This window comes from Solanum lycopersicum, chromosome 6 (genome assembly GCF_036512215.1).
Source record: "Solanum lycopersicum chromosome 6, SLM_r2.1".
Classification (NCBI taxonomy): domain Eukaryota; kingdom Viridiplantae; phylum Streptophyta; class Magnoliopsida; order Solanales; family Solanaceae; genus Solanum; species Solanum lycopersicum.
In genome coordinates this window covers 40,421,820-40,525,023 of record NC_090805.1, presented here as the reverse complement: position 1 = coordinate 40,525,023, position 103,204 = coordinate 40,421,820, and the positions used below count along the sequence as shown (strand labels likewise).

Below are 103,204 nucleotides of genomic sequence, written 5' to 3'. Positions count from 1 at the left end.
AATTAATCAGTTGTGGATTCGAGGATCTTGATATTAAGCCTCTCATATATATCCAAAGCAAAGAGCTAGCTTTAATCTTTTAATCAAGATAATTTCTTTTATGGAGCTAGGAACAACTATCTAATTCCACAAATATTCGTATCATATTTATGAATTCTCTCTTATTTTATAGTTTGAAATAATTATATTTTATATCACTATTTAATAATTACATATTTGATTTCAGGATAAATATATCTAGATGTACGTTTTTTGCTATAAGATATATCGAAATAAGGAAAGAGGCGAATGAGAACAGGAGGGAGGCAAACGAAAGTTATCTATGTATCCCGAATACATGTGAATCAAATTAGATATATATTATCTAAGATACCAGATATGCGAGCGAGACGGGAGGGAGGTGAACGAGATTTATCTATGGATAAATTATACATGTAAATCCAGTTAAAAACAATATATCTGAAACAAATTATATAATTTTAAAATCATGTACCTAAACGTATTTATACGCATCAAAATTTTGTAATTAATATTTTTAATATTACAAACTAACGTGTATATAAATAATAGCTTCTAAACTTGTGAGATTTCAGTAAGATATCTTCTTTTAATGGAACCAGCTAGACAATGATCTTTTGTAATTTCATCTCTAGAATATTAATATTAATAATTAATCAACAATATTTAAACTGATTAAAAAAGTTAAATTAGGTCCATGTTGTTGTTCCTTTAATATAAGCTATATTTATTCTTTTGAGTAGTAATAATTATACAACTTGTAGCTATGGTTGTACCTTTCAACAGTGCTTTTATATATAGTTTCTATTCTCATCCAACTGTTTATATTCTCCTCCTCTTCTTATTCTGTGTTTTTAATTATTTCTACTTTTAGTCAAAGAATTAAAATTCTTTTTTATCTTCTTATGTTTTATTTAAATCCCTTTTCCTATAGTAGCTATCATGTAGTATATAGCTTTCCATTTTGTTTTTATTATTCTCTGTCAGCATTATTATGCCTTTCTTTGTTCTTTTAATTGTTTTTTTTATCTAATTTAATTTTTATTAAAAGAAATAAAACTAGTATATAATTAAAAAGAAGACAAAGGAACTACTTGTATTTTGTAGCAGAGTAGCATCTTAGAAAAGGTATATAATTCTTTCAAAACTGTAATGCATCTAGGAATCCCCTTTTTTGTTTTTATCTTGTTAATTAAATATTATGCCCTTCATATTGTTGAAGAATGATGGACAACTTTTTTTTTTTAAAAAAAAATAATCAATATTATTATGTTAAACATATAAGGGTTTTGTATGTATACAAGTTGTCCTAACAAATTCGAGGATAGAGAAAATCCTGTTGAGAGTGTTATTTCTGAATGGACTCTTGTATGTATACAAGTTGTCCTAACAAATTCGAGGATAGAGAAAATCTTGTTGAGAGTGTTATTTCTGAATGGACTCTGTAGTGTGTGATTCAGATTTAGTCGGACCTCAATATAGACTTTAGATACCGAGTGAAAAAAAAAGAGAAAAAATTCCTAACAATTTTATTTTATTACAGAAGTTGGATAAAATATTAAGTGACAGCAAATTTACTAATTTTATTCTAGCTAGTTTTTTTATAAATAAATAAATATATTTTTTATCATCTAAGTCTCTTTTGATCATTAATATGCAAAAAGTTATCGATGATAGTTTAACATTCCAAATTATTTACATGATCATTTAAATGAGACTAATGAGATTTTGATAAACCTAATTATCCAAATTATTGTATCCAAGGAATCTATTTATCCCCATTTACACCAAAGTCAAATGTAACTCAGTATATTTTGTATATGAGATATGTGCTTTTTAATTTTAATTATAGATATAGAAAATGTATATAGAAAGGCAATAACGTCATTGTAATTTATGTAAGCCTTGAAATGTATCATTCAACTATATATAGTGAATAGCCACGTGCATTCCATGCGTTTTTCTATTATATAAAATGCTATGAATGACCTTCACATATGCTACGATGAGTTACAAAATTTCAAAAGACAAAACATACAAATTCAAACTAATGAATGGTGAACTTATTCAACTAATATTTATCGTCAAAATAAAATAAATACTTACTAAAAATTGCTTTTGTATGAATGTAAGAGAAAATAATATCCCTTATTTTCACGTTCGTAAAAATTTTAATTTTTGAAAAGAAAAACGTGGTTCTTTAGTAATGTTTTCTACTTTGGTCAATTGGTCGTATAGTATCATAAAATAATGGGAGAAGGATTAAAAATATCCTTAAACTATGCAAAATGAACAAAAATATCTTCCGTTTGTAATTTGGTCCAAAAATGCCTAGAAATAATTTAAGCGCATTTTAACCCTTTTCCCTAAAAATTAAATATAACATGGCCTAGGGAAAAAAAAAAGAATCATAGTCTAAGGTCACGTTAACGGTTTCACACACCTACACCTATATATTGTTCAACATTTCATTTTTATGATAATTTTTCGTAAGCACAAATTTAAATTTTTGGCGTTAAGAGGGATTTGAGATTCCATAATTAACTCATTGAGTGCTTTCTAAGAAGGAAAATGGAAGACGAACAACCATGTTGATCGTAATAGATCAATTTTTATACTAATTCTTGCTTCTAACATGAAAGTTTTCATTTTAAGGAAGGACAATCAAAAATTCTTTCACAAAATAATCTATCTTTTTTCGATTTCTTTGTTTTGTATGTAATGAAAAGTATAAAAGTTTTTTTCCCCATAAAGTCCAAATATAATTATCAGTACTCATTTTATTCTTTTTCCCAAATTCGTCTATAGCTTATGTAAAACATACTAATAAATGACACTTTATTCATATCATATTGTCTGTCTTCATTTGTAAATTTTTAAAGGATTTTCACTCCAAATATAATTATCATAGTGTTACATTGCTATATGATCTCGTGAAAACAAATGATGTTTGATATACAAATTTTCTAAACAAGTAGACTAATAATCTACACATAATGCCTTAGATAGATCATGAGGTAATTAAAGGTTAAATTCTCTATTTTAATTTTACAACATTTTCCTAGAACTTTGGTAAAATTAAAGTTAGAAATAGGATACTAATTGTCCCTCCATGAATGGAAATTTATCATTTTTGTTTTTCACTAAGAAGGGAAAAATGGTATAGGATTAATTAATACTTTTACATTATTCTTAAGACTATATTCTAACATGTTTGACTGGTGCAATTGATTGGTGCGTTCATTAGCAACGTACAAATAATTATACTCTATAATTGGTCTCAATTATTTATAATGGGAATCAAATAAGATATAATTCAATAGAACTTATTCTCTCCTTCAATTACAATGGATGAGACTTATCGATATATGAACTTATTCTCGAGTTCGAGTCTTGGTGGAAATTGAGAATGAGAAAAATAATTCGCTTTGAAGCGCCATTTTAAAAATCAATCTTGCAATATGTGAATTCAGATTTAATCGTATTTTAATATGAGTATCAGATATAAGATGAAAATTAAAAAAAAAATTGGATGAGAATTGGAGAAATGCAAATGAAGAATTTTATATTCAGCTTTTGATCTAAAGGTTCTCATTTAAAGAGAGAATTTTTAAATATATTATTATAATTTTCAATTGCTTTTCTACTACTATAAAAATGTTAGTTCATTGCTCCAATTGAGCCACACAACTCATCAAACACTTAATTATATTGTCCTTCTTCTATTTCATTTTATACATATTTGTATAAGGAATTATTTGAATTCATTTGCTTCCTCAATTTGGGAAGCTATAAACAATGACGGTACGTAAGAAAATATTTTTTCTTTTAAAATAAAAAATTGTTTGGCCCTCTTTTGTTTCTCAAAGGCTTAGTTTATTTGGCTTCTCATGTTACGCAATATATTTCATTTGAAACAATTATTTCTAAAATTCTTTCTATTCCATTAAAGTAAAAATACGATAGACAAATAGTATGTTCTATTCAAACTTTATTGGTGAGAGTACATGAATGTGTTATAATTAATTTATTTCTACTAGAAGGTTACTAGTTTTATTCGACCCCTTATTTTTGGTTCAAGTTAGTTACACTAGTCAAACATATATGTATTGCGATTATTTGTTAACCAAAAAAAATTTAAAAAAAATAATAGTGATTATTCTTTTCCACTTAACGAAATAATTATTGGGTTTCACATGCATGATTCTTCAACCTTATTGTAGTTAAATTGTTAATTATTTAGGTTAGAAACCAAACCAACAAAGCGTATCCACAATTAACACGTGGCAGTCGTTTGGTTGGAAGTAAATATTCTATGTATATTAAAATTTGCATTATTAATATCATGTTTGGTAATTTTTTTAATTGTTTGAAATAAAATTCAATATATAACTAGATACAATATTTGATTATTATTTTACTGTTCTACATAAGTAAAAACAAGTATAAGTAGATGTCTTATTTTATCTAAAATATAAAATATTGCATAACTATATTTTGTATAACTAAGTTATACATATATAATCTCTATATAACTATATATTATTACATAACTAATATATTTTTTATATTTTTGAGTGTCACAAATATAACAAGTGAAACGAAAATTTTCACTTTTATGACCATGATATTATAATTGTGGGATATAATATTACTTTTGAACTACCAAGAGATATTTATTGATAGTGAAAGAGGTGAAAGTTAGGGGAAAACAGGCCAGAGTAGGGAAAAACTTTATGCCATGATTCTGTGCTAGAGAATAATACTTACGTGCACATGAAATATATATTAAATTATTAATAGTTCCATCATATATGTCTTTTAAATATATTTATTAGTAATATTTAAATTAAATAGCTATCAGTTTAGTATAGTTTATGACTTTATGTGGGCAACAAATTTAAAAGATTTCTCTTTTTTTTTTCAGAGAAAATAAGGTAGAAATTTACAATAAAAACTTACTGATATTTATGTTAAGTCAATCATATATATTTTATTCAATTTTCTTAATTATGATAAATTATATTGACGTGATATAATTATATTCGATAATTGATTTAAAAACAAAATAAAGGACAATAAAAAAGAAAAAGGGAAATGATATTTAGTGGGTCCCAAATTGAGTCAACCTAACTGAAGTGGGTGCAAACATTTTCTGACTTTAAATGGTTGACTAACGCGTCTCCTGTGTTTTCTTTTTTTCTTTTTAATTTTAATTATCACGTGGCTTACCTCTATAATAATAATAATAGTTTTTTTTTAATTGTATTCTTTTTATTTTTTATACTCCAATTTGTATGATCGAAAAAATCATGTACAAAGATTTTATTCAATTTTCTTTAAATATTTTTAACTTTCCAAATCAGTTCTTTGTCGCTCACAAAACTTTAATTTTTTTCGAAATAAGTTCATATATAACTTAATAAATTTAAATATTCATATTCTTACGACGAAAGCACAATAATAAGCCATTTATTTTAGTTTATAAGAATTAAATAGATATTTTTTCTTGAAATAAACATGGGAAATATGATATATTTTTGTTCTATTTTATTTTATTAAAAATAAAAAAATTAATATTAAATTATTACTCCTTTCGTTTCAAAAAGAATAATCTAATTTAACTTGGAATGGAGTTTAAAGTTATGTCAAATATACCAAAATATCCTTAAATTTTGTGGTTTTAAACATGTCACATGAGAAGTTAAAGTTAAAATATTTTTTCATTCTTTTTGAAACACAATAAAAAGAAAATAGTATCGTTCTTTTTAAAACAGAATAAAAAGAGAATAGTATCATTCTTTTTGAAACTAATAAAGTAATAATTATAATAGCATGACATTATTCAAACTGAAATGAAAATGTGTCGCCTAAAATAAATAATTAATTATTGAAATTTACCCCAATAATAGAGGCTACGGCTTGCTTCCCCCACTTCGTCGTGGAAGTTGTGGAAAACGCGCGTGTGAACAGAGCACTGGCTGCCTATATATAAGCCCATTGCTGCATGTCTTTCTTCAAACACACAACTCTCTCCCCTCTCTACTCATTTACTCTGTTATCTACATATTAATTCTACTCAATAAACTCCATAACCCATTCTTTTTCGTGTTTCACGTTGTTTGTTTCAATATACAAGGAGAAGAAAATAACTCAATTGGGTATTTACAACTGAGAAAGTGTGATCAGTGAGTTGAAATCAGTTGGAGTTTGAGTTAGAGCTTATAAGTGTGTTGTATGTTGCAATCCGTTGGACTTTGAGTCTACATAGCAGAGCAGTTTTGTTTGGTCAAAACTAATTGAACTCTCTGTTTTCTTCTATAAAGATGGCAGATAAACCACATCAAGTATTTGAGGTTTATGGTGAATCGAAATGTTTTGATGACGATGGTCGTATCAAAAGGACTGGTAAAATTTCAAACTTGTTGAATCTCCACACAATTTTTATTCAAAATTCATTCATTTTTTTTTAACTGAATTTTATTTCATTGGATTTTCAGGGTCTGTTTGGACGGCAAGTGCTCACATCATAACTGCTGTGATAGGATCAGGAGTTTTATCATTGGCTTGGGCTACTGCTCAGCTTGGATGGGTAGCTGGGCCAACTGTATTGCTACTTTTCTCCTTTGTTACTTACTATACCTCTGCTTTGCTTTCCGATTGTTACCGGACCGGTGATCCAGTTACCGGAAAAAGAAATTATACTTATATGGATGCTGTTCGAGCCAATCTAGGTATTTCAAAATTCCCGCCTAAAATTCATTTCAATTTTTTTTGTGATTGTTTGATGTTTTTGTTTATATTGATTTGGGTATTTTTTGTTTTCAATTCAGGTGGATTTCAGGTTAAGATTTGTGGTGTGATTCAGTATGCAAATCTTTTTGGAGTTGCAATTGGTTATACCATCGCGTCTTCCATTAGTATGGTGTAAGTGCTAATGAAGCAACTTATTCATGTCTTAGTTTCTGTATGAGTTATACAATGTTTTTGGTAGCTGGTTAAGAAATAAGTTATTCATATATGTAGTTTGATTTGCAATTTGGGAATTCGCCGTAACTAATACTTGTATATTTCCACAGGGCTGTGAATAGGTCTAATTGTTTCCATAAACAAGGTCATCATGCTGCTTGCAATGTTTCAAGTACTCCCTATATGATCATGTTTGGTGTGATGGAAATTATCTTCTCACAAATCCCGGATTTCGATCAGATTTCTTGGCTTTCGATTGTTGCTGCTGTTATGTCGTTTACTTACTCTACAATTGGTCTTGGCTTAGGAGTTGCTCAAGTTGCAGGTTAGTTCAAATTTAGTAGTATTACCTTTTCTTTTTTTTTCTATGTCATTCGGACTCTTCAAAATTACTGTCAGGTGATGTGTATTGGAGGATCTGACAACATTTTTAAAGTATCCGTTTTTTTTATCACACTCTTTAATGCTTGCCCTGTATTTTGAATTACAGAAACAGGAAAAATTGAAGGAAGTTTAACTGGGATTAGCATTGGAACTGAAGTAACTGAAATGCAGAAGATTTGGAGAAGCTTTCAAGCTCTTGGAGCTATAGCTTTTGCTTATTCCTACTCCCTAATCCTTATCGAAATTCAGGTAATTTTTTTTTTTGGAATAAAACACGATGTAATCTTTTCGTTATGTACTTTAACTTATAGATTTTGATGTTTGAATACTTCAGGATACACTCAAATCACCACCAGCAGAAGCAAAGACAATGAAAAGGGCAACACTAATTAGTGTGGCAGTTACAACAGTATTCTACATGCTTTGTGGTTGCTTTGGGTATGCAGCATTCGGAGATCAATCCCCTGGAAACCTACTAACAGGATTCGGATTCTACAACCCCTATTGGCTTCTTGACATCGCGAACATAGCCATCGTTGTTCACCTAGTAGGTGCATACCAAGTTTACTGTCAACCCCTTTTCGCCTTTGTTGAAAAAACAGCAGCTGAATGGTACCCTGACAGCAAAATCATAACAAAAGAAATCGATGTCCCAATCCCGGGATTCAAACCTTTCAAGCTCAACCTTTTCCGTCTAGTCTGGAGGACAATATTCGTGATCATCACCACAGTCATATCAATGTTGATGCCCTTCTTTAACGACGTCGTTGGCATTCTTGGAGCATTTGGATTTTGGCCACTTACAGTATACTTCCCAGTGGAAATGTACATTGTGCAAAAGAGAATTACCAAATGGAGTGCAAGATGGATATGTCTACAAATACTTAGTGGTGCTTGCCTTGTTATCTCAATTGCTGCAGCTGCTGGTTCTTTTGCTGGAGTTGTTTCTGATTTAAAAGTTTACAGGCCTTTTCAGAGTTAAAAAACTAAAATTATTGTTGATGTTCATTAAAAGGAAAAAAAACAAAAACAAACAAGGGCCTGAAGAGGTGTTGACAAGCCTGTTGTTGCTATTGCGTAGGTTTTAATTTGGCTTTTTTTTTTAGTTCCACAACAAAGAAAAAGAAGGCAGGTCCTTGTATGTATGTATCTATGTGGGAAGAAAAAAAGAATCAAGTCTTTTTTCAATTTATGTAACAACTTTTATTTCACTGCAAAGAGGAAATAAGAAATTGAATCAAAAGTTTCTATGCATTTCAACTTATGAAGTTTTGTCATGTGGTATATTTATTACATATAATGCACAATTACTTACATAGCTTTATTCATTTTACTTGTCATATTTAGATGATTTTGAACAAAATAATAAAAAAGTGATATCGTAAAATTATTATTCTCTTGGCTATTTTTTAAATAATCTATTAAATTGATACGGAAAATAAAGACAAACGGAAAACAACTTCTTTTCCACCTTTAGAGTGAGTATATAGTCATTGAAGTTTAAGAGATGCTTTTGCAATTTGTTCACGTATTGTATGATATTATTGTGTATTGTTTTGTATGGTACTTTGTTGTTTCGATTGTTATTTAAATTTGATTATATCATAGCGTTTAAATTTATTATTGGGTAATGATGAAAAGTTTTATTATGTGTAATGACCAATTTGATATAATCGCGTTAATATTTCTTCTCCTTTTATTTTTATTTCTTGTTTTCATTATCCTATTTTATATTTTATTTTACATTTTCAGCTCCAATTCGTATTCTATCATTTTGTAGGTTTATCAATCAAGTTGTTGATGACTTTATGTGTGACATTATGTAACGTCAGAAAATGATATAATCTATCTAAACATTGTATCTATTAAAACAATACAATACAATACGATACAACACAATACAATACAATAAAAATATAAAATACTATATGTTATGAAACAATACATAATAACTCATATCCAAACAGAGTGTAAGGGGTTAGTTTAGTTTGAGTCAAGTTATCCGTGATAATAATCTCGCATTCTATATGAGTTAAGATACACTACAACAAAAACCTTTAGTGACACTAAATACACATCAACAAAGAGTGATAAATTTTTTATCAATATTAGTTAATTGTTATTCTCTCCATTTCAAAAAGAATGATCCTATTTCTTTTTTATTTTGTTTAAAAAAGAATGACCTCTTTCCTTTTTTGGCAACACTTTAACTTTAACTTTCCACGTCGCATGTTTAAGACCACAAGATTAAAGAGCATTTTGATACACTTGACATAATTTTAGTTTAAAACTACAAGAATAAAAAGTTTTCTTTCTTTTCTTAAACTCCGTTTCAAGCCAAACTAGATCATCTTTTTTGAAATGGATGGAGTATTATTAGATCTAGTACCGTTTTAGACTTTAGGGACATTTACAAAGAGTGTTAAATACCATTAAAAATATACTTTAATAATATTAAATTATTTCAGTTAATTAATTATCAATATGCGATAAATATTCATAGAAGAAACATAAATTACACTATGTAAGCTCATACTAGCTGTGTCAAAAATGAACCCATACATAGGTAACTCAATCAACCCCGTCTAGAATTTAAGGGTTGGGCTCAAGATAATTTAAATTGGGTTCAATCTCAACCTACTCAAACTTAACCTATTTGAAGAGAATTCTCAATTAAGCTCAATTATTTCAGTCCGTTTTAATTTTTTTTTAATTAAGATATGTTCCTATATTGAAGGTATGAATTATTATCTATTCAACATCTTTTAGGATTTATCTATCCATTTGTTACTTTTTTTAACAAAAAATAGTTAAATAACATGTGAAATTATTGAGATTAATCAGGTCAAATTGGACGGGTCAAGACCCAACCCATTTTTTAGCCCATTTGAGCTCAACCCATTTGAGCCCAAAGTAAACTTGGACGGATTAAGACCCAATCTCATTTCTATTCCGTCCATTATAACATTTTCAATTTTAATCCAACTCGCTTATTCGACACCCCTAACTCATACGATAAAACTGAACTAAGAAGACATAGAATCAATTTTTGTCCGTATATTACATTAACTCAGTCATTCTTACTTACAAATTATAAATTGTATTATTGATGGTCAATATATTTATATAACCTATGATTGTCTTTTAGTAACCCGTGATGGTGTTTTTAATATTATATTATTAGCAATAAAACCAAGATATCACATGGGGCTACTGGACAAATGGTTTACTTGGGAAGCACAGAATACGGTTGGACAAGTCCTTATATATAGTTTATAGCTTTGTTTTATTTGGGCAACGAATGTACGTGTCATTTTTTTTAGTCATATGTTTAAATTTAACATATACATTTAAAAAAAATATATATTCATGTGATCCTTAATCGTAATTAATAAATACAATAATTTAATTATCATTAAATATGTTTTTAATGTTAACTTGCCTGTTTGTGAATATTTTAAAAATTATAATGATATTAGAGTCATACTTATGTCAGTAAAACTCTTTAACATTTTTTGTTAATGTGTATATTTATTAATGTGTATATTTATTAATGTTGAAAGTTCTTATTGTTACGGTGTATTTGTGTTAGAAAATAAGAGGAAAATATAATTAAAGAAGAAGATGACTTTAAAATGTGTAAAATTGCTTTTTTCAAAGAGATATTTCCCGTATACACATAGCAGAAAATACATAAATCTCTTTAGGATACAACAAAGTCCTTTGTTTATACCTATAAATTTTTTAGGCTATTTCTAGAGAGTTTTTATATATATAAAACTTAAGAGATTATTTTTCATAAGAGTTGTGTTTTTTTGTGAATAAATGACTTTTTATAACAGTTATATTCTTTTATAAACGTATATATTTGATCAATTTAAGACCTTTATATATTACTAAATACCCACCAGAAGCCTGACCAATTATACCTACACTTAAGCTGTGCACTTTAAGGTATTATATGCATGGATTATTTTTTGGGCAAATAACAAAAATTATATACTTTTAATATAAAATTAAATCCCTTAAAAGTTTATCGTTATAGAAATTTCCCAAACAGATACATTAATGGAGGATCCGAATACATTAACAACCAAAAAATTAAAGCATTGATACATTAAAAAGAGGATCAAATATATGCACTGATACATTAAAAAAAAGGTCGAATACATGCGCTGATACATTAAAAAGAGGGTCGGATGTATTAATGAAGGGTCAGATATATTATTGACATTTTTGACTTAAAGAGAAAAATTGAAGATTTATGAAACTTATAAGAATAATAGTAATAAGTAAACTAAAAGTGAAATTTCTCGAAATATTCATTATTATTATTTTCCTCTTTTGGTCTTTAACTGTGTTTGATCATTGTATGAATTATGTAGCCTAATGCCTAGAGTGGATTGAATCATGTTGAAAGTTTCTTTTTGGCTGAATGAGCAAAATTAGAATAGGAAAATTAAACGGTGCGTGTAGCTAAACTATATCAAGCTCATGCTGCCTAATATTATAGTCAAAGGGGAGAAAATTAATAGTGACATTTGACAGTTAAAACCAAACACTTGAGGTCGATTTACAGTATTGGTTATGACATATATATAGTGGAACATTTATGTGAATATATGTTACGACAAGTGCCGAAGCTAGGATTTTTAATAAGGGGTTTAAAATCAGGGGCAAAGCGTAATTTTAATTAGAGGCCTTAATTTTTTTTAAAAATTATCTTTATTTATTTATTTTTTAAAATTTTTAGATGTAAATTATTACTTAATATCTTTTTTATAAATGATTTTTCAAATAATTTTTTAAAATATTATTTTTTAAATAAAATTTTATCAATTTACATTGAAACATCATTTTATTGAGAAAATTATTATATGAATCGAAAATATAGTTCTATAAGTAATAAGTTGATAATTTTTAAGTAAAGATAAAAGTAAGAATTATAGAATCTGATTCAAAAAGTTGATAACTTGATTATCCTTCTTTAATTTAAAAATTATAAAAAAATAAAAGAATATTTATAATTTACTTTGTTCAAAACTTTTTAGCTGTTGATTCATATTTTTGATAGAACATTACTCTAACTATCAAAGATTTGAAGAATATTAAACATGATTTTTTATTTTATAGAAATTTGAGGCCCCCAATAAGCAGTGGCCTTAAAGATATATGATAAAAACACTCTTAAAAATCAAAAGAATTAAACACACGAACGAATCAAAGGGGAATCAATATTTACTATATATACATAAAAATAATTGTAATCATATATAAATAGTAATTTTTTTTTGTGAAAAGAGATTCGAATGAACCCTCTAATAAAAGGCTGGCTCCGCCCTGGTTAGAACATTTACATGAATGCTATTCCGATCACTCTTAGAAAACTATACACAAATTGTTTTCTCATTAAGCATTGTTAGGAAGCTAGTACCACGAAAATTTTTGTCCAAGCAATTGGGAGGAGCAATAATTATTAAATTGAATAGAATGTAAGTGAAAATGCACAAGTATCCCCATAACCTATGCATGAAAATTCAGAGATACACTTATACTATATTAAGGTCTTATTACCCCAAGAACTTATTTTATAAGTAATTTTCTATCCCTTATCAGTCTACGTGGCATTAGCTTGAAAAAAAAAACTAACGTTGAGTCTACAAGATAATGTCACGTAGGCTGAAAAGGGGTAGAATATTATTAATAAAATAAGTTCAGGAAGGTAATAAGACCTTAATATAGTATAAGTGTGTCTCTGAAATTTCAGACATAGATTGAGGAGGTACTTGTGCATTATCCCTAGAATATAGAGTCATGAGTACTACTATTGTAAACTTTATGTTAGAATGAATATATCAATTAAGATAATAAAACAAAACAAAATAAAAAATTGAACTATAGGTTGCTGCAATGGTAATTATTCATTTCTAATTTTAAGATTATGAGTTTAAATTATTTAAAGAGTACAAAAAGGTGGCATGCAACTTTGATGAAGGGTATCTTATTTAGATATAACAAGACAGATTCATTCAAGTGGCTAGACATCTTTACTATCAATCAATAAATGAAAGTTTGAATCATAAAATAAGTGATAATATTATTGATCGTTTTTGATAAGAGAAGAGAAGGGGGGGGGGGGATGCTAGATGTAGTTTGAGGTTGTAATTATACACAACATTTGACATTACATATGGTAATTATATATATGAAATATGATTTTTACGAAATAATCAAAAATGTCAATTAGTTGAACTCCTAACGTGATTTCAATTTTGACATCCTATAGTTACTATCAAATGGGGTGAAAGTTCAAGGAAAAGGGTTGTGATATTTTAGATTTTTGTTTGTTTTTGGTTCCTACGATATATATTTTAGAGTTCGACTGATTTGAATTTACGTGTGCTTAGGCTCCTTACTAGGGTATTTTATAATTGTAAGTATGTAATGCAGACATTTGGTACATTTCCAAGAACCATCCAAAGTGCTCTTTTGACTAACACAAGAAAACAAAAAGAAACTATACCTAGTTGTATCCAGCCCATAACATTATATTCTATCATCCATATATCCTGTGGGCTGTGGGGGATATTATGATCTTTTTCTTTTTATGATAAAAATCCAATTTGATAATTTTACCTATGGTGAGGAAAATTTGTCACATTGGAATATTGTAAAATTCTGCTTTTTGGAAGGATATGCTAAGAAGAAAGTTTAAATTAAGGGACCACTTTTTTATTCTTTTTCTAATTAAACTTTAAAAGGGGACAAAAATACTCTTAAATTAACTAATTAAAAAGAGCAATCATGTTTTCTACTTATTTTTAGCATGAAAAATACTCTCACCATTTTTGCAAAATCGTAAGAACGTTTTTGTGCCAAAAAGCAAACATATGACATAAATTCTCTATTTCTTATAGTTTAGAAGTATTATTTAAAAGGGGTAGTGTTAAAATTATTTCTAAGCTAGATGCAAATTATTAATTTCATTCTCAAACTATTGACAGGCTTAAAAACACTTATTTAGTTGATTGGCTGAAGTTAAATATACTCCTGATCTTGCAACATGAGTGAAATATACCCCTGAATTCTTGTCAAGTTTAGGAATATCTTCAACACTTTTCTCGGCTTTTTATTAAGAGTCTTATGCCCATACAAGAGTTTGAGACCACTTGTTATATCATGTGGTAAATTGAGGGTGATCGAGAGTGTATCTAAAGTTAGTTAGTCAAGTAGAGAAATGTCTTAAGACTGTCAATAGTTCAAGAGACGAAAGAATAATTTGAGTCAAGTTCAAGGGTGTGTTTTTAACACTCTCTTTAAACCACTTTTTCCTAGTTAATTAAATAAAAAGAATATATGTTACACTTGCCATGGGTGGCCATCCATCTACATCAAAGTTGTGCTCAAAAAGGGGTATTGGAGATGGATGGAGGATGAGGAAGTACATAACTATAAAGTACTATATGGAATAGAGAATGTGGAGAGTAACCAATAGAAGTGACAAGGACCAAACATTGTTAAATCACACTATGGAGAAATGGAGGGGAATGAGGTGCTTGAAAAGCCTAGTTAGATCTTCAAAAAGGATTTGATACTCTCACATGCATCATACTAATTCAATTGATTTGCTACTCTTCTTCATTTTTTATTATATATGTGATGAGTTTTGTCCTTTCATATGTGTCATGAGTTATTGAAGTTAAAGCCACAAATTTAGCATTTTTGACTACTTTAGATGAATACCATATATTAAAAATATAATAACCTTGGGTATAGTAAATTATTGTCATTGAAGCAATTGTTTGAAAAATTAGGAGTACAAACCACTTCATTTCTGAAATTATATTGTAATCAATAGGAAACAATCAATCTATTGCAAATCAATTCAGTTTTTCACGAGGCCACTAAATACACTTTAAAATTGATCATTACTTTCTAAAAAAAATTGCAAGCCTAAGATATTGATCAATACTAACAAAAATAGTCAAAACCAAAAGAATAGAGTCAGTTTTCTAAGAAAAATCGACATCAAACCTATGACTGGATTAACTAGAATTTGTAAGGATAAAACATTTTCAGTTAAAGACAACTTTTTATATATATATATATATATATATATATATATATATATATATATGAAATTCAAATTTAAGACTTCTAATTAAAGACGGAGAGTGTTTACCTATGCACGAAATCTTTTATGGTCCATTACTTTGTTAATTGTATATATGCATGTGTATCAAACAAGAATGAATGTTGTTGTAGGGCAGGCAGAGGAAGGCACGTGACCATCCAATGTGTTGTGTGCACTAAACAATAATAATAATAATATTTATTATTATTACTACTATGTATTACTTTCCTTTCATGACCTAAAAAATATTCACTAATATTAGGAGGCCATGAGTGGGTTGGTAATGCTAATGAGCTTTCTATGAACTTGCTCCACTTTGGTTGCTATCTTTACCTTTGATTTGGCCCATATTACTAGTGGGAAAATTACACCTCAATGCTTTTGGGACAATTAATTTATAATATATATATATATATATACACACAATATACACAATCAAAACATATAGGTAATATGTATATCGATCATATTGATAAATTAGATAACTCAATGATATATTTACCTAAATTTAAATTAGATAATCGAATGATATATTCACTTAAATTTCGCATTATTTACTTAGTAATGAATAATTTGTTTTCTATGCATAAAAGGACATTAAGAAGAATCTCCAAGATTTAGGGGAAATAAGGTAGTTTATAAAGGTGTTGCGGTTGCTTATAAGTGCTTATTGAATAAATAAAAAGTGTCACTTGAGTAAATAGATTTCTTCTTTAATAAATATAAGTGGGGCAAATTTGAGTCAACTTGTAAATTATAGTAATGCTTTTAAGAATTTATTTATTTTTTGAATAAATAAGTGGAACTTGAATGAAAAGATTTTCTTTAATATAAGTGCGTGTATTTGAGTCAACCCATGGATTATGATAATGGGAAAATATAACTTATTCTTTGTGCAATTTAATGTTATAATGTCATATAGTTGTAAATTTTGCTCAATTCATTATTCACTTTTAGATTTTTGTTTAATGAAAATATTTTTCTTGCTAATTGTCACAATTAAATTTTAGATTATAAATATTGGCTCTAAGTAGAGTAATCGATATAATTAAGAATTTCGATCAAAATCAAGTCAATCTAAATACAAATGAGTCTAACCATGTTTACTACTGAGGCCTACTTGCGCATTAATCTTTAAACGACTATGATGTAGTCTCTCTGTTTCATATTAGTTGAACTTGTGAGACAATACACACCTTTTAAAAGAAATATTTAAGAACATAATTTAAATCATAATTCCACTATTGCCTTTTGTGAGATCATAAATATAACCTTTTAAGTAGTGTAATTTATCTCGAAGAAAATATAAAACTTCAGTAATTGAAAGAGGAAATATAGAAAAAATTCAAACATTCATCTTGAACTTTGAACAATTCAATTATTTTAAACAATAAAAAAACCTCCAAAATCAATTTAATATGAAATAAAGGTAGTAATTGATTTGTTATTAAAAAAAATAAAATAACTATCCATCAAGCCAAAAGGACAAATTAGCTTACAGCCACATAACTTTCGTTGATAAACTAATTAAAGTCATCAAAGAAAAGAATCCAACTGATGTTAATTTATAGCATAGCATTTAACATAAATATATTCTTTAATTAAGTTAAAGCTAAACTATAATTAATGATCATCAATTCCTCAAAATAATATATCAACAAATTAAACATGTATGAAAGTGCAACTCAAAATCAAACAAATTAATGTTAGCACATGCAATAAGACCAAAAGGTTATAGGCTAAAATAGCTATAAATTATAATCATGGCCACATATAAGACTTATATATATATAGTGACCTAACTTTTTTTTCTACTTAAATATATAAATTTGCATGCAACACAACCATCCATATGTTTTAATTAGTACTAATTAAATAAAAGTGGAAAATGCCTAGTCTATAGAGGTAGCCGCTAACATATTAAGTGAAATATTTTTTAATATAAAGTTTGAGTTAGGATTATTAATTTTGCAGAATTTGATATTTATAGTATGGTTTCACCTCTTTTTTTTAAAAAAAAATAATATTTTTTTACCATCCCAACTTGACTTGAACATTCCCACTATAATGTTTAAACATTTATTAATTTGGTAAATAAACTAAAATTATGGCCATGCGTGGATTTATTCATCAATTTGCTTTACCCCACAAAGTGCAACAAATGTAATAGGAAAGTTCGTACTTGGACTTTTATTTTAATTATTTGATTGTTGTGGAAATAATTGTGTATCTATGTGCACATTGGAGAAGAATATTCCACATAAATGGGAAGAGCAAATAATTGTTTTATTATTCCCTCCATTGACTTTTACTCGTTACTTATATTATGTTTATTTTCTGATCACTTTTATTTATTCACTTTAAATTTTATGTCCATTAAAAAATAAAATAATAAAGATTAGTATAAAAATTTTACCACAACATACCATATTAATTAATGTTTATTGTTCAGTATTGAGAAATTATTTGAATTTTTTTTAATATTGACGGTAGAATAGGAAAAGTATATATGTGTGTAGGAAAAGAGTAAATATTAATTAGTGAGCAAATTGTAAAAAATAACAAACTATTAATTCAATTAATTATATTTTCATTTAACTCTAATTCGTAGCAAGCACTTTGCTATTGGCCTCTCTCCCTAGAAATTTCGCTCGCTATCCTTTCTGATCTCGCTCGTCACTCTCCCTCACCTTTCTCACTTTCTGCAAATACAAATGTATGATTGTTTTGTATTTGTATAAAGCGAGAGAAAATTGTATATATAAATATGCATATTTTTCATTCTATACAATATAAATCTTCCTCTGCTCAATTCTCTTTTGTCGTTCTCTCTTTCTTATTTTATACAAAATACAATGTATAATTTGTGTTTATATAAAGTGAGAAATTTGATATACAAATACAATTGTTTAACTTGATTGAATTGTATACGAATTCGAATTTTGTGCAGATGTACAAACACCAAGAGCATATACATATACAAACATATTTTTATGTTTGTTAAATCTAAAATCACATACCTGCGATTTTATACAAATCAAAGTTGACTATAGTTTTAATGCAAATCTGATGTTTCATAGTAAATTATGTTTGTTGTAGAGCGCAAATAATAAAACTCTAGCTTTAGAGTGCTAATATAAATTTGCTAAACTTAAAATTTACTCATTAATTAATCTATGTAATTAAATTGTTATTTTTTAAGAGATGTGCAAAATAAAAACTAAAAAAAATCAAAATGAAAATAAAAATACACGGAGGAAATATTAAGCTAAGAAAATGTAAAATTACGAGAAAACAGAAGATTCTCAGATATAATCAAAGTGGTTCAATTCTCAGAGAGGAGTGTACAAGAAATTACAAGGGGGTGCAATAGAGTTGATTTGCATATGAGACAATTACAAATAGAAAATTAATACGGGATTAAGAGATCATGATCATATTATCAAATTATAAATTAATGACTTAATAATAATTTGCATTATAACAGAAGCGAATGCATAATATAGTTACGAATTATTCATAGTTGTAGATCGAAGCAATGACGATGGAAAGACAAATGAAACGACAAGTTGGGGTGCGCCATTCTTCTTTTCAGAAAAGAAAGAGCAAGTGAAATTTGGTTTTGGTCTTGGTAGGTTTAAAATAGGAAAATGGATGATTTTTAACCTAAGTCAAAGGGAGATTTAGGGTAATAAAATTGGCTAAAAGGACTAGAATTAAAATGTGAAATTGAAATTTAAAAAAAAAAGGGGGGGCTATGAGTTGAATAAATTGGATAAAAGAGGCTAAGATTTAAATATTTTAATTAAATGAATTGTTGTTTAATCAATAATATAATACAAATAATACTAATTTTCAAATATGATAAACACACTTAAATATTATACATTTAAATAAATAAGTAACCCTAATTATTTCAAATGTGGCAACCGATAAACATAATATTAAAATAATAATAATAATTTGATAATTTTTTGTAAGTTATTAATATAATTATTTGGATAAAATTAAGGGAAAATTACCCGACTAAGCAAATTTATACTATTTAATTACTCATCATAGCTATAGTTTCACATAATTACCGCTCGCGACTAACATTATATACTAATTACGTGGGCTGACTTCGAGTTTGTATAATTAGTCACGTTTGTATATGTATAATTCGCTAAAATATACAAACACATATGTATAATATACAATTGTTTAACCTATACACATATACAATTCATATCACTCCCACTCTCTGCCCTCTCTCGCTCGCCTCTCTCCTCCCTCTCCCAATCTCGCTCGCATCTCTCCTCCCTCTCCCAATATCGCTTGCCATATATACAAATGCATATGTGTAATATACAATTATATACATATACAATTTACCTCTCTCCCACTCTATGCCCTCTCTGCTCGCCTCTCTCCTACCTCTCTCGATCTCGCTCACCTTTCCTCCCTCTTCCAGTCTCGCTCGCCTCTCTCATCCCTCTTCCAATCTCTCTTGCAATATATACAACATATGTACAATATACAATTATCTAACCAATATACATATACAATTCACCTTTCTCCCACTCTTTTTCCCCTCTCTCTCTCTCGCCTCTCCCCTCTCTCCCTAGTCTCGCCGCCTCTCTCCTCCATATAACTTGTAACTACGAATTGTAATTATCAAACTATAGCTATGGAGAGAAATTAGTCTATTTTTAAATGAATATATGTGAAATTTCTCAAAAATTAATTACAATTGTAAACCCATAATAACATAAGAAAGTTTTGCAATACATATTCAATCAAATAACAATTCGAAAATGATTATAGATCGATCAAAAGTGAGCGTAAACAATACATAACACATTATTTCTCAAACCAATGACCAAAGTAAAATTTAATATTTTGTGACCAACTTGATGCAAAATAAAACAATCAAATTCATCCCAACAACACATTATTTCTCAAACCTTTGAAAGGTAAAATTTAATGCTGTGTACTTCTTGAAAAATGAAATAATCAAATTCATCACTATATTGAAAATAAAAAAAATAATGAAAAAATATATAGTATCCTACCTCGTCTCAAGAATCATTAAAGATGAAAAAGAATTTCAAAATTGAAAAAGAGGTAGATACATGTTGTGTCTATGAAATGTGTTGCTTTAATTTGAATGTGCATATATGATACAATTTGAATATATCAAGAACAATAAAGATGGAAAATAATTTCATATATAATCTGTATTTACGATAAATACAAGTCTAATACTATTTATATTTATGGTATATGTTGCTTTATAACTATATCTATGATACAATATTTGAATTTCTAAAAAACAATAAAGAAAAAGTGGAATTTCAAAAACAGTGAAAAGTCTAATACATCTGATACATTATAAGATATTCTTTTTAATACAATTTGTATCTATGATACATGCTGATCTGATACATTATAAGATATTCTTTTTAATACAATTTGTATCTATGATACATGCTGCTCTACATTTTTATAAATGGTACAAAGATTGAATGCCCAAAACAATCAAAGAAAAAGAGAAGATTTAGAAGCCAACTCAAGCTTTAGCAAAAGGATATTCATAATAAATCTCAAGCTTATCGAGTTTAATGGTATAATTTTAGAATCTAAATTTTGGATATTCACTAATTTTTTTTAATGATATTGGTCATTTTTTTTCTTTCGCTTGTTGGGTTCTGTTTCAGTTGGTAAAATTTTTATTAAAAAAAGAAAATATTACGCGGTTAAACAAACATATATTAGTTAATTAGCTAACATAGCGACAATTTGCATTAATTACAATTCGAAACTTACTTCTAGTGATAATTGCATCCTCTCTCGCCTCTCTTACTCTCTTTCTCTCTCGCCTCTCTGTGAAATCTGCTCGCTATTCTCTTTTTCAGTCATCTCTCCCGCACATCTCTCTCCTCTCTCTTTACCCAGTCTCTCTTTAGATTCTCTTCAGTCAATCTCTCTCTCACTTATACAAACACAAATGTATAATTTATCTTTGTATAAAGATAGAGACTGAATATACAAATATATATATATATATATGCGCAATATATTTATAGTTATACAAATACAGATCTTCCCTTGCTCAGTTCTCTTTATGTTTGTATAATTTGTGTTTGTATAAGCGAGAGAGAATGAATATACAAATACAAATGTTTTAACTTGATTCATTTGTATATGAATTCAAATTGTATACAGGTATACAAATACAATGATTGATACATATACATAGTAGTTACATATATACAATTATCTAACCGATATACATATACAATTCAATTCTCTCCACTCTCTGCTCTATCTCACTCACATCTTTCGTCCCTGTAACATGTAGCTACAAACTGTAATTCCCGAACTATAGCTATGAAGCATAATCAAACTATTTTTGAATGATATTATATGTGAAAATTTCAACAATAAAATTAGCTACCTTAAAGTGAATAGAATGGAAAATGAAAGTAGAAAAAACAATACAACTGGGTGAGAAATGAGGGATGGGGAGAACTCACTCTACAGTAATTTATATGATATAACGGAAGTGAATACACAATATGCTTACTAGTGAATTCATAGCCAAGATCGATTACATAAGAAAATTGTACTTTGTTTGGTTAATTGTTCATTAGTGTTCTTTTTCTTCATATTTAGTATAGTTCACTAACAAATGAACCATGAGATTTCATAGCTTGAATAAATAATTAGAGCTAGCTAGTTTAATTCAATTAACGGTTAATCATAAGTTTCACTAACTCAACATTCAATTATTGGCTTATTGCAATTCTATATAACATGTACGATCACATTCATTTGTGTGCGCATTAAGAAGCAACGAGTAAACATACGAAACTGTGCAGTAAATCAGAATACCAGCATGAAGAAGGAGCAGAAGAAGAATAGAGAGGAAGAAGAAGAGATGAAGATGCAGACTAAGAAGAAGACTTTTAGAACAGAGTTGTATTATCATGAATGTAATATACATGCCTTTCATCAGTGTATTTATACAATAACTAATACATATAACACTATAACTAATTCTTAACTAACTCTTAACTAACTAGTTATCTTAATTACGTATATGCCACATTATTCAAGTGACACCTTCTTCAATACTCCCCCTCAAGTTTGGAGGTATGAACAAGTTCATTACACCAAACTTGGATAACAAATATTCATGTTGAGATTTTCCTAAACCTTAGTTAACATATCAGCTTCCTGTTCCTTTGTATGTAGATACTTTGTTTCAACTAATCATTGTTGAATTTTCTCACGTATGAAATGACAATCCAACTCAATATGTTTTGTTCTTTCATGTAAAACTGGATTGGCAACAATTTGTATTGCTGACTTACTGTCACTGTAAACACTGACTGGAGTTTGAATCTTAGCTCCAAGTTCTTTAAATAGCTTAACTATCCATGTAATCTCAGCTATTGAACTGGCCATACTTCTATACTCAGCTTCAGTTGAGCTTCTAGATACCGTGGCCTGTTTCTTTGATTTCCAAGAGATCATTGATTCTCCCATCTTTACCATAAAGCCTGAAACTGACCTTCTTGTGTGTAAACAAGCTCCCCAGTCTGCATCACAATAAACCTTGAGCTGTTTGGAGCTTTTGCTAGATAACAATACTCCTTGTCCTGCTTGACTCTTTATGTATCTCACAATTCTGAGTGCAGCATTAAGATGAGATTGCTTTGGTTGATGAAGGAATTGGCTCAGTGTTTGAGTAGCAAATGCAATATCTGGTCTTGTAACATTAAGATACAATAACTTGCCTACTAGTCTTTTGTATATAGTTGCATCTTCCAGTAGCTTATCTTCTTCTCCTTTTCCATTCATATCATCATATTCCTTAGTTGTTAATCTAACATATGGATCCAGTGGTGTAGAAACTGGTTTGGCAGCCCCAAGTCCTACTTCAGAAATTATTTCTAAGGCATATTTTCTTTGATGCATCACAATGCCTTCTTGTGATCTGGCAAATTCAATCGCAAGAAAGTATCTTAGATCTCCTAAATCTTTCATCTTGAAAGTATTCAGCAATGTTCCTTTTGTAGCCTTTATCAAACTCAGATCATTTCCAGTAATCATCATGTCATCTACATATACTAAGATTACCACCAAGGATTTTCCAATCCTTTTTATAAAAAGTGAGTAATCTAGATGACTTTGTATGAAGCCAAGATTGAGTAGTGCCTCAGTAAACTTTACATTCCACTGTCTAGGGGCCTGTTTCAAACCATACAAGGATTTAATGAGCTTACATACTGGTTTCTCCCTCTGCACATTAAAATCCTTGGGAGGTTGAAAGCCTTGAGGAAGAGCCATGTAAACTTCTTCTAACAGATCACCTTGCAGAAATGCATTTGAAACATCCATTTGATGAACATGCCATTTCTCAGTAGCAGCAAGTGCTAATACACTTCTGATAGTAACCATCTTAACTACTGGAGAGAAGGTTTCTTGATAATCAATTCCTTCTCTTTGATTGAATCCTTTTGCAACTAATCGAGCTTTAAATCTATCCACTTCTCCTGAGGCTAAGTACTTGATTTTAAACACCCATTTGCACCCAATAGCCTTCTTGCCTGGTGGTAATGGAACAACAGTCCAAGTGTTGTTAGCATCTAAGGCTGAAATCTCAGATTTCTTAGCATCCACCCATCTCTGATCAGAACATGCTTCCTCAAATATGGATGGTTCAATATCATTACCAAAATTAGATAAGAATGCCTGATATGAAGTATGTAGATGATCATAGACAACATATTTGTCAATAAAGTATGTTGGCTTATTACCAGACTTGAGACTTGCAACAGCTACATAATCTTTCATCCATAAAGGAGCTCTAATACTTCTTGTGGACCTCCTTTGTGCAGGAATGGAACCATCTACTGTGGATGTACCAGTGTCAACTTCAGTTAGAGGTGACTGTGTAGGATCAGAAGCAACATCTGATGAGAAGGTAGTAGGAAATAATTGTCAAGCTGTAGAGGTTGGTATTGCAAAAGGAAATGTTGATTCTCTGAACAAGACATCTCTGCTAAGAAAGAAATACTTGTTATTTAGATCATAAAGTATATATCCTTTGTATTTTCACTATAACCCATATGAATAGCAGCTACACTTCTTGGTTGAAACTTATCCTGAATATACATATTCTTGGCAAAACACAAGCAACCTAATACTCTTAAATGTTGAAGTGAAGATTGTCTCTTGTGGAACATTTCATAAGGTGATTTACCTTGTAACACTGGTGCAGGAAGCCTATTTATAATATATGCAACACTTAGTACACAATGCCCCCAAAATTTGATTGGAATGTGACCTTGAAACTTTATTGCTCTAGCTATCTCCAGGATATGTTTATGTTTTCTTTCAGCTATGCCATTCTGCTGAAGAGTATGTATACAAGGTCTTTGGTGAACAATCCCTCTACTGACAAAAAGTTTGTTACACTCAACATTTACAAATTCTGAACCATTATCAGTTCTAATGATCTGAACTTTGGACTGAAACTATGTTTGAACTAGCACAAAGAAGTTTTGTAGCACAACACAAACATCACTTTTCAACTTGATTAGAAAGAGCCATAACATTCTTGTACAATCATCAACAATTGTTACAAAGAATCTATTCCCATCATATGTAGCAGTATTAAATGGCCCCCATACATCAATATGTAATAGCTGGAAAGCCTGAGTAGATATTGAATTACTATGAACAAATGGTAGTCTATGTTGTTTAGCTAGTGGACAAATTGTACAAGTGTGTACTTCCTTGGAACACTGAGTGACAGGAAAGTGAAGTATTTGTGTTAAGACACTAGAGGAGGTGTGTCCTAGCCTTTGATGCCACAGTAGAGTTCTTGAATCAGATATAGATGGAGGTATAGATGGAAGACTTTGTGTTTGTGTTTCTTTATTCTCTTCAGCTGTGAAGCACTGCTCATGCTTGCCTCTACTGACTTTGTGAATAGGTAAATGATAGAGACCTGCACTTTCTCTACCAATCCCCCTCACCTGCCCATTGTAAAGGTCCTGAAATATAACAAAGTCAGGAAAGAAGGAGACAACACAGTTTAGATCTCTTGTAAGCTTTGAGACTGACAACAGATTAAACTTGAAATCAGGAATTAACAGAACATTTTCTATTTTGTCTTGTGAAGTCAGATGACAAGATCCTATATGAGTGACCTTGACATTATCTCCATTTGGCAAATACACTCTTCTAGGCTTATCTGATAAAACTTGCTGCTGGTAATCAAGTACAGTAGGCAAAGATGTCATATGATTAGTAGCACCTGAATCTATGATCCACCCTTGTTGTTTATCCCCAACTATAAGTGCAATATCATTACCTGTTGAAGATGCATAATCTTGGACTATATTTGCATTTGCAGCACTGTTAGACTGTGAGCCTGACCGTTCTGTTCCTTCCTTAGCATTTGTATGCCCAAGCATTTGTAGAATCTGACTGTATTGATCCTGAATGACACTCAATCCTCTACTATATTCATTATGATTTACTTTTCCATTGCAGCTTTGACTATAAGAATTATTGCTTGAACTTTCTTCTCTATTAGAGTTCAACTCTTCTTGATCATTACTGATAGCATTATGTGCTGTATGAAGTTGTCTTTTATCATTCTGATTTCTCCCTCTTCCATATGATAATCCTTTCTTCCTTCTTTCAAGACCAGGAGGATATCCATGAAGCTGAAAACATACAGCTCTAGTATGTCCTGTTCTATTACAATAGTCACAATACACACTTGAATCATAGCTAGGAACATTAGGATTTTTATGTTTAGGTACAGATTGACTTCGAGCAGTAAACATTGCATGCGATTCTACTTGTTCACTACTAACAGATTGTGTAATCCTACGTTGACTCTCTCTCTCAATCAACATGGAATAAGCCTTGTTAAGAGAAGGAAGAGGCATCATCATAAGAATCTGGCCTCTTGCTTGATCATATGACTCATTAAGACCCATTAGAAACTGCAGCAATTTTTGATTATGCATAAACACACTGAGATCTCTTGAACTAGGACAACCACAACTAGCTATAGGAACCAAACTATCATACTCTACCCATAGTTCTCTCAATCTAGAAAAATACACTGAAATTGTACTCATACCTTGAGTGATAGTTGCAATTTCTTTGTGTAATTGATAAATTCGGCTTCCATCTACTTTATCATACCTTTCACTCAACTCCTTCCACACTTCTGCTGTATTTGTTGAGTAAACAATCCCACTAAGTAATTCTTTTGATACACAGTTCATTATCCAAGACAGAACAATGGCATTGCATCGTTCCCACAAATTCTTCAAGTTTTCTCCATATGCTTCCTTCTTGCAAGATTCATCAATGAAACCTAGCTTATTTCTTCCCAAAATGGCTATTCTCATAGCTCTGCTCCACACCGAAAAGTTCTCAGATCCAGATAGCTGAATCGAGACTAACATAACACCTAAATTATCGATGTTGTTCAAGAACAATGGGTGATTATGAATCAGATTTTCTGGTATCAACAGCTGCCATTGTTGCTTCAACTTTTCAGACTGTGTTTAGACAATTTTGATCCTAACTACTGCGATTGCTCTGATACCATGTGCAGTAAATCAGAATACCAGCATGAAGAAGGAGCAGAAGAAGAATAGAGAGGAAGAAGAAGAGATGAAGATGCAGACTAAGAAGGAGACTTTTAGAACAGAATTGTATTATCATGAATGTAATATACATGCCTTTCATCAGTGTATTTATACAATAACTAATACATATAACAACTATAACTAATTCTTAACTAACTCTTAACTAACTAGTTATCTTAATTACATATATGCCACATTGTTCAAGTGAAATTCTTCAATAGAAACTTTGACTACGAGTAACCTTGAATTCCAAATAAATAAAATGGATCCTTACTTTAATAAAAATAAAAATAGTACCAAATATTTGTCATTTTTTATTTGGCCATCTGTTTTCTTCTTTTTCCTTCTTTTTCCGGTTTTCAGTTTTCACCTCTGCAATCTCCATTTGTTCCGCGTTAGAATTGTTAACAGAAAAAAAAAATTGAATCTCATCTTCTCAAAAGATTTTAGATCAACAACGCCATGCGTGATTCGGAACTAGAGCTATGAAACGCTGGAAAGTGCCTCAAATCTACACCATTCCATGGAGGAGGTAAATGGTGGGTTGATCAAGTTGATCTGTTGTGTTAAAAAATCTGATTGGGGCCGCATTGGTCAGGAATCTACTGTTGCACGTCTCTATTATCGAAATACTGGAATCAATATTGATCAGAATCAGCCCTATGCTGAATTTTGGATGGGCACACACGAATCTGGCCCGTCGTATGTTGGGGATACAGAAAATCTGACATTGAAGGAATGGATTGAAAGAAACCCTAGTGTACTTGGAGAAACTGTTCTGAACAAGTGGGGTACCGATTTCCCCTTTCTCTTCAAGGTTTGTCTGATCTGTTTTTAAAATTAAAAATTTTGATATTAAAATGTTCAGTCAAAGTTTAAATAGTTTGGATCTGTTTAGAAATTGGGATTGAGAGTGTACATATAGTATTATTTCCATTTCTTGATTTGTGCAACTGATAGTACTAACTTTTTTTTAGTTGGTGCTGCCATAGATCCCAAATCTTAGATGAAATGGTTCACATAGTTCAAAACAAATCAGGGAATACTAACCGGCTCTATTAGCGAATCTCTTAAAGTTTTGATTTTGATTATGCTATTAGTAGCAGTATAGTAAAGTGTTATGTATCAATTGTCCCTTATCCGATAAAAAGAGAAATGTTAGTGAGTTTATAAACTAAATGGTTCTCCCACTCATCACATCAGTCTTTTGTGTTCGGCTCTCCTTTCTGTCTATAACATAAATGCATAATAACTACTAGAGTGACTCCAATTATGGCCTTTGATATTGACATTGTCTGCATCTGACAAAATACAGATAAGAAGACAATTCAGATTAATTTCATACAATTTAAATGAGTGTAAGTCGTATATACATGTTTTTCAGTATGGATAAATTGGTTTCAATGTTTCTTTTGTTTTTAGGTATTATCTGTTGCCAAACCTTTGTCCATACAGGCCCATCCAGACAAGGATTTGGCCACTTCTTTGCATAAAGAGCAGCCTTCTGCTTACAAGGATGACAATCACAAACCTGAGATGGCTTTGGCGCTGACACAATTTGAAGCTTTATGTGGGTTTGTCAGTCTTGAGGTACTCGAGGACTTAGGATTTATGTTAGCCTAGTTAATATTTGGAGTGCTGATAGACTTGCTTACTCTCAAATGATGCACATTTCAGGTGCATATAAATTTACTATTCCTTAAAAGTGATTCTGGTTGTGATAGAAGCATTTTTATGTAATAATCTGGGGACCCAGGATTAGTTCAAGTGAAAGGTTAAGGGACTTGTAACTTTGTCACAAGTTTGATCTATGCGCCATGCCAACTAAACCTTGTATTTAAGTGAAGAGGGGTAGAGGGAAGGGCCCATTATCCCTGTGTTTTGAAGGCTAGGTTTGTCCTAAGAGTTGGCCCCTGACGGATTCCTTGGTTATTAAAAAAGTATATGTGGTGCAGTCGAGAGGCTACGGTGCCCTTTTTTGATAGATAATAAGATTTAAGATCACTTGACTCCTCAATGTACATGTACTGCTCATTTGAAATCTGATTGTTTCTTAGGCTTTTCTTTTCTCAGTATCATGAGTGTGAACCTGTCCTATTAAACAACTATTATGAATTGTTTAAAAGTAGATGTTTTTTTTTTGTTTGTACTATTTAAACATTTCCTTTTTTGAAAAAATGATTGTATGAAATTGAGCTCGTGGTTCCTCCCCTGACCAGATGTCAAATTTGTAACTTAAGGGAGTAAAGTTATCTGAAATGTGAAAAGAGTTCCAAATAGCATTTTTTCATCCCCTCCTTCCTTGTCTAGGTGAAACGAAAGGCTCCTAACTGTGTATGCTGGTCAACACACATGTTCAGAAACTAGCATAGTTTGCTTCTTTTTTTTTTTATGTGTGTGTTGCAAAGTTGTGCAATTTATGTTTATTCTGGTTGACAAGCTTCTTGTTACGAGAGATCTAGAAATGGGGTAGGGTGGCTGATAGTGTTGGATCCAAAGATTTATGTAGGGGGTATAGAGCTGCAATGACAATGAGTAGGACTTTAGTGTAAACATATTTTTATAAAAAAAATTCAACTATAAATGTATAGATAAAACCAATGGGGAAAAGTTGATGTAGATCCACCATTGGCAGGAGAGGCAGTAGTATACCTTATTCATGTGATTTTCTTGATAAACAAAGTTACTGTGCTCCTTGACTTGCGTTGATGGAATAGACTTAAGTTCCATGACTATAATAACTACGTTTCAATTCCAAACAAGTTATGGTCGACTATATGAATCCTCATTGGCCACGTCGCTTCTTTTAAACTCATCTAGAGCCATTATAATACAAACTAAAACTAAATTAAAAGAGTACTTGAAGTTGTCTATATTTTCTAATGGTATGTAATCTCTGACAAGATTAGGAACAAAGATATATTGCATAAGGTGGAAATGGCTTCATGGTGGACAAGGTAAAGGAAGCGAGACTGAGATGGTTTGGGTACGTGAAGTGGAGGAGCACAAATACCCCAATCAATAGGTGCGAGAGGTTGGCAGTGATAGATCTTAGGAGAGGTAGAGGTAGAGCAATGAAGAATTGGGAGAGGTAATTAGACAGGACATGTCATATTTTTAGCTCACCGGGAACATGACCCTAATATGAGAGCATTGAGGTCAAAGATTTAAAGTTAGTAGGTAATCGAGCAACTTCTCTCTTTTCTATTGCAGTGGATAGTTCTAGTTTAGATCACCTATTCCCTCTTCTCCTTGCCATTATTGTTCTTATGATATTTATAATTATTATTATCATCTTATTCTTCAATTATTACAATTGTTGTTTATTTACTTTGGTTATCTTTACTATTTTTTCTGTCAGTATATTTTTTTACTTCAATATTTCATCGTAGCATTTTTACTTTTGTATTTTTCAAATCTGTTTAGGACCTTACTATACTAACACAAGTACATGAATAATTAGAATTATTAATATTTTGATTGTGATAACAAGTATATTGATTTTTTTTTCCAGGAGCTCAAAGTGATTGTTCGTACTACACCTGAGATTGTGGAAGTGGTTGGTAATTCAAAAGCCGAGCAAGTCCTAATCTTGAATGACGATGAGGGGAAGGAGGAAATTAGATTACTACTACAATCAGTATTTACTGACATAATGACTGTTTGCAAGGATGTGACTGCTGAAGTGTTAGCCAAGCTGATCAGTCGCCTAAACTTTGAAGGCCAGGTAATCCAAATTAATCTGTGACCAAGTGGAAGCATAATTTTTTTGTAATACTTGGGCATTATGGTCGTAACTTGTTCATTTGGACAGTAATTCTCTTAGGGTATTGACAAACTTGGTCTTTATTGTCATACTTTTATGTGTTTGTGTCTTAGACCAATTTCTTAACGTAAGGATGTGCTTGCATGCCTCTACTAACTTACATTTAGACGTTTAGATGGGCGGAATTTGAAATTCACTGGCAGAGAATGTAAAATAAATTCTATATCAGTTCTAGCAATTTTCAAATAGATCAGGATCTCTGGATGGCTGAAATGTAGTTGGTGAATCTATATGTATATCGATGTGTATAGTGGGATCGTATTAAATAAAGAGTATATTATTATTTTAGATTTAACCAATTTGATGAATTATTAAAGGTTGACATCAAACTAGTGAAAGTTCACCTCAAACTAGTGCTAGTTGATGAGAGTTACTTCGGAAACAAAAAAGTGAAGCCTTTCTGAAGAATTTGAGTGACTAGAGTATCAAAAGGTTTTACTAATTTGGGTATGGGATTTCTGGATTTTAATTCTACAGCTGATCTATCTTATTATTGTCCATTCACTAAAAAGAAACGAAAAATAACAGCTGAAACAGAATTGTTATAAGCTCCATCAAGTTGCTTTTGTTGTGCAATTTTCTGCAAAGGAGCTAATATGTTCGGAGTTGATTTGTATCTAAGTTGCTATACTTATCCTTGTATTTGAATGGTTCAGTTTTCCTCCTTTATTTTCCAATATGTTTGAACCTTGGATGCGTCAAAAGTTTTTTTACATTCGCAATAGTCACTTGACTGTATCTGCTGCATCAAGTTCTGTCTTTTCGGAAAAGATGGGAGACATGTTGATTTGAGTTTCTATAATTTCTGTTGATGCATAATTCTTATGTGAATTATGTGGTTGAGCTGAACTGCTTATGGTCTCCTCCGGCATATTAGCTGTAACTATTGCTGCTTAAATTCAGCTTTTCGATTTTTATGAATATGTGTATTCATCTTTCACATTTGTAGGCGAGGCATCTAACTGAAAAAGAACAACTGATTCTACAACTTGAGAAGCAGTATCCAGCTGATGTTGGTGTCTTAGCTGCATACTTGTTAAATTATGTGAAACTCAACCCTGGTGAAGCTTTATATTTAGGCTCAAATGAGCCTCATGCATATTTATATGGTGAATCTGTTGAATGCATGGCAAATTCAGATAACGTGATACGTGCTGGTCTAACTCCAAAGCAACGAGATGTTAAGATACTTTGTTCAATGCTCACATACAAACAGGTATTGTCAGACACCATTACATTTTTACTTCATTAGAGTCGCATTTTACGAGGAATTGTGTACATGGGTGTTTAAGTCAGGTGCCTTTTCACTATGAGAAGATTTTATAGTGTTATCGCCAATTTCTTTTCTAAAATGAAATGCAAATGCATTGGTCATTTCTTTACCTAAATGAATCTGAATCAGCTCTTCTGTTGCAGGGTTTTCCTGATATTCTGAAAGGTACTGTGGTTAATCCTTACACAAAGAGATACCTTCCTCCTTTTGATGAATTCGAGGTGGACCGTTGCATTCTTCCACAAAACTCAACTACTGTATTTGCTTCCATTCCTGGTCCTTCCATTTTTTTGGTCGTGGAAGGAGAGGGAACGATGACCACATCATCGAACAAGGTAGTTGCTGAAGGTGATGTCTTATTTGCATCTGCAAATACCAGTATTACTGTTGCAACCATGTCTGGTTTGCATCTATGTAGAGCAGGAGTTAGCAGCAGGTTGTTTGAGTTGCATAAATAGTGTATTACTTCCAACTCTAGCTAGGATTCATTCAAATACCAGGAATCTACACTGATGGATTTGTTGAGTCAAAAGTGATGCAAGTGGTAAATGAATTCTTCTTGGGTAAAACATATTTTCTCCCAACTTTTTTGACATCGATTTTTAATGGTAAAAATCACACTTAAACTATCACATTTTTCGTAGATTTCATACTTCAACTATCCATTGTACTATTTACTTATCACTTTCTTTTACGGATTTCATCCCTCAACTATCATTGTATCATACCATTTGCATTAAAATAGACCTTGATAACGAGTTAACCTACATGTGTCTTGTCGATTGGAAATAAACATTGGTCAACTCAGCACTGAGATATAATTTAATACAAAAGGAGTGATGGTGTAAGTAGGTGGAACAATAGATAATTCAGGTATAGAATTTGCTTAAAAAGTGATAGTTTTGATGTATTTTGATTCTTCAAATTTAATTTTTTATGTCGATAACTTTCAAAAAAAATATAGTATATTATAAATACATTTGGAGTATCTTATACTAGGACTACTTTATACAACGTTAATATGTCATCAATATCTTATATATACATATATTTAGTAATTTTAAAGAAAATACACAAATTCCATGCATAATATTATACTTACTAAACAAAATAATTATACATAAATTATTTAAATATGTGCAATATATTTAATATGTATGCTACTATACGACTTATCACATACACCACTGAAATTGAAAAAAATACAAACATAATATTCCAATTTGTAATATGATATACCACATATATTTCAAGGTATATTGTTTTATTCCTAATCCTAAGGTTATACCAGACTATTGAATATGATTTATAGATACATGCCCCAAAACACCTTACATTTTAAAAGAAATATATGTATTTTTTATTTCTTGCGATATATAGATTTATATTTACAACCATATCCTTGAGATTTTCTATTATACTATATGAATGATTTATAATGTGTTCATATCTTACGATTTCCCCCTAAATATATCGATTTTTACTACTTTTTTAGAATATACATGATGTATATGTTATATATATACACACACACCAGCTTTATTCTTAATATCATGTGATATAATCATTGATCAAATATGCGTTATACAGTATTTCTGAAAACTTTGAGCAAGATAATATGAAGGAATTAATTGAGTAGCGTAATAAGAAGGAATTAATTTGAACAACAGTGACACGATCTACAGAAGGAGAAAAAAAAAGTTCTACCAGTACTTTTTACTGGCCAACACCACAAATCCAGATCTCTACTTTTGGCAAACAACTTCATGGAGATTACTGGTGACTTCCACACACACCAATCATGGTGTTAAAACTAAATCAACAAATTATGCACAAAAACCCACAGTTGCTGATGAAGATACCCAGATGTATGTGACAACTGCAAAGCAAAAAATTAAATAAAAATCACACGGACAAAAAACTTCTCGGTTTTAAATACATAGCCGGAGATTGTGAACATGCACATTCGTGAGTAGCACTAATTCCCGGTGAAGCAACTAAGTATCGTGTCAGTCCACCAAAACAGTAAAGTCGAGCCGATTCGCACAACTACTAGAACAACATACATCGTTGCTTCACTTCCAAGCAAGGACAGTTCATTATCTGCTTAGAACTCATCTTAGTTCCTCTGTGTTGAATTTATTCCATGCTTCCTGTAGTCAAATTTCAGAATATAATTTAGAAAACATCACTGATGATTCCTGAACATACTACACCACAGTACTTACTCCACGCTAGAAAACACAATACCAAATTGAGACGCTATAACAATTGGCACCTTCGAAATGCAGAACTAGATGTTGTGAAACATGAGTGTATATGCTACAAACATAGACTTTCTCATTCACTTCTAGATTCAATTAGTACAAAACGATAAGTTGTTGTAGCTTTAACCAAAGGAAAAGATGTAGTAGTTACTTCACAAGATAGATGGAAACACTGTAGAAGTGATCTTGTGATAATTTCTTTTTATTTGTCCCCACAAACATATAAAGGAGATATTTTTTGGTGACAAAAGAATTTGAATCCTTCCCTCAAAGATTAAGGCTGAATTAATTATATGGATTCCATACTCCCTTCATAAGGATGATGTCGAGAATGACATGTACAGGCACTGGATTTATTTACTGTATATTCATAAGAACAAACAAGCTAAAATTATTCAGATTTTGATAACAGTACATGGCAAGGGCAAGGGCAACAGTACATGTTAAGTTTGACCTGCCAAGCAAACTAAGCATTTGTCTCGGCTTACTTAGATGGATTTTTTACAAGGTGTCATTTATATTATAAAGAGAAATAACTTTTATTAGTGGAACTGCTCTTCAACCTTTCTGAAAAGTCTACTTACTTATCTTTCTTGGATGAACTCATTGATATCTATTCCTATCCAAATTGAGCAGCTAACACTAATCTCTACTCTCCTCCTCCCTGACCAGAGTCCCTGCCTCCACTTTCTCAGGAGAAACTAAAGCCTTACCCTTAAAAACCTTCTTCCATTGTTTTATGTTTTCTGTTGAAGTCAATTGCTAAACCTCTTTCATATGGCAGTTTCTGTAAATATGGGTTGATTTTTTGTTCAAATCAAGCTTCGACTTCTCTTCTTCAGTATAACGATCATTCAAATTCATTTTGTTTGTCAAACCTCAATTTTCAATTTACATTTGAGTTCGTCAGAAACAAAATGTTCTCTCAAATGCAAGCGAAAAAAATTTCTTGAGCTGCCATATCTAAATCTTGCCACTAGCTATAAAATTAAAATCTCCTATCGGTATCCTAATTTCTCAACTATTTCAGCCCCCCTAAATAAACAATACTAAAAGCGCATGTATTTTATGCAGTTAACCAAAATATCAAATATAAACCTTGGGAAAGAAAAATATTGCATTAGCATCATAATTTTATTGGGTCAATTAGAAGCATCAGTTATGATATGGATCACTAGTTGAACCAAATTATCAAATTTATTCGACTTGAACTTATGACTAATTGTTCGTGCACCTAGTATATTAAGTGACTTTCTTTCCCAAATATCAAATTTTTTAATCGTATCAAACCTTAACCTAACAATTGAATATGAACTTTTAACAGGACCAAGGCTAAAGCAACAAAATCTTTTTTTCCATAAAGTGAAGTCTCTGAACATTGAGTTGGTTGTGATCAAGTATTTTCTTTCGGATAAAAGAAAAATGGTTCACTGCAAGGCCAACATATTTTTAGAGCCCTTATTGTGCTCCCATATAATTTACTCCATTAAGGGGCTTTTTGTTGGATCAATACTAAAGATGATCCCTCCATAAGTTTTCACATAAATAATATCATGTTTGGTTGGATGCATAAAAAATAATTAATGCAGTGTTTAGTTGGACTAATAACGAAAACCAATCATGCATAATTAATGTAGTGCTTGATTTGTAGTATTAAACGTGATACCAACATAACTTATGGGGGAATTCATGAATTATTTTATGCATGATAGAAATGGCATAACAATATGCATCAACAACACATTGTTGTATAAAGATCATCTTAAGAAAAAATGTTTTAAGGGGTCGTTGGGTAGAGTATATTAGCAAAAATAATGCATTAGCTCTGTGTATTAATAGTCCCTTGTTTGGTACACATTGTCGTATAACTAATGCTTGCATTAGTTATACACTCTCTTTTGTATTGAGGAGAGTATTACTAATACCATGGATTTCTAGGTATTAGAAATGCTAAGGGATTTTATACATGCATTGCATGGTTAAAGGACCCACTTAGCCCTCAAAAGCACTTTTACATCTTCTCCACCATAATTGTGGATGATACTTTGTATATAAATATTTTTATACAATTCATATTATTTTTAATACACTAAAACAAACAATGGATAAGAAATAATCTATACATAACTAATGCAGGCATAACTAATGCAAGTATTACGAATACACTCTATTGAGCATTATTTTTATACATTCTACCAAACGACCCCTTAAAGCAGTTAATCTTTGCATAGCATTTTATGTATTACTATTCTCGCTTATCCACCACTACTTTATTATTTACACCACATACAAATAACTAATACACGAACCAGATGACAAACATATACATGTCAGAAATGAGAATGAAAAATCTAAACTTCATCACTTGATTAGCATATATACGTACCTTGAGAAGATCAAAAACCTTCTCAGCAATATACTTCTGCCGAACTGTGGCCCCTTTTTGTTGAACTTTGTCTGGGTGGACACATAAAGTTGCCTTGTGATAAACTTTTTTGACAGATGTAGAAGTGATCAAATCAGTCAATGAAACTGGCTGCCAACCGCATTCAGGCCACAATACCTTCATAGCATTCAATAGTTGCAAAGGATTACTTCAAGAACTCGATACAATATCTTTAACATTGCAAAAAATATGGTCAGAACTATGTAAACCTTGCAAAAGCCCATAACTACTGGCGATATTATAAGCTATCAACAGAAGAGGCGTATATGGAATATAATAGTCTTCTCATGTTTTCTTTGTGCATGAAGTTCCATGCAATACTGGATTTGAACTGAAGAGCATTGAATTCTTAAGGCAACAGTTCAGAAATAACAGATTCAACCAGATTGATGGCATCACAGATGAAAGATAGGTAATCTAATGGATGCTCAAATGACACAAAAGCTAGAGCAAACATCAAACTGGCAATAAGGTCAAAAGGCGATGCACTAAATTTTATAGCAGTGCTAGTGCCTGGGAACTACTGCCATCCACACTTGTAAGAAGCAAATCTAGAGCAATTTTACCCAACTTATTTCCCTTTTTACCCAACATGAATCCAAGTGTGGATTATGGATTGAAATTGAAGTAAATTGACAAGGTATCTAAACTGGCTTGATGAAAAACAGTAAACTCAGATCTCATTATGTCTTGAAAAATTTTCTAACAGGTCTAAAAAAGTTTTCAGATTAGCTAGTTACATACATGTTGTAGTGACGACAGCAACGCTCGGAGGTTGCCTTCCTTTCCAGTAGCCCAACGTTTTATATCATAGTTCAGCGTATCAGCAAGCCTCTGCAGTAAGCAGTTCGTTCAATAACAAAGGGAATAATATATACAGAATTTCAAGCAGGCTTAATGCGTGATTCATTGTAGATAAAAAAAATAAAGAATACTAGAGACAGGGAGATGAGAGAAGCCAAAAGGAAACTGAGGGAGGATAATTTCCACACCCAATAATCTTCCTTAAGTATGCTTTCTTCCCAAAAATAATTCATGCGACCTGTGAAAATCAGTTATTGGCAGCTTTAAGCAATCAGCAGCAGAAACTTACATGCTTCTCTTCCTGCTCATTCTGAGACTGAAGATCACGCTGAGTCTTCTCAGCCAAAGCCTTGGCCTGATCACATAAAGAAAAAGAATCAGATGCAGTAAAATATAACCAATGCAACTTCACTTCAAAATAATAGCATTTCCATTCTTTTATAAATGCACCACCCCCACCCCCCGGAAGCAGTCTGAGATGCAAATTAACAAATGGTGCTTAGGTGCTGCTAAGATTTATGTTCAACTCCTAAAACATAGAGTTGTTAAAAATGTAGCAACAAAAATTGAGAAGACTGAAGCAATTAGTAACACTCCAGTTGATTTTCTATAATTGAGCTCGTCTCATTACTTGTCTATTTCAATTTTTAAATGTTTATTTCTATTTTCCTCAACTCAAAATGTAGATACTGGACTTCTTTCCATAAAGCAAAATGGACTTCCTTGAACCTTTGGCGGCTTCTAAATCCTAAACCCAATAAGATATATAAGCGTACATGATTGTTAAGGTATCTGGATCAAGTTGGCTGAAGAAACCTTTTTAAAACAAAACAACAGCCGACACCAAGTCCAGAAGAAGGGCACATCTACTCCAATTCAATAACTTTCCAATCTGTAGCCCCCACATCTAAAAACTCTCTTCGCGCATTTCCATTCATCTCCCTAGATCTTCTTCCCCAGGAGGGTTTCACGATTCTTTGGCTTCAAAATGAAAAATACTTCTTATACAGAATTCTTTGTATTCTTTGTTCTCTCTTGTCATCTTCTTCTCCGTTGGTCATCCTTCCATTTTCAACTCACGGCCAGTCGAGGATCCTCCAGATATGACGCAATATTATATGAATCTTGTTCAAGCACTGCTGTTATGTGGATGGACACCACTTCAAGAGAGGAAACAAAGGATCCGTGTAGCATAGCAAACAACTCAAACATATCAAAGGAAACCTTACTCCATCCTTCAACACTACACCTTTTTTCACTTTTTGTTTCTTCACTTCTCAACCTCAAAAATGGAATTCCAACTGTTAGTTAAAGCCCATTTATATACTCATGATTACACTACAATGATAAAGGTCAAGGTCAGATGTACAGTTTACGGTACAGGTCCGGCAAAACCTAGTAATCTTTGGCAAAACCCCTGATTTTATTTTTAAAAATCTATTTAGTAAGTGCAAATTATAATTTAGAACCCAACAACTCCAAAGGTTAGATCCTAGTACCAATAAAATTCAAATCCTGATTCCGCCTCCGGAAAAGGTAAGATAAAAGTTGCACAAATAACAAAGCAAACCAATCTCGAGAATGCAACCCACTAAACAAGAGACCTGCTTGCATTGTTTTAGAATGTTACCTGTAAACTACAATGGAACTTAGAATATCACTCTATTTATTTATTTTTGATGACTGTGGTGAGTACTTGACAAAAGCTTCTTCCTCCCTCCCTCCCTCTCTCCATCTTAAGTCTGATCCAATGCATTAAAGAGAAAACTTGGCATCTAAGGGGAATGATAGTTCAGGAGATACCATCACAGGCCAAAAACTCACAGACCAGTAGTTCTTCACACAGCCTATTCTAGTACATCTTTAAAGCTTCTCAGTTTAATAAGAATCGCAAGCAAAGACCAAGTCATATACAGATTTTTCTCTTCTCAATGTAGCTCAATTCCTCAAATAGACACACATAAAAAACAACTTCAAACCCATTCTTTTTTTAATAACTTCAAACCCATTCATTTTCAGCAGAATCAAGGATGACTTAATGCATCTAAAAATAGGAAGGTTATTGCAAGTTATGCAAATATGCTAGCACAATACTCATCCAATAATAAGAAGGTTATTGCAAGAAACGAGGAAACTGTAGCACACTACTCGGTTAAAGGGATAGTTATAAGAAAGATCACCATGCGCTCTTGGGTCTTCAAATGATGTTTCAACCTAGCATTTCTTCTTTCTTCACTTTCATCCTCAACTTCCTGAAATGCCTCGGAGGAAGGAGCAGAGTCTGCATGTACACAACAGCGAACAAATATCAACAGGAAATAATATAACATATTTGCATTAAGACGAATGTAAAATGCTGGCATTATTAAATTCTAATGGATTAATTCCTATAAAAGAAATGGATCTTCTTTTACAGATATGAAGTCACCTCCAAAAAACATTAAGTCATCGACAAAGTTTTTCACAGGCGACGCGTTTTTTTTACTCAACGATGACTTCTTTTCTTCTGGCATTCCCTTCTTATGGAAGCCTGCAGACATATGTCCCTGAAAGAAGAAGGGTATAGGGAGAAACATGACATGGGAACCAAAAAGGTTAGTTCATCATCAGTACACACAAAATCTTGGAACGCAACAGTCTTGATCAATACCTCAGCTGCAGATTTTGGCTTTGTCGTATTGCTTGGTTTGTTGATTGTCACCCTCACATTTTTGGACTTCTCTTGTGCTCTGTCCACAGGACTCTTTACAGAGGAGTCCTTTTTAGGAACATGTGGTCGTTCGGTTGTATCACTCCTAACCTTAAAATTGGCAAAATTTTCAAGCTCGTCAATTGAAGATGTCACGGGATTACTTCCACGATGCTGTTCCGACGATTCTGAAAATGGCCAAGAAGAAGCATTTGCCTCACTGGTAGATGATTCAAAAACCAAAAATGGATCATCTGGTGAAGAGGAGCTTGATTTAGAAGAATTTGATTGCTGAGGACTTCTCGGGTCTGATTTTTTGCTATACAAACAGAAATATATAGAGTTTTAACAATGCTTCTGAGGATGAATAGAGTGATACATAAATAAAAAACAAGAAAGTGGCAAAGATAGTTGACTCCATTGGTTCTGCAAGGCTTCCCATCACTGTAGATTTGAGTTACACATTGATACATTTGAAATGTTTGTTTGGCAATGTCAATTACTCCATCCATCCCTAATTACTTGTCCATTTTGACAAATCAAGAAAGTACAATTTTTTTTATCTATTATACCCTAAATTAATTAAATGACTAATTACTTTGAAAAATATAGAACATTTTATCCACTTCATAATTAATAGGGGTAAATGCTAAACTCACTACATCATTAATTATTTTCTTAATATGTGTCATTTCTAAAGTGGACAACTAAATAGGGACAGAGGGAGTATATCATAAGATGGTCAGATCCTAACTTGAGCCATTTGGGTATTAAGAAGGTTAACTTTATTCTTTGCCTCAACATGGATGGTGTCTCCTGAAGCAGCTTCAAGATCAAAATGCTAGTGAACTAGTAAAGAAATTATAATTTAATGGAAATGTAGTAATCAATCAAACACTTGAAAAGCACTTGGAGAGAAAAAGATACTCCCTCCATCTCAAGGTGTTTGTCTTACTTTCCTCTTTAGTCCATTTTAAAAAGAATGTCGCTTTCCTTTTCTTTGGAAACTCTTTAATTTCAACGAATCACGCGACTTGTTTAAAACCACAAAATTAAATGACATTTTCGTGCATTCTACATATTTTCAGTTTAAAACCCTAAGATTCAAAAGTCTTGTTTATTTTCTTGAACTCCGTCTCAAATCAAAATATACAAACAAAGTGAAATGGAGGGAGTAGTAAAAAGGAGATTCATGTAATATACTTCATAGAAACTATGATCCTCTCTCTATACCACCTCTATATTTTCTCACATCTCAACATTCAATTTGCAGGACCAAATATGTCTTCAATGTTATAGTGAGCCTAAGCTCATAGCAGAAATACTTATAATGTTTCTAGCCTAGGATTCAGTTAATTATTGCTTTAAATAATGAAGCAAAGGAGGTTTATGCTTTCAGTTTCCGGTCATAGTTCACAAAACTAACAATATAGCGACACAACAAATAGAGGATCTACTGGAAGGTTCTGACTTATTAGGCTAAAACATAAACAGAGGGCAAAGAAAATTGAAAATTCAAACACGCATGGTAAGAATTTGAACTAAATAAATACACATACCTGTAACTTGGGGAGCTAAAATCACCAAATCCAGGAATCAAATCATCACCTTCTGACCTATTTACAGCAGGATCTTTCTTCAAACTATCCGACTTCAATCCCAAATTCCCAAATATATCATCAATCGAGTCACTCCTCTTTGGTTCCGTACCAAACAAATCAAAATCATCATTCACATTCTTACTAGCATAGTTATTATTATTACCCGAACTCGAACCTCCCAATACTGATTCAATATCCACATTATTCTGCTGCTGCTTTGAATTTGCAAACACACCTCCAAAAATATCATTATCATCGTAGTTCGGCGAAGTCTTAGACCTGAAAATTCCATCGAGATCATCCGCAAATGGATCCCCAGAGCTATACCCGGTGTTTTGACCCGAATTAAACCCGAGATTCGACGGAAAACCATTGCTGGAATTGTTTTTCGCCTTCAAATTAGCCATGGGCGTTGACTTGCCTCCTTGAACTTTGACGCCATATCTCTCAACCAAAACGCCAAATTCATCCATATTTTTTTCAAAAAAAAATTACAATAGCAGAGCAATTCGATCTCTGAATATCAATATCTAATCAACAAAAATAAAACGCAATATGTGTATATTACAATACAAAAAAAAAAGGAAGGTGCAGAGGAATGAGCTGAAAATTGATGATGAAGAAGAAAGGCTTCTTCTCAAAATAATGGAGCGTCGGTTGGTTGGTGGGTTACGTTTGTACGTGTATGAGATGTCAAATTGAGATATACTCCTTCCCAAAAATATTTACGCGCTATTTTTACTGTAACTAATCTATAAAAGGGAGAAAAAAAATTCCCCGTATATATAGGAGTTTTCCATTTATTAGATATAGCACTTTATCCGAAAAAATTTATAAAAAAAATCACCTTCAAATCTTGCTTAAATTTTGTATAATATAGAAATTTTGGGCCAAATGAGAAAAACGAGTGAGATAATAGGATAGGTTGAGAGGGATGTGTTAGGTAAAGAGTGTGACTTGTCATTTTGTTTAATATTTTGTCATTTAATTCAAAGAACCAATTGCTAAATAAATGAGCTGAGAATTACAATAAAAGTGGATTTTTACGTAGTTGCTTCTAGATATATGAACATTGGCTCAATATATATGTATCCTAAAATCCAGTTCATGTACCGTTTTAATAGACGAATAGTCCAACCCTTGGAACAGCCCCAGGTGGCGAAGAGCTGACATCGAGGTATCAGACACACACCCATTGTCCAGTTCCAGCTAGCGCTACTTTGTTGCCTTTTTTCCCAAATTTAAAGAAGCACTACTATTTGGCATTACTAGAATACGAGTATGATCGAACTAATTACATGCATCATTGCTCTTTCAATCGTCTTGCATGGTAACACCAGAGAATGATGCCCTCAAGATCAGCTAGCTACATATTCGTATCTACAAACTTCTCTGAAGGTAAAATCATGAACAACATTAGGCCCCAACTTGATATATCCAATTTTTGCCCTCTTGGATTTCAAGAAAATAGTGTTCTTATTGTCTTGCAAAGAAATTAGGGTGCAAATCAATTTAAATATTAGGATTAGATGCAAATCACAAACAAAACTTAGTAACAGAAAACAAAATGCAGCTTTCAGTTAAATGACAATTTCCAGTAACACGAGTTTCTCCAACAACGATTCAGGAGACATTTTATGCAATACAAAAATGTTGTATTTGATAGTCATAAAAAAAAAAAAAGGTGCACAAAAGAAAAAAGAGCTGTCAAGTAAGGTAGCCTCCACACAGCAGCAACCTTAAGGATGGCCAGATTCATCTGCAGGCACAGAAACAAATTAGATGTTTAGTGACTTTACATACTGGGATAATCCAGTTGTACAAGAAATGGTTTCGTATAACAAATATCAACCAAGTGAAATGCAATTTTCCTTTACATTAGGAAGCCAAGGATCCCGAGGACCACATGGCTTGAGGAATCTTACTTTACATACCAAATTTAAAACCATGGGATATTAAACTTTGATAGAGCCTTTAGATCAGATGGTTTGGTTTAACTTACTAATGAAAAAAAAAATGAAGATAAAATTCCTGTTCAAAATAATCCAGAGTTTTTAAGAGATTATAGAAAATCATCCAAGGATTCTTTTATCCCGCTTCAATGGGATAATATCATGACTGCCTTACATGGGCTATTTCATCACATTGCTCCTCAGCATAACTCCTAGTTTTAAGCAACATATGATGGTATCATTCCACTATATTACTGACAGATGGTACAGCTGAACTAAAGTTTGATATTGATTTGCAATTAACAGTCCATGAGTGATACTAATAATAGTACACTGTACCCCCAACAAGTCAGGTTTAATTCTATGAAGAAGAATATCTGCAACCAATCAGAAAGCAATCATCTATAAGAGGAAACATTTTCAAGATTGGCCGTCAATGTGATGGAATAGCCCATTAAAAGAGACCTAGGGGGCCTCACACACCCAGTTGGTTCACAGTTAGGTCCAGCAGCTATGTTGCTCGGACTCTCAGAAAATGCTCTTGCAAACATGTCGGATCCTCCAAAAATGTACTACTTTCGGAGGATCTGACACACACTCAACAACACTTTTTAAGAGTCTAGGCAACATAGTCTAACAACAGCACCTGACTCATGTTTTTTCTTTCTATGCTCTAGCCAACTCAAACATGATTACTTATATATAGGTCAAGGTCAATTTAAGCTTTTTAGAATAGAAGCACCCCAAGGATAAACCATGTCAATGCTTTAATTATGCAAGAGAAAACCAAACAAAGTAAAATTAGCTTCCCAATTTCTGAACAATAACTCAACACTTTAATCCTATTTCTTTACAGTTAGTTACTTTTTTGATGTCCCTTTCGCTTCACTTTTTTTCTTTTTATAACAAGATAAAGCACCAATGAGGCACATTAAAAAGATTTAGATAAGGTCAACAGAGACACCTACATCATCTACATGGTCCTGGACCCCTGGTTGCCCCAAAATAATTGTTGTCATCCAGTTAAGTATTTTTCTTCACAGCTTCCTAATCAAAACATCTCCTGCTTCTTTATAAGCTGTGTACAATGGGTATCATTTCCCATATTTTGCTTCTCTCCATCCAACTTTGGTATGCATATACAATGGTATTGTCTCCCATGTCTTCTTTGCTTCTTATACCATTAGCACATCAATTTTCTTTTTCATGACTGTTCCGGACAAGCTAGAAACATATTCCACATATGTTCTCTTGTTCAAACAAGTAGCATCTATTTCTAAAAATTCATCCCTTGTTCTTTAGGTTGTCAGGAGTTAGGATGGCCTCATGTACCATATGAAAGCAATTTTTGGTGAAATTTTTTTCCTCCAAAATTCTTTCAGAAATGTTTCCACGGGGACATTCCCCTTGGACAAACTAAAAAAGTAGAATTTACCGGATAAACTGCTGGCCTTATTTCCCTTCTTCTTTGATTCATCTCTGTTTTGTAGCTGAGGTAATTGTATCTGTTATACAACTTGGAAATTTCTCATCACTTCAAACTCCTAGTCATTTACTCATTTAAGTCTACTCTGAATCTTACGTTTCCACAGATTCTTTCAGACTCAACCAGATCTTCTAGATTTTGTACAGCTCACAATCAAGCGGTTGCAGCTCACCTTTTAGCCTGTCTCTTGTTCTTTCTATTAACCTGAAAATATCCTTGTTAATAGGCTCTGTATCCTATTCCAACCGGTTGCAGTTCTTAGCATGAGTTTGTAAGTTCTTTCCTCAACATTACACCTAAAAGATACCTACTTCAAAACTTTGCCTGGCCACGTATATATATATTCGTGGCAGAAATCCTTTCTTTAACTATTTGCCTCGCTACATATATATATATTCGATGGCAGAAATCCTTTCTTTGACCATAAGTCACTCCTGAATTACAAAATTAAATTCTCTGGCTCGCTTCACAAAAGTATCTCACTTTTGATCATCTATTAACAATAAGGAATGCAAACATAAACAAGCTTACTACCCTCAAGCCTCAACAACAAAACTTTGCAAATTAACAGCCTGTTATACGTAGACATCAAACACTAATAGCTAAATTTCAATTCATTAGCTGCCCTTAGTTTCTTTAACATTTCATCCCTCTCCCATGCCATAAGGTTATAGTTCCTACAGGTCATAAGGTTTTGCTATCCCTGCGTCTAGAGCATTATAACAAGAGAAAAATCTCAACCTCAAACTATTTGTTCTTAGCACATCAAGGTAACAGAGCGACAATAGACAAGTCCATAATTAAAGTGCTAGAGCCTGAAGCCATGTTTGATTCTTTTTTCATTGCATTACACTTGTGGGGTCCATGCAACAAATTCTTCATTTGCTGCAGGATTGCAGCAAATGTCAAAAAGGCATTCCTACAACTTCATATAAATATAGGCATCTATCACTTTAAATTATTGTTCCTAATTGATGTCACTAGTGACATCAAAATGGACAAAATAAGAATTTATAAATAAAGCACTTCAGCTCATATGTAAATACAGCAAAGAGAAGAAAGCACAGAGAAGAAAAAATATAGAGAGAGCACTCAAAAGAAATAACCTTCTTTTGATTTTCTACACTACTAAAATATTGCTCAAACTATATTTTTCTTTCACAAACTATTTTCTTAGTCCGCCTTTGAAATACCTTATTACGCTATCTATATTTTTCTTCTCTATTTACGAATGAGCTTGTGCTCTATTTATAAGAAAATTGTCCCTTTTCATGTCACTAATGACATCAATAAGGAACAACAATTCAAAGTGACAAAAAGTCGCAAGAATGCCTTTTGACATTACCCTCCTGGCATGCACCGCACCTGAAAGTAGGTGTCTCTATCTTTTCAGAGAGAGCTCATGCCGACAAGCTAAGTTGCTTGGACTCTCCAAAAATGTTGTCGCACCCTGTCGATCATTCAAAAATACACTATCTTTGGAGAATACGACATACATCCGTCGACATTTTTGAAGAGTTCGAGCAACATAGCCGACAAGTTCTCTACATAGGTCGAACTTGTAGTTTGGTATAACATCTGCATACATAGGATTTTCACTTGTGTTAATCGTTTTTACGTGAAATGATTCACTCTACAGTAGCTCACGAAATCCAATGAGATCTCATGTCGATGTGTTTTGTCCTTGCATGGTACATGTAGTCCTTATGTGAATCATTTTTACGTGATATGATTCACTCTGCACTTGCTCACAAATCCAATGATATCTCATGGCAATGTGTTTTGTCCTTGCATGGTACATAGAGTTCTCGCTCAAGTCTTAGTCATCTTCTTTCTTTTCGACTTTGTCTTTGTCTTTGTTCTCTTACTTCAACTTTCAGCAGAACTTTTGTGTGCCCCTACATGCCACAATAATAAGATTCACTATCCTTCCATTTGCCTCTGGAATTGCTTTTATTATGTCTCTATTCTGAAAACCACAATTCTTGTTTCTTCCCCTCGGGATTAGACAGGACATCTGACGAAGAACTTGGAGATTTTCTTCTCATCTCTTCGTTCAGGACATTGTTCTTGGCGAAATTCATAGAGATTACACCATCCGAAGCAAAATTTGATAATGCAGTTCTAAATGTTTTTCAAGAGCCTGGTAGGGAACCAAGTAGAAGCAAGCCTTGAATTTTTTCATCAAATTAAATGCATTTTATGCCCATAACATATAACTGATTCATAATTCCCTGAAATTAATTTTTGATAATCTATCATTGGAGAACCAACATGATATTTTAAGCTTAACATTTGCTTTACCAAGATCATTTGGTTGTTTCTAGTCTTTCAAGCATACGAACTTTCAAGATGTTCTCATAGGATCCGACCATGTATCTACTTTCTCTACAGAAATATGGTTCAATATATTGTCGTCAATCCATTGTCTAATAAATCCACAAACCTTTTTGTGCAACAAAATTCAATCTTTATCTGTTTTATTATCAGGCTTTGTAGTGGTAATGATCGGTTGATAAATTATTTAATAATCCACGCTCATACCAATAAGCCATTAATTATAAAATTATAACCCGTTACCAACCATTTATTCGATAACCCAATACCAATAAGCCAATTTTGCGGTTGGCTTATCGTTATGGTTTGGTTTTGAACACACCTAGCAACTAATATCACTGTTGTAAGAAATTTTTAACTGTGTATATTTTGTTTTATTACTCGTTTCCCAATAACACATGTGCTTTAGCTTTTCATCATCAATCACAAACAATACAAACACACAAATGGATAATTCAAGACTCAGAAAAGTCAAACACAAGAAGAGTAAATTATATGAATCAGCATACATCTACATCAATTCAATTTAGGATTTAATTTGGAAGTGGACAATGACTTACTTCTTATGCTTTTGCACAAATGGAGAGTTCTTTGCATCCTCCTCTGCAAAAATCATCAATCACCCAAAGAAAATCAGATTCAATCACGAAAGTAAAGACATTCAGGCAATATAAATAGGTAGAACGAGATAACTGAGAAACAAACCAGTAAAACCGAGGGACATCTTGGTGATGATAGTGCCGGTGACGGCGAAACCAACCAGAAACGGCCAGTTGCGGCTCCACTCCCGGCGGAAAAAGATCGGCCACGGATCGAATTTTCTCATTTCCAAAATTAGGGCTTGTGTGTTATCTCTCTGATTTGGTTGAATTTTCCTCGATATTGTGTGAATAACGGCGACACGAAAGAAAGTTACACTAAGTACGAAATTTATAAGGACATGTTTGGGTAAAGATGGGTAAAGATGCAAAGGAAAATAATTAATAGTAGATATTTGTTTTTGGCGAATTGTAATTTTATAATGCTACGTTGTAATATAGCATTATAATCTACTCTCCTATTGATTCAAATATATTAAATTTTGAAATTGATTGATGATATGAGATTACAAAAGTATATTAACGGTCTATAACAATTAATGTTATCATTAATTACCTGTTCAATTATTATTTATATTCTATTTTAACATCAAAAAATATTCTAACTAAACACTTTATTTTATGCTAAAAAAAAATTATTTAGAAAATTTCTAATATTATATTTTAATATAATCATCTTTGCCATCACTTCATATTATATAAACCTCAAATCCGTTAAATCTCATGTCCCTACCAAAAATAAGTTTGAGTTAGATTGTTTCTTTTCCGATATAATTGAATTCTTTGATAATTTATTTGAAAGAATTTAGTTTTCCCAAGTCAACCTGCACATTAGATAAAACTTGGCCCACTAATTTAATTTTGGAAAAATAACTTAAATACACCATTATAATTTTTATATTCTCTAATTTTTTCTACTTTTTTTAAATATTACATAATTCCCTTTTTTTATTTTAGTGTAATTTTTTAGATACATTACACTCTATCTCCTGTAATACACATTTATCAATTTTAATACCTATTTTTTCTCCATTAAAACACTCAACCTCTTAAATAGAATTTTAAATTTTATCCATTTAAACACTCAACCTTTTAATCAGCTTTTTGATTTTGAATTATTAAATTTAATTAATTTTAAATAAAAGACCAAATTTTAAAATTTTGAATTTCAAAATTCAAAAAATCAGGAAGCAGGATAACTTCCATATCTTTCTACCGTTTTGTTCTTACTTCCATATCTTTTGCTTACACACCAAAAACATAAGAACCAGTGCCTCTTGCCTTAGAAGAAGTTAAGGTGATAAAAACAAGTAGACAATCTTCATCTCATCCCAATACATTCTCCCAGTTACCACTTCCCCTTCCTCTTCCTCTAGCATCAACTTTGCATAAGGCCAAACAGGACTCAAAGAGTTAAAGTTTGTTAGGCCTACATTGTCTCGGGTTAGTATTTTGGTACTTAAAACTGTTGTTGAAACTAGTAAAAATTTTAAGGAATCTAGTGTGCTTGCCGATACATTTGAATAAGTGTGTATAGTGTTTTAGACGGTGAATTGATACATGAATTTGTTGTGTATCATAATATTTTATATGTATCATGAAATTTTGAAAAATTTTATAATGTATCATTCAATAAGTTTAGTAAATGCATCATCAACTGTGCTTGATGATACATATAGAATCAGTGTGTACAGTGTTTAGTCAATTCACTGATACATGTAGTAGATATGTATCACATGTTTTGCATATAGTATGAATTTTCTGAAAACTGATATCATGTATCAGTAAGGTATTAGTTGTTTAGTTGATGTACCGATACATGTTTTGAAAATTGTTATAATGTATCATTCACTAAGTTTAATAAATGCGTCATCAACTGTACTTGATGATACATATAGAATCAGTGTGTATATTGTTTAGTCGATGTTTCTGATACATGTATTAGATACGAAATTGAATCTCCAACAACGATTCCGTCGATTTTGTAACTTTCATTCTGCAATTCGTTCACCCAAATTTCGGAATGTCTCATCAAAATCAAAGTATTCATCTTGAAAAATCCACTGTAACAACAATAAAATTACTGTAGTTCGAAATTTAACAGATTGTTCAAAAAAATTGTTTTCAAAATAGATGATATAATTTTTGTTTTTCAAAATTTGAAATTAATATCCAATTAAGTGCTGATTTTATGTTGATTAATGATATGTTACCGTAAATTTAGCTGTTTTATTAACAACATTAACTGTACCGTTTTTCCCCTTTTTTTCTCAACAGTTTAAAATTACCATGTATCATTTACCATGTATCACTAGAGTCTAAAGTATCACGGCTCAACGAATTTAAGGGATTTTTTGTAAATACTAAATTTGTCGGGATAGAATGAAATTATTGAATTACACTATGGGATTCCTTAAATTTTTACTTTAATTTTTATATGTGTCAGCCCAATTTGATTGAGCATAGAGTTTAAAAATGAAAGAATATCTTTAAATATGTAGTCTAAATTATAGGTATTGTATAGTTATAAATTATATCATTAAAGATAAAATAAAAAGTTTTAAATCAAATTATTATTAATTATATAAATTAATCATTTTTTATTACTTTATATAATTGGAATCTCAAAAATAATAAATTGAGTATCACAATTAATGTATTCGAGCAACCAATTATGTATTTGAATGACTGATATTTAAGAATTTTTCGTAAAATAGAATGTGATGTATGATAGAGTTTAATGTTTACATTATGTGATTTTTGTAAGTTATACAAAAGAAAATAATCAACTTGGGGCCTTGCCCTAATTTCAAACTGTTGGGCTGACAGGCCCAAATTTGTTCATCTTCTCCTAATTCTAAGTAGAGCAACTTTTATATATAAAAATCATATTTGTAAATTATAGTTATAGTTTACATAATTGCGTTTTATAACAAATATAAATATTTATATTTCGTTATACATATACAAAGAAAGTAGTTGTATAATTCGTTGTACATATACAAAGAAAACAATGGTATAATTCGCTATACATATATAAAAGAAAGAGTTGTATAATTTATTTCGTATACATATACAAAAGATCAATTGTATAATTTGTGTTTGTACAAAGTGAGAAAGAGAGAAAGACAAAATAAAATTGGGTTGGGGAAGATTGTATTTTTATAATAATATGTGTATAGGATGAAAATATATGCATTTGTATTTGTATATACAATTTTCTCTCGCTTTATACAACCACAAACGCAATATATACATTGGTGTTTGTATAAAGTGAGAGAGGCATGCAAGGTCTGAAAGAAGGAGAGAGGGAAACGAAGATATATGTATATGTATATATACAATTTTCTCTCGCATTATACAAACACAAACCCATTTTATACATTTGTGTTTGTATAAAAACGAGAAAGGCGAGCGAGACAACCACCAAAATGAGAGTGGCGAGCGAAATTCCACCAGAAAGAGAGGCAAAAATAGCAATAGTTTGCTATAGGGTACCATTAAATCAAACTATGTTTATATAGCATTTAATTTGAATTAACAAATTTACTATTATATACATTTTTTCCCTAAAAACAATTACTCGTAGTTTTAAGTCGTATACACTTTATATCACTTACATAGAAGCTATATCTCACAATATTTTTTTCTTACTCTCTCGCTCAACTCTTTTCTCTCTCTTATATCACTCATCTCTTGCCTCTCTTATCCCACTCCCTCTTTGTATCTGTGTTTCAGAATTTCAATTTTAAATACATATATGTATCTTATCGATCAGAAGTACATAATAATATTTATGTACTCTACACTTTGAATACCAATGTGCACCAGTTTCATAACATAATTGTATCAATTGTTAGTACCATACGATGTATTTGTGTTTCACCATTTCAATTCGATGAAAATATGAGCTATAACAATGCAGTATTAAATAGGGAAAATTATATATAATAACAAACTAATAACCTAAAATTAATTGAGTAGCTAGGGTTTGATTTAATTGTGTTCCATAGCAAACGTTTGCAAAAAATTGTCAGGCGCCTCTCTTCCAAATATCTCGCTCGCTACTCTCCTTCAATCTCTCGCTCGCTTCCTCACTTTTTATACAAACACAAGTGTATAAAAATTATTTCTAATTGTATAAAGAAGAGAAAATTATATAAATACATATATTTTTGTTCCCGTCTCTCCCCCCTTCCAGATCTCACTCGCCACTCTCCCAAATCTCGCTCGCCACCCTCACCTTTCTCACTTATACACCAGAAGCGAAATGTATAAATTACATTTCTGTTTGTATAAAGCGTGAGAAAATTGTATATACACATGCAAGTACATATATTTTCATCCTATACACTTATAATTATACAATAAAAATACTCTCCTGCCCAATTTCTTTTGCCTTTCTCTCTTTGTCGTTTTATACAATTTTCAAATTGTATCTAATTTCTCTCTTTCTCATTTTATACAATTTGATTCAATTGTATATTCCTTATCAAATCTCCTTTGTCTTTCTCTCTTTCTCATTTTATACAAATTCAAATTGAATATAATCGTTCTATACACTTCTAATAATACAATTCGTTTTATACACTTCGTTTTTATATAGTTTTCTGCCCAAGTGTCTTTCTCTTTCTTGTTTTATACACTTCGTTTTATACAATTTGCTTCAAATGTATATGTATAGCAAATTATACAGTTTTTATGTTTGCTATGGAGCGCAATTATGCAAACTTTGTTATAGCATACAAATATGAATTTTTTATTTGCTATACGTGAAAGTTGCCCTATTAAATATACACTGATATATATCAATTAAAAATTATTTTTAGAATCTAGAAAATGACCATGAACTAGAAGTATAATAAGTACATGTACCCTAGACATTTTCATTATTAATTTACTAGTTAGAAACATGTGAGGAAGAGCACAAACTTCTTCAAATAAAAGGGATTAAATCAAACAACTAGCTACTTCAAATTCCAATTTACTCATGATGCAATGAATGTTGCTTGCTTAATTATTTAATTTAAGTACTATTTTAGAAGACAATGATCTATCCATCCTGGATTCTTGGCAATTAATTCCACTATTATTTTCACTATATTTTTTTTTGTTCCAATGTATGTAGTCACTAGACAGTGAAATTGCAAGTTGCTAGATTTTGACCAAATGTTTCAATAGTTATAAGAGATACTTCCTATTCATAGTTGTCCATGTTTATTGACCCTTCCTTCATAGATATATAAAGACAAAAAAAATTATAAACTGACAACAATGTCTTATGGTTTATTTGGTATTGAATAATTAAAGACCAAAATAATCCAACCATAATATATAAGGAATCAAATCATTTGGAATAAGCAAATTGAAGCTTAAATGGTAATCTAGATATCATTTGTTTCACTCTGAAGAAGAGCTTACAAGAAGGGAACCATAGTTATACTTGTTAAGTTTTGGTCACGTGTCAATAACTTTTGATCACAGTTGAATTTGAAAGTGATTAGGACGTCATGCGAAAACTTATAATTATAACTAATATGATTGATAAATTAGACGACATATAAAACTATACTATAAGACGTAATATTATTATATGATATGTACAATTGACCTACATATTATAAAACCAATAATAAAAACCTTAAAATCGTAGAGAGAAAATCTCTACAAAAAGAAATTCCTAAGCGACTAGTCGACTATATTGTGGATTCTATTGTTGTTCTGTTATGAGAATATGGATCTTCAATTCATAGATTTCCAATTTTTTTCTCTAAGAATAAACCAAATATGAATAGAAAAGTAAAAACACTTATGATAATGTTTTGTCTTTTTATTTTAGGAAAAAAATAAAGTTCAAATAAGGTAGAGAATCCGAGCAAAACCTTAACAGTTATAACTTATAAATTGCATTAACTTGGTGTAAACACTCGGTGCGGATACATTTTTTTTCTTTTCCACTATATTTTCTCTTATTGATACAATTTCTCATTATCTTTCTTGTTTCACTATATTAAAACATCTAGAGAAGTGAGAAGTCATATAATATTTTACGTACATTTCTTTATAAGGTAAATTCAAAACTGAATCGATAACAATCAAAAACTGATAAATTGATTAGCATATTTAAAAACCAAAAACTGATTAATCAAAGTGATAATATATAAAATCGAACCGAACCAACCGATGCGGATGGAGATCATATTGGCTCACACTAATTAACAAGGTAATCATTTGTTGTTATTATATACTTATATAATAAAAAATATGTGGTACTCTAACTCTATTAGCCTAATAACGACATATGCATATTGATTAGCCATTTGTTAGAAATATTTAATATGTGCAATATCTTTTTCAGGCCCTTCAAAAAGATCTACATAATTATTATCGATGTTGTTTATATTTCCTTTTCTGTAAAGTGGCTTGTACGTACATGGAGAATGTTTGTCGTGAATGAAATAAAATTAAAAAGTCTAATGATTATTTAGATTCATCTATTTTAAGAATTTAATGCTGTTTTTTCTTAACAAGGTAAAACATAAAACATATCTAGTACCTTTAATTTGTTAATTTTAAAAACATAAAGCATAATCTAGTTATTTTTATTTTTTATTTTTGTTAAAAGTGAGTGCACAATAGCTATTTTTTAAATGCGCATGTCAGATAAATCCTTCTCTAGTTTAATAGTCCACAAATTACATATACAAATTAAAAATATAAATTGCACATGTCTCGTGTGACGAGCTCAAGTGAGGAAGCATGAAGAAGGTTTTAAACGTGAAATTTCCATTTGAATGATCATTGTTTAATTAACTCAGTCATTTATACGAGTTATTTAATTTCTTTTGCTGTTAGATGATTTTGTATATTTTTTTCCTGACAGTTATGCTATTTAGTTGTCCATAATTCAAAAAAATTATAGTATCTTTTGTACATAATTAATTATACTGTATAATTTGTATATAATTAAATATATACCTGCTCAAACAAGTAAACAATTAATTCCTTTTTTTTTTGTTAGGAGTGAATTACTCCATATAATTTTTTGATAAATTGTTAGGCACTAAAAGTACCATCAACGGTTAACACAAAATACAAAAATATATACTTTTATCAGTGTATATAAATCAAGAATATATTTTTGAATTTTGTGTTAATGATTACCGCCATTTTATTTAACACTTAATCATATAAATGCATATATAGTGCGTACCCATCAATAATTACTATTTGTCCTTTGTAATTATCCATCATTAAATGACTAACTTTAATATTCGTACAATCAGAATAAAATCAACAGTGTACCAAATATGGTTGAGTGTTAATTGCACAAATCTGAATTATTATCACTATAATTCTCTCTCTCTTTTTTTTTTCAAAAAAAAAAAAAAGAAGAAAAAGAAAATCTATAGGCAAGTTTTTCTATGTATATTGCTATCAACTAGTATTTTTTTGCTTTGTCTCATGCCCTTTTCCTGTCATATTTTTCATGCAAATCTACTAAAAAAAAAAATTTCCGACGATTTATTTGAAATATTTCTCTTTACCCTCGTACTAGCAGGAATAAGGGCTACATATATTTTACCCTTTCCAATCCACTTGTATGATTATAATAGGCATATTATTATTATAAAATACTTTTTTCGTTTCATTGCTTGGCTTTTATAGCGAAAATAGCTATTTCATTTTAATTGTCATTTTAGCAAATTAAAAGAGGTTTTTTTTTTAAAAAAAAATCCTCATATTACTTTTAATATTAAAATAACTACATAAAATAGATTTAAAATTTCAAAACATCATTAATAAGATTAGTTTAGTCTGATAAACCTCTAGTTAAGATTTTTCTTTAAAAAATTTATTAGGTCAGCAAGGATCAAATAATCTGAAACGGAGAGAGTAGCCGAGTTTTACTTTAGCAATTCCTTGGCATTGACAATTTATTTATATTGTAGTAAATTAGGGGTTTGCTATTCTTCTTTTCCACAATAAAAGTCATCAATGTTCCTTTGCCCTCAAACAACGCCTGCAAATTAGTGCAAATTACTTTATTAATAACATTGCTTACATGTAAAATTATGACGTGTTTTTACTAATAATAATAATAATAATAGGAGTAACAATGATAATAATAGTTATTTCAAAAAGTCAAAGGCTCAGGACGGCAAGATAAGCTGTATAGTCAACGCATGATTAACTGTGAAAATTAGTCAACATAATTAACCGTTTTAGTCGGTGAAAAAACTAAATAGTAATAGGGATTGTTTGGTACTAGTTAGTTAAAGTTATACGAATATTAATAATGTAGAAATTTTACGTAAATATATTTATAATGCAAGAATCAATTCTTTCATATATAAAATTATAATATAAAATCTCTCGTAAGTTATGCAATTCATACACTATATCAATTTTGTACATAAACAATTTATCTTTAATTAATCAGTTAGCAATCTTGGTATTACTTATTTAGAATTTACATAATACCTACATAACTCATTTGTGAATCAGCCATCAAGCGATTCCTAGCGTAAGATGTTGTGTTAAAGAGAGTACTAAATATAGAAATTAATAAACCTTTTTTTCTTAAAAAAAAAAATTATTATGAAAGATTTGTCAAATAAATTAAAACGAAGATAGTAAAGTTAAAATATATATTTATAATATATCATCACTAGCTACGTACAATGCTTCTGTTGTGGGAGAAGCAATGCCTCACAAAGAACATTGACCTTGTTTTAAAGTAAAAAAACAATTAATTAATATCTAGTCACCGGCCATTTAATTAACGTACTCTTAACTGCTAAAATATAATATTGTTTTTTTTAATTATTATTATTATTATTAGGGAGTATATTATTGGCTATAAAAAGGGTGTTTGTGAATATTTTCTAGACCACCAAACTGCTACAATTGCTGTTATTTCACTATATATTCTCTAATTAATCTCTTTTTTTTTGTTTAATTTTTTGCTTAACAATGACTACTATTCCGGTTATTGATTTTTCAAAACTTTATGGAGAGGAAAGAGCCCAAACTTTGGCTCAAATTTCCAAAGGTTGTGAAGAATGGGGATTCTTTCAGGTATTTATATATATATATATATATATATATATATTTGCAATTTTTTTAATTTTTTCTTTTGTGAAAGTTTAATTTATGCATGGATGTTTAAAATGTATTTCTATATATGGGTAGTCACCCAAAGAGTTCAAAATTAAATAAAGGAGAAATCGCAACTTCTTTCTTAAATTCTGTTGCTGACAAATGAATTCTTGAGCCTAATGTAACCGCAAAAGGTAGCTTATGAAGAAATGATTATCGTATAAGAAAACCACTCATCATATTAATCGCCGGAGACTTCATGACCTCACCCTTGGATATCGGGCTTAATTGATATATAGTAAGAAAAATGTACTATTACATCATTTTCAAAATTCGTCTAATACTTCAAAGTCAATGTAAAACTAGTCAATTCAGAATATGATCTTTTCGTGTGATCGATGACATATATATAGTCGATCACTATATCGCGATTTAATATTATTAATATATATTAAAGTGGTATAATTTTGTGTATGCAGTTGGTGAATCATGGGATACCAGTGGAGTTATTAGAAAGGGTGAAGAAAGTTGGTGAAGAATGCTTTAAGTTGGAAAGAGAAGAAGTGTTCAACAAGTCAAGAGTAGTGAATTTGCTTAATGAATTTGTGGAAAGCAATAAAAATGGCAAAGTTGAAAATGTGGATTGGGAAGATGTATTCCTTCTAACTGATGATAATTGTAATCAATGGCCCTCCAAAACTCCTCAATTCAAGTAAATTTTCTACCTATATATATGCATTATCACAAGTCTCAATTTTGTTATTCAACGAAGCGTTTGAACATAAAAAATGTGAAATTTGAAAAGTGAACTCAAGATTTAAGTCGTGTTTTGGACATGAATATACTGATGATTTTTTTTATGTGTGTTTTTGACACATTTTGTAGAGTTTTCCGAAATCAAGAATCTTCCAAAATTATCCATGATATCTTCAAATATAACTTCTTTTTTTATTCTCTATAACAGGGATACGTAAGTTGATTACATGTAAAAAAGTCAAAGTGTGACAAAATTAATTTTACTATCTGAATTACTCCATTTCATTTATATTGATCAACTTAAAATATATTCATATCTGATTTTTTATTTTATAAAATGATAGGGAAACAATGAAAGAGTATAGATCAGAGGTGAAAAAGCTAGCAGAAAGAGTGATGGAAGTAATGGATGAAAATTTAGGTTTATCAAAAGGTTACATCAAGAAAGCCTTCAATAACAACAATAATAATGATGCATTTTTTGGTACAAAAGTGAGTCATTACCCACCATGTCCACATCCAGAAAAGGTGAATGGTCTAAGAGCTCACACTGATGCTGGTGGTGTCATTTTGCTCTTTCAAGATGATCAAGTTGATGGTCTTCAAATCCTCAAAAATGGACAATGGATCGATGTACCTCCTATCCCTAACGCCATCGTGATCAACACAGGTGTGTGACCATCTTTCATATGTCTGATTTTGACTTGACATGAATTACACGTGCATTATATCATGTCATTTATTAGATAATGACGAATAGTTCTTTTGATCAAATTTACTTGCTTGTTGTATTCGAGTTTATTCAAATTCATTAATTTTGGCTCAAAACTCTATAGGTGATCAAATCGAAGTGCTTAGCAATGGGAAATACAAGAGCGTTTGGCACCGTGTCTTGTCAAAACCAGATGGTAATAGGAGATCAATTGCTTCATTCTATAATCCTTCATTGAAAGCCACCATTTCTCCAGCACCAGAGCTGCTAATTTTGGAAGAAAAAAAAGTGGATCAATTAATTGCTACTTATCCAACTTTTGTGTTTGGGAATTACATGAATGTTTATAATGAGCAAAAGTTCCTTCCTAAAGAACCAAGGTTCCAAGCTGTGGCTGCAATCTAGACTAGTTTTTTTTAAATATGATTATGCATGCCTACCAACTTCTTTTCATTCAGTTTTTAGATTAAATAAAGGTCGTATGTATAATTAGTTTTTGTATCTCCTCTTCATTTTAAAATAAATCTGTCCATTCTTGTCTTTGTAAATTTGTTTCCGATTCGATTCTAGGCATGAAATCGCCTTTTTTAAGGAGCGCTAGATATTGGCATCAATACCAAAGAAGCAGAAATATCTCAGACAAATGTGCAAAGATTGAAACTTCATAATTAACCATGTAAAAATAGCACTGTACAAATTTCTTATTTTGAAAAATAAGGTATAACCTAACTGCATATATAACAGCCAGACACAGAGTATAATATAATCGTATAGTGTATTAAAATTATTATTCTCTTGCATGTATGACTGTACACTAATTTACATGAATGAGAGGAGGATTAATCTTGATAGTTTCAGAGTGCTTTCTGCTCTAGTCTATCGTTCCAATTTAGACAACGAACCAAGCTATGAAACCAATCACCTGTCTGATCAGACTTGTTAACTGTAGGTAGTGGATGCTCACTCATATATATGCGAACAGAATCTCCTCTAGAGAGTTGTTGCCTTCTCTTCCCATCGAAAGAGACCCAAGCATTGCTACGTGCATCCTCTGGTATCTGTTCATATGTAAAAAAAACATAGATTCATAGAGAGTGATAAAATGAGAGAAGTAATGAATCTCTGGAATAGACAATTATAGGCTATGATCTTTCCACAATGAGAACAATGTCATGAATTCATGATGTAGATATCAAGTGATGATATGTGCAGTTTGGACATGTATTATTAAAGAACTAATCCATTTAGTTGTGATCTAAAATGGTAACCATGGTATCCTCGGCCACAGGAGCACCCTTCACATAGTAATGGCTCCTTGACAAAGAGTATATGCTTCACATCGGAGTTTAGAGGAAGACTTTGGTTCACGTATCTGGCCAGTAACTGAACGCTGGTATCTCTGCATAGGATCTCTGTCTCGGCCTCGTCTGCACCACTACATGGAACTATAATTACCAGCAGCCCCTTTCTCAACATAATTTGTATTTGGTAGTTATATTCATCCAACCAAAATCATACTTCTCAGATTATCATATTAGAGCTTCTCTCACCTCTATCTTTGACAGCATCCTCAACTTCATAATACTAAGCTATCTTTCCCAGTTCAGCAGTATTATCTGACATCTATGCAACTTCTAGTTCAAGATCCTCCAGTAGCGCAAAATTTGCTGGGTTAACTAGGCCCAGTTGGGCTGCCTCACGAGAATAACTAGTGGTCCTTTGATATTGTCACTACTAGTACCTAACTCTATAGGCTTGATATTTTTGCAAACACCAATCCTTGCATAATAGGGCAATCCAAAAAGGAGAACGACAACAGCTAACTACTGTTAAAAGTCAAACTAAGAGTACAGATCATATGACTGAAAACTGCCACTACATTCTCTCCCATGCTTGCAGGTCTGACTGGTACTTTCTTTCCACCAGCTAATGTTAAGTCTGATATACCCATGTCTCCTACAAAAGCAGCTCTAATGCCTTTGCACTGAACTTGGAAACTATATGGGCATTGATAGCATCTTCAATAATGAAAATGCTACCATGTGTGAAGGTTTGCATCATTAAACACAGCTGTTCGCTCCACCCAGCATCTATCTAAAAATTACAATTAAAATTTGATTTTCATCCTTACGGTCCAACAATAAGCATTCGGCTACCAAATAATAGTTCAATTCACATGATATATGGAACTAAATTATTTCATCCCACGCACTAAGCTTTACGAGTCAGACTGTCAGACTATAGAAGATTTTCCAATAGTTCTCGTTCACTAGGGCTCAAGAAATACAAGCTTAAACTGAGCCCATTCTGATTAATGTGCAATGTATGATGCTACTAAACCCTAAATGTGATGCCAAGGAGATTCTCAAAGTGAGAAACCTTGAACATCATTCACTAGAAAGTTGTCAGCTATGATATTATTTCTAAAGATTCTTGTTCTCAGCCTTTTCCCACCTCAAAAACAGTACTCTTCCCTAACCAATAATAGAATCGATCGAACCACAACCATTTTGAACCAGTTTAGGTATATTTCTGCTCAAATTTAGAACACCTTTAGACCTTCCCCACAACAACAAGCCAACAACCATATTATGTAAAGAGCATATTTGCTAGTTAACTGCATTCTTTTATTCAAGCGGTGTCCAAGCTAGCTTGCGCGCACTTCGACTAATTCCACGGGGCACCGCCACGTCCCACCAGCATAGTTACCGGTAAAACTATCCACCAAGGCTTGGATAGATGAGAAGAAATCACTTAGTGTTTTTGGCTCCTCCGAGAACTGAGCCTGAGACCTCATTGGTCTCAACCTGCTTCATTGACCACTAGGACACACCTTTGGGTGCACTAGTTAACCAAACCTTACGAAGATACAACAATTTTAGCTGATGTAGAGCTTAGATTTAAGAGTTTTTCATTCACGGGTGCAACACCTAAGGAAGACCTGAACATACTCTATTCTATATGGCTCTCAAGAACATTTTAACCAAACTCTTTGTTCTATACTTTGCAACATCAGTCTCCAGATCTAGCCTATTGACTTTGAGGAAAAGAGGATCCATATACAAAATATCATGATGTTTTTATCTAATTACAACATACAATGCCCTAGAATGAAATTCAGCAACCTAAGTCTCACCTGATGCAAGACATTTGAACTAAAAATAAATTTAACATGATGTACTTCTTTCATCCCAAGAGATATACCAATCTGAAAAATTTCTTTAATATTAGGCGGCGCTGGATAAGTGTATTTAGATCTTTTTATCAGGGAAAATTACGTTTAGATGTCTCTAAGTTATTAATATATCAAAGTGAAGGCCAAGACAGTTAAGATGATACACAGGAGCTACATATTTTTCTACCCTTTTATATGTGTTAGTGATTACATATTTGATATTTCCAGACATTGTACCATCGACCATTGTATACAAATATATGAAGCTGAGGGATAAGATAAGCAGCACTAAAGAATGAATAAAGCTCTTAACCTCTTCCATTTTAGATGGGAAATCTGTTAACTGTATGCAGTTTTTGTTTAGAAAAAGAGAGGCATTAGCATAAACTAGTCATACTTTTTTTCTTTGGAAAGTAAACTAGTAATGACATTCTTTTCCAGTAATCATAAAATACATATTAAGACAGTCACCTTTAATTCTAGTTTTGCAGAATCTGGAAGTATGACAGGTCTAAACGAGAGAGAATGTGGACAAATTGGTGTAAAGAGCATGCATGGAACATTAGGATGCACCTGCATGACATAAATTTCCCTGTCAAATAATGTTCACGCATTCACTAGGTGAAGGTAAAATAATTAACAATTGTTGGCAGGATGAACAACGGTTTCAAAGAGTCAGATCTCATCACCAATAATATCAACAGCAAGTCAGTGTAATTTCCAAAAAATTCCCTTCACGAGTAGATCCTTAAGAACATCGTGTGTCGGAATCAAATTTAAGGTGCAAAATCCATATTTTCACAAAATTGCAACTTCAAGTTTTTGTTATTAGAAAAAGAACAGCTAAATACAATGTTAAAACAAAATGAAAACATGTTTGGATATGTAATGTAATGGTAACTCAAGTGGACTGACAAAGCTCAGTTAATACACAATATGATTTTTCCAAAATTGCTGCTTTTGATGCCTAATAGAAATTCCTCTTTGGAATCATTTACCATAAAAGGGAGATACCTATTCATTTATTTACTTCAATGTATGACAAATGTTATCAACCCAACTTTAACAATTCTTAAAAGTCATACTTGCAAAGTGAATGTATTTTACAACGAAGTGCACAGTGTCCTTTCTATTTTTCATGTTTTCAATCTTCGTCTTTTCCTTGCTTTTATTAGGGGGTAAGGGAGCTTAGTGGGTGTGTTCTTCCCTCCCTAACACTTTATGGTAATTGCTTCCACATCGAACTGCTCGATCTATAAAAATCAACCTTCTGATATGAGTTTAAGGGCTTTCACTATTTTTTGATCGTTAGGACTTAAACTTTTAACTTGGTCTATAGATTCCAATGCAGTAATCACTTGTCACATTTCACAATATATATTTGTAAGTGATGTGTCTCAGACGTACCATGGAACCCCCAGCAGCTGTTGAGTAAGCTGTACTTCCAGTTGGAGTGGCCACAATGACACCATCACCTTGCACCTGCCAAATAAAATACAGTACGACAAGATTATTCTTTCATCTCTTGCTCATTAATTCAGAAGTGCACTTGCTGGATCCACTTCTTTTAAATTCTAGAAGAAACGTGATCCAAAATATTAAAACAGATCGCTCTCTAAATCCTTTGCCAGTGCAAATTGATGTTTAAGAATATAAACCGCACCTTGGTTATGAGGTGGTCATGTTCATAACACTCTATTTTTGACAGGTATGGATTAGAACCACGATCAACTACAACTTCATTTAGGACATCAAACACCTTTCCAGGCATTGCTTTCCCACTTCGGAATATCTCACATCGGAGACGCATCCTTAGAGTTATATACACACCATCTAGCGTGTTGTTTCCATGGATGACTTTTCTAAGATCCTTCTTGTAATCTTCAAACTGTATGAATTGATGACAAGAAGCAAAACATTAGTATTTATAGATAATAAATAAAAGCTTAAATTTAAGTTGAGAGGCATACTGGATGGGAAGTGAGAAATCCAAGGGATCCTAGGTTAAATGAGATGACGGGTGGAACAGCACCTCGAAATATATTTGATGCATGGAGTATCACACCATCTCCTCCCAAACACGCAACAAAGTCAACCCTCTCATGAAGATCGCTGCATTTGGTAAATCAGGCAAGGTCACACCTCTCTGTGAAGTAATGAGCACACAGAGGGAAAAATAAACGAAAAGAACAATGCTTTTGCACGTACAGTTATGAATCATCCCACCTGGTATCTTGACTATAGAAGGTCTGAACAAACCCAAAGCCTGGGATTCTTGCAAATATATCATGCACCTCAGGTTCAACAAGAACAGTCATCTTCTCTTGGGAATACAAAAAAGAAGCAGCCTTCAGGGAGAAAAGGAATGGAAAAGGAGAGAGTGTTAGAATTTCTGTTCATTAGGAGAGTGTTAAAACCTATGAGTATATGTGAATGAATGTCAGAGAGAAATTGCAAATGGAAATGTAAGCAAAATATATATTTGAAAGAGAACTTATAAACACATTGTTTCCAGCTTATAAGAAAGCTGACATGATATAATATAAAAAATTTACAGAGTTATAAGACTTCAATTAAGTGCAGAACATAAAATTCATCAGAAGAGGGGAAGGAAATTCAGAGATAAAGACGAACCACCAAATTAAGAAGAGAAAACTAAATGATCACATTTTCCTTTCCTCCTGTTCGTTGATGGATGGAGTTTTTAATGAGATAAATAGAGTGACAATTAAATATACTTGCAATTACTCAAAATCACTAACATGTTTGGGCAGCCTTTGCAACATACTAACAACATCATAGAGACAGATACGGCTAGATTATTTTGGCAACACAGTTGAGCATACTTTGTATTTATACTAGCCACAATATAGTCCGCGTGCAGCCTCAGGTATGATGAGTATCTTAGGATGCTTGATTATGCTCCCTTCACGGTAATTTCCAAGGTGTTCTATAACTGCACAGATTACTATTTTAACTTACGAGCTCCCCTCCCAACCCACCGACCAAGAGTGAATCAAATGTCTTTACCCAAATTTGCACATCCCACTGTTGGAGATTTGTTTTATAATCTCACATACCCCACGGTAACAAGAATAAAATGCCTTCACTCTCATGTCGGGAGCTCATTACTTTCTTCTTCTTTTTTTTGGTGGGAAAATTTATGACAAGTTCTGATCTTATGTCCTGAATGCAAACCCAAACCAAATGAATCCAATGAATATGCAATTTCTCCTGCTTCCTCATTAACTTTATGCGATCCTTCCTCTCAATTACTCACAATTTGAATTTTCGTGAAAGGATTTGAACATTTCCACATCAGTTCCCATAAATAGCACTGCAGCAAACATTGGAAACGAAGCAAATACAAATCAAAAGAATTGATAGCAATGCTAGTTCTTGCCTTTTCCATGGCGCTTAAGATCCTAAGTGTCCTAGTGAAACCAATTTGCTACATATGTTTATTGCAGATGCATACTAAGCTTTGGCATAAGCAACAGTAATGATGGTATTTTAAGAGCATTCATTTACATTCATCTAGTTTAATAGAAGATGGAAATTCTTTTTTGTCTTTTTAGGACATGGAAAATTTCATCCATAATTTAGCTTTAAACAAAAATGGGAACCATATTAGAAATACTTGAAAAATGTTTTCAACACTTAAGAGAAGTACTAGATTTTCCTCCCTTTTGTGCTTAATGATAGAGAAATCTTTTTCCTCCTTTCCTTTGCTAAGGTAGTAAAATGTTTACTAAGTTGGATACTTGCACTAAGATCTACACTATCTTCTTTATCAATAATATGCATCCATTCACTTAAAACGTTCCTCAGAACTTGAAAGAAATAAAGAATGAAGAAAGATACTCGGCAGCAGTAGTAAATGAAAATCACAAGGTAAAAATTCAACTAAATTAATGAGAACTGTGCAGAGAACCTCTTTAGCTTCTTCCATAAGTTCGTGTCCCAGTTTCTTCAACAGCAATACAGTCTTCGGTGGGGATTTCCACAAAAGCATCTGCTGCTGGGTGCTAGGATGAGTGAATGCCAAGGAAGATTCTGTTACCTTTTCTCTGGTGCACGAATACCCATCTGTACGAACCAAAAACATCTCTGCCTTCCTTCTTGACTGTACTCTTACGACGCCAGTGGCAGAAGCACACATATTTCCTTCAATCTGCTCCAAGTTATCTTCCAGTGAAGGTGTGATGACCTCAATATTTCTACTCTCTGCGGTAGTGACTCTAGAGTCAGCAATACATTCTAACTCATTTCTTGCATCAACGGTACTAGCATTTTTTATTGAGGTTTGCACTTTTCCATTGCTGCTTCCATTCAAAATTGGAGTTGCAGAGCCATTTTGACCAACATACATTTCTGTATTCGAAGCAAAAGTTGAAGGGTCAGTAATTAAGAGTTTATCAGAAGATGAACCATTTAAATCTTCTGATTCCACCGTTCTTGTCGCACTATACGTGCTTGGGGTTTCATTTGCTTTCGGTACTCTCTTGTTCTTATATCTTAAAGCAGAAAGTACCTCCAATCTTTTCCTTTCATGAGTAAAATATGCTGCTGGTGAAACCTTCCTACTTCTGAAAAATGTGGACATCTCTTTTCTGGAGAAGACATTAGAGGGAGGCATCTGAGTGTTGAGTGGGTTCACATTGATGTAGGATGCTAGCACCGTGCTTTCTGGATTGGAAGAAATAATTTCATCTCCTTCGTTCTTGCCTAGGTCCGTAGCTTCAGAAATGTGCTTGATATCTTCCACAGCAGAATTTATGTCATCTGAACTCGTAGGCAGCGGCCCATCACGATTATCAGAGGCAGAGTTGACTTCATCATTAAAGTTTTTACCATCTTCCGGCCTAGGTGACATAAATATTTCTTCATTTCCTCTAGCATCACGTGATGAGTTCTCAATCGAGTCCATGGCCTTATATGTACTGGCTACAACATGTGGTGTGTAGCGAGTAACGTATTGCCTCCATCTAGAGACCATAGCTGATGTCCTCTTAATTCCTTCTTTACTGTGGAGATATATGAGCTTTTTGTTTAAATCAGAGACCAGTGCTGCAAACTTTTCAACCTGCTCCACTGAAGGTGATATACCAACTTCAACAGGTAGATTAACTAATTCAATATCCCCTGACAATATGGCTTCATCTAGCACTTTCTCATAGAAGATATCTTTTACAACCTCAGCTCTGAGATCTACAATGGTTTTGAACCCTCTCTCCAACAGCCATCTGAGACCTTCATCAGTTACCTGGCCACCTATCCAGAAAGCAACCTCAGAAGTTGCAGACTGAGTCTCTTCTTTTGATGTTGACAAATAAACAGGACTAAAGTTAGCAAACAGTGAATGGCTGGGGTTCTTTTCCCCACGAGGAAATCCGGCATCATAACATACATTTTTCAGTCTTTGAAGTGTTTGCCACACAACAATGCTACGAGGATCATCAGGTGTCAAATAGTTTTCAAGAGCAACATGCAAGCTCTCACAGTACCTCTTCATTTCACCTCTGAAAATAGCAAGTGGAGGAAGCATATCATCCATCATATGCACATCAACATCTTGAAATAAGTTCATTATCGATGATCTCCCAGAAAGTACTTCCTCCCTTCCTTTGTTTAGAAGACATACCATGCATCCTAGAACAGAAACTAATTTATCTTCTAGTATTGTTTTATCATCTGAAGGTACATCATATGAGACATTACATTCTCCAGTTAGTGGATTGCATAGGGTGTCCATTAATGAATTATGAAGTTGTTCAGCAGCCCGAAAGATTCTACAGTAAGCCTCTATCTCAGCAATATCCCCAGGTAGTGGACCAATCCGGGAAAACCGTGAAGTATCACTGGCCTATACAATTTGAAGTTTAGTGGGAAAAGAAATATCAGGAAATATCTAGTTTTCAAAGGAAAACGGTCAAGAAAAAACTGATAATTAGAATCTCTATTTTCTTTTTCATCATGGTGGTGTCCGCACAAGACTGATACTATAGACAATGATGAACTAGAAAATTGACAAGGAAAACTGTTCCGGATCGATTAAAGATCTATGTGAAGAGACAATGCAGAACTTTTTTTAGTGAGGATTCTCATCTAATTAATGAGCAGAAGTGATAAATTGGAAATCATAATGCAGTTGAAAGTTCAAGTAGACGCAACGGTTGCTAAGAAACAGTTATTAATTCAGCAAAAAGTGGAGGCATTTCAAATTGTTTGTTGACACGGATAAAGTCAGGAAAAAACTACGATATCATTTCAATCAATATGCCTTTGACATATAGGAGTTAATTGAGTAGCCATATTTCTTTCTTTCCAGCTAAGATTGGAGATCCTGTATTTTACACATCCATATAAATAAGTCCTTAGGTTTCTTAAACCGTTTAAAAAAGAACTCCAGTCATTCCTATTTCACTCAGACTTTGTTCTATAAAAATCCAAGCCATTTGACACCAACATTAAGAGTAGAAGATGCATCTGACAACGTCATGCATATTTCAGCTAGCTCAGGGGATATGCTTAGATAGTAGAATTCCTCTCTTGCAATTGAATCATCGCGATTTAAAAGGCTGAATCTTTAATAGTCCAATAGTAAATTAATGATAGTATCTAATACCTAAATAGAGTTGATACAAGAAACCATCACTACGGTTACTCAACTAACCATTATTATCTCAAATATTGAAACAAATTGAAGGGTAACTTTCAGATATAATAATTATTAGTCGAGTGACCATACGATTCCTTTATCACAAGCCGATTCGCCTGAAAAAAAAAGAAAATTTACCTGAGAATCCAATCCAATGTTGACGGAGAAAGCATTAGATAGCTCAGCACTGACAACAAACTTGAGACGACGATGCCCTAATCGATTCCCATTCCCCTTAATCTTTGCATAATTAAGCTGACAATACTGAAGATGAATTCCTGTACGACCCATTTTCAAGTGGCACGGACAATAACGAAAACATGTTGCCATACCAGTAACCACCATGAATAATCAGTATAATGAATCAACAACCATCAACTTGTATTTCAAGATTTTGGGTTCTACTTGTGCAAAAAAATCTCAATTTTTTTTTTTGTAAAATGCAAATTCCGAAGCTAAATAAAAAATGGGTGTATGTATATGTGACAAAATAGGGGAAATTTTGTGTGGAAATGGAAAAAAATTGTGTGGATAATAATATTGGAGAAGGAATAATGGGACAAATTAGAGTTGTGGAAATCAGTGGTGGGTTTGAGATGGTTTAAATTTGTACATCATTGTTTCCGTCTCTGTTTTTCCCAAACTTGGATTTGATACTTTTTTGAGTATGTGATGTAAAATAAATCACAGACTTTCTTTCATAAAGGAGAATAATAAAAAGGAAAATCGAAATCAATTTAGTCGGTAAATCAATTGATTTATTAAGATTCTCTGTAAATTTGAGATTTTAGGTCAAATGACAAATAGATTTTGTATTCATATTTTTATTTTTATTTATTATTTTTAAAAATGATATATAAATATTGCTTGAATTTGTCATGAATTTTCGATTGAACATTTAAACATTAGGAATCACCTAATCCTTTACTAACCTATTGAGCAAAATTATCAAAGGAGGACCACTTACAAAAGTTTATGCACATGGAAAAAAAAAGAAGAGAGAGTCAAAGAATGAAAATGAAATGAGTCAAAAAATAAATAAATTGGAGAGTAATATGGAAAATATTAAACGTCAATTCAATGATTTTAGAGAAATTGGGAATGAGTGAAAAATAGGGGTAGTTGTTGTTTAATTTCTAGAGAAGAGTGAACGAGAGATCGTTGATGAATCGCGGAGAGAAAATCAAAATAGAAAAAGGATGAATCTTTTACTATATTATTCGTCTAATAAAAGTTAATTTTTCTTTTATTTATTTGCATTTTACTTGTCACGCATTCTTATTTGAATAAATATCATTTATGTGATTAATGTCACGTGTCCTTTAAGACCTAAATTGTCTGTGAAGTTCAAGTGTGTATTTGAAAATTTGAGAAAATTTACGTGAAATTTACGTAACATTTCTTAATTTTAGAGGAAATTTTATGAATGATAAATATAAAATTTTTATTAACGTTCTTTAGCTACAGTTTTGTTATATGTGCTTCATATATATATATATTGTGTTTGTTATCTGATTTGTATAAATTTGTGAAATAAGTTCCTTCGCATACAATTTTATTTTTAAAATATATAAACCGATCTAGTTTTTGTTACTTAAAAGGGCAAAAATCTCATAAATCACGCCGATTACATTTTAATGGAATTCCTTTCCTCCAATGAGTTCTCTAGCATGATGAACTCCATAGGTGCTTCAAATCGACAAATCTAGGGCAATATAAACGGTTGATATGAGAAATCAATATTAGGTAAAGTATTTAATGCTTGAAATCCTTTTGATTTATTTTTTTTTTGTGTGAACGAAATTGATGAATATCGAGATTTTTGAAAATCAGATTTGATATTGAAGATTTGGGAAAATTGATTTTGATTGTATATTGTGATAGCTTCTTCTTCAATGATTGTTCAAATTGTATAATTTTACGTAAAAATAGCAAATTGTATAAACATCAATTTTAATTGAATATAAACAACCAATATCCTCTTAGAACTTCTGTTTGTTAAGAGGATTTTAAGACTTGAGAATGTGAATGAATGCTGGAGAATAATCGCTAATGAAGATGTAAACCGAAATATTTGAAAGAGAATTTTAAAAATAGTACTCTAATATATTTATGAAGAGTGAGTACAATTTAGTAAACATTTCAAAATCATCATTTATTTCTTAAACTCCGTGCACGGTCAAATGTTGCCACATAAAATGGGACATATTTTTCAGATAAGACTTCAACCTGAGTTCATCAAACTGAAGTGTAAGATTTTCAAAATGAAATGGACAGACAAATCTCAATAGGCTAGAGAATTACCCATATTGCCTCATCCCTTTGGACATAAATCAAATGACATCACTGTAATATCTGGAACTGAGTTTTCTCTTCTCTTTTTTTGTTGTTTGAAAAGTTCATGTTGTGGAGCTTATTGTATATCCTCAATGCAATCACGAACAAAAATGATTCAACGAATACACAAATATGCAACTTATCTTGTTTCATCACGAACTTAATGCAATCCTTCCTCTCCATGATTCCAAAGTAGCACTTATTTACACTACCACATGAGATAAGAGAAAAGTACGAGCAACACAAGTATATTTACTTACTATCTTCAATTGTTCACAGTTTGATTCATTTTAAAAAGGCTTTGAACATTTCCATTCATAAATCAGGATCATCGCTAACTTACAAAAGAAAAGGGGAAAAAAGAATTGATAGCAATTATCTAGTTTAGTAGGAAATGGAATGTTTTAGCCAAAATGGAAGGTTTCCAGCATCAGTAGTAGATGAAAACCACACGGTAAAAAATCAACTTAATTAATGAGAATTGTGTGAAGAACCTCTTTAGCTCCTTCGATGAGTTTGTTCCCCAGCGTCTTCAACATCACTAGTCTTTTATGTGGATTTCCATAAAAGCATCAGCTGCTGGGTGCTAGGATGAGTGAAGGCCAAGGAAAATTACGTTACCTTCTTGACTGCATTTATACAGCACCAGCAGAAGGTAGAGGAGACCTCAATATTCCTCTTTCTCTGTGACAGTGACTCAGCACTACGTTCTAACTCATCTCTTGCATCTTTACAACTGACGTTCTTTAGTGAGCTTTGCACTTTCTTGCTCATTCCATTAAAGAGTCGCAGAGCCATTAGGACCAGCATACATCTCAGTATTCGGTTAGACGAACCATTATCACTTTCTGAATCTGTCGCTCTATTCTCACTGTATTTTCATTTCCCACGGGAGGAATATGTTTATCTATCCTATAATTCCTCTCTCAGGATTTCCCATTCTACACCTCACTCAAAAGTCCCTCAAAGGGCCCAATCAACCACAACTAGAATTTTCATACATGATTTTGAATTAACAAACTATTCATAGGTTTTTGTGTTTCATTTAGCACTTCGGGCTTTGTCACCAATAGTCAAAACAAGTGCATGATCCCAGCTTGAAACGGTGAAAGCGATTACGATCTCTGATTACAATTTCTCTATTGTAAACTTTGGAAACAATCTTCATGGCTGAATGACAATCTTGGCATATCCTTAAATTCTTGAAAATGTAAAGAGGCATGCCAGCTTGTGTACTTATGAGTCCAAAACAAACAGCCAGCTTCTCGCTGTGAGAGAACAAAGCCTGTTCCTTCTCCTCCTGGCCGTAACCATAATAGTCTCCATCATTAGATCCTGAAAACTTTTGGCAGGTTGTGTCTGGTGCATAACCAGCCAATCTTATTTTTTGAATCATCTCATCCAACATCATATATATCTCTTGACTTTGCGGATGTAATTTATCCCCTGCACTGAAGCAATGGATTTGACCACCGACATAAATAGAACTAATGCCAGGAACCTTTTTGACACCTCTGCTTCTGAGAACTACTCGAATATAATTTGCCTCGTCATTTTTTCCAGCTAAAGAGTACATATTTGAAAGCAAAACATGATACTCGGTATTATCAGGATACATTTGGACCAGCTCTTTAATTAGGCACTCCCCCAGCTCGAGGTTCTTATGGACACTGCAGGAGCCTAATAGTGATCCCAACACAACTTCATTGGGGGGAATCGTCATTCCCCTTATTATGGATTCTGCTTCTTCAAGGTGTCCTGCCCGACCCAAAAGATCCACAACGCAAGAATAGTGCTCTATAGAAGGCTTTATTCCATATGTCGATTCAAGGCTATAGAAAAAATGTCGACCTTGATCAACTAAACCTGAGTGACTACAAGCACTTAATATAGCTGTAAATGTTACATCATCCGGTTTGACCTCTCTAATCATCTGACCAAACAAATCCAACACCAAATCTCCCTTACCCTGCATTGCCAGTCCACTAAGCATAGCATTCCATGTAATCACATTCCTTCGACGCATCACAAGGAAAACTCGAAAAGCATCATCAATCCTGCCACATTTAGCATACATATTAATCAAGGTTGTTGCCACAACTATATCTATTTCATGTTCTATCATCTTCAAAGCATACACGTGTACCCATTTACCGACCAAAACATTCCCCGACTGTGCACAAGCTGATAACAATGAACTCAATGTTACAAAATTCAACTCAAATCCAGATTCAAACAACATTTCACGTAAAAGCCCAAAAGCTTCCTTCGTTAAACCATTCTCAATATACGCTGCAATCATTACTGTCCAAGCAACTTCATTCCTCTCAGGCATCTTATCAAACAAAAACCTCGCATTTTCAAAACCTTCCGACTTCACCACTCCCTTCAAAACCACAGTCCAAGAAACAACACTCTTTTCTCCCATCTCACGAAAAATCCTTTTTGTTTTATCAATTAACCCACACTTGACATACATATCCATTACAGCATTACAAGCTTTAATACTCGAATTAAAACCCATTTTTACCATACAACCATGTCCCTGAATGCCAAACTGTTCACACCCCGTTTTCGTGCTTGCAAGGAATACAACCACCATAGTATACTCATCAATCAAAACATCACTCTTCCTCATATGAACAAACAATTTGAGGGCATCAAGAGGGAAACCCCCGCGAGCATAGCACCCCATCAATGTTGTCCAGTCGACAGTGTCTTTGTACGAAAGAGGAATTTCATCAAACACCTTACGTGCATAAAGAACATACCCACACGCTGCATACATATGCAGAATAGCATTACGGAGAAATGTATTTCGGAAATTTACAAGACCTGTGGTGACGATGGAAGCATGGAGCTTCTTACCAACATCCAAAGCTGAACATCTAGCGCAAGTTCTGAAAAGGGTCCGATAATGGCGAGCCAGGAGTGAAAGAGTACACTCTGTTCGCCATATCATGAGAAAGCTACTCGTAATTCTTTCACAAATCAAAAATTGTGAAGAGTTTCGGCCTGTTTTCGGTGTAAATCGTCAAGCTCATGGTATTCTTGTGATTTTTTTTTATCTAACATGCATTTCAGAACGTTCATACGAACTTCATAATAGTTAGTTCTTATGATAACTCGACTTAAATATATTAATTTTAAAAATTTTATAAATAATTTTTTTTTATAATGTTAATTAAGAATATATGTTTATTAATTAATATATTTTTTAAAAATATTTAATATTTTATAATTATAATTGTGCATTCAAACATAACATGTGTAATAACCGTGAAACAAACAAACATGTGAATGTAATTACTAGACCGTATAATTGCTTATTCTAATTATCAAGGCAGAGGTTGTTTTTTTAGTAAGTTCTAAAGCCACTTTAAATGAGATCCTTAGACCTTCAATTACTATAAGTTGAAAGAACATAAAGTTTTTGGAAAATATTTTTTAAATTAATTTATTTTTTAAAAAGTTAAGTAAAATAATTTTTCTTCAAAAATTAAGGAAGACATTTTTTAAAACTTTCTTTCAATTTTAAATTATATTTTTTTTGGGAAAAAAGTCAATTTTAAAAAAAGATATTTCCAATTTAAATTTTTTATTATTCACCCGATCCTTGACCCACCCACCCACCACTGGCCAGCCTCCACCCTCCTCCCTAAAAAATTAATTTTGCTTTTTAAAAATTATTTTCAATTTCAAATTTTTATTTTTAAACTCCTATCCCCTTCCGGTCAGCCCCCCACCCCCCACCCCCAACCCTCTCAAAAAATTAATTTTGTTATTAAAAAATACTATCGACTTCAAATTTTATTTTTTCAATCCTACTCGCTCTCCCATCCCACTACCCCCACCCCACTCCACCCGACCACCACCACCACCCCATAAAATAGTAATTTTGTTTTAAAAAAATATTTTCAATTTCATAAATTATTTTTTACTCTAGTAAAAATAAAAAATGTCACCGAGAAACATTTTTCATTCATAAATTAAAGGGAAAATTGTATATAATAGCAAACTAATAACCTAAATTAAATGGAATAGATAGGGTTTGATTTAATTGTGCTCCATAGCAAACATTAGCTAAAATTTGTCAGCGTCTCTCTCCCAAAAATCTCGCTCGCCTCTCTCGCTTTATACACAGAAGTGTATAATTCTGTTTCTGTTTTGTATAAAGCGAGAGAAAATTGTATATACACATGCAAAAATGTATATCTTCGTGTTATACACTAAATTATACAATTTACAAACATTTTACTTCAAATATTGCAGAGAAAAAGGCCAACGAATTATACAATTGCAGTGAAATACAATTTTCTCTAGCTTTATACAACAGAAGTGTATATATTGTGTTTCTGTTTTTGTATAAAGCGAGAAAAATATATATCTTCTTGCTATACACTTATAATTATGCAATATACATACATTTTAATTCGATTCAACTGTATGCAAAACAAATTATACAATTGTAGCGAAATAGGCCAACGAATACAATTTAGGCCAACGAATTATACAATTTAGGCCAGCGAATTATACAATTGTATATATATAGCAAATTATACAGTTTTATGTTTGCTATGGAGCGCAATTATGCAAAGTTTGCTATAGCATACAAATATGAATTTTTTGTTTGCTATATGTGAAAGTTGCCCTAAATTAAACACTAAAAATCATTTTTAGAAAATATTTTCTACTCACCAACCAAACATGAGAAAATAAGTCTAAAATCTACTTATTTTCGAAGAAAACATTTTCTACAAAATTATTTCCATGAAAAACATTTTCCTTCGTACCAAACGCACCCTAAATTAAGTACTTCAATCAACAAAGAAAATTATTAACATGGATGTGTTGTAGCATGTAGTATACATAAAATTCTATTTCATAAAGAACTAAATATATTAAACAAATAAAATTCCAGCTTTAAAATTATAATTACAAAACAGAACAATTTATTATCTCCCAAAATCAGTAAAAACAAGTATTGTTAAGTCCATATTACCAGCTTAAAGAAACACCAAAACAATAACTAATTTCAGTATCAACAAAGACGATCGACACCATAATTTTTCATAAACAGTTCATAAAATCAATAGCAAAAACAGTTGCAAACTTCAACACTCTCTTATAAAATCAAGGAAATGCATACATTTCACCTTTTCAAGCTATCAAAATATCAAAATTCTTCTTCATTCCTATGACACGTCGCAACTAACAACAGATTTTTCTTTTTCGTTGTTGCTATTCCGCCTGTTTCAGTCATATCCAAATCTTTCGAATTAGTTCCATTAGGGAGATCCCATTTGAAGTGGAGAAGTAACTGAGCCAGAGGATGTGTAACATTCGCTAAACCAAATAACATTTCCGGACACATCCTTCTTCCTGCACCAAACGGAAAAAACTCAAAGTGATTTCCTTTGAAGTCAATAGACGAGTTCTCAAATCTCTCTGGTATAAAACTTTCAGGGTCACCCAACTTTGAGGATCTCTCGCGAGTGCCCATGCATTGACTAGTACCCTTGTCTTAATAGGTATGATATATCTGTTTATATTTGTTTGCTCCCTACATTTCCTAGGCGTTATTAAAGGAGCCGGAAGATGTACCCTTAATGCTTCCTTAACCACTAACTTAAGGTATGTTAACTCTTCAAAATCTTCTTCATCGTATTTTTTCTTTCCCTTAAAGATTCGTCTCACTTCACTTTGGGCCTTCGCCATGATATCTGAGTTCTCTGCAAATGCCCAAATAAGAACTTGTAGAGTCCATACCCATTGTAGATAAACATAGCAAAAATGGTTGAATTTTGTTTGTTGATTATTGTTAAAGTCAACAAATGTTGCAACAAAATTCAAAGCTCATCATTTCTTTTTTCAACTAAAATCTTAGCAAGATTTCTACATAGGTGAAAATGTTGAAATCTTGTGTTTCTTGTGATGTCATTTGTGATATCATTAGGAGTAGATTTTCCTATAAATAGAGAGCTCTTGCTCATTTCAAAATACACCAAAAAAAAAAGAATTACAAAGGAGAGAAAAGAAGAGTGAGGCATCACAGAAGAAAATAATCTGTGAGGAAAAATAGAGAGTGTGAGCGGTATTATAGTGAGGTGGAAAAATCAAAAGAGTGTTATTTCTTTTGAATGTGTAGTGGTCTTTGGAGTTTTACTCAGACATACAAGTGTAAAATCCTTACTATAGTGATATTTGTTGCTCCTCTCGGGTCGTGGTTTTTCTCTTATTTAGGAGGGTTTCCACGTAAAATCTTGGTGTCATTATTTCTCTTTTATTCTCGTTGATTAACCGTATTGTTGTGTTTCACACTTGTTGCCTTTATTACCGTAAATATTATTTCTGTTACGGATTTATTCCCAACAATTGGTATCAGAGCACAGGTTCTGCTCATTTACAGAAATATTTTTTGCAGCTTATTGTACTATACTCAATAAAAAAAATGTCTGGAGTAAAGTACGAGGTAGCAAAATTCAACGGTGATAGCGGTTTCTCAACGTGGCAGAGAAGGATGAAAGACTTGCTCATCCAACAGGGTTTGCACAAGGCACTAGGCGGCAAATCCAAAAAGCCCGAATCCATGAAACTTGAGGATTGGGAAGAAATGGATGAAAAGGCTGCTAGTGCAATCAGATTGCACTTAACAGATGATGTAGTTAATAACATCATCGATGAAGAGAGTGCATGTGGCATTTGGACAAAGTTAAAAAATTTATACATGTCCAAAACGCTGACAAATAAATTGTACCTAAAGAAGCAGTTATATGCACTACATATGGGTGAAGGTACAAATTTTTTGTCTCATTTAAATTTACTTAATGGACTAATCACGCAGCTAGCAAACCTCGGAGTAAAGATCGAGGATGAAGATAAAGCCATAGTGCTCCTAAACTCGTTGCCATCTTCCTACGATACTTTAGCAACAACCATTTTACATGGTAAGGACTCTATTGAGTTGAAGGATGTCACATCAGCCCTTTTGCTTAATGAGAAGATGAGAAAAAGGCCTGAAAATCACGGATAGACTCTCATCACGGAAAGTAGAGGCAGAAGTTACCAAAGGAGCTCAAGTAACTATGGTAGATCCGGAGCTCGTGGAAAGTCCAAGGTACGATCAAAATTGAAGGCCAGAAATTGCTACAATTGCGATCAACCAGGACACTTCAAAAGAGATTGTCCAAATCTAAAAAGGGGCAAAGGGGAAAGCAGCGGCCAGAAGAATGATGACAACACAGCTGCCATGGTGCAAAATAATGATGATGTTGTTCTCCTCATAAATGAGGAAGAAGAATGCATGCACTTGGCAGATATAGAGTCGGAATGGGTGGTTGACACAGCAGCATCTTATCATGCCACACCGGTAAGAGATCTTTTTTTGCAGATATGTAGCCTGTGATTATGGCAATGTGAAAATGGGTAACACAAGTTACTCAAAGATTGCGGGGATCGGAGACATTTGCTTAAAAACAAATGTTGGATGCACATTAGTGTTGAAAGATGTGCGCCACGTACCTGATTTACGGATGAACTTGATCTCGGGAATTGCTTTGGACCAAGATGGATATGAGAAATACTTTGCAAATAAAAAATGGAGACTCACCAAAGGGGCATTGGTGATTGCAAAAGGAGTTGCTCGTGGCACGTTATACAGGACAAATGCAGAAATATGCCAAGGTGAATTAAATGCGGCTCACGAAGAAAATTCTGTAAATTTATGGCATAAAAGAATGGGTCATATAAGCGAGAAAGGATTGAAAATTCTTTCCAAAAAGTCACTCATCTCTTTTGCCAAAGGTACAATGATAAAATCGTGTAACTACAGCTTATTTGGTAAACAACATAGAGTCTCATTTAAGACATCATCTGAAAGAAAGTCGAATATACTTGATTTGGTATATTCTGATGTTTGGGGTCCTATGGAGATAGAATCGATAGGAGGTAATAAATACTTTGTTATCTTTATTGATGACGCTTCTCGAAAATTGTGGGTTTATATCTTGAGAACCAAATATCAGGTGTTTCAAGTATTTCAAAAGTTTCATGCTCTGATAGAAAGAGAGACAGGTCGAAAGCTAAAACTTCTCCGAACCGACAATGGAGGTGAGTACACTTCAAGAGAATTTGAAGAGTACTGTTCAAACCATGGAATCAGACATGAAAAGACAGTTCCTGGAACCCCACAACACAATGGTGTAGCTGAGAGAATGAATCGCACCATTGTTGAGAAGGTGAGAAGCATGCTCAGAATGGCTAAATTACCCAAGACATTCTGGGGTGAAGTAGTTCGGACAGCGTGTTATCTTATCAATCGTAGTCCATCAGTTCCATTGGAGTTTGACATACCGGAGAGAGTTTGGACCAACAAAGAGATGTCTTACTCGCACCTAAAGGTGTTCGGTTGCAAAGCTTTTGCACATGTACCGAAGGAGCAAAGAACCAAGCTAGATGATGATCAGTTCCTTGCATATTCATTGGATATGGAGATGAAGAGTTAGGGTACAGACTATGGGATCTTGTAAAGAAGAAGGTCATCAGAAGTAGAGATGTAATCTTTCGAGAAAGTGAAGTTGGAACTGCTGATGATCTATCCGAGAAGGCCAAGAAAAAGAATGGTATAGTCCCTAATCTTGTTACCATTCCTTTTTCTTCTAACCATCCCATAAGTGCAGAAAGTATGATTGATGAAGTTGCTGAGCATGAAGAGCAACCTGATGAGATTGTTGAGCAGAGGGAGCAACTTGGTGATAATACCGAGCAAATGGAGTACCCAGAAGAAGAACAATCTCAACCTCTGAGGAGATCAGAAAGACAAAGGGTAGAATCAACCAAATACCCTTCCTCAGAGTATGTCCTTATCAATGATGAAGGTGAGCCAGAAAGTCTTAAGGAGGTGTTGTCTCATCCAGAAAAGAGCCAATGGATGAAAGCCATGCACGAAGAGATGGGATCTCTACAGAAAAATGGCACATACCAGCTAGTTGAACTTCCAAAAGGAAAAGACCACTTAAGTGCAAGTGGGTTTTTAAACTCAAGAAAGATGGAAATGGCAAGTTGGTGAGGTACAAAGCTCGATTGGTTGTAAAAGGCTTTGAACAAAGATAGAGGATGGATCTATGCAGGTCATGAAGATCCCTACTAGTGAAAACCCTTCAGATATGCTGACCAAGGTGGTATTAAGGGACAAGTTTGGGCTATGCAAAGAACTTGTCGGCATGTACTCAAGCTAGAAACCTAGAGCTACCTCTTTCAGGGTGAATGGGTCTGGAGGGGGAGATTTGTAGAGTCCATACCCATTGTAGATAAACATAGCAAAAATGGTTGAATTTTGTTTGTTGATTATTGTTAAAGTCAACAAATGTTGCAACAAAATTCAAAGCTCACCATTTATTTTTTCAACTAAAATCTTAGCAAGATTTCTACATAGGAGTAGATTTTCCTATAAATAGAGAGCTCTTACTCATTTCAAAATACACAAAAAAAAAAGAATTACAAAGGAGAGAAAAGAAGAGTGAGGCATCACAGAAGAAAATAATCTGTGAGGAAAAATAGAGAGTGTGAGTGGTATTGTAGTGAGGTGGAAAAATCAAAAGAGTGTTATTTCTTTTGAATGTGTAGTGGTCTTTGGAGTTTTACTCAGACATACAAGTGTAAAATCCTTACTATACTGATATTTGTTGCTCCTCTCGGGTCGTGGTTTTTCCCTTATTTAGGAGGGTTTCCACGTAAAATCTTGGTGTCATTATTTCTCTTTTATTCTCGTTGATTAACCGTATTGTTGTGTTTCGCACTTGTTGCCTTTATTACCGCAAATATTATTTCTGTTACGGATTTATTCCCAACAGAACTGTATTTGATGTTTCAGTTCCAGCCAAAAAGATGTGTTAGGTTTTATTTGTCCTAAATTTTTTATTATAAATAGGTGTTCCTTTTTAAAAAAAAGGTTTGGATTGACTAATCATTTTCTTGTAGAGAAAAAGGTTTAGAACTCTATAAACAGAGGAATTTCCTTCTAACTTAATCAGCATTCAGAATGTAGTCTTAAAGGGCTTTGAGAGTTTTGGTTAGGGGGAAAATTTGTGGGTCACAAGATTGATACGTTATCACTTGTGTGAACCTCCCCTGTATTCCGAGTGAATTGGTTGAGGTTGTTTTCTCTTTGTATTTTGTACTCTCATATTTATAGTGGATTCCACAAAAAAATAAAATAATAACCTCAATTGGAGCGTGGGTCACAACAAATTGGAATGAACTTGACTTTGATACCATGTAGTTGAAAGAAAATGTGTACTAAAAATGATTATCATTGCTAATGTTCGGAGCAAACTTACAAAAATCACAGCTTTAATATGGTCATTTGTGATTGGAAATTGAAGTTCCGCGTTCTCTTTCACCCTTAGGAAAACATCAACCAAATCTTCGTCTCCAAATTCACCATTTCCCTTCTTCCCAGCTGCCTTATTTTCGATATGCTCATTCAGGATCTCCTCCATAACTATATCAACCTTCTTATGGGCACTAAATCAATCTAGATTTCGTACCGGTTATCTTGTAACTTCCAAGAAGGGAACAGATCAGCCACATCAAATCCTCCAGTCAGTAATAGTATTTCCTTCAAAATTGTTATGAACTCGTCTCGATCTTTGCATATTTTTCCGAAGGCTGATCTACAAATGATATAGTTGGAAAACAGAGAAATCTTTTCCGTCATGTTGATTGTAGAACCCCTCATGGAACGAATTGATGAAGCGAGACTTGAAATCTCATCCTTTCGAATTGCAACAAATGTCTTGACCATCTTTGTACTGAGAAGTTCAATCATACAAATTTTGCGCAGTAGTCACCGTATGGACTAAATGCAATGTCTTTAAAGAGAGAATCTGGTGATTTGTTTTTGATGTTTCCATTGCCTGGTGAATAGAATAATAAAGAGGGATGATAAGAATAGAAGCAATGAAAGTAAGTTGAAATTAAGAATAGTAAAGCAAGAAAATGCACTTGACAAGATATTATTATTACTTAATACAGAAGCTAATACACTTGCCTTTTTTAATCCACCTACATTACTAGTTGTATCAATCTATCGAAATTTAATTGGTAAAGTATTTAACGAAATAGAGAAAATTCTTAATTTATTACGGCTTAGCAACAATTACATTTATAAATAAATAAATTGACGTGTTGTATATCATATACCAAAAGTTTAATTACGACACGCATAGAAAGTATCAATCAAGAAAATGGGTATTGCCCATCACTATTACAACAAGAGAAACCTAACTAACAATAAAATTTTTGCAATTTAACTAATTTTTAAAGTTAAATTATATAACTTTTGATATTTTAAACGGAAAAAAATTAGATATTCAAACACTATACAAAAGATACTATAAATTGCAATTTTTTTTGCATATTAATATAATGAAAAAATACATCATAAATGTTAGTCAAAGTTCTTATAATTTGACTGTAAAATAAAAATTATGACAAACAATAGTGGACAACGAAAGTTGTAAATATTGGTATGTACTTACTATCTATAGATATTTCATTTTATTGATAATGCATCTTCGTCCTTTTTTTTGTGCTTCATTACTCAATTTTGTGTTTTCTAGAAGTGGATAAGGCGTTTAATGAAGATAATATCGTTCAAAGTCATATCAATTCAATAATACTAAGTCATATAAGGCCATATATTAATCTCGGTTGACTTAGGAGCATTTCATTTTTTATTGAGGTCGCATATTAAATTTCAATGTGAACATCGAACATTCAATGAGAAAAAAAACCCGACAAAATCAAGTCATACATGCATGCTTATCTTAGATTCTAGTTTTGTTGTGGTACTATATGAGATGAAAGTTTTTTTTGTTCTAATTTGGGAAAAGATTTAAATATGCCGTCGAACTTTTAGAAAAGACTTATTTATGACATCCGTTAAAAATTTGGTTAATCTACACCACTTTCGTTTAAGAAAAGGCTCAATCATTCTATTATTTTTTAACGATGATTTTACAAAACTAATTTTTATACGTGACCAATTATAATTGGATCACGTCATTATCATTTTTTAAAATAAAAATCAGCCAAATTTAAATAAATTCCTTTCTCTTCTGCTCCAAGACGCATAAGTGGTGTGCCCTAAGTTCATATCTCTCTCTCTTCAAGGAATTTTCTATTTTTCGGTTCTTTTAATTTGCATCTCAATTTAGCGACCTATGTATATAGTTTAGTTTAAAATATAATTTGATCTGATCAAAATAAATTGAGATAATATTATGTGTTGAAAATCATTTATAATCTTATCCCAAATAGGGAAAATGTTTATCAATTATTCCGTATTTAAAATTGAAGAGGTAAACAATTTTTTATCTTTGACGGATCACAAAAAAATACTTGAGTTAAAAATCAGTCATAACTCAACCATCTCAACTACTATGAAGTTATAAATTCTTATTATATTTCATTGTGATTATATATAACATATCAAATAAAAAATATAATTAAAAAAATATTTAGACAGAGTTTCTCGAAAGCCTGTTCAAACAGCATATAATTCAAGTTTTAAATCATCGCACTAAACATATAAGAAAATCTTTATACTAAATTATTTCAAAATAGAAATGTATCATAATATTTGTGGTAGATTAAAATATAACATGTTCACCTAACTTCGAAAAGCGAAATATTATTTTAAAAGATCATTAGGGCAACGAAGCGCATCAAAATATTATTGGGTTTAACAAAGTGTGAATGGAAAAAGAAAAGAGAGAATATGAAAAGTGAGGGAACCAATTTGGAGGGAAAATGAAAAGTCATTTGCAAAGTGCAAATGAAAAGCCATGTCTCTCATATCAGCAAAAGAAAGGGAAATTGTTGTCCTTATATAAAGAAATACTTCCTTTACTTCTTAAGGAGCTAAGAAGAAGGTGTCCCCTTGCGCTGTCAATCGCTCGGATTTGGATTTGACAAATGATTGATTGATAAAATTTTTGGATAAAATTTATTTAATTGATTTTTGTTAATCAAATAAATCCTATTAATCTTATCTCTTATAAATTAATTCAGGACGTTAGTTAATTAACAGAATTAATTTGCGTGTAACGGTGACGTTCCGAAAAGTCGTTATTCTTTCTGAAAAGTCATTACTTTCCGAAAATCCGTTACTTTCCCAACAGACACATTCGTCGAAAAGTTGTTATTTTTTCTAAAAGACACAACATCTGGATAAAACGGGTCTGAACATATTTCTTTGAACAGACACATTTTTTGTTGAAAATGGCTATAAAAGGAAGTCATTTTTCGTTTTTTAAAACACAGTAATTTTTTCCTTCTCTGCATATATTTTCTCTCAAAATCAAAGTGTCGATCGACTGAGTTTGTGTGAGTTGTTGTTGTTCTTAAGTTCACTGAAGTTAAAGAAGTTTGAGGTACCGCTATTTCTTTAACAGGATTAATTCGTTTTATCTTGGGAGAAATTAATCCATAACCTCGGGTACAGTGAGGGGATTAAATTTCGTAAGAAGACACAGTAATTTTTGCGGACTCGAATTATTTAATTTTCTGTCTACTTCATCTTATTTTTGTTTTAGTTTTGATTAACCTTATAAGTACAAGTTAGTAACAAATATTACTTTATATTTAAGATTCTGTTTGACATTGTTGCTGGGAGTCCATAAACACTTATCTCGAGATTATTATTTTTCAAAAAAATTAGGTATTTGACAAACTTATAAAATTGCCTTTTAATAGAAGCAGAAACAATTTTTCTGTTGTTGAGAAGAAGCCAAAAAAGCAGAAGTAGAAATAAAAAATTATTTTGCTTCTTAAAATAATATATATGCACATACACTTATAGTATAATTGACCAATGAGTAATTTTTCAACAAGATAATTTAATGATATCAATATAACATATATATATATATATATATATATATATATATATATATATACTGATTTAATATTAATAAGCAAAATTATCAATATTAGTCATGAACATAAATTTTCCTTGTAAAAAATAACGGGCTACAATAAATTTGTATCAACCATATTCATCATTGACATAAATTGTTTATTAGTAATATTTATTAAAGAAATTACATTTAGTCGAAGGCATTGTAATTGTTGTCATATATCGATGCATTCAACGAGCAACAAACTAAGCATCTTTTTAGTTTCGGATTTGGGACTTGTATATTCGTCATGACCATCTCCAAAAGTTGTATCTACCAATCGCGCAAAATTTAAACCTAGTTCCAGAACCAAAAATGGTACTTCCTTATGGAAAACGAATTCCTTATTTATATCTTTCCATGCATTCGTGACCATTTTCCGTATCTCAACATACGCCTCCTCCTTCGAAACTCCATATTGTTTTATGTAACAATCAACAATTGAAGCAACATGTCCTCTTTGTTGATTAACCTATGAGTTACGATACAAATACATTTCAACATCTTCAATACGATAATTGAAAAAAAAAATTTGTATAAATGTTGTGTTATACTTACTTCGTGATCAGAAATATCATCCATACATCTACAGATTGCTGCAGCAGAACGTGCAACCAAAAGCCCATTGGTTAGCCACTCAATATTCTCTTTGGTCATATATAATTCATCCATGCCAACCAAAGAATTTGTTACATAAAGCATACATGTAGCTGTTATTACTGCATTTTTCATATATTCATCACATTTTGGAATATAGCCAGCATTCAACCAATCACTTTCCTTCATATAGGCAGCTGTCAATTTTTTCCACTACAACATAACACCAAAATATTGAAATCATTATAAAATCTTAATAAGGGAGAAGCTAACATTCTTCACTATCATATTTACTATTATCACCTATTGGAAAAATTACGTTGTTAGACAAACTTATACTAAATTATTCATCATAGCTATAGTTTGTTATAATTACCACTCGCGACTGACGTTAATTAATATATATTAATTATGTGGGCTGACTTCGAGTTTGTATAATTAGCCACGTATGTATATGTATAATTCGCCATAATATACAATTATCTAACTGATATACATATAGAATTCACCTCTCTCCCACTCTTTGCCCTCTCTCACTCTCCTCTCTCCTCCATCTCCCAATCTCGCTTGCCTCTCTTCTCTCTCTCCCAATCTCGCTTTCCATATATACAATGCATATGTATAATTTACAAGTATCTAACCGAATACATATACAATTCACCTCTCTCCCACTCTCTGCCCTCTCTCGCTGCCTCTCTCCCAATCTCAATTTTCTCTCTCCTCCCTCTCCTAATCTCGCTCGCCTTTCTCCTCCCTCTCCCAATGTTGCTTGTCATATATACAAATACATATGTATAATATACAATTATCTAACCAATATACATATACAATTCATCTCTCTCCCACTTTTTTCCGTATCTCGCTCGCTTCTCTCTTCTCTCTCCTAGTCTCGCTCGCCTCTCTCCTATCTATAACATGTAGCTACGAATTGTAATTATCAAACAATAGTTATTGAGAGTGATAGGCTATTTTTTAGTGGCTATATGTGAAAGTTTATGTAACTTAATTACCAGTAATGAAGAGCTTTCTATTATATATATTGAAGAAGATACATTTAGATACATGTATTTTTGTAAACAGATACACTAAAATAGGGTTAGGGAGTATATGTGAATCACATCAGATACATACATATACATGTATGTATATGTATCTGGTGTTATTTACACGTAGCTGGGATACCTTATATATATGCGTTATGCAATTTGGTGAATGCATCTCAGTTTGCACAATTTATTAGCTAATAGAAAATAGACTATAGAATATATTGATTGATATAGTAAGGTGTTGGTTTTGTTGAACTTAGTATTAGGTGGATGGGCTTATGTCTAATTGTCAAGGACAATCAAGATCCTAGATTAAAAATTCAAACAAAAAAAAAAATCTAAAAAGTTAAAATATTAAGTTTGGATTTGGGATTTTCCCAAACTATGCCTCAATACTAACACCATATCTTCCTTTTGATTCAAAATGTCAACAATTTCTTTTTAACTTATAGTTTAGAATTACCTCATTTTTTGCATAGTAGATTACGCTATTCGATTTGCCTTCTTTGGCCAATACTTCTTCTGCTTCATCATAGATATTGAGAAGCTCTTGATAAATAATTTTCATATATGGTGGTAATGAATCCATAGCACTTATGTCCCATCTGCACTTGACAGTTGAAATTGTTGAGATCGAAATAATATGCCGAAGCTAAATATAGTTGCAAGTTATAGAAAAATATACTAAAGAAGTCGTAATATACAATATTGATCACACGACCTACATATTAAAAACTAAATAGGTTGGTTACCTCTCAATTGCATTAGTGAGAAGCACAAGTTCATCATGAGTTCCATAAGCATCATAAGTGTCATCAACAATAGAGTTCATGTTGACTACTTTTGTTAACATTCTTCTCAATCGACTATATTGTGGCTCAACAGACAATCCAATTATCCAAAAGTAACTCTCCACAAATCTGTCTTTTGCGTATGGTAATTTGGTTTCAATATCCAAATCTTTTCACCACCTACGCATATATCATAGTATATACATTTATCGCGTGTTTATTTAATTAGGAAGGGAATATAAGATTCCGGAATCTAAAGGGTATAAAATATTGACAGAAATTCCCAAACGATATATAAAATTTTATATTAACCAAAACGGTAAAATCGCTACTACCGCAGCGATTTTGCAAAATGTGATTTTTTTTTAAAATATGAAAATCACTGCCTAAAATTTTTTGAAGAATTTTTCTTAAAGGCAGCGATTTTCTTTTAAAAAAAATTATTTTTTTAAAAAATCACTTTTTGCAAAATCAATATATTAGCAGCAATTTCCGGCGGAGGAAACCGCTGTTATTCCAGTGATTTTGCCGTTTTGGTAAATATAAAATTTTATATACCCTTTAGACTCCGGACTCGGGAATATAACATGAGAGAATATATACATTACCTTGATATCTCGTTAAGCTCGTCTTGATGCACCTTTTGCAACATGTTAAAATCCAATTTCGCAAATTTCAAAAGTAAATCATTATGTGATTCGATGTTTTCATAAATGTGTATGTATTTTCTTGCTCCTACCCTTGGTACTGTTTTACGAATAGGCTGGCGTAACGCTTCAGTAACTTGAATCTTAAGTGAGTTATTGGTCAAGTTGGGGAGTAGGGACTCGAGACGAGTGGTAGTAAAGATAAGGGCTTCTTCAAGAATTTCTTCATCTTGCATTCTCAGATGTGATGCTTCATACAAACTCAATAATCCTTCGACATCATCATTAATAAATATTTCCTTGAAATTTCCGTTATGATCCATGAATTGCTTGAATACATCTGGTTAAATCATTATGCTTATGTTAATTTTGATCAATTTTTTTTTTTTTGTGTAATAATATGTATGATTAATAAAATAAAATATTGATCTCACGAGGTTGGTATATATGAGATTAATATTTGATAGTCCTTTTAGTAATGAACAAATTATACTCATTTATGAAAAATCCTCTTGGTTATTAAAAAAACGTTTTAATAGAGTCGCTCGTAAGTAAGTAAATTTGAGTTAAAAATTGATTTAATTTTAAGTAGGCTAAATTGAACAAATTAAAATGAACGGTCAAAGTTGGCCGGGTCAAGGTAATTTTTGGCGACCATTCTTCGTGTGTATACAAACTTTGAAAATGTAATTTATTTCTATAATCTATCACATCAATTCTGAATCTAACAAGCAAAATTCATACAAGCACTTCTCTAAATAGATCTTATAAATTGTGCAAAAGTAGAGTGTATAAACTTTGTATTTAAAATTTATTTATAGCAAAATCTAGTTTATTTATTTATTCCACACCCTGCCAATAAAGTTATATGTTTCCACTTTTGACAATATAGTTTTTTTAAATAAAGAAAAAAGCCATCATAACTGTGGGGACTAGGCACTACTTAATTTATGTATTGATTATAACAAAAATAATATATTCGATGGATTTAGATATTTGTCTAATCCATTGAGTTATCTTAAGGATAAACCATCCTTATCAACTAAAAAAATAAACCTTACACTAATCGTTAAAGAACAAAATATGAAGTATATGCTTACTTAAATTACTCCTCCTGTCCTTTATCTCATTTTAATTCATTTGACTTGTCATGATATTTTCGCTAAAAATAAAGATTTTTAAAATTTAAGATTATAGATATTTATTCGATTATAAATCATTTCATTATAATTATTTTCAATTATAATAAAATAACATTCTTTTTAGGACGGACTCAAAAACAAAAAAATTACTAATTTCTTGCCGTTTGTAGTAGCCTATAGTAGTCAATAAGGGTGTCAAAAATGAATCCAAACATAGGTAACCCATCCAATCCGTCCAAAATTTTAAGGATTGGGCTCAAGATAATTTTGAATTGGATTCAATATCAAGTCATTTAAGCTTAACCCATTTGGAAGAGAATTCTCAATTGAGCCCAATTGAATCTCAAATTTCAACCCGTTTTAAAACTTTTTTAATTAAGATATGTTCCTATATTGAAGGCATGAATTATTATATATTTAACATCTTTTAGGATTTATCTGTTCATTTTTTACTTTTTTAACAAATAATTCTTGAGCAGAAATTCAACTTCTGATTACAAAGTTAAATATCAATATGTTAAATTATCGAGATAAATCGGATCAAATTGAATGGGTCAAGACCCAATCCATTTGAGTCCAAAGTAAACTTGGGCGGTTCAAGACCCAACCCGATTTCTATTTCAAACTCATCCCGCCCATTTGACACCCCTAATAGTGAATAAAATGGTACTAAGTTATAAATCACCATTGTAGCACAGAAGCAATGAAGAAGTTGCAGTATATATATATATATATATTAATAAAAAGTTACCAGAAGAGATGTAATGGCCTTGTTGCCTTAGCAGTCGAAAACGAAGAGCAACAACGTGAAGTAGATTGTCATGATTATTCCCACTCTGTGTCCGGATAGGCCAAAGTCTCGATAGTTAGCTCTCGGCCTTCCGGTCAAAAAACAACGTCGATGAAGGCGTGTAGGTGCACTATTCCGTGGTGCGAATCAAAAATGTTTTGAATGGATGTTTCGATTTCCTTATGAAAATGATATGCTACTCCCAATCGCTGAATCGCGTCTATCAACACAAGTTTTCCTCTACTATTGTCAGGAGTTTCCACCAGCGTTTTCCTCACCATCTCTTTATACTCATCAATTTCAACTCTCTCTTGTGTACTAATTTCCTGCCAATTCATTTTTTTTTTCTTTCATTATAAATTTAATTGTAAAAACTCAACTATCATGTATTTTGAAAGAGGGGAAAATTAAAGCCGTACTGTTTGTTGAGGAGTGTATGAGAGGAAATGGTGGCCCCAAAGTGTTGGCTCAAAATCAGCCAAATGACGTGAAGGATGATCCATTGCTTGGCTCATCAATCTTCTTCTTCTGGAATAGAAATTGGGCCAAACACCAAAGCTTACATATTTTGCTTCGTAACTATGAATATTAGTATGGATCAACGCCCTCCTTCCAATAATAGTTGATTCACAATTGGGTGCTACACAAAACATTTTCATTCCTTTGTAGTTACACAAATTTTGATACTTACTCTACCTTAGATTATTATATATATATATTGAAAATAATTCTGCAAAGTGCTCCCAATAGCGGAGGTGGGTTTGAATGAATTCATTAGTTTTTTTTTTTGGTTCAAATCTCGTATTTTTATTTATACTAAAGTTAAATCAATATATGTATGTATTAAATAACTTTTACACTGCAGTATTTTCCACCCTAAAATTTAAAACATTAAATTTGCGCTTTTCGAAAGTGAAATTTGATTAATTTTTAAAGTTAAATTACATTACATTAATTCGATATAAATAAAAAAATTTAAAACTATATGAAAAGTAGTATAAATTGCAATTTTTTGTATATTAATATGATAAAAAAAATATATCTTAAATTCTTAGTCAAATTTTTTTAATTTCACTCTAAAAATAGAAATCATGACAAATAATATCGGACGGAGAACGTAATTTTGACTCCGCTACCTTAAAAAAAAAGGGCAAACTGATTGCTTTTTTTTTTCTAAAAAAAGAAAGTGATTATTACATGTATGAGGTATTTTAGTGAGGAATGACGTTGAGATGGCCCTCTTATCTCTTCAATTCAAAAAAATGAATATTTGTTTAAGAAAGATAATCAATCAATTGTACTAATTAAATAATTACTATTTGAAATATCATTCTTTTATACTTTAATTTCCTCAGGCTTTTTAAAATAAGTAGTGTTGGATTTGAAAAATCAATTAGAGAGAGGGTAACTTTGGAGCTTTGAAAAAAAACAGTTCATTTTAATTTGGACTAAAGAAAACTACTAGAAATTCCCTTTATATTTTGGATTGGATGGTGTATTATTTATCAGGATTTTTTTTTCTTTCTAAATATTTCTTTTTAATTAATTATAAATGAGGTCATGTTTATCCTTATATTCCCATAAAAATAAAATATATTTATCCTTGGGTATACCATTTAAAATAATATTATTAGCCAAGTTAAGTCTTACTCACTATTCCACTAACAAAGACATGTTAATTTGGTCCTTTAATTTGCCTTTTTTTTTTTTTAATTCATTTTATACTTTGTGTTTCAAAATAAAAAAAATTATCCGATAAAATATTGGAACTTTGGGTGGTTCGACACTAAGAAAAATGATTTTATCAATGAGTGAGTTTCTTATTTATTTTCTTATATTCCGTATATAAAAGGGAAAAAAAATATTCTAACAAAGTTTGTATATAATATAGACATTACTAAGAGAAGTGGAGGTGAGGTAAAGATGATGTGTCTTATGAGAGTAGGAATGACACTGTTAAACTGAAATATTATTTGTGAAACTTATTTCTCTATTCTGTTAAAAGGAAATGATTTCTCATTTTAAGAAATTTATTTTTTTAAGAAAAAATTTAATCAAAATCAAATGAGAAAAATTTAGAAAATATTTTCGATACATACCAAAAACAGTGAAACACCTTAGAAATTACTATATACAATTGAGATGTGACTCTTAAGTAGTGTTTTAAAAAGGTGGGAACGTGAGACGAGAATTTTATTTAGTATCAGATGAGGAGTAAGTTTCGAGACGTGGGTGTAAATCTTTGGATCTTTTAATTATTAATTTACAATATTATAATAATATAATAACATAAAATTATAAAAACATATCAATGTTTAAAATAATTACAAACATGATTAAGGAAAGTCATAAAAAATAAAATTTCTGACATGATTATATAAGTATAAATAATCTAATGTCTTACCTTTCTAATAATAAAAGAATCATTATTTTTAAGAATATATTAATTATTATACTATATAATATACCCTTTCAAAAGAAAATAATCAATAAAACTTACTAGTAGTATAATAAAAACATCACTCCATCATGAATAAAAATAAAACTACTTTCAAATAGCTAAATGAAATATGATAATTTTGAAACATGTGACAACACCATGAAGACAATGATAAGTGAAAAAGTAAAATTTCGCTATGTATTTAGAAATATTACGTAATATATAATAACCCTCTCACAGTGTGGAATGGTAAAGATGTGATACTAGAACTTTTTATTTGAGTTACTCTCAATATTTTTAATTCTATAAATTAAAAACTACTAAATATCATTCATTTATTCAAGAATTATGAGGGTCAACAATGTCAACTAAAATTTAACAAATAGTTTGTGTAAGATCTGTTAAGCGGTCGAGCCCTGAGCGTGCTTCAAACGTACGATCGAGGGCTTAGGACGTAAGTCTTAACGAACTAAGCCCCACACTTGAGTTTTGGGACATTTTGTTAGATTTTCGCCTTGGGGCGAGTCCTGAGTGAGTCCTAACAGAGTCTTTTATAACACTGCTCCCAAGAAAAGGGAAAAGTACCATATTAGACATATATGTCTTCATACCATATATACTAATTTACTTATACTTTTTAAAAAAATACTTATCTTACGAACTATATATTGAAAAATATGCACTTATATACATGTATTTTGCTATCAGATTTATCAAAATAGAGAAGGAGGGAGGCAACGAGATAGCTATATGTATCATATATATACATTCGAATCACACTAATACATGTATCTGATACAGTATGTATCAGGTGTGATCATATACATAGAAGAGTGATGAAGGAGATGAAAGGAAGACAAGTGAGGCTACCGAGATATGTCTATGTATCTCATATAGATGTGAATCCACTTAAATACCGTATATATAGAAAAACTAATATGCATATTCTCAAAATATATCTTCTTTGATTTATGCATATTGATACAATCAAATTATATTAGGGATAAATATTATATTGGTGTATAAAAAAAATAATACAACTATAATTTTTTATCTATGTGTGGAAAAAAATTGATACAACTATTATCAGAAAAATTTCATCTGTTTACTTATTTTAGAGGTGATACAATGCCCAAATATTGTATCAATGTTTTTTTGCCTTTCATGAATCACAAAATATTGATACATTGTATGTGTGTATTCATTTTAGGAGTGATATAGATTGTATATGGTATTTGTGTATATGTATGAGATTAAAAGAGATAGAACAGAGGCGGACAATATTTGAGATCAGAGGAAGAGGAGGTTGTGTATATGTAGATATGTGTATCTGTTATGTATGTATCACAATTTCAATTGAGATATAAATTGGATTTAAGATACAATCTGTTTGCATCTCTCCTCTATCTCGTCCACCTCTCTGCTCTCTCAACTTGTTGCTATGAATAGCCATTAGAAAATTGTAATTACTATTCATAATTATGATTCAAATTATATTTGTTTATAAAAAAAAATATCTCTAGAAATAAATGAACATCGATAAATATATCTTGAATTTAAGAGTAATCTGTTGTGTTTTCCCAAAGAAAGATCCGGCCCAACAATTGGCCCAAATCTTAAGAGACATAAAACAACAAACAAAGAAACAAAAGGGAAATGAAGAAGCTATTAATTATTTTTTTCTAAAGTTATCTATATTTAAATAATTGAATTATTTTATAACTAAGAAGTTATATTCAATTAATACTATTTAATTATAGATAATTTAGTGAAAACTCTTTTCTACTTTTCCGATGTTGGTGATTTTATAAGACATGTGATCAAGCAAAAACTATTGTAACAAATATGCTAGGAGCAATTTAGAATTCTTTTTTTTTAATCTACTTTCATTTTTACTTTATCTGTTTTAAGTTTTGAGCAAGTCTTGAAGAAATAATAATAAATGTAAGTATTTTAATATAATATTCATATTAATTGTAAGCAATAATAAGGGAGTGAGTGCACTATTTGCTTAGTCAATAATGTAGTTGACCATAATGTAGTGGATATGGTAATCATTTACATTTTATTTATTTATGTTTATATTATTTGTCAGACAAAAAATATCATGTTGAATGGACAATTATGGGTGTGAAATGTGTTTTCTTATGCTCATTATTTGATAAAAAATATCATTTAATCAAGTGCAATAAAGAGTATATAATCTGATAATACGCACTGAAACATTTACTTTTTGTTGATTTTTCATAATTATGTGATGGACCATTTTGATTAGCATGTTCAGTGAAATATTAATCTTTATAAACAAAATGCATGTTATGTGAAAGGAAATATATCTAGTCATTGTGAAGATTGAGATCTATATAAACACCCAATGATACATTTTATTATTTAGTAGTTAAAAATTTGACCTCATAATGCTTGATAAATTGAATTCTTGAGATTCATTTATTTTTAATCAATACTTTTTTGATAACTTTTTTTTAGTAATGACTCTCCAATATTATGAAAAAAAGTAACAATATTTTTCAAGATGATATCACTCTCTCATACTGTATGTATATCTCCATCTCTATTTGATCAATTTGTTTAGCATTTCTTTTCGGCCAAAATTGCTTACAATATGTGACGTGTAAGTAGGATAAGATTTAGATTATCTTTACATTTTTTGTCTTTTTATAAATAATTTATTCTCTCTGTCTCACGAAAGAATGATCTAGTTTGACTTAACACGGAGTTTAAGAGTATAAATAAGATTATTATATCTTGAGTATAATTTTTAAAGTCTCGCAACCTTTGATTGTAGATGTGGTATCACCAAGATTGTCTCTTGGCAGATATATGTTAAAGAAAAGTTTTATTCTTTATCTTTTGACTTTTATTGGATAATAATTAGTGCAATTGAGGCACATTCTTATACTAATTTCAATATTGTCTTACTTTTGCATGATTGTATGGGATATCATGAGTCTATAATGATAAGGTGAATTATAGATGATTTGAATAGACATGCATTAAAGAACCTAAAGATTCTTTTAAATGGTGAATTTTCTTGTACTGTTTGTTAGCAAGACAAGTTAATTGTGAGACCATCATAAACGAAAGTTGAGATTGAATCCTCTGCTTTCTAGGAACGTATTACAAATATTTGTGGACCTATTCATCCACCTAGTGGATTGTTTAGATACTTAATGTACCTAATAGATGTTCCTTCTTGATAGTCTCATGCGTGCCGATTGTTATCTCGCAATTTGATATTTGTAAAAAAAAAATGCTGGCACGAATAATACGATTACATGCATAATTTTCTGATAATCACAGTAGTCTATTCAGTGATGGGATCATGATTCCCCTTTAGAAGAGGTAGAGTAATTGAGAAAAAAAATCTGAAAAATACTCTTGGAGTAATAAAATTAAAATTTACTCATATAATAGTAAATTAGAAATTCACTTAAGCAAAAGGCACATAGCGTAGTAAACTTGGAGTTTACGAGTACTAATAATTTCATTAGTTGGCATGAATTATTTGGTCATCCCAAAGATGTGCATACTGAGTAATGAACATACATTGAAAAACTAGAAGATTCTTCAAATTCTTTATGTTGCTTGTTCTCGTGATGAAGTTGATTGGATCAACTAAAGTTGGGACTAAATCCCTAAATTCTGAAAAATATAAAAGGTGAATATGGACCCTTTCACCTATCATGTGATATGATGAAAAGATGTATCAATAAGATAATCACATGTGCGTTTGTTGTCAACTTGCAGTTTGACATTCACAAAATTATTTGTGCAAAAATAATTGAGTTAAGAGCACAATTTCAGAATATGTAATCAAGACAATTTACGTTGATACTATTGATAAATACTCAATATGTTGTGACATTAAATCTCCGAGATACTGAAATCATTGCTTGTGAAAATAAAGCTCCATGTGTTGATCTGAAATATGATACCGAATACAAAAGTAATTGTATGCATCAAATCAATAAATTATGATCAGATTTCATTTCAATTGATTTATGGTCAGGGACCAAATATTTTTCATCTGATTATTTTGGTATGTAGTATATAATCAATGAATATACAATGATGCACGAAGATAGATTCTCCAAAATATTGAGATATATGTTAGTTTGTCTAACACAAGGGGGAGACTAGAAGCAACACAAGAGTTGTAAATACTCCTATTGAATGTCTTTAAGGATAAAGTCTATGACATGCATGAATCATGATAGACTAATCAATTCTAAATAAAATAATCCTTGAAAAAAGGGGAGGATCAAAGAATCAAAATGATCATAATAAGGAGATGATGTGCTCTTGGAGAGCCTACGACATAACACTTTATGAAACCTCATGAGAAGGGTAGCTAACTAAAAATAATGAAGTGATGAGATCTCAATAATTTATGTCTGTTGTGAATCGATACAAAACGATATATTGTTGACGATATCTTAAATGCCATAACACGCAATATTGTAAAAGATTATGAGGATATGAATTCTATATCTATTAAAGCATGCTTGTGTAGAAATAATTATCAAGTGAAAAGTGGAATGATGCATCCTGGTAAGCGTAAAACTTATTTGACTTGCAATCCAGGCACTAGAAGATGTCATACACCTAATATTTAATGTTGTGACTTGACAAAATTGATATGAAAATATACAATGGGTTCAAGATCTAATATAAGTTTTTTGAAAACTTGTCTATCATCCTCATAATGATTAAATAAATTTAAAATGCATAGATATATACAAATATTGTTGTTATGCAAGCTGATAACTAGAATTTCAAAAGGCAATAGATTATTTGATTAAAGAAGTTAAAGTAAGTATATATATATATATATATATATATATATATATATATATATATATAAAATTAATAAAATGAAAAAATCGGGTACACACTTAGAAGTTGATGAGTCACAAGACACAACTTAAATTGTTCTTTTTCCGTCCCAATTTTATGACTTATTTTCAATTTAATTTTAAAGTGTCTATTTTATTCTTAATGAAATGATTTAGTACCTTAAACTTTAATATTATTCTTAGCAGAATACATTTTTCAAATATTTAAAAGTGAACAATTTTCATGTTTCTACTTGAACTTATCAGAATATTAACAGATTCAACAAAAATCAAGTCATCCATATTCTTAAAAACGCCAAAAATGCTATCACGAACTTTCTCGGTAATTGAGTTTAGCATTATGCAAAAAATTTTAATTTGATAGTTTTTTTTTTCATTTATTTTCTGTAATATGATATTAAAAATTACTAGTTAAATATGTTTATTCTCAATTAAATAATCTAGAAGCGGCATTTGTTGGAGATTTCTTCTTCTAATAAAGTAGAATGAAACTCAAATGCGAGACAATTAATATTTTGATCACTTCAATATCAGATTGGCCAAAAAATTTATTGATCTAAATACAATTTTGCTTTAACAAAGGTAAAGATAATTAAACTTCAACTTCTTTCCGTTACTAAATGAGAAAAGGAGTAGATTATATATCCTCATACCTTGCAAACATTTTTTTTTTGTTTCAGTAACCAATGTTATCTAAGATTTTTAATATTTTTTTGTAGGAACTTCTTATAGCAGGTGATGAAATTATGCAGGAAATTTTTGTCGATAATCACGTAAATTGCTCATATTTTAGTAAGATCGCTTACTTTTTGATGATATGTAACAGATTAGTGAAAATATTTGAAGGATGTTTTCTGTTAAAAATTATACTTTAAGGATGTAGTTTAAATTTGAGGTGTAATTTAAGCGTATTTTTGATTTAAAAAAAACTTCAGAATATCTATTAATTATTTTAGACCATAAATTTCAAATATCTTTTTTTATTTCTTAAATTCTATACAAATTAAATTAATTCGCATAAATTGGGACGAAGAAAATATTAATATTTTTTTTTCCATAAAGGATAGTTCTTTTTTAATGGAATTGCCATCATCATGGACATTTGCCCCTGTGTTTTGGGTTTGACTTGTCCCCTCAAGCCCTATTCTACAAAAAAGTTGGTTACAATTTGAAGAGTGGACTTTTACCACAAAATATAAATGTACATTGTGATTTTTTTACTCACTTAATGTTCGATATTCATATTAGAATCGACTAGATCTGAATTTATTTTAAAAAGTTTCATAATAGGGGGTAAAGTGTTTCCTAACAATTACAATTCCGTATTCAAAGGATCCAAATCTAAAATCTTTGATTAACGATGAAAGAGTACTTATCACTCTATCACAACTCATGAAAATATGAAATTTTAAATTTTAAAACTGAAATTTAATTGTTTTTAAATTAGAAATCAGTGCACAATAAGTTGGGTGAAAACATTTTTTTTTCCAATAACGACATTTATAATAAACTCTTATTTGATCATTTTATTTGGGTATTGGGCCTTTAATATATCTAACAAATTAACGCTACTTTCCTTTCCTCACAAGTCAATGGAGATCTTTATGCCTTTGCTTTTATTTTTTGATATACTAAAAATTTTACGAGGTGTTTTGGTTTTTCTATTTATGTAAAAATATTAATTCAAGACTCTTCATAAGAATCATATTTTTTATACATATAAATTTTTCTTAAACTACTTCTAGAGAGTCTTTATATTTATAAAACTTAACAGATGATTCTTCGTAAGAATCATATTCTTTCATGAACATATGATTTTTCATAAGAGTCATGTTCTTTCATGAACAAATAACTTTTCATAAAGATCATATTCTATATATTTGTTCAATTTAAAATCTCTATACATTACAAAATATCAAACACTATATTTCAAATTAAAGCTTGTTTGGAGTAGATATGAGTGTTGAATAATTGAAACTCGAAGAACAAAAAAAATGATAAAAAAACTTTAGACACATGGCTTTGACATTTGAAGCCCAAAATATCGTACAAAGGTTATGTAATGAGATAAAATGCCATTTTTCCCAAGACTCATATTGGGCATATATAGTTTAATTTCATACACCTTTGGAGAAAATCTCAAAGGTAGGTTCTTTGGGACAATTACATTAGCTCCTCGAATCTAGAATTAATTAAATAATCTGATAACATAAGAGTCATGTTATTTTATGAATATTAAAATTTGAATACTAAATAACTAAAGACAACATATATAGAATGTCTTGGGTATCTCTTCTCATCTTCTTTATATAATAAGACGTTTGCAATACAATTTTTTCTTCTTTAATTTAAACTAAATTTCTCATTCATTAATAATCCTTATTCCATGGAGATTAATTACTCCTTAGCTTCATTGCTTCTCTTCTTGTCCTCCCTTTTTATTGTAATAAAACAATGGAGAACTAAAAAACCAAAAAAATTACCTCCGGGTCCATGGAAACTTCCCATTATTGGAAGTCTTCATCACTTGATCGGAAGAGGACTTCCACATCGCGTTCTAAGAGATTTATCGCAAAGATATGGACCTATTATGTACTTGCAAATGGGACAAGTTCCTACGGTGGTCATATCATCACCTACTATGGCAAAACAAGTTTTAAAAACTCATGATCTCGCCTTTGTTAATAGGCCACAACTTACATCCACAAGCATCATATTCTACAACAATAAAGATATTGCATTCAGTCAATATGGTGATTACTGGAGACAAATGCGTAAAATATGTACTTTAGAACTTCTTAGTACGAAGATGGTCAAGTCATATGGTGCAATTCGAGAGGATGAACTTTCAAGTCTCATTTCATCTATTCGTTCCACGATGGGTAATACAATCAATATGACACAAATTATTTTTTTGTTTTCCAATTCTATTATTTGTAGATCAGCGTTTGGGAAAATATGCAAAAACAGAGAAGAGTTTTTAACAATATTGAAGGAAGTATTGTTATTAGGAGCAGGATTTTTTGTGGGTGATTTGTTCCCTTCATGGAGATTGATTCACAACTTAAGAGGTGAGAAAACTAGAATGGTGAACGCGCATAACAAGGTTGATGTAGTTATGGAGGAGATCCTGAATGAGCATATCGAAAATAAAGCAGCTGGGAAGATGGGGAATGGTGAATTTGGAGACGAAGATTTGGTTGATGTTTTTCTAAGGGTGAAAGAGAACGCGGAACTTCAATTTCCAATCGCAAATGAAAACATTAAAGCTGTCATTTTTGCAAGTTTTCTCCCTTTCTTTAACTTATGCACAGGTATACACTTAAACTTGTATAAAATTAAACAAACAGACACAAACGTTCTACATTGGAAATTTGTGTCGTATATGTATTGTGACATATATGACTCGTGTGTCTATTTGTTCAAGTTTATACAAATTTAGGTGTCTATTTGTGCAAACTCAAAATTGAAGAGCATAAATGTAAACTGAGGTTAATATTTATGTATTATAACCTTCTTAAAACTGTTAGGTTATTAGCATTTTAATATTAATATTTAACATATTAAATTGCTTTATTTTGGAGTTATAAGAATGGATGACTTCTACATCATCCATTAGCATTGGTTATCCATCAATGCATTTCATTCTTAATTCCTCCATTACTCCCTTTGTAACCTATGTAACATATGTAACTCCCTTTGTAACATATGTAACATATGTAACTCCCATTGTAACTTATGTAACCTATGTAACTCCCATTGTAACCTATGTAACTCCTAAGGCCATTATCTTCACTATTTACTACCTCCATTATCTTCCTATTCATTGCTAGGAAGACTTCTTGTAGTATAAATAGTGGTAGTCTTCATTTGGTTTTAGATACACACAATTCATAAGAGAAAACAAAGAGTGAAAGAGTTAGTCTAAAGAGAGTTCTTATTAGTTGAAGGGAGATGTTCTTTTTTTGTGGAGCTTTGGACTCAACTCTTGTCCAGAGTTGTTGAGTTATACTTTGTAAAGGCTGTTGTATCCTGGAGGGGACAAGTCAAAGAGGACTACTGCTGGACCGGTGAAAACATTTGCTGTAGTGGGCTTGAATCTCCTTAAAGAGAGCGAGATATCCGCGCCTCAGTCTGAAGAGATTACTTTCTTCATTTTATTTTCAATTGTAATCTTGCAATTTTATTATCTTGTAAGTTTTTTCACTAACAATTTTAAGGAGATTCAAAGATGGCTACAATTGAAAAAACCGCGGATGTCAAGATGGGAGATCTTAACAAGCCATTTCGGTTCAATGGTAACCATTTCAAAAGATGGAAGGGTAAAGTACTTTTCTACTTAAGTCTTCTCAATGTTTCTTACGTTTTAACCGAGAAGAATCCAAATAAAGAAGACATCACCACTATGAATGATGATGAAACTATTTCTCATCTAGAGAAAGTGGAAAAGTACGATGGTGATTCCTATAAGTGTCGGTATTATCTTCTTAATTGTCTATCTGATAATTTTTATGATTATTATGATAGAACTTACTCTAGTGCAAAGAAAATTTGGAAGGCATTGCAGAGTAAGTATGATACCGAAGAGGCTGGAGCGAAAAGAAGTCCCCTCCCTAGATGTCCGAAACACAACTGACCTGATAGAGAAAGTCAATCCCCTCACAAATCTGCGGATCCTCTCTGTCTCATTTGGAATAATGGCCAACGCATGCCTAGACAACTGGCAAAAACGCGCCTCATACTCTGTAACCGATAAACCATCCTGTCTCAGACTCTCAAACCTCAAGCGACTCTCCTCTCTCACGCTCCATGGGATAAAACGATCTTGGAATGCACTAGCAAACTGCTCCCAAGTCACTGGAGGAGATCCAACTGGCAAAACCCCCGAATAAGTCCTCCACCAGTCTCTCGCTGGTCCACGAAGCTGGAGTGTAGCATATCTAACCCCATGTGACTCAGCTAATCCAACCACCTCTAGTAACTTTCGGCAGGTAGTTAGAAACTCATGAGCATCCTCGCTCTTCCCACCATGAAACTGAGGTGGGTCCATCTTTCGAAATCTCTCATACCTACGCTGCTCATCCTCTGGTTAGTGTTCTTAGGAGATTTAATAATTCTCAAAATTTCTCTAGGACCTACGCTAATAAATTGTCCCTTTTCCAACATACCGACAGTACACTTCAAATTTTCAGAAATCAAATTATCTAAATTATTAAATAAATACATTTTATGTAGGGATTTTATGTATAATAAAGGTATAAGCGTTAAAAAATACAATTAATTTTTTTTTTTAGTTTCATATACAAATTGTTTGAAGTGTAAATTTCATACCTAAACAATCACTTATTAATATGAATATTAGATATATGCATATATTTTTAGAAAATATTTTTTTAAATAATTCTCACCCCATGCCACCTAATTCTTTATTTCTATTTTTTTCTTGTTTTTTGTTAGATGTATGCATATAATTTTTAGGAAATATTTTTTACTTGCCGAAAGTTTTTTTAAATAAATTTTTTATTATGTTGTAATTGACATAAAAAAGGATTTTACCAAATATCTACATATCTAACACGAAACAAAAGAATGTAATAAATAAATAAGTAAATATGGAGCGGAGAATTAATAGGGTGGGGTATAAATTTTTTTTTTAATAAAATAAGATAAAATAAAATAAATATCAATTTTTTTTGGGAATGAGCGGGTGATTAGG

At 31.7% G+C, this 103,204-nt stretch overlaps 9 protein-coding genes, 1 long non-coding RNA gene and 3 pseudogenes across 13 annotated transcripts; 5 read left to right on the top strand and 8 right to left on the bottom strand.

Moving 5' to 3' along the window:
• Positions 1–3,552: 3,552 nt before the first annotated feature.
• On the top strand, positions 3,553–8,635 carry AAP2 (amino acid transporter). 2 transcript variants are annotated; one of them, XM_010324021.4, is made up of 7 exons: positions 3,553–3,822; positions 6,345–6,426; positions 6,519–6,752; positions 6,852–6,945; positions 7,098–7,312; positions 7,478–7,620; positions 7,706–8,635. In XM_010324021.4, the coding sequence occupies exons 1-7, from the start codon at positions 3,817–3,819 to the stop codon at positions 8,351–8,353; spliced, it is 1,422 nt and encodes a 473-aa protein (XP_010322323.1). In that variant the 5' UTR covers positions 3,553–3,816; the 3' UTR covers positions 8,354–8,635.
• Positions 8,636–22,762: 14,127 nt separating this feature from the next.
• LOC138349391 (uncharacterized) lies at positions 22,763–26,988 on the bottom strand. Its single transcript, XM_069299724.1, has 2 exons — positions 25,122–26,988; positions 22,763–24,468 (listed from the first exon to the last, which is right to left on the bottom strand). The coding sequence occupies exons 1-2, from the start codon at positions 26,986–26,988 to the stop codon at positions 22,763–22,765; spliced, it is 3,573 nt and encodes a 1,190-aa protein (XP_069155825.1).
• A 496-nt stretch (positions 26,989–27,484) lies between these two features.
• LOC101265246 (mannose-6-phosphate isomerase 1-like) lies at positions 27,485–32,902 on the top strand. 2 transcript variants are annotated; one of them, NM_001326354.1, is made up of 5 exons: positions 27,536–27,991; positions 28,597–28,764; positions 30,689–30,901; positions 31,950–32,216; positions 32,417–32,857. In NM_001326354.1, the coding sequence occupies exons 1-5, from the start codon at positions 27,698–27,700 to the stop codon at positions 32,729–32,731; spliced, it is 1,257 nt and encodes a 418-aa protein (NP_001313283.1). In that variant the 5' UTR covers positions 27,536–27,697; the 3' UTR covers positions 32,732–32,857. The 2 variants fall into 2 exon arrangements, with proteins under 2 accessions (XP_019069681.1, NP_001313283.1); XM_019214136.3 differs by lacking the exon at positions 28,597–28,764 and having other exon boundaries at positions 27,485–27,991; positions 32,417–32,902.
• A 911-nt stretch (positions 32,903–33,813) lies between these two features.
• LOC101265552 (uncharacterized protein) lies at positions 33,814–43,058 on the bottom strand. Of its 2 annotated transcripts, XM_004241995.5 has the most exons (9): positions 42,039–43,058; positions 40,441–40,798; positions 40,219–40,336; positions 39,971–40,071; positions 38,080–38,145; positions 37,731–37,820; positions 36,927–37,103; positions 34,340–34,426; positions 33,877–34,152 (listed from the first exon to the last, which is right to left on the bottom strand). In XM_004241995.5, exons 1-8 carry the CDS (start codon positions 42,551–42,553, stop codon positions 34,388–34,390), a joined length of 1,464 nt encoding a protein of 487 aa, XP_004242043.1. In that variant the 5' UTR covers positions 42,554–43,058; the 3' UTR covers positions 33,877–34,152; positions 34,340–34,387. The 2 variants fall into 2 exon arrangements, with proteins under 2 accessions (NP_001313286.1, XP_004242043.1); NM_001326357.1 differs by having other exon boundaries at positions 33,814–34,426; positions 42,039–42,930.
• A 2,077-nt stretch (positions 43,059–45,135) lies between these two features.
• LOC112941694 (uncharacterized) lies at positions 45,136–47,983 on the top strand. The gene is made up of 2 exons (XR_003247226.2): positions 45,136–45,527; positions 45,625–47,983. It is a non-coding gene; the product is annotated as an uncharacterized lncRNA (long non-coding RNA).
• Positions 47,984–48,411: 428 nt separating this feature from the next.
• On the bottom strand, positions 48,412–48,786 carry LOC101266038 (ATP synthase small subunit 6, mitochondrial). Its single transcript, XM_010324637.4, has 2 exons — positions 48,561–48,786; positions 48,412–48,458 (listed from the first exon to the last, which is right to left on the bottom strand). Exons 1-2 carry the CDS (start codon positions 48,679–48,681, stop codon positions 48,412–48,414), a joined length of 168 nt encoding a protein of 55 aa, XP_010322939.1. The 5' UTR covers positions 48,682–48,786.
• An 8,547-nt stretch (positions 48,787–57,333) lies between these two features.
• Positions 57,334–59,572, top strand: LOC101266529 (1-aminocyclopropane-1-carboxylate oxidase 5). The gene is made up of 4 exons (XM_004241998.5): positions 57,334–57,535; positions 58,036–58,268; positions 58,657–58,982; positions 59,149–59,572. Exons 1-4 carry the CDS (start codon positions 57,431–57,433, stop codon positions 59,427–59,429), a joined length of 945 nt encoding a protein of 314 aa, XP_004242046.1. The 5' UTR covers positions 57,334–57,430; the 3' UTR covers positions 59,430–59,572.
• Positions 59,573–59,668: 96 nt separating this feature from the next.
• LOC101266835 (NAD kinase 2, chloroplastic) lies at positions 59,669–69,575 on the bottom strand. Its single transcript, XM_004241999.5, has 8 exons — positions 68,999–69,575; positions 66,134–68,065; positions 64,426–64,547; positions 64,170–64,311; positions 63,863–64,087; positions 63,607–63,681; positions 62,671–62,772; positions 59,669–60,082 (listed from the first exon to the last, which is right to left on the bottom strand). The coding sequence occupies exons 1-8, from the start codon at positions 69,203–69,205 to the stop codon at positions 59,879–59,881; spliced, it is 3,009 nt and encodes a 1,002-aa protein (XP_004242047.1). The 5' UTR covers positions 69,206–69,575; the 3' UTR covers positions 59,669–59,878.
• Positions 69,576–70,482: 907 nt separating this feature from the next.
• Positions 70,483–74,325, bottom strand: LOC101252092 (pentatricopeptide repeat-containing protein At5g15340, mitochondrial). The gene has a single exon (XM_004242249.5). The coding sequence runs from the start codon at positions 74,157–74,159 to the stop codon at positions 72,261–72,263; it is 1,899 nt and encodes a 632-aa protein (XP_004242297.1). The 5' UTR covers positions 74,160–74,325; the 3' UTR covers positions 70,483–72,260.
• A 1,938-nt stretch (positions 74,326–76,263) lies between these two features.
• LOC112940055 (premnaspirodiene oxygenase-like) lies at positions 76,264–81,659 on the bottom strand (annotated as a pseudogene).
• LOC101252405 (premnaspirodiene oxygenase-like) lies at positions 80,970–82,458 on the bottom strand (annotated as a pseudogene).
• A 2,783-nt stretch (positions 82,459–85,241) lies between these two features.
• Positions 85,242–90,950, bottom strand: LOC101267128 (sesquiterpene synthase 12-like; annotated as a pseudogene).
• Positions 90,951–99,809: 8,859 nt separating this feature from the next.
• On the top strand, positions 99,810–101,295 carry LOC101252696 (premnaspirodiene oxygenase-like). The gene has a single exon (XM_019214349.3). The coding sequence runs from the start codon at positions 99,875–99,877 to the stop codon at positions 100,928–100,930; it is 1,056 nt and encodes a 351-aa protein (XP_019069894.1). The 5' UTR covers positions 99,810–99,874; the 3' UTR covers positions 100,931–101,295.
• The last annotated feature ends 1,909 nt before the right edge of the window (positions 101,296–103,204 follow it).

Coding starts and splice junctions, on each gene's coding strand:
- LOC101252092 (XM_004242249.5), bottom strand. CDS start 74,159: ATGATATGGCGAACAGAGTGTACTCTTTCACTCCTGGCTCGCCATTAT.
- LOC101265246 (NM_001326354.1), top strand. CDS start 27,698: ATGGAGGAGGTAAATGGTGGGTTGATCAAGTTGATCTGTTGTGTTAAA. Junction 28,765..30,688: donor GTGGGTTTGTCAGTCTTGAG/GTACTCGAGGAC, acceptor TTTTTTTTCCAG/GAGCTCAAAGTGATTGTTCG. Junction 30,902..31,949: donor GCCTAAACTTTGAAGGCCAG/GTAATCCAAATT, acceptor TCACATTTGTAG/GCGAGGCATCTAACTGAAAA.
- LOC101266835 (XM_004241999.5), bottom strand. CDS start 69,205: ATGGTGGTTACTGGTATGGCAACATGTTTTCGTTATTGTCCGTGCCAC. Junction 68,066..68,998: donor ACATTGGATTGGATTCTCAG/GTAAATTTTCTT, acceptor CAAATTGTATAG/GCCAGTGATACTTCACGGTT. Junction 64,312..64,425: donor TTCTATAGTCAAGATACCAG/GTGGGATGATTC, acceptor TACCAAATGCAG/CGATCTTCATGAGAGGGTTG.
- LOC101266529 (XM_004241998.5), top strand. CDS start 57,431: ATGACTACTATTCCGGTTATTGATTTTTCAAAACTTTATGGAGAGGAA. Junction 57,536..58,035: donor AAGAATGGGGATTCTTTCAG/GTATTTATATAT, acceptor TTGTGTATGCAG/TTGGTGAATCATGGGATACC. Junction 58,983..59,148: donor CGCCATCGTGATCAACACAG/GTGTGTGACCAT, acceptor AAAACTCTATAG/GTGATCAAATCGAAGTGCTT.
- LOC101265552 (XM_004241995.5), bottom strand. CDS start 42,553: ATGGATGAATTTGGCGTTTTGGTTGAGAGATATGGCGTCAAAGTTCAA. Junction 40,799..42,038: donor TTTAGCTCCCCAAGTTACAG/GTATGTGTATTT, acceptor CTGTTTGTATAG/CAAAAAATCAGACCCGAGAA. Junction 38,146..39,970: donor TGAAGACCCAAGAGCGCATG/GTGATCTTTCTT, acceptor TTATGTGATCAG/GCCAAGGCTTTGGCTGAGAA.
- LOC138349391 (XM_069299724.1), bottom strand. CDS start 26,988: ATGTTAGTCTCGATTCAGCTATCTGGATCTGAGAACTTTTCGGTGTGG. Junction 24,469..25,121: donor TGTAACAATTGTTGATGATT/GTACAAGAATGT, acceptor CCTTCTCATCAG/ATGTTGCTTCTGATCCTACA.
- AAP2 (XM_010324021.4), top strand. Junction 6,427..6,518: donor TGGTCGTATCAAAAGGACTG/GTAAAATTTCAA, acceptor TTGGATTTTCAG/GGTCTGTTTGGACGGCAAGT. Junction 7,621..7,705: donor TAATCCTTATCGAAATTCAG/GTAATTTTTTTT, acceptor TGAATACTTCAG/GATACACTCAAATCACCACC.
- LOC101252696 (XM_019214349.3), top strand. CDS start 99,875: ATGGAGATTAATTACTCCTTAGCTTCATTGCTTCTCTTCTTGTCCTCC.
- LOC101266038 (XM_010324637.4), bottom strand. CDS start 48,681: ATGAGAAAATTCGATCCGTGGCCGATCTTTTTCCGCCGGGAGTGGAGC. Junction 48,459..48,560: donor GATGTCCCTCGGTTTTACTG/GTTTGTTTCTCA, acceptor TGATTTTTGCAG/AGGAGGATGCAAAGAACTCT.